The sequence below is a fragment of the Schistocerca gregaria genome, chromosome 3 (assembly GCF_023897955.1).
Source record: "Schistocerca gregaria isolate iqSchGreg1 chromosome 3, iqSchGreg1.2, whole genome shotgun sequence".
Classification (NCBI taxonomy): domain Eukaryota; kingdom Metazoa; phylum Arthropoda; class Insecta; order Orthoptera; family Acrididae; genus Schistocerca; species Schistocerca gregaria.
The window spans coordinates 455,707,108-455,851,286 of NC_064922.1; positions in this window are offsets into that span (position 1 = coordinate 455,707,108).

The following is a 144,179-nucleotide window of genomic DNA, read 5'->3' on the forward strand; positions in this document are numbered from 1 at the left end:
TATTATCCGCAGAAAAAGTAATTAAATGTACAAATAATAATAATAATGAGCGTATGGGGATTGGTGGAAGGGAGACCCCTCGCGGGACTGTTCGGCCACCGCTCCACAGGTTCTTTAACGCGACTACCGCGACTTACGAGTAAATGAGGATGAAATGATGATGGAAGACACACAACACCAAGTCATCTCAAGTCAGAGAAAATCCCTGTCCCCGCCGGGAATCGAACCCGGCATCCCGTGCGCGGGAAGCGAGAACGCTACCGCAAAACCACGAGCGAAGCACTACTTTACAAAAATATTCGTCTATTGGAAAGCCGAGTGAAGGGTAACAATCTGCATGCAAAACTGTTATATTATCGTGCACTCAACGGAATAATCTCAAATTATACCCAATTTCGAAAGTGATGCTTCACGAATATGTTCTACCATATGTCAGTGAATCCGTGAGCTCGTCATCTTTTAGATTCATTTCATGTTCATGGAAATCTCTTGATACTTTGCTAAAGCTTATGAGGCAGAAATGTAATAACATTTGCGCCCATTACCTAGAAAGTGAGAACAAATAATAATCTTACGCTGGCCTTCTCGCCGCTTGGGGCGCTAGTGTCGCTCCATCTGTGAGACGGAAAAAGCTTTCACAGCAGCGAGTTTCATTACTGTTTATGTTACAATGTGCCCGAGTGTGTTGTCGGAGCACGGCAGGACGTATGTCTCAGCTGCCAGTCCATCAAGTCTCCTGTTGCGCAGGCGTGTGTGTAAGCGACCACCGAGCAGTAGTGCTGCGGCTGACAGGATGTGCGTCGTATACGTTCGCTCTCTAGCGGCTGGGAGGACGCCTGGGTGTAAAAGCACCAGCAGCGGAAGAGGAGCCGCGCCGTCCCTCGCCTCGCCTGCTGCTTGTTGCCCAGAGCCACGTGGCGGCCGAGATTGGATTAGGGGGGCGATTCTTTGCGGCCGGCGGCGGCGGGCAGCGAGGCCTCCATTAGTGGGCCGGTAACTCTGTTAATCCTGCAGCAGCCGGTGGAGTGGTCCTCTGTTGCCGCAGCAGTCGTCCAGGCGAGCATCTAGCGTGGGATCTTCCCTGCCCAGCTTGTACTAAGGCGAGGAGAAGAGAGGAAAGGCAGTGAGCCCAGGACTCTGTGGGAGATGTAGTTCAGTTTACGACAATGTGTAACATATGTCATGTTCATCATACAGTGTAATGTGCCTATACAGGCTGAACTCAAACTCCACCTCCGATGTCATTGACGGATATATTAAAGTGTTTTGATATGAAGGACTCGTCGTCTCCAGTGGCTCATTAAAGAGTAATTGAGCGGGAATATTACACAAAACGGACAAATCCAAAACCGTACTTCTTGAACGAATATCGCCTTGTTCTTCTGTCACCACATGTGTTTCGCAGGGGATATTGTTTCGGCAGAAGCCGTACAAATCGAATATATATATATATATATATATATATATATATATATATATATATATATATATATATATCCATTTGAAAATTCTTCTCTTCTACAAAAATCAGGCGAGTTCCTTTTTTATCTCATCTTGCTGGACTGCTTATTAGGCACTATATTCATAGAGAGAGTCCCAGGACTTCAGACGAAGAAGGACGTCGTAACCAAGCAGCTGTATTCCCTTACAAGTTGGAAACAGAATTTAGGGTATTCCAACTTGTAAAGTAGCATTCCTTAGCTTTCATGGAGTAACCAAGCACTAATTGTATGTAATTCAGAATAGTATTGTACTGTATGGGCAGTCTCCAAAAGATAGATTCCCATAAAACCGTGCCAAAAAGAGATACCAGGAGCGATTGTCCACTTGATTCAGTCTCATAAAACGCTTTTAAAGCAAAGCAGCCGCAGTATTGCCTGCTTGACGATTCAGTTCGAAAACACCTAGTAGAAGATTTGACCGTTAAGTGATATACCATATTAACCATCCTAATAAAAGGTACTGGATAGCGCATAAAATTTTTATCATATATTTTGGACTTCGCAGGTCTGATTCATGTATTGTATGTGATCCATTGCGCAGCAGCATAGAAGCTGAGGAAAACGATTTTGCGAAGACGGTTAGTAGCGCAAAATAAAACGCACTTCAAAAGGGCAAAAGCTTTTGAAAGCACGAAATTACACTGTATTCTAACAGCAAAACAAGGGCTGATTAATTTTATTTCATTTGATTATATGCAAAAATTGCTCCTACCATACTTGCACTCAAATGGCATTTACTATGCAATGCAGTTATGGTACAATGCTTTTGGGATTCAGAGTGTGGCAGATGGCTCAGATTAAGTTCACCGGTGTCTTTAAAATGAAGAAAGGAAAATTCCTAATGAAGACACATAAATCATTTTGCACCATGTAAACAACTTTCCATTAAAAGATCGAAGAGATGAACTTGCACTGCTTAGTGATGGGTGTCCTGGGCAGAACAGAAATAAAGTTATGGTTCAGTTCTTGTATAGTCAAGTGCACATCCTGAAGGTTTACAGAAGAAGCGCATATTTGTTTCCAGTGTGACGACACAGCAATTTACCGAATGATCAAGACTTTTTATTGATAGGGCATAGGAAGCGGAGGACAAAGACTGCAGAAATTCCTGAAACTTCGGATCAGGACCATCATTGAATCCATTAAGTACCTCATCCATTCCAGCTGAAAATAATGAAGGTCGACGATTTCGTAGACAACAAACGTACTACTAAGCCGTTCTGTTGGCTAGAAAACGCCTAAATGTCCCCTCAAACAGAAGAAGGTACGAATGATTCCCAAGTATGTTTGAAGAACCGTTGTGCATGTTATCAAGAAACTCTTATTTCAGCCCAGGGAATAGGCATATCATTGCTAACAGAAGTTCTACTACAGAATATACTACTTTGGATCTACATCATCTGCACGATAAGAATCCAGGTATTCCGCCAGATCAAGCCAGAGATCGTAATTTGATTCAGTTTCTGGAAGAAGAAAACGAAGTCCTGTGCAAGAACTTCATCTTATGGTACCCCTGATGAAAAGAGGAGGAGATGGAAGTTGATACTATTGATGATGATGATAAGAGTAATGGGAGCGAGAATAAATGAAAACTAATAATGGGATCAGCAGGAGTAACTAAACCTCTATTTTCAGTTTGTTGTGCTGGAAATAATATTGTCATGTGTTCATTCTTTCATACTCTCAGGCAGCATTGTAAAAGGACGATAAATTAGTCCAGTGAAAAACATTAGGGCTTTCCCATTTCTTGATATTCTACAAATAACGAACTAAATGAAAAGAAAAGTGCTCCTTAAGAATAAACTACAGAATGTATACTTAGCGGTTCTAGGCGCTCAGTCCGGAACCGCGCGACTGCTACGGTCGCAGGTTCGAATCCTGCCTCGGGCATGGATGTGTGTGCTGTCCTTAGGTTAGTTAGGTTTAAGTAGTTCTAAGTTCTAGGGGACTGGTGACCACAGATGTTAAGTCCCATAGTGCTCAGAGCCATTTGAACCTTTTTTTTAACTGTATACTTAAATACCTACATTAGTGACAAATATGTTCCTATTTAATATGTTGTGAATATCGTTTGGACGCTTTAATGCTCAGCTCAAACAGCGGAAATTGTTTTCCTTTCTTTAATTCCAGGAAAATGACAATTTCGAAACTGTCCAGTTTTTTCATAAACCCCTCAACTGCCTTTTCGTTTTATATCTTACACGAATTTATCTGTGTGGCTGTGTTGCACTGAAAGTATTTGTGCACTGCGTATCTTGTTCAGAAACAAAATTGTTCCAGTTATTCAGGACACTTGCTGTTCAGAACACTAATGTCCACTTTTCTCTTTGTCATCAATCTTGCATTAAGTACTTAGCGGCTCTGTATCTGGTTTGTTTCTCCTGCAGTGTCGGTTGTATGTTAGCAGTGATACATAGCAGTACGGAAAGTCCTACTGATGAATAATTGGCCAATATTCACCTCGTATAATGGCTCACCGAATGAAACGCAAGAACAGGACACACTGATGCTATGTTGAGCTGTTCCTGCAGTGACAGCAACCATATCACAGGACTTTTGTACACACGTGCCGATGGGAAGCCGGATAGTTCCGACATTAGGTGAAAGAATGTTACAGGCTTTTCAATGTTGTGAAGATACTTCAAAATATGATGTGAAGTTATTTAAAAAGAAGAGACATAAGAAATAATTGTATTATTAAAAACAAGCAATCCGAGGCCTCATGCCCGTTATACCAAAAACCCAGAAAATATTCCTGAAAAACCTTCAAAACATCGAAGTGGACTTCAGGTGCATCCCGTAAGAAATTTACGTTTATAGTCGGGAGTCATATATACGAATTATTTTCCAAGGTTAGATGTAAGGAAACCATAAATGCTATATTAAACTGCACTACAAGTCTTCAGGATATTTGATGTGTATAATGTAAGCCAATATTCGAGAAACTGCTTTGTGAAATGTCTTGAAGTAGGTAACATCTAAAAGCGCGTGTGTTACCTTATTGGCCAAGGTACAAGCCACTATTTCAGCAAAAGTTCGACCTCGAAAAATGAGGATGTGGCGTATCAGTGCGACCCTACAAATACCCTATCGCTTCACAGATGGAACAGATGCAACATAGTAAAAAATTATATGAAAGTAATCTGTGACTCTTCAAATGTCATCTAATAAACGTTGAAAAAAAAAGACTTTAATTTCTATAGCGAGGTGTGTAGTCTGTCTCACCCTCTTCTATCTTTGCTTCCGATGAAGGTGGACACTTTGACAGTAGGTGTGGAATTTTAATGTACAAATTCTATATCAGTGTATCAATTAAACTCTAAAAGGTTCTTATTTAAAGAGATTTACTGCGTCTAGCTTTCCCTATCCAGTATTTACCTGTTTCAGCATTTATTTGAGACGAGGCAATATGGCAGTCTTAACAAAGTGATACAACTGTTTGACCGCCATTGTGGCGGACTATCATAGAACGTTCTTTCATTATCTTTTCATGATGATGAAGCTTGCACAGGATAGGGTAGCAAAGAGAGCTGCATCAAATCAGTCTCAGGACTGAAGAACACAACAACAACAACAACAACAACAACAACAACTGGAAGAATGCAGAAAGTTGAAATTAACAGTACAGATAATCTACAGAAATCAGCAAAGTCCTCTAAGGGAAGCTATCACGAACAGGGTTCCACCACAGTTTTCAGTTTTGGGTCCCTTACTGTCACAAACTCCTCTTCTCCCCAATTCTATTCAATAGCTCCTCATTAGTTATGTGATCTACCCATCTAATTTTCAGCATTCTTCTGTAGCACCACATTTCGAAAGCTTCTATTCTCTTCTTGTCCAAACTATTTTTCGTCCATGTTTCACTTCCAGTTAGACATGAATTAAACAATTTGTACACTTTTCCACTCATATCACAATACTTAAGCTCATCTAGAAGACGGCAGCATGCACTCACTGCAACTGGTATGATTAAAACGCCATCAGTCAGCCTTATGTGAGAGTGGGCTGTTTTGTGATCGATACAAGACAGCTCCTACATCCTTAACTAGACTCCTCGTTCGTTCACCATCCGAACAGATCGATTAGCGCAACAATATTCCGTTCTATGTTCTTAGTATATATATATTTATATAAGTGACTTGCAGTCTGTATTCATGACGATGCAAATCCAGTTCTTTTTGCTGATGATACAAGTATAGTAACCACACCCAACAAACAAGAAATAGCTGAGGAAATAGCAAATAATGTCTTTCAAAAATTATTAAGTAGTTCTCCACAAATTTACTCTCACCAAGTGTTGAGAAAATACAGTATATGAAGTTCTGTATAGTAAATGGCATAACTCCATTGATAAATATAGACTATGAACAGATTTATGTTGCTAAGGAAGAATATTCGAAGTGTCTGAGCGTCTGCACTGATGAGAATTGAAAGAAACACATTGATGATCTGCTATTTATGCTATTAGTGTTATTGCTAATTTTGGTGATAAACGTATCAGTAAACTAACCTAATATGACTATTTTCATTCACTGCTTTCATATGGATCGTATTTTGGGGTAAATCATCTTTAGGAGAAAAGGGATTCATTGCACAGAAGTGTATAATCAGAACAATAGCTGGAGCGCACTCAAGATCACTTTGCAGACATTTATTTACTGAACTAGTGATATTCAAAGTAACTTCACAATACATATATTTACGTACGAAATTTGTATTAGTAGCCCATCCTAATTCGAAAAAGTGATAGCAAAGCGCATAGCTGGTGCACCATAAGAGAGGATAATATTCACTATTTTCTTTTAAATCTGACTTCGGCACAGAAAGTGGTGAATGATACTGCCATAAAAGTCTTTCATCACTTACCAAGTAACATTAAAAGTCTGACAGATAGCCAACCAAAATTTAGAAACAAATTAAAAGATTTTCTGAATGACAACTTCTTGTAATCAGTACATGAATTTTTGATATGAAGTAGTAAACATAATTAAAAAAGTAACTGTATCGTGTAAAAAACATTATGTTAAACTGACACGTTCCATTTCATTATGAAACGTTATTTTCATAATCTATGGAACAAGTATTAATGTAATATAATATTCATGTAACATAATGTAATGGAATCGTGATTCACACAGTCAGAAGCCTTTGAGCGATCTACATGGAGAAACAGAAGTGCAAAACTCAGATTACATAGGTTTCTGTCAGACGTGTAAGAGCCCGAATCCAGCTAACTTAAAAGCTACTTTCTGAAAATGTAGGTTTGGCCGTCCTGAATTTTAGTATAAAATAAATCGCTTGCTGTCACTACTCTTGTGCCAACTTGCATTTCCATTGATAAAGCAGTAGTTTACGTTGTCAAAAATATATTTTTACTATTAAGGTAGTAGAATGATGCGAGCACTAATGACACGGAAGATTGCCGGAGCAACGTTACAGGATGGTAGTTTAGGAAGTAGGAGCGAAAAATCAGTTTCATAGCTGTCTTGGATTAACAAATGCAGTGGTCTCAACAACATACATTACTCAATAGGTTCTACGCAGAGGGTGTAGACAGTCTCCCGATAGCGAGCGTCGACCCTAGGCTGTAGTGGAGTGCCCATCCGCTCGGCAAGTGTGGAAGCACGGATGGCAGAACGCCGGAGCAGGTGAAGCCACTCTGGTAGGAAATTCCTTGTTCCACAGGCTTCCAGTGACAGCAGGCTGATGTGTAGCCAAGAGATAAGAAATAAGCTCACGTAGCTTCGAAATGGCGACGCTCATCGTTTTGACGTCACGCGCAAAATCGACGACAGCACGATCGGTTTCGGTATGATGACAGGAAGGAATATGAATGTTATTGTTCTTTGTTTCACTCTCTGCAATTTAAGCTGTTGTCTTAGGTTCCTGCCTAGGTACAAATTCGAAAATCCCCACATATTCGTAAATAAACAGCGGATTATTTGTGACAAGGAAGAATATGAATGTTATTGCTTCTCGTTTCATTCGCAGCAATTAAGGTGTCCTCTAAGTTCTCTGCGTGACCTTACATTGGATCTCGACACACATTCGAAGAAACAAATATTTGTGAGAGGGAAAAATATGGATTTTATAGCCTCTCGTTTCAATCGCAGTAAATGAAGCTGGTCTCTTAGGTTCTTGACTAAACACACTCGGAAATTGGTACATTTTTGTTCCATCCTTCTTTCTCTAATGAGATGGAAATCTAAATAACATCGAACATTGCAGAATGCACTTGTATTACATTTATAAGTAAGTCTCAGAATGCGTTAACAACGCTTACATAAAAAGAATAATTGCTTGTGGCGAGATGAGAACCCAACTAGTTCCACTTCAGAAAGAAAGAAGTACGCTAGAACTTATTGATGTAATTTTGGACCGTTGTCTTCGTTATCTGAGTTTCTCTTAAAGGCCTAATTCAGCGAAACGCTATTAAATGACATTTAAGGATAATGGTGATGAGCTGGTGGTATATTTTCAATGCTTCGTTATCTTGAAACTTCAACTATATTGCATTCGTGTTTCATGCTTAATTAAATGAATTACTGACGATACTTAAATGCCTGGGCTAGCAGGACAGAGCGGATTAGGTTGTGGAAAGGGGCCAAAATTAGTTGCCGTCAGTTGCCCTCAACATACAAACATTATTTATCAACACACAATATTACAACAAGGATGCAAAACCCTCAAAACTTTAATCGACTTTCTTTGATTAACATTAGATCCGCTGAAGATCACATTCAAAATCCAAGGCAAAAGGCCTAAGCAAGAAATTGAAATACAAGGTTCTTCTGGAGGTTTTACCCAAAATTATTTTTAAATCTTAAATATAAGTAGGCTGAAGGCTTTAGCTATTTCACTTTAATGGAACTTGGCTGGAGGCTTCAAATTAAGCAATAAGAAGAGTTTCAATCAAGATGCAGAAGGCCGTACCTTACAACATTTCATGCAAAATTTGGCTGAAGGCCCCAAACAAAAGCATAACAATCTTATGCCTTAAGGGCAACACAAGAACATTAATTTAAGAGATATTTAAACTCGGCTGAAGGCCGCACATCAGCAAATAATTTAACGGCTTAAGCCCTAGAAACAATAGTTCCAATTTTAAAAGGCTGAAGGCCATGTCTTAAAACATGTAATATAAAATCATGCTGAAGACCCCTATAAAGGATAACAAACTCATGCCTTAAGGGCAAGACTAGAACATTAATGTAAGAGATATTGATACTCGGCTGAAGGCCACACATCAACCAAATAAGTAAAGTCCAAACAGGAAAATTAATATGTAACACACAAGGAACGGTGCTCAGAAGTTTCCAAGGGTCGGCCTGCGATCTAACACTAACAGGCAGCCTGTCCAACGACTTCTTAATGTGAAGGCAACCCAACCGACAGACAGCCGACCGACCAATCAACAAATCAGTTCCGCACTAAGCAACCAGTAAAATGACCACAAGATTTCAATACAACGACACACAAAATATTGGCGCCCGCAACGACCAACAACACCTACATCTACATCTACATTTATACTCCGCAAGCCACCCAACGGTGTGTGGCAGAGGGCACTTTACGTGCCACTGTCATTACCTCCCTTTTCCGTTCCAGTCGCGTATGGCTCGCGGGAAGAACGACTGTCTGAAAGGCTCCGTGCTCGCTCGAATCTCTCTAATTTTACAATCGTGATCTCCTCGGGAAATATAAGTAGGGGGAAGCAATATATTCGATGCGTCATCCAGAAACGCACCCTCTCGAAACCCGGCGAGCGAGCTACACCGCGATGCAGACCTCCTCTCTTGCAGAGTCTGCCACTTGAGTTTGCTAAACATCTCCGTAACGCTATCATGGTTACCAAATAACCCTGTGACGAAACGCGCCGCTATTCTTTGGATCTTCTCTATCTCCTCCATCAACCCGATCTGGTACGGATCCCACACTGATGAGCAATACTTAAGCATAGGTCGAACGAATGTTTTGTAAGCCACCTCCTTTGTTAATGGACTACATTTTCTAATGACTCTCCCAATGAATCTCAACCTGGTACCCGCCTTACCAACAATTAATTTTATATGATCATTCCACTTCAAATCGTTCCGCACGCATACTCCCAGATATTTTACAGAAGTAACTGCTACCAGTGTTTGTTCCGCTACCATATAATCATACAATAAAGGATCCTTCTTTCTATGTATTCGCAATACATTGCATTTGCGTATGTTAAGGGTCAGTTGCCACTCCCTGCACCAAGTGCCTATCCGCTGCAGGTTTTCTTGTATTTCGCTACAATTTTCTAATGCTGCAACTTCTCTGTATACTACAGCATCATCCGCGAAAAGCCGCATGGAACTTCCGACACTATCTACTAGGTCATTTATATATGTTGTGAAAAGCAATGGTCCCATAACACTCCCCTGGGGCACGCCAGAGGTTGCTTTAACGTCTGTAGACGTCTCTCCATTGATAACAACATGCCGTGTTCTGTTTGCTAAAAACTCTTCAATCCAGCCACACATCTGGTCTGATATTCCGTAGGCTCTTACTTTGTTTGTCAGGCGACAGTGCGGAGCTGTATCGAACGCCTTGCGGATGTCAAGGAAAATAGCAACTACCTGGGAGCCTGTATCTAATATTTTCTGGGTCTCATGAACAAATAAAGCGAGTTGGGTCTCACACGATCGCTGTTTCCTGAATCCATGTTGATTCCTACAGACTAGATTCTGGGTTTCCAAAAACGACATGATACTGGAGCAAAAACATGTTCTAAAATTCTACAACAGATCGACGTCAGAGATATAGGTCTATAGTTTTGCGCATCTGCTCGACGACCCTTCTTGGTTCAAATGGTTCAAATGGCTCTGAGCACTATGGGACTTAACATCTGTGGTCATCAGTCACCTAGAACTTATAACTACTTAAACCTAACTAACCTAAGGACATCACACACAATCATGCCCGAGGCAGGATTCGAACCTGCTACCGTAGCAGCCCCGCGGTTCCGGACTGCAGCGCTAGAACCGCACGGACACCGCGGCCGGCGACCCTTCTTGAAGACTGGGACTACCTGTGCTCTTTTCCAATCATTTGGAACCTTCCGTTCCTCTAGAGGCTTGCGGTAGACGGCTGTTAGAAGGGGGGCAAGTTCTTTCGCTTACTCTGTGTAGAATGGAATTGGTATCCCGTCAGGTCCAGTGGACTTTCCTCTGTTGAGTGATTACAGTTGCTTTTCTATTCCTTGGACACTTATTTCGATGTCAGCTGTAGAACTACACGCCTCGCTGGACAGCAATGAATCGATGTGGAAGATACACTTCCGAAAATTACATCAACGACAAGGACAGGTAACCGGAACGTCAACGGCCACAAGGCAGAAGATACCGCTGGTCAACTTAAAAAATAGAGAGTAAATTAAGTCAAACTCGACAAGATGACGGTTGGAATCCTAGCCGCCTTGAATACACACATGTTGTTGGTCGTTGTAGTATCCCAAAAGTGACAACCAGGATCAAAAGAAAAAATGTAAACAGTTGAGGGTCGATAGTAGGTTAAGTGAGGACTCAACTTTCATGTCCAAGATCGGTGGGCGACAAATTTCGTAACACCCGTAAACTGCGCCTCACACCCTCAACCGCGCGTGCACACCGCCAGCGGCCCCGGCCAGAGTACGGCGATGGAGACTTCCTTGCTGCTCCACGCCAACCGACTTGTCACACACTGCCCTGCTGGAAACTATATCCGCACACCAGAGATAGTACAGCGGTACTAGTATCGATACAAGCTGCTGCTCCCACTCACGGAGAGGACAGCATCATTATCGCAATAACCGCAGGAGAAATAAAACCACAGCACTGCAACCAAGGTTTAACCCAAGACAAGCATGACTCGAGCCAGCCAAGGCTCAGATATCAAATCAAGCCTGAGAGAGAAATCTTACATGAACGCAATAGCCGTCTATAAATCATTATGTGATATTTAATTGCAGCGATAATTACAATAAATCATTCCAAGAATGTCGTGTTTTTCAAAATCTCCAATACGCATGTATGAAGTCTTGTGAGAGACCCGTATTGAACGCTAACGAAAGTCGATAGCGGTTTCTGCGGTCGTCGACTTTGCCGCCACGTGAAAATGATGTGTGGTGTAACGAGCATTACCTGCTTCTGAGTCACCAACGACTCTTGCGACGCCATCTCCGAACTCACCTCCACCATAAGCATAGAGACCGGACTGGAGAATCTTCGACGGTGCTCATTTGATTGAAAGTTCGTCATTCGAGGTTTTTGGGTACAAATGGACTCTTAGAACGGAGAGCAAATACTTTAGTATGCACGTATAAAAGCGTACCCGCCGCAATGCCACTACATATGGAACCGTAGGACGTGGCAATAAATTATTATAAACTAGTACAATGACAGATCGATCAGCAATGAATCAGCAGGTAGCAGTATCGTCTACAACAGAATACCCATGTACACGGCAGTTGTGTCTCTCATAGTTTAGTGTGTGTGTGTGTGTGTGTGTGTAACTCTGTGTACATATACGTATATATAGATGTATGTTCACGTTAAACCTTTTTCGAAGACTGCTATAATTTTTCTTGATATGTAGCCTGTGTTCAGAATATCAGAATTACACTGACATACAGACGCTTGTGACATGTTACCATGTCCGTCACAATGTTACAAGAGAATATGACACAAGGATGATAAGTAATCTATAAATGGAGGTTATTAATTAGAATTAATTTATAACAATCTTCGAAAAAGATACGCAAATTAACGATATGCTACACAACTCTTTGTTAGCCCGTCGAGGAAGTGCCATGACCGAAAGATGCAGAAATAGCCCGCTTTTTGATCACAGTAGCAGTGACGTTGCTGTGCGCCCGTGATTCGTTTGACTGAGGGCGTATGTTTCCTCGTGATGAAAATGGAAGAAACAAAATACAGCCACTTTTTTTTTAATTGGTGGAAATTTGTATGTCTGTGTCTGAGGTGTGTAGTATAAAATGGAACTTATTGAAGACATCACTATACCTCTAATAGACATTTGCAGTTGTATACATTACATCACGTCATTGTCGTCTTACACCCTCCTCAGCTTCGTTAAAGGCCACCTGATGCCGAAAATCGGTTATTTCGCATTGTCAGTGCGATTTTGAAACAGTACAATGATACACTCAACTTCCGAACTAACTGGCGACTAGTATTACACTCCTGCATGCATCGGCAAGAGAAAACCAGTCGACGACTTGGAAACGATCTCAGTGCCACTATTGTCAAATTAGTCATACTCACAGAACTACAGGGGGAACGATGGAGTGTGATACAGGATTGACGTTACACCAGCATCTTGATTTGTGAGGTATGCGACTTCGTTACACTCATACTTGCTCCATTGCACATCTCTAGGATACCACAGCCACGCTGTTCGACGTAGATGAGGTGATTGGCCAGCAGCTCGGAGGAACTCACGTGCAGGATACGTCCACACGTGAACCACAAGGACATCACGCACACCCATGCCCGAGCGAGCCATAGGCCCTCCGACACTGTTCAGGAGTTGGTTTATGATAACGCGTAGACAGCCTAGACTTGACGGGCCAGCTCCAGAACAGGGAACATCATTTGAGGGTACGGCCTCTACACCAGATGCTAGCCGAGGTAGCAGCGGGCTGCAGATGGGAATGATCGACGCACAGGTCGACGGCTGACGTAGTTCTCGACCTAGGCAGCAGTAGACGCAACATGGTCAGAAAGAACCATTGTTACTGCGTATACAGTTATTTTCTTGGCCTGAGGAAACCTTTTAGCAACCAGACTGCTGCTACTTTGATCCATCTGTGTTGGAATCTTAATTACTGAGATCAAGTCGTAGTTTCAAAATAACATTTCCACATCATATTTACTAAAACAATATTATAAAAAATCGACAGTGATATCACCACAGACTCTTTGTACATGTCTAACCGGTAGCAAAGTAAGCACTACATTTGCCTCAGAAAAATTTCGAATTTTCTTTTGAGTATCTCTGTACAGTTACAATTGAAGGAAAAATTTTTCAGTATTAATTCGCAAACACACCCTTCGTCTTTATGTACGTAACTTATTAATTATCCCATGTTAGTTCCACATCAAAACGATTTTCTACGTCAATAAGGTGAAAAAATGCAGTCTGTTATATTTCACATCTCTAAAATCTATGAAGAGTGGTTGAAGGACGGTGAATCCATGAGTGGGCGAGAAGATGTTGGACATCCCCTCCTAATCACACAATGTGACGCAAGATCTACCCAGTAGGATAGGCACCGAGTTGTGTCAGGTCTGACGAAAGAGTGCAAAACTGGTGCACGCACGAACATTTCGGAGCACATAGTGTGCAATAAGGAATACCTCAGTATGCAGTACAGTTGAAGAAGAATGGACATCTTTGAAAAGGGCCATCACCAAAGTCTGAAAAAAATATATATTTGTACAATGAAGGAAACTGTGAAATTAGCACTGGTAACAGAAGAAATACTTCATTTGATCGATGAAAGGAGGAGGTACAAAAATGTTCAAGGAAATACAGGAATACAGAAATACAAGTCGCTGGGGAATGAAATAAATAGGAAGTGCATGGAAGCTAAGACGAAATAACTGAATTAAAAAGAAATAACTGTCGGAGGGAAACTGAGCATACAGGAAAGTCAAAACAACCTTTGGTCACATTAAAATCAAGCGTGGTAACAGTAAGAGTTCAACGGGAATTTCACTGCTAAATGCGAAGGAGAGAGCGGATAGGTGGAAAGAATACATTGTAAGCCTCTAAAAGGGGGAAGATTAGTGTGAAGAGGAAACAGGAGTTACTCTAGAAGAGATAGAGATAGATAACATTTGCTCAGAATTTCTAAAATCGTTGGGGGCAACAAAACGACTATTCACGTTGGTGTGTGGAATGTATGGGTCTGGCGATATATCATCTGATTTTCGCAAAAATATTATCCACACAATTCCGAAGACTGCTAAAGCTGACAAGTGCGAGGATTATCGTACAATCAGCTTAAGATTCCATGCATCCAAGTTGTTGACAAGAATAATATACAGAAGAACGGAAAGAAAATTGAAGATTACGATCAGCTTGACTTTAGAAAACGTAAAGGCACGAGAGAGGCAATTTTGACGTTGTTGTTGATAATGAAAGCAAGGCTAAAGAAAAATTAAGACATGTTCATAGGATTTGTCGACCTGGAAAAAGCCTTCGACATTGTAAAATGGTGCAAGGTGTTAGAAATTCTGAGAAAAATATGGGTAAGCTATAGGGAGAGAAGGGTAATATACAATATGAACAAGAGCCAAGAGGGAATAATAAGCGTGAACGACCTAGAAGGAAGTGCTCGGATTAAAAAGAGTATAAGACAGGGATGAAGTATTTCCCCTCTAGTGTTCAATCTGTACATTAAAGAAGCGATGGTGGAAATAAAAAAAGAAAGGTTCGGGAGAGGTATTAAAATTCAAGGTGAAAGGATATCAATGAAACGATTTGCTATGACATTGCTATCCTGAGTGAAAGTGAACAAGAATTATATAATATGATGAACGGAATGAACAATCTAATGAGTAGAAAATATGGATTGACAGTAGATCGAAGGAAGACGAAAGTAATGAGAAGTAGCAGAAATAACGGCATCGAGAAACTTACTATGAGGATTGATAGTAGTGAAGTAGATGAATTTAAGAAATTCAGCTACCTCTGCAGTAAAATAACCAATGACGGACGGAGCAAGAAGGGCATAAAAAGCAGACTATCAATGGCAAAAAGAGCATTCCTGTCCTAGAGAAGTCTGTTAGTATCGAACATAGGCCTTAATGTGAGGAAGAAATTTCTGAGAACGTACATCTGGAGTACAGCATTCCATAGTGGGTGAATACAGGCTTTGGGAAAACCGGAACAAAAGGGAATCGAAGTATTTGAGGTGTGGTACTACATACGAATGTTGAATATTAGGTGGACTGATAAGGCAGGGAATGAGGTGGTTCTGCGCAGAATCGGAGAAGGAAGGAATATTTGGAAAATACTGATAAGGAGAATGGACAGGATGATAGGAAATCTGTTAAGACATGTGGAAATGACTTCCTTGATACTAAACAGAGCTGTAGAGGGCAAAAACTGTAGACCAAGACAGAGGTTGGAATACACCCAGCAAATAATAAAGGACGTAGGCTGCAAGTACTACTCTGAGCTGAAGAGATTGGCACAGGGGAGGAATTCATGAGGGGCCGCATCAAATCAGTCCATGTTGTCCCAACTAGTGTCGGTAGGCAAGATATCATCGAGATGTAACCATGGACAAATTAAGAGATGGAAACGTGTTGCTTGGTCGGATGAATCATGTTTCTTGTTTAGTTTGACGGTCATGTCCGGTTTACGCCACTACCTAGGTTAATGTCTCCAACCACTGCTGACATCATGATTCTCGTAATGGTCACAGGCCGCTGAGGGCAGTTTTAAGTTATGAGGACATTCAGCTGAGCTTCTGTAATACCTGTGGTGGTAATCGAAGGATCTGTCACATCTTTGGACAACTGGAACATAATTGTGGACCACCTAAATTCTTTAATGTTTGATGACTTAAAAGTGATGGTATCTCCTTTTTACATGATCAGAATCGTGCTACAGTGGTTTGCTGAAAACACTAGTAAACTCATGCTAACGTCTTCGCTTAAAATTTGCGTGATATGAACCAGATGGAGCACGTCTGTGACGCACCACGAACCACCTGGCCGTAATTTATGGAAATAGAGTGAACTGTGTGTGAAGATCTAGTAGCACATACCTACGGAAAACTTACACAGAATACGCGTTCCAAAGATGGTAGCAACACTATTAATGAAGTGTTTACAATATACCCGGTCATTACTGTATGTTCATGCATTAACACGTTCACACCGGAGCTGAAAATCGTGTTTGTCGCTGTGGGGCGGCGTGCGTATTCATACTTTCCTGCGTCATGTGGCGCTGTTTTCATGCTTCCCGCTATGGAGCAGCTGTCGTATTCAGGTGCTCTAGGCTACTATTTTAATATATTGACCTCTTATTGTAAGACTGCATTCCATTAAAACAACGAAATGTCATATAAAATAATTTTATTCTAAGTTAACCACAATTTATGTGATATTTGCTGAAAAATCACTCTCGTTAGAGGGTCACACAAAATTGTACTCAAGTTGTTCGCTGATCCTGGTTGATAGACAATGCTGGTACCTTACGTCGAGCGTGATCCACCGTTGGTACATGCAGCCCCATGGGGTGAACGTGTCAAGTTAAGCGTAGGACTCAACATGTGTAGACAGGAACTGTAGGTGTATTTTAGTTTGAGATTTTTATCTAGAACCACAATTTGCGGCGATATTGCTTCTGTCACACTTCATCTGAAACGTATGCACGGCAACCGCGAACTTCTTTATGTGATCTCTTAGCGAGAAAATGAATATTTGAGGACGAAGGAACACTACAGAATTAGGCGGACAGGTGAGACCTAACGTTCAAACTGCCTTACTTCCTCTATTGAGCAAAATATGATTCAGGTTACACAGATTTTATTAAAATATGGTCATCTTTACAAGAATTTCTTTTAAAAGAAACTTTCTGGTTTGAGTCAGTACGTCCTTTAACGCTATTTTATTTGAAGAAGTCATTCAAAATACAATTATGTGAATATTAAGAACAGCGGCGGCGGGAAGCCGCTCTGGACAGTGAAAGAAAAAGTTATGTAGTGTTTGAAATACCTCTGGAGGTAGTTAAAAAAAGGAAAATCATAAAGATTGACTGCAATTTTTTGATACAAAGTGATCTTAATATATTTATCAGTTCATAGCTTCAAGAAACATTTACACCGAAATAATTCGGAGAAATATAGTCAATTAGTATTTCTGCAATATCGATCTTAGCGATTAGGCCTGTTGTTTTTCTCAGACGAGTAATTTCGAACTGATTAAGTTCAGAAAGTGAGTTGAACGATTTCCGATCTCTTCTATTTCTATAAAACTATCTGCTGCGTACTTAGAAGGTTTAACTAACAAATTTATAGCCTGTGGAGACAGTAAATTCAAAGGAAATTAGTATGCGATGAGACGACAACATTACGCATAGTCAAGCAATCATTTCAAGGAAATAATTCGTCGTTATCGTATACGTACTAAAATATCACGAAAATACGAATTACAACCGATCGACGTCTATGTGAGGATGAGGCGGAGTGTTATTAACCAGTGAAATCTTTTACTGAATATTTTCAAAAGGTATCTTTCCCACAAACGCAGCCAGGTCACGGCAAATTCCGTAATAACGCGTCACCTTCCCAGATTCATTTCTAAGGGCAGGCAAAAACTGAAGGCATACCGATACGAAATGAGCTGCCTGTTGAAGGCTGTAGCAGCGTAGGGATAGGCGTCTGGTTGCAGGTTGTTGGTTACCAGAGGGAGGCATTATGCTGCATGCAGCAGACTATCGATATTCCAACTGATGATTCGACTCGCTGTATACAGCAGACAAGAATACTGAAATAAACATCGTAGTTCTCGTTCACGGAATCTTCAATACGTGGGTCTGAGACTGGTAGGTTGAAAACAGTCAAAACATCATAGATCTGCCTCTGGCTCCAACTGCAGCCTCCACACATTGTGTATAAAACGTGTCATTGTGCTGTCGGTGCACATGACGCCTTGCATCATCTGAAAAGAGGAAAAATCGCAATTCTTCAGATCACACTTCCCGCTTCCTATCAGGTACTGCACAATTTGTGTGTTTTCTGGACCACTGGTGACGTGTAGCGAAGTTTCGCTGTGAGCAGTGGCCGTTTGCGTTGTACCTTACTTCAAATGTTTACTTGAAGCAGTTCCTTTTGCAATTTCCGCATGTATTACTGGCTGAGGTGGGTGTGTATTTATTCACAGCAGGAACTACGGCGAGGTCTGATAGCAATTGTTACTGACACGGTGTAACGCTAGTCTAGATGTTTGTCAGTTAGAATCTTCCTTTTACCTCTGTCCTTACGTCATGTTACATGACTGAGAGTGGTACACCGGTAATTGTAGACACGGTGGACGGCCTACGTTGAACACCATTCTATAGGGCACCCTCATTCAAGGTCTCCCACTTTCTACCATTCTGTCAAGCCTCATCACCGATCCACAGTACTTAGATGATTCCAGACCAAATGACATATACACGTCACTTTACCGTTGTGGCTTAAGTCATTGGCAGAGGATTACATGCCCGCCTTCCAGCAATTCCATACAATCTTACGCGCTCCAATGTGAACAGCGTGACCTTTAAAAAGTGAAAATAATACATTGCCCGGTGTGATTGTGTGCCAGAGACGACTGAACAGAACACCTGTGGCCAATGACAGAAGTGAACTCTGAGTCGCATCTTGTGTGTGAGTTCAGTGAACGTGAAACTTGACGCATGTCCAAACTGGTGAATTCTGGAGTGTTGAAGAGGCAGAACACGTGGGGCATCGTCTTACGCAGAGGAAGAGTAATTAATGTGCCGTCAGACACTAAGACGCTCCACTGAGAACCCATTGTCACAAAGCACTGTACTGCGGGGGACGTGCTGGATGAGCCGGCACAAGTGATGATTAATGAGGGACAGGCCGCGGCAACCACCCGCTGCCACAACTTAGGCCTGCGCGCTGAATATTGTGGACCACAGCCTAGTGTCTGGTGTCACGACACGACGGTACCATTCCTGACTGATGCCTAAATGTACTTGCGCTGCAGTTGGGATAACCGCTTACTAACCCAAGATCAAGAACTTACTGTTTATTAGAAGCTGTAATTAACAGATATATGTATATACCATCGAAAAAGAAAAGATATAAAGGCACCAGAGAAGCCGTTGGGATGTTGCACTTGACAATAGAAGTAAGACGGAAGAAAATTCAAGACACGTTCATAGGATCTGTGGACCTGGAAAAAGTGTTCAATAAAGTAAAATGTTCCAATATGTTTGAAATTCTGAGAAAAGTAGGGGTAAGGCTGGTAATATACAGTGTCTACAAGAACCGAGAAGGAACTATCAGACTAAAATACCAAGAACGAAGAGCTCGGATTAAAAACGGTGTAATACCGGGATGTAGTCTTTCGTCACTACTGTTCAATGTGTAAACTTGACACCAAAAAAAAAGTGGGTCACTGCCGAATACAACCAACATAACGTAGCTGTGTTGCAGGTCCTCTAAACACCAAAACCCCGTAGGGTACAGTCGTTTGACTACACACAATGGGTACCGCAAGAGACTACTAAGAGACCAAAGGTCTTTGTGGCAGTCAGACTAAGCGTCAACTAATATCGTAATACAAAAATATGAGAAAACACGTTCTTAGTGTTGAGACACCCCATAACACTCATAAACTAACCTTAATTACAACAAGTGACATTCCAAAAGTTCCGAGAAAACGGATTATTTTACATATATCGTACAGTAATCCTTAGTCATAATTAAATACTTGAGACAATATATGGAGCTACAAAGCAGTACAGCAATTGGAAAAAATTTTTCACTTTCGAAAAGGTTTTCCATCCACGTGCTGAACGTCGCTCAACGGCGATTGGCTCTGGAAACTGGATATTGGACGAACCAGTAAAAAAACGCGATTAACGGCAACAAGTAGTCTACGGAAATCTCAACATCAACAGCGAATCAACAGTAATATCATTGTTCTCGTAACAAATCAGCAGCTACGTGTACACAAATTTGGACTTTATATATGACCAACGTCGTCGTTCTGGACCTGGATTCAAACCCAGCACCTATAGCCATTGCTGACCAAGCTAAGCTTTCTTTGTGGCTTATTGAGAGGCACGGCATAAAGAGCCGTGAAGTATAGACTTTTGCACTAGTATCAGTTATCAATGCAGATCCTGCTAATAAATGACGAAAATGTTTGTACTGAACAGGGAATCCTGTCATAACAGTTACCTTCGTGGGAACTACTCCCAACGACATTTAATATGGTGTAATTCACAAGGAACAAGGTATGCTCATGTTTAAAATTGAAATGCCATCATGTAAAGCTCATGACAGGGATGCGAACCCAGCACCTAATCGGATTGGTAACGAAGTACGTAAAATCAGAAGTTAAATATCGGATGTTTTCACCAATAGCAAGATGTTGGAACCTTAAGATGATAGAATTGTTTTCCCCTGACTGGGATTCGAACCCAGCATCTAGCACCGTCATTTACCAGCCAGGAACAGACGATAAATAGCTATTGTTGGTTCACCAGTAGCGAGATGTGCGCATGTTTAGCTATACATCAGACTGCGAAAAGTTCTGTGCTGAATGGAATTCAAACCCCGCACACGTGGTCATGAAGACACTTTAACTATCAATTTCTTTTCCAGTAACAGCTAGGAGTGGCATGTTTGTACTTTCAATGTTGTGATGGAAAATACTCTACTGGCTAGCAGTTGAATCTACAACATATCGTCGCTGGCGATCATAACGAACACAACGACAAACCCAAATCCGTTTTCGCCAGTTGGATGGGGAGGCATGTTTGAACTTGAAAAGATGTAATGTTGCGATGAAAAGCTCATCATGTGGGTGGGTGTTGAAACGAGCACGTTACAGCTGACAACACACGAAGAGACGTTGAAAATGCAACTATTTTTCAATAGTAGTGCGGAGTGCACATGCTTGGGGTTGTAATAAAATAATGAATATTTTGTGCTGATCAGGATTCGAAACCAGATAGGTGCCTTTCGAGGAGGGCTAGAAGAATTTGCAGTCTTGGGAAACACAGTGAAATCGAATTCGAATCCTCGTCCAGCACCACAATTATCAACGTCTCGGTTTCAAATAAAATAAGAGCCTTGTGAACTTACATGGCCATTGGTTCACTAAATGAAATACATTTTATAGTTTACGGCTTGCTGGTGACAGAGTCTCTGCTTCCGGGATTTCTCCATCTGTCATAGCTCAAACGAATGCCGCTCTGCCCCAGTCGGCAGCGAAGGGATGTTATCTTTACTGAGGATATTGAACTACGGAGCTTGCTGGCGTTCTGCGCTTGCCGTTACTAGGGGTGAAGGAGAGTTTGTTAAAAATCTACGCCTGACGTGAAATGTGACCCTACTCGTTTTAGACATCAATACAAGATTAATCCACCAGACCACAGACCCCCCGCCAAGCACATAACTATGAAATGCAGAGTATTCATTTAGTTGTAGATACAGATGTCAAGGGACGGGTAACAGGAAGGAGGGCGGGATCTGGGAATGGATAAAAGTGCAGAAGTGCAAAATATAAGCGTGACATGCTTGCAAAGTATTGCTTACTTAGATGTGTGCCACTGTTCGTTTTATCTTAGTACCGAGAGGTAAGGAAGAACTGTTTTCAGAACTACGAATGTGTTATAGGGAAAGGGAGATCAAAGAAAACGGTTTCATAGGTGTTGAGAGGAATGATAGGGAGTAATGATAGCAGCAATTAAAAGAGAAAATGTAGCGTCAATGGAAACCGCTAGATTTGTTTATAAAGTTTTGGGGGAATGGAATAGAAGGGTACTTGCGGCGGTAGTGTCAGAGAGAGAAAGTGTGTGTGAGAGAGAATAGAGGAGATATTAACAACAAGTGAACATAATATGAAATCTTTTGCGTATTGTGGAGGACGGAGGGCGTATTCATTCAAATGGTTCAAATGGCTCTGAGCACTATGGGACTTAAAATCTATGGTCATCAGTCCCCTAGAGCTTAGAACTACTTAAACCTAACTAACCTAAGGACAGCACACAACACCCAGCCATCACGAGGCAGAGAAAATCCCTGACTCCGCCGGGAATCTAATCCGGGAACCCGGGCGTGCGAGGTGTATTCATTGATGAAGGGGAAGAGAGAGATGTATTTGAAATAACAAAACTACTGTGACAGAGTCCATCTATGCTGATTAGTTTGTAAGTATCTAGACAGGGTATAAATGAAATTAAAATAGAATATTTAATAAACTGTATATTCAAAAGAAACCCACTTGAATTAAAAAGGCAACTCAAAGGAAAACTAACCCATATTGTATCTTTTCTGTGGCCACGCGATCTTCCCCTACGTGCCAATTAGGAAAAAGGACGAAAAAGAAGACATAACAAAACAAAACATTTTAAGGACTCTAATATTTTATCCAGAATCCTTCATTATTTTTTACTTCTATCATGCGTCTTGGCATAGTATGTATAAGCCGCCGGACGTAACAGCCTGAAGAAGAAACTTCCTCCCAGAATTTTAGGACGCAGTCGCAAAGAGCGTCCGCTTTAGTTGGTTGGTTTCGTGGCCAGTTCTCCGTTAATGTTCTGGCGACCTCAGCCCACATATTTTCCATGGGGTTCATATCAGCCGCCCGTGGCGACCAGTCCATGACGTTGACGCCAATCGTGGAGAGCCGCTGCTGAACAAACGCAGACTTGTGAATGGGAGAATGGTCCTCTTGTGATGTGATTTCCCCTTCTGCGTACAGCATTCGCACTGACGGAATCACATTTTCCAATATGTGGGCATACTGCACGCTGTCCAGAGTTCCTTCTATCCTGTGAAGAATTCCCGCCCATCTCGCAGAAATCCAACTCCAGCAAGTAACAGATAGCCGACCACTTCTTCTCGTCGTGGTTACATATTAGCGTCGATGGCGAGAACCTTCAGGTCTGTAAACGATTCTTGGACCGTCGTTACCGGTGGAAAGCACCTTCTCATCAGTGAACGTTCTCCCATGACGCCCTCAGATGGAGTTCCGCAAATGCTAGCCGGTATAAGACTTTGTCTTCAATGAGCTCTTGTTTCACGGCGGATCGTCGTGCATGCAGTCCAGCGTCCCTCAGCCTTCGGCGAATCGTGTCACTGGAGCCGGGGAAGTTGATGTCCTGCCGCAACTGCTTCGCGTTCAGAAAGGCATTTTCTCTGCTCTTAGACACTAGGTCCCTGTCTTACTGCTGTGAGCTGACTCTCTTCCTGCCTGAGCCAGGAGCCCTGTTGGTGGTGCTTCTTTCAAGGCAGATCCTCCACCATCTCGTTGCAGTGGTATGTGGTACGCCATACGTCTGCCAGCTTCTCTGATGGAACATCCTCCTTTTTCACTCCTTCTTCAATGAGAGCGACTACTCTATCTCGAATAGACCTCTCCCAGTGAGCCATTACGGCAGACAGCCTGATGTGTATTTCTGCTTGCTGCTCTTATACTGATGCCAGGAGGGGAGGTAAACGTATTTATGTCAAACGGGACGACAGAGACAGAGGTATGCGGCGCAGCCGTGCTGGCTCGTTCCGGGCTGTTGGTCCACCTACGCCACAGCCAGCTCGCTTAAGGCTACATATAATGCAGAGCGCTTACAAGAAAGAATAGTTCCCTGCATCATGCTATTGCTATCTAGGTCTCGCCTCGGCCAGCCTGGCAGGCCCGCAGCTCGCGAGCCGCGGCTAGTACACACCATGGCCGCAAGGCCGCGATCACCCCTTGAAGGATCAAAAGTTACACCTAACCTACCCACGTCTGTACAGTTATTATGCTGTAACATAAGCAGACACACCTACAGTTGACGATTCATTCAAATATTTGATGAACAATAGTTAAAAATACATTCATTTTAAACATAGCTACCACAAAATATTTCACCTAGATAGCAATAGCATGACGCAGGAAACTATTGTTTCTTGTAAGCGCTGTGCATTAGATGTAGCCTTAAGAAAACGTGTATTCTACCACGACAACTACGTGGAATGTAAAAGTAAACAGGTTTGGCGGCAGCTTCTCCAAATAACAGTATATACGTAGTATATAATACACGTTTTGTGCACTTATAACATGTACTCAGTGTCTCTGAAACAATACGTGCTGCACGACGGAAATTACTTTCTGCTGAAGCACTTCATTTACATCTCAATGATACACGACTACTAGAGAACATTGCTCTTTACGGCAGTCAATCCAATTGTAAATTAACATCATGATATCGCAGATATTAGGCAACTCGTTACTAGGGTTGAGGAAGGCCTTAAGGTTTGCAACTAAACATGTCTTTCCTAGCTACTGCTGAATACGAATTTGATTATTAACGTGTCTTCATAACCATGTGTGCGGTGCTCGACTCTCAGTTAGCATAGACTTCTTCGTCGCCTTATTTCAGCCTAGACTTCTTCGTCGCCTTATTTCCACTTAAACGTGCGCATATCTCGCTAATGGTGGACGAGCATTGGACATTTATCATCTGTTCCTGGTTAGACAACGACGGCGGTAGGCGCCGGGCTCGAATCCCCGTCAGGCAATACAACTTCAGTCGTCATTTAAGGTTCCAACCCCACTACTGGTGACAAACTGTTATATCTACATTCTGTTTTTACGTACTTATTCAACAATTCGATTATCTTCTGGGTTCGCATCCTTTTCACCAGCATTACATGATGGCATTTCAATTTTAAGCATGTGCACCCTTTGTTCCTTGACAATGCAACAATATACAACGTCTTTCGAGGTTAATTACCAAGAAGGTAACTGTCATGTTAGGGTTCCTGGTTTCGTACAAACATTATCGCCATTTACGTTCAAGTTGAGAATCGATAACTGATACTGGTGCAAACGTCAATATTTGACGTCTCTTTCTGCCTAGTGATCGAGTCTCGATAAGGCACAAAGCTCTGCTTGGTTAACACTGGCTTTACGTTGTGGGTTTGCATCCGGATCCAGAACGAAGACGTTGGTCATGTCATTTAAAGTACAACTTTGTGTACACGTAACTGTTGATGAGTAATGTGAACAACGATATTACTTGTGATTCGCTGTTAATTTTGGGATTTTCGTAGAGTGCTTGCCGCCGTCAATCACGTTTCCTTTTAACTGCTTAGTATTACATAAAGTTGATGCGAAACCAGTCCCCGTTGAACGTTAAACGACGTTCAGCATGTGTTGGGTAAGCCTTTTAGACAGGAAAGAACTTGTTTCCAAATGCCATACAACTTTATAAATCCATGTACTGTTTCAAATATTCAATTATCCCTAGATATTATTGAACGATTTATGTGACAAAACTAGTTGTCCCATAATGATTGAAATGTCAATTGTTGTAATTAAGTTAAGGACGTTAAGGACTGTCTGATCTCTTCTGTACTATCGTGGTGTTACTTTACATCTGTCATAAAGACGAGTGTTCTCTAGTAGTCTCTAGCGGTACCCATTATGTATCTTACAACGACTGTACTGTGGAGGGTTGCGACTATATGCAACACAGATATGCTATGTTGGTTGTATACATTCAGCTGCAGCCTACACATTGGAATTCAGGCGTGACCGACTTTTTTTGCTGTCGAAGAAGCAATGATGGAAATGAAAGAAATGTTGAGGAGTGGAATTAAAATTGAAAGTGAAATATCATAGATACGATTCGCTGATGACAATGCTATCCTGAGTGAAAGTGGGGAACTATTACAAGGTCTGGTGAATGGAATAAATAGTCTAATCAGTACAGAATATGGTTTGAGAGTAAATCGAAGAGAGGGTAAAGTAATGACTAGTAACAGATAGGAGAACAGCGAGAAACTTAACATCAAGATTGATGATCACGAAGTAGAGACTACCTAGGCAGCAAAATAACCAATGACGAATGCAGGAAGGACATCAAAAGCAGACTAGCACTGGCAAAGAGGGCATTCCTGGGTAAGAGAATTCTGCTAGTATCAAACATATACCATAATTTGAGGAAGATATTTCTGAGAATGTACGTTTGGAGCACAGCACTGTACATAATTGGAATGGAAGAGAATCGAAACATTTGAGATGTGATGCTGCATGCAGATGTTGACAACTAGGTGGACTGACAAAGTAAGGATGTGAAAGTCCTGCGCAAAGTTTAAGAGAGAAGGAATACATGGAAAACACTGACAAGGAGAAGGGACACGATGATAGGACATCTGTTAAGCGAGGGAATGGCTTTCATGGTACTGGAGCGAGCTGTAGAGGGCAAAAACTGTGGAGGAAGACAGAGGCTGATATACATCCACCAAGTAATTGAGGACATACGTTGCAAGTGCTACTCTGGGATGAAGAGGTTGGCACAGGACAGCGTGGCGGGCATCAAACTAGTCAGAAGACTAATGACTAAAGAAAAAGGAAAGAAAAGCGATGTATAAGGCCAGATACCCCAATAGACTTCAACCATCTCAACAGTTACATATCAACCACTGGACTGCGTAACAGAAGGAAACAAGCGGCGATAGAAGAGGGAGAAATTAATATTCTTGCTGCTGTTGCAGCTGAACAACACGATAGCTCCCGCGTAAGTGCTCGGAGATGTGTAATGGGTCAGGCAAGTGTTCGACGCATTCTCCACTGACATATGTTCCGTCCATATCACATCCCTCTTCATCGAGAGCTACATGGAAACAGTTATGTGAATGATGTTAACTTTTGTACTTGGGTATTAAGACAGGATACTTCAGCTGCGGCATGAATCGTGTTTAGTGATGAAGCCACATTTACCAAACATGGCCACGTAAACAGTCGAAAGATGTACGTTTGGTCTGTTGACAATCCCCGTCAGCATTCATCGAGTGTAAACTTGTGGTGTGGCACAGTGAACCATGAGCTCACAGCCCTGTGTTTCATATAAGGAACAGTGAACGCACACAAGTATCGCAGCCTTCTAATTGACCATCTTCCACGAATGCTAGAATACATTCCTCTGCATCCTAAAAGGAACCTTCGGTATCAACATGATGGCTGTCCAGTCCATAGTACACGAAGTACTGCGGCATGTCTTCACGCATTGTTTCCAAATCGATGGATTGGACGCAGAGGACCTAAACCCTGGACGGCCATGTCCCATGATATCACGCGTTTAGATTTCTTTTCTGTGAGAAAAGCTGAAAGACGCTACCTACAAGAACATATCAACTACACCCGATGATGTGCAACGGCTTATTGCTGCAGGCTGCTCGGACATCTCCTCTCAACCGCTAGTGCGTGTGCAATAGTCATTCTGTACTGTACTGGAAGCGTGTATTGCCACTTCCGGTGGTCATTTTGAACACAATCTGTGATGGTCAGTTGTCTCGTTACTGGTCATAATCCGCATAACTTGTGTGTGCAGTTGTGTTCTTCCTTAGTGTGTGTTGACACAGGCACTGTACAGAAGTCGGTATGGGGTCTTTCCAAAATACGATATCTAGTAAACGACTCACACTAGAATCGCGCAACCAACACCACAAACATTCTAATTTACCCCAATTTTAGTTTGTTAATATCAATAGGCATTGTCACACTTAAGAAAAAGTGTGTTTGCACAAAAAATAGGCTTTCTAAGTACTATTACAGTCTGCTTATTGGCTAACAATACGAGCCCCTGACTACCAATCCATTCTAACGCACATAAATTGCACTTTCCATATCCGCAGTATTTAACTGTATAGGTGTTAAACATTAAATTACGTTTCTCTCAGACACATTTCTCATTATGTGTACACAAATTTTCTGTGACTAATTGTTGTCTCATAATCTGTACGGTATTGAAGCCACGTTCTACATGTCAAAGCTTACACAATGAAAATTAACTTAAAAATAGTACGTAGTTAGTATATTATCACATTTTTACTAAGGGTAAATCGATAACTTTTCGTGGTTGGTGTCATTGGTCTGAGTGCTATTTGTAGGTGCTATTTTAAGCGATCGCAGTTGCGTAGGCTTTTTTGGAAACGGCTTGATGCCGACTTTCTTAAGTCGCAATTAATACTCTTCAACTTGCGACATCTCGATCAACTAATTTTTTTTGTTTGATTCTTCATGTTACGTCTTCATTCTTATTTATGCTTACCACAATAATGGAAAATACTCCTATCACAGCGTAAAAAAGGCTAATATCTCACAGGGCAGATTTAGGGATGTAAAAGAATGGAACTAGCTTTCCAACTTAATTGACAGCTTCAGAGACATTTAAATTAAAAATGTTCACATATTCGCGCTGTTTTACTTTTTAGTACTGGTGCACATGTCATATAATATAATGCATTATGTCAAGTAAAGTAACAAGATGTATGCCATGTCGTATAACATGATACATGCCATCATGTCATCCCGTATGGCATTTGTCAGTGTGGAATATGACACATGGTGTCATTAAATTGTGGGATGCATGCATCTCCACCCTGGGATAATTCTTGTTAGCAGGCCGGAGTGGCCAACCGGTTCTAGGCGCTAAAGTGTGGAACCCCGCGACTGCTACGGTCGCAGGTTCGAATCCTACCTCGGGCATGGGTGTGTGTGATGTCCTTAGGTTAGGTAGGTTTAAGTAGTTCTAAGTTCTAGGGGACTGATGACCTCAGTCCCATAGTGCTCAGAGTCATTCCAACCAATTCCTGTTATAAATCCCCTCACCTTCGAGTACTTTATGTTGCAGATGCATCCCACTCTCTAGAAGTAAATAAAGTTGTGTCTATTTGTTCTTACAAAATGATCCCCTCGGGTAGAAATTTAACCTCCCTCCTGCACTCAGAAATTACAAAAAATTGTTTAAGTGTTCCCGCCAGGAACGAATACCCCCTCAAAATGTTATCACCACAGAAAAACCTTTTTAGCTCTTACATACACCCTCTTCAGCGATTTTTACTTTTTTTTAGAAAAAATTATTATTATTTGTACATTATTGTACATTATTTACTATAGCTGGTAGATCCTCTAGATTTTAGGCGCAGGAAAGGGACTTCAGACTATAAACTGGAGTATGCAGGTGTGCGAACGCCTTGCACCTAAGAGCGCTCACTACATTAACTCACAAAAAAAGCGCGAATGTGTCAAGAAGTTTCTGAAGCTGTCAGATAGGTCGAAACGCTAGTTCTCTTCCTTCACATCCCTAACTCTGCCCGGAACATGCATTTTTTGTGCTGTGATAGAAGCATTTTTCATTCTGGTATCTAACTTTTACTCTACCACAATTTTTACATTTGACCGCCGTAGCTTGGTAATCGACGTAGACTTTTGTTGGGTACGGTGACGACTGATGCGGAATAGGTTTGTTTATTGTCAATCGAACCATGTTGCTGGAGTTGGCCAGTGTTAGTCTGGTATTGTTGAAAGTGTTCAGTATAGCCTACTGTCTCCTCAGAGCACTGAAGCCTTACGACCAAGTCGGACTCACATACCTGAGGGAGTTTTTTGTGCGAGGTTTATGATAAGAAACTATGCACATATGTTTTATTACGTAGGTGAACTTACGATAGGACCATATTGCATAGACAAAATTATTTACAGGCCTACTAAGTCAAAATTTGAATGATTCGCGCAACGAATAATAAATTATTGATAAACATGCCTCTTGTTATTATCTCTTAACTTAAAATTATTGTCATTGTTCATTTAAAGAATGCAATAATTAAAACTGGAAATTGGGGAACTGCCTGTAGAAAAAGTCAAGTGAAACATTTCGTTGCGAAATGTTGCGACAAATAGTCCGAATTAAGTATGTCAATAGTTGGCTGAAATAAGCAGAACAACAGCAAAAAAATGTAAGCACGACTAAATACTATCAACTTTTCAGTCTTGTACGAAAATTGACGATCTAAGGCATGTTGTGTCCGAAAACAAATTTTCTACTAAATAGCACAGTAGTTTTTGAAAATTTGAAATTAGTGTTAAGTTCCTATGAGACAAAACTGCTGAAGTCATCGGCCTCTAGGCTTATACATTACTTAACCTAATTTAAACTACCTTACGCTAAAGGCGACACACGCACTCTTGCCTCAGACAGGACTCGAACCTCCTACAGAGGGAGCTGCACGAATCGTGTCAAGGCTCCTCAGACCGCACGGCTACCCTGCGCCGCTTAGTTTTAGACGAAAACATGGAAAAACACTTTCCGTTGGTTAGAAAAAGCAGGCCTTTCTTCTGACAGTTATTTTTATAGAAATTTTAGGATTAGTTTACTTTTCTGCGTGTTCATCAATAAAGCTTTAAATGGACGATCAAACAGTGTATCATTTAGTGCAGGAGTGGATATAATCTTGGCCTGGTACATGCATTGATTTCCACGTCCAAACATTTTTCGATGATTTTAAGCTTCTAGTAAGTAAAATCTTTAACGTATAAACAACGAGGCGATATCAACTGTAATAACCAGCTTTTTTAATTACAGCCAAATGCAGCGCTTAAAATGCAACGCATCTCTACGAAACACAGTATCACGTACAAACGCATAATTTTTCACTCGTAAAACGCGAACGATGAAATATTTTTGCAAACGCTTCTTATAATTACCCTAAAATCACATTTTTTATTCATTTGTTTCACTTTATGCCGCGTCATCATACGGTATTCACGTAAAACAGAATTTTGCTTACATTTTTTGTGCAGCTTTAGACCGCTATATCTTGGCAGCGGATAAAGTGTTCACAAAATAACAGGACGAGCATTAATTATACGCATTTGTGTTCCTTCTTACAAAATTTGAACACTTTCGCACTAGTTTGAGACAGTGCAGTGGTGCCCATAAAAAGATTACAAAAAACTTGTTTTCTTACACGTAAAATCCAAATAAAGCTACATTTTAGGAAGCGAGTTTTCAATATTATTACAAGAATACATTATTTATTAATTTTATACGTGTTAAACTCTTTCTGTGCATTCATTTCACGGAAGAACGAGTTTTACATGCTACATTTTGTTCGATTTTCAACATAGTCTCTCTACAACGGATAAACCCTTATAGGATAAAAAAATTTGATTTGACTTTATCCATTTATCTGCATATGTGCAAAATTTGAACCGTTTCGAATGAGTTTAAGGAATAGAAGTGCCGCGCTTCGAACACCTTCCAGAGAAACGTGCTACTTGCACGTAAAATCTGAGACAAAGCACAAACTTATTAACTCCATGTTTCTAGCTCTTCCGCCCTGTAAGGGTTGATATTTACTCGTCTCTCAGACTCGCAAGTGCGCAGGCTCGCGTAATACCATTCCGTGTCCAGAGGGGCACATTATCGCTAGAGACAGGCGTGTCAGAATTTGTAGACAAATCATCCACCTCGTATAGTCACAGACAGACAACAAATTAAAAAGACGTCCAAAGCGGGCTGTTGTCAATTCGCCTTCACAACTCGAGAAAACTGTTTGCACGAGCTCTTTTGCCAGTTTTGACGTTTGCCATGTCACAAATGGAACTTGTATTGAGCACTTGTAATATTATGGATGTTTTATCCACTGGTATGTATTTTCTGTATGTCTTGTAACAGTCATCTTGTGACAACTACTTGGTACTTATCAGCAATCACGTATTTTATGATTAGTTTTTAACATTCTCGTTCAGTTCTTTGAAGTGATATTTTATCAAAAAACAGTCATCAGTTTGCAACCTGAGAATGTATGTGGATGGCTAATTCATAATAAATTTGAATCGTGCACTTCGGTGTTTTTTTTTATTTTAGGTAATGTGGAATCTTCATAGACATGCTACATCCCACACCCACGAGGGGACCGCGCCCACTTGTCATCACCGATTTCTCCAAACTTATGGTTTCAGCAGGTGAGCAAGGCTGGGCTAGAAATGAAAGTGACAGAAACGGGGGGTGGGGGGGGGGGGGGGGTGAGAGGGGCTTCATATGCCCAAGAGTTTAGAAAAAAATATTATCTCTGGCACACGTCGGATGAGGCGAGAATCATTTATTCTACCTCTTCCCAAGCAGCAGTCGGCGCAGAGGAAAGTCTTTAAATAGAAACTTTATTTTCAATTTTTTTTCTTTTTTGCTTAACTTACGCTGCAAATAAACCGAAATAGATAGTTCAGATGGCTCTGAGCACTGTGGGATTTAACATCTGAGGTCATCAGACCCCTAGAATTTAGAACTACTTAAGCTCAACCAACCGAAGGACAGCTCACACATCCATGCCCAAGGCAGGATTCGAACCTACGACCGTAGCGATCGCGTGGTTCCACATTGAAGCTCCTAGAACCTCTCTGCCACAACGGCCGGAAAAACCGAAATAATCCTCCAAGTATTGTACTGATTAACATTTTCATAAACTGCATGAAAAGCAAAAACAAAGGAAAACTTGTAATTACAAACACGTATCGATGAAGGAATTGTAATGCATACACGAGAACTTTGTTTATAAAATTACATACTTTTATTTTTTCTTACTGTTAACGATTAACACTTGCTGAGTTGGCATTCATCGCAGAAACGGGCGAAGCAGTAACTCTCTCAGCATTTTGGACACGATGTAAATGCCTCATTTTTACAATTACATGAAAACAAATATGGTTTGCATTCGTAAAAGATGCTCTCTCTCCGCATAGTTTGGCAGTAAACCACGCACAACGCAGAACTCCGCGAAATATTGGCGAACATAGCTAGTGATGTACAGTGGAATGTATTTGGTGCAGTCTCCGAGGTCAAAATGAAACTAATGGAATACATAGTCGCGTAAGCTTTAATTACAATAGCTTCTTGAAATATTATCTGACGAGTCATCGTGGACGCTGTAAGTAGAAATTTGTTTGCAATTCCAAATTTTCTTTGCCTTTTAGTTAGATGGCTCTTATGAAAATATTGATAAATACAATATATTACTATTTCGGTTTATTTTCATGATAAGAAACGTAAAAATTAAACATAGAAAAAGGTTTCCCTGTGCGTACTCGATCTCACGGGCCTTGTATTCCCGTTGCGTATTCTTCCCGCTGCGCCAACAACAGCTGCCGGGAAACAACGACCCCCGACCCCCTCCAAAAACTATATATTTTTAATCGCTTGGCTGTCTGCAGCTACCATTTCACTCAATTTCGTTTCTGGCAAAGCCCTGCATACTCAATAAATTTGGACGAAATTGGTAATGACGAGCAGGCACCATTTCTTGTTATTCTTTATTGTAGAACAACAGATGAGTTATTAAGTACGGCTGGATGAAAGGTGACATTTTTCGGAGATCAAATATGCAACTTATTCTGTCATAAATGAAAAAAGCAGTGTGAATTAATTAGAGTAAACACGCCAGACGCTAAAATGCAGAGAGGCATGCAACAGACCAAGTTTATTTTTGCCGTTAGCTGGTTTCGACCTTCACACAGGGGGAAAAATTAAGTCGGAGCGTGACTCGGATATGACCACCTGTAAGTAACGTGCGGGACTCCGAGAGTGCTCTGCAACACTGACGCAAGACTAGTTCTGCTTTCCAGAAAATAAAGACGCAATAAATGGAGAAGCACCCTCAGCAGAGAGGATGGACCATCCGTCGGAGATGAGTGTGGGTGGCAGCAAACTAGTGCGGGAATTAGAATTAGTAATTGTTTTGACAGATAAATAAGAAATACATTCTACAATAACTTGAAAGCCGATCAGCCTGCAGATGACGCAGACAGTTACTGCAGCGATCACGAACATTAGCCGCAATGGTCTGCAGATGAGCTGCCAGTTAGAATTCACAGAGCTGTCAGAATTTTAATTTGTTTTGAAGTGAACTTTAGAAAAATACATTTAGAGACTGATTTAATAGTAAAACACAGCTCTCTAGATTAAGTATTCCCGCGCGTTGTTTTTTACTTCATCGTTTCGGTTCCTCTATTTTACTGTTTCTACCGTTGATGGTCGTATGGTTGCGGTACAGTGTGGCTAATCAACAACTACAAGGGGTACAATTTTGTTTTCGCCGTTTGCCGATAGGATGCGATAACGGTAACCAGCGGTCGAAAGAAACAGATCGAAGACGTCAGGCAGCTTGTACCTCGGTCAGCATAACCTCATTCAAATATTAGTCGTTTTGTGCCTGCATCATAAAGCTGTTCTTGATTGAAAATGTCAGTTTACGAGCCGAATTACCGTCATTTGCGGGAGGTGTTAATATTATGTTTCAATATGAAGAACACAGCGGCTGAATCACGTAGAATACTCTCAAGTACGTATGGTAAGAACGCTGTTAGTGAAAGAAAGTGTCGTGAGTGGTTTCAGCGCTTCAAGAACGGTGATTTTAATGTTCTAGACCGGCATACTGGTGGAACAGAGAATGTTTTCGAAGATGCAGAATTGGAGACATTGTTAAGGGAAGACAGGCGTCAAACTAAAGACGAAATGGCACGATTAGTGTGAGTGACACAGAAAGTCATTTCAAAACGTCTCAGTGCTATGGGCATGATTCAGAAACAATGAACTTGAGTTCCGTGTGAGGTGAAACCAAGAGACGTTGAACGGCGTTTGTGTGTTTATGAACAGTTGCTTCAGAGGCAAAAAGTGGAGAGATTTCTACATCGCACTTTGACCGGAGAAGAAAAATGGGTTCGTTACGATAACCCTAAAGGCAAAAAATCATGGGGATATCCCGACCATGCTTCCACGTCGACGGCCAAAATGAATATTCACGGCTTCAAGATCGTGCTCTGCATTTGATGGGACCAGCTCGGCGTCGTGTACTATGATGTGTTAAGATCAAGTGAAACAAACACAGGTGCTCGTTATCGAACGCAATTAATGTGTCTGAACACAACATTAAAAGACAAATGGCTGCAAAACAGCGAGAGGCACGATAAAGTGATTTTGCAGCACGACAACGCTCGATCCAACGCTGCAAAAGAGGTCAAAACGTACTTGGAAACGTTAAAATGGGAAGTCCTACCCTACCCGCTGTATTTTCCAGACATTGCTCCCTCTACCACCTGTTTAGATCAATGGCGCATGGCCTGTCTGACCAACACTTCCGATCTCATGAAGAAGTTACAAATTGGTTCGATTCGTGGATCGCTTCAAAAGATGAACAGTTTTTTCGAAGCGGAATTCGTACACTGTCCGAAAGATGGGAGAAAGTAATGGCCAGCGATTGAAAATACTTTGAATGATACATGTGTAACCAATTTGTTTCATTAAAGCCTCAAGTGTTGGGGAATAAACGCGCGGAAGCAAAATTGTACACCTTTTAATACACTCCTGGAAATAGAAATAAGAACACCGTGAATTCATTGTCCCAGGAAGGGGAAACTTTATTGACACATTCCTGGGGTCAGATACATCACATGATCACACTGACAGAACCACAGGCACATAGACACAGGCAACAGAGCATGCACAATGTCGGCACTAGTACAGTGTATATCCACCTTTCGCAGCAATGCAGGCTGCTATTCTGCCATGAAGACGATCGTAGAGTTGCTGGATGTAGTACTATGGAACGGCTTGCCATGCCATTTCACCTGGCGCCTCAGTTGGACCAGCGTTGGTGCTGGACGTGCAGACCGCGTGAGACGACGCCTCATCCAGTCCCAAACATGCTCAATGGGGGACAGATCCGGAGATCTTGCTGGCCAGGGCAGTTGACTTACACCTTCTAGAGCACGTTGGGTGGCACGGGATACATGCGGACGTGCATTGTCCTGTTGGAACAGCAAGTTCCCTTGCCGGTCTAGGAATGGTAGAACGATGGGTTCGATGACGGTATGGGTGTACCGTGCACTGTTCAGTGTCCCCTCGACGATCACCAGAGGTGTACGGTCAGTGTAGGAGATCGCTCCCCACACAATGATGCCGGGTGTTGGCCCTGTGTGCCTCGGTCGTATGCAGTCCTGATTGTGGCGCTCACCTGCACGGCGCCGAACATGCATACGACCATCATTGGCACCAAGGCAGAAGCGACTCTCATCGCTGAAGACGACACGTCTCCATTCGTCCCTCCATTCATGCCTGTCGCGACACCACTGGAGGCGGGCTGCACGATGTTGGGGCGTGAGCGGAAGACGGCCTAACGGTGTGCGGGACCGTCGGCTAGCTTCATGGAGACGGTTGCGAATGGTCCTCGCCGATACCCCAGGAGCAACAGTGTCCCTAATTTGCTGGGAAGTGGCGGTGCGGTCCCCTACGGCACTGCGTACGATCCTACGGTCTTGGCGTGCATGCGTGCGTCGCTGCGGTCCGGTCCCAGGTCGACGGGCACGTGCACCTTCCGCCGACCACTGGCGACAACATCGATGTACTGTGGAGACCTCACGCCCCACGTGTTGAGCAATTCGGCGGTACGTCCACGGGGCCTCCCGCATGCCCACTATACGCCCTCGCTCAAAGTCCGTCAACTGCACATACGGTTCACGTCCACGCTGTCGCGGCATGCTACCAGTGTTAAAGACTGCGATGGAGCTCCGTATGCCACGGCAAACTGGCTGACACTGACGGCGGCGGTGCACAAATGCTGCGCAGCTAGCGCCATTCGACGGCCAACACCGCGGTTCCTGGTGTGTCCGCAGTGCCGTGCGTGTGATCATTGCTTGTACAACCCTCTCGCAGTGTCCGGAGCAAGTATGGTGGGTCTGACACACTGGTGTCAATGTGTTCTTTTTTCCATTTCCAGGAGTGTATAATGAAAATGATAGTTGCTACTCATATGAAAAGGATGGTTGCGTTTGTAGGTGTGTGTGTGTGTGTGTGTGTGTGTGTGTGTGTGTGTGTGTGTATCTGTTTTGACAAAGGCTTTCTTGGCCGAAAGCTTATTTTGTGACAGTCTCCCTGTTGTGCCTATTTGCGACTAAACATCTCCGCTCTATGGTGAGCAGCAACTATCCTTTTCACAATACTGGTAGAAGAAATATTGTTTTACATGAATGTTTCTTATGGTATACAGGGTGGTCCATTGATCGTGACCGGGCCAAATATCTCACGGAATTAGCCTGAAACGAAAAAAACTACAAAGAACGAAACTTGTCTAGCATGAAGAGGGAAACCAGATGGCCCTATCCTGGCCCGTTAGATGGCGCTGCCATAGGTCAAACGGATATAGCGTTTTTTTTTTTTAAAATAGGAACCCCCATTTTTATTACATATTCGTGTAGTACGTAAAGAAATATGAATATTTTTGTTGGACCACGTATTTCGCTTTGCGATAGATGGCGCTTTAATAGTCACAAACATATGGGTCAGAATTTTAGACGAACAGTTGGTAACAGGTAGATTTTAGAAATTAAAATACAGAACGTAGATACGTTCGAACATTTTATTTAGATTGTTCCAATGTGATCATGTACCTTCTGTGAACTTATCATTTCTGAGAGCGCATGCAGTTACAGCGTGATTACTTGTAAATACCACATTAATGCAATAAATGCTGAAAAAGATATCCGTCAACCTCAATGCATTTGGCAATACGTGTAACGACATTCCTCTCAACAGCGAGTAGTTCGCCTTCCGTAATGTTCGCACATGCATTCATAGTCGCGCTGACGCATGTTGCCAGGCGTTGTCGGTGGCTATAAATCCGTTTTCCTAAGTTTACTGGGTTACAAATCAGGCAAAAAATTATGACAGAATGTTTGATAGCATGTTGATCCACATTTGGATTACAATAGATTGCCGATTGTGCTTGGCATGGACTGGAAAAGTCCATGGTAGATTTCTGCAGTTTCTGTGACACCACATGCCTACTCACAGCCTATGGTTTGTAGGCTCTGAGCTGGCGACACATAGCGTCCCAGAAGTTCCCCATCGGCTTCAGAACAGGCCAATACCTTGGCTATAACATTAACGTGATTTCTCTACCATAATCCTCAAACTACTGTGGTACAACTATAGTCTTATGGTACAGACTTTCATCCTTGTGAAAGATGTCATGACTGTCAGAGGAGACAAACACGAAACGATGCAAGTGATTCGCAATACCCGTCACGCAGTCAACAATTGTCATGGTGAATCCGACTTCTAGTACAGGTCTTGTGGAAGCCCTGGTGAGTGCCATCCGTATGATACTACTGCCGCCAAAGGCTTCTGTCTTTGGCGCATTGCGCACTTCCGAACGCGACCATCGACGTGGTTTAACAAGAAATGTGATTCATTCGACCTTGCGAAACGTTTTGTATGTAGCCTGTTTATGTATCTGTATGTTGGCAGCGCGATAGACTGCATTAATAAATCTGACAGCACTGTGCGCCCTCTATAAGAGACTCTGTGTGGCTGGTCGGACTCACAGTTGGAAGTGTACAGTCACCAATGATGGAGGTTTGAAGTTTAAGGTTAACTGTGATGGAGGTTAGAGTTCTGAAGTGTTAACGCGGGCGGACTGTCTGGACGTGTCCGTCACATTGATTTAAAATTGTTGACGATTATATAATTTTTCGGAACTGGATGTCACTGACGATTATATAATTTTTTAACTGGTTGTCACATGATTAAGGTAAAATCTGCTAAATGCGTTGTTTGCTCTGCAACAAAATCTTTCCTTAACTAACCACATACCTATTAGTCTATAGTAGCCTATAGTAGCCTATAGTAGCCTATAGTAGCCTATAGTAGTTACAATATTTTATTTAGCTGGCTCTATTGCAGCTTGCTATATCGCTGTAGTTCGTCTAATTAAGATTTTCTGTGAGGTAAGTGACTTAGGAAATGTATGGATTATTGTTCGGATTTCTTCTAAGTCATGGCCATTCTTATGTGTTAATTATTTAAGCAGTAAGATTGCATAAGGTTGTGTATTGAATGTCATAAATGAATATAATAACTTTGAGCTGTATTTGTCAGGGAAAATTCCTTAGGTCAATGTTGAACTGATAAAGACAAACAAAGAGACAGTACTTTCAATTTCACTCATCAGTATAAGCAGGTTCACTTGCATTCAATTTCACTCAGCAGTTTCACAATGAAATTAAAAAGTTCTAACTTCCCAGTTATTCCAGTCCAAGCAAAAATATACTAAGAAGTTTCAGTTTCCGTGGATCTATGGTCCAGTCTTGATGACAGCGTGCCCATCATAAATGGTGATGTTGTTGGGACAGCAAGGGAATATGTATAGCGATCGTCTGCTGCGGAACTAAATGTTCAACAAAATGGGCTGAAGTGTGTTCTCCGAAACGCTTGTGCCTGCAGTAAGATAGAAATCTGTCGTCAGATCTGACACAGATAGCTACATGTCCGGCTTTACAGTGAACAAGCCTTCGATTTCCAAGTGCTGTCAGGAAGCACGGCCAAACGGGTACTCTGTTCGTCGTTCAACGTCCCCCACTTTCCACATATACTCAGTGCTATGATATAGCCGACCAGCTTAACGGATACCGAGATACTCCCTTCTAGGCGTTGATCCACAACAAACTGCCCTTATGTCAGACGTTTAATCCATTTACGTATCGCCGTTAGAAATATTCCCCATTCGTCTGCGCTGTGTTTGCATATTTTCCTGACGCCGTCAAGCATTCTCAATGGCACCAGGCGGCATTCAGTTTCGCAATGAGCAGTGATAAGAATGTTTTATTAATACACATTGACTACGATGGGGCAGAAGTAAAGATCAATAAGTTTTTTTAATTTTTTTTTTTAATTTGTGTCATCAGTCTTCTGACTGGTATGACAGGCTGATAGGCCCTGCCAAGAATTCGATTCCTGTGCCCCCTCTTCTTCTCAAAACAGCATTTGCAACCTGCGCCCACATGTATTTGCTGGATGCATTCCCAACTCTCTCTTCGTCTGCAGTTTTTACCCTCTACAACTCCCGCTACTACCGTGGAAATTATCCCCTGATGTCATAACAGACATCCTTCCACTCTGTCCCTTCTTCTTGTCATTGTTTTCCATATTTTCCTTTTGTCACAGATTCTCTGTAGAACCTCCTCACTCCCTACCTAATTTTCTACACTCTTCTGTAGCACCACATCTCAAATGTTTTGAGTCTCTTCTTTTCCGATTTCCCATAGCCCATGTTTCACTACCATACAATTCAGTGCCCCAAACATACTTTATCAGAAAGTTCTTCCTAAAATTAAGGCCTGTGATCCTAGTAGACTTCAGTTGTCTAAGAATGCCCTTTTTGCCAGTCCTAGTCTGCCTTTTGTGTCCTCCTTGCTCCGTGCGTCATGGGCTATTTTGCTACCTAGGTTGCAGAATTCCTTAACTTCATGTACTTCTTGGCCATCAGTCGTGATGTAAAGTTTCTCGTTGTTCTCTACATCTACATCTACATTTACACTCCGCAAGCCACCAAACGGCGTGTGGCAGAGGGCACTTTACGTGCCACTGTCATTACCTCCCTTTTCTGTTCCAGTCGCGTATGGTTCGTCTGTCTGAAAGGCTCCGTGCGCGCTCGAATCTCTCTAATTTTACAATCGTGATCTCCTCGGGAGGTATAAGTAGGGGGAAGCAATATATTCGATACCTCATCCAGAAACGCACCCTCTCGAAACCTGGCGAGCAACCTAAACCGCGATGCCGACCACCTCTCTTGCAGAGTCTGCCACTTGAGTTTGCTAAACATCTCCGTAACGCTATCACGAATACCAAATAACCGTGTGACGAAACGCGCCGCTCTTCTTTGGATCTTCTCTATCTCCTCCGTCAACCCGATCTGGTACGGATCCCACACTGATGAGTAATACTCAAGTACAGGTCGAACGAGTGTTTTGTAAGCCATCTCCTCTGTTAATGGACTACATTTTCTAATGACTCTCCCAATGAATCTCAACCTGGTACCCGCCTTACCAACAATTAATTTTATATGATCATTCCACTTCAAATCGTTCCGCACGCATGCTCCCAGATATTTTACGGAAGTACATTTGTCTATGTTAAGGGTCAGTTGCCACTCCCTGCACCAAGTGCCTATCCGCTGCAGATCTTCCTGCATTTCGCTACAATTTTCTAATGCTGCAACTTCTCTGTATGCTACAGCATCATCGGCGAAAAGCCGCACAGAAATTGCGACACTATTTACTAGGTCATTTATATATATTGTGAAAAGCAATGGTCCATTAACACTCCCCTGTGGCGCGCCAAAGGTTACACTAACGCCTGTAGACGTCTCTCCATTGATAACAACATCTTGTGTTCTGTTTGCTAAAAACTCTTCAATCCAGCCACACAGCTGGTCTGATATTCCGTAGGCTCTTACTTTGTTTACCAGGCGACAGTGCGGAACTGTATCTAACGCCTTCCGGAAGTCAAGGAAAATAGCATCTACCTGGGAGCCTGTATCTAATATTTTCTGGGTCTCATGAAAAAATAATGCGAGTTGGGTCTCACACGATCCTCTGTTGAGTGATTCCAGTTGCTTTTCTATTCCTTGGACACTTATTTCGATGTCAGCCATTTTTTCGTTTGTGCGAGGATTTAGAGAAGGAACTGCAGTGCGGTCTTTCTCTGTGAAACAGCTTTGGAAAAAGGTGTTTGGTATTTCAGCTTTACGCGTGTCATCCTGTGTTTCAATGCCATCATCATCCCGGAGTGTCTGGATATCCTGTTTCGAGCCACTTACTGATTTAACGTAACACCAGAACTTCCTAGGATTTTCTGTCAAGTCGGACATAGAATTTTACTTTCGAATTCACTGAACGCTTCACGCATAGCCCACCTTACGCTAACTTTGACATCGTTTAGCTTCTGTTTGTCTGAGAGGCTTTGGCTGCGTTTAAACTTGGAGTGAAGCTCTCTTTGCTTTCGCAGTAGTTTCCTAATTTTGTTGTTGAACCACGGTTGGTTTTTCGCGTCCCTCCCAGTTTTGCTCGGCACGTACCTGTCTAAAACGCATTTGACGACTGCCGTGAACTTTTCCCATAAACACTCAACATTATCAGTGTCGGAACAGAAATTTTCGTTTTGATCTGAAACTTCCTGGCAGATCAAAACCGTGTGCCCGACCGAGACTCGACCTCGGGACCTATGCCTTTCGCGGGCAACTGCTCTACCATCTTAGCTACCGAAGCACGACTCACGCCCTGTCCTGACAGCTTTACTTCTGCCACCATCTCGTCTCCTACCTTTACAGAAGTTTGGAAGGTAGGAGACGAGATACTGGCAGAAGTAAAGCTGTGATGACCAGGCGTGAGTCGTGCTTCGGTAGCTCAGATGGTAGAACACTTGCCTACGAATGACATAGGTTCCGAGTTCAAGTCTCGTTCGGGCACACAATTATGATCTGCAGGAAGTTTCATATCGGCGCACACTCCGCTGCAGGGTGTAAATCTCATTCGTTTTGATCTGTTAGGCAGTCTGAAGTCTGCCTTCTATTACTCATGCTAAACAGATAAACCATCCTCCCTTTTTTTTTTAATATTCCTATTAACGTCTATATTCAGGGATGCTGCAACGGAATTATGATCACTGATTCCCTGTTCTGCACTTACAGAGTCGAAAGGTTCGGGTCTGTTTGTTATCAGTAGGTCCAAGATGTTATCTCCACAAGTCGGTTCTCTGTTTAATTGCTCGAGGTAATTTTCGGATAGTGCAATCAGTATATTGTCACTCCGTGCTCTGTCCCTACCACCCGTCCTAAACATCTGAGTGTCCCATTCTATATCTGGTAAATTGAAATCTCCACCTAAGACTATAACATGCTGAGAAAATTTATGTGAAATGTATTCCAAATTTTCTCTCAGTTGTTCTGCCACGAATGCTGCTGAGTCGGGAGGTCGGTAAAAGGAGCCAACTATTAACCTAGCTCGGTTGTTGAGTGTAACCTCCACCCATAATAATTCACAAGAACTATCCACTTCTACTTCACTACAGGATAAACTACTACTAACAGCGACAAACACGACACCACCGGTTGCATGCAATCTATCCTTTCTAAGCACCGTCTGTGCCTTTGTAAAAATTTCGGCAGAATTTATCTGTGGCTTCGGCCAGCTTTCTGTACATATAACGATTTCAGCTTCGGTGCATTCTATCAGCGCTTGAAGTTCCGGTACTTTACCAACGCAGCTTCGACAGTTTACAATTACAATACCGATTGCTGCTTGGCCCCCTTTTGTCCTGACTTTGTCCCGCACCCATTGAGGCTGCTGCCCTTTCTGCACTTGCCCGAGGCCATCTAACCTAAAAAACCGCCCAGTCCACGCCACACAATCCCTTCTACCCGTGAAGCCGCTTGCTGCGTGTGGTGGACTCCTGAGCTATCCAGCGGAAACCGAAACCCCACCACCTTATGGCGCAAGTCGAGGAATCTGCAGCCCACACGGTCGCAGAACCGTCTCAGCCTCTGATTAAGACACTCCACTCGGCTCTGTACCAAAGGTCCGCAGTCAGTCCTGTCGACGATGCTGCAGATGGTGAGCTCTGCTTTCATCCCGCTAGCGAGACTGGCAGTCTTCACCAAATCAGATGGCCGCCGGAAGCCAGAGAGAATTCCCTCCGATCCATAGCGACACGCCGCATTGCTGCCGACATGAGCGACCACCTGCAGATGGGTGCACCCTGTACTCTTCATGGCATCCGGAAGGACCCTTTCCACATCTGGGATGACTCCCCCCGATATGCACACGGAGTGCACATTGGTTTTCTTCCACTCTCCTGCTGCCATATCCCTAAGGGGCCCCATTACGCGCCTGACGTTGGAGCTCCCAACTACCAGTAAGCCCACCCTCTGCGACCGCTCGGATGTTGCAGACTGAGGGGCAATCTCTGGAACAGGACAAGCAGCCATGTCCGGCCGAAGATCAGTATCATCCTGAGACAGAGCCTGAAACCGGTTAGTCAGACAAACTGGAGAGGCCTTCCGTTCAGCCCTCCGGAAACTAAAACGCGATGCTACAACTCTCAAATACTATAATACGCCCGAAATTTATGAATTAAACAATGCAAATACCAAAAACACGCAAAGAAATTAAGAATTAAACTATGTAACAAATAAGTGAGCTAAGAGTATATGACTCGCTGCTTCAGCTGCTTATCCAACGGCGGCAGGGAGCACACTCTCAATTCTGCTACTTCTCATTACTTTCGTCTTTCCTCGATTACAATCCACATTCCATACTCATTAGACTGTTTCATTTCATTCAGTAGACCACGTAATTCTTCTTCACTTTCACTGAGGATAGCAATGTCGTCAGCGAATCGTATCATTGATGTCCTTAAACCTCGAAGTATAATTCCACTCTTGAATCTTTATTTTATATTCGTCATTGCTTCTTCGATGTATAAACTAAGCAGCAGGGTCGAAAGACTACATCCCCGTCTAACACCCTTTTTAATCCGATCCTTTCGTTCTTGGTGTTACACTCTTATTACTCTTATTATTTCCTCTTGCTTCTTGTACTTATGTATATTATCGGTCTTCTCCCGTACCTTACCACTGTACTTCTCAGAATTTCGAACATCTTAAACAACTTTTCCAGGTTAAAACCCTGTGAATATGTCTCGATTTTGCTGTAGTTTTTGTTCAGTTATTATCCTCGACGTCATAATTGCTTCCCTGCTGCCTTTACCTTTCTTAAAGCCAAACTAATCGTCATGTAATGCATCCTCAGTTTTCCATTATTCTTTGTTTTTCCTGTCACCAACTAGGACGCATTAGCTGCTAAGCTGATTGTGTAATAATCCTCGACTTGTCGACTTTTGTAATCTTCGGAATTGTGTGAATGATTTTTTTCCGGAAGTCAGATGGTGTATTGCCGGAGTCAAACAGTATACATACAGACGTGAACAGTGGTTTTGTTGCCTCTTTCCCCAGTGATAGTGGATCCGTTATATCTTCTCTCTCGACTCCTGTTTCATGTTCCATCACGTCATCGGACAAGTCTTCCTCCTTATACAGGCCTTCAGTACACGCGTTCTACCTATCCACTCTCTCTTCTTCATTTAGTAGTGGAATCCTATTGTACTCTAAACGTTACCCCTCTTACTTTTAATTTCGATGATGAATCACTGTCAGAATACGTGCAACGGCTCAGAAGTAGTGTGGTAGCCTATGCTCTACGGTGACAAATGAAGCACGTGGTAACGCTTATCATATGGGGCCTAAACCGCGAAACGAGACAACGTGCTGTATTTTGTAGAATTCCGAAAAACTTGACACAATTAGAAGAAATGTTAAGACAGATAGGGGACATTGAATTTCTTGATACTCGAAGGGAGGCGCAAGGGAACAGCGAGTGCGAATGGGAATATGGAGTTGAAACGGAGCGGTATGGAAAGGCACAGATATTCTGACGAAATTACTTGAAATCTCTACGGATGGTATCAAGGAGGCTGGGACACATATGAGTGAGTGGGCAGAGAAGCAAAGACAGCAGCAACCATTGCGACATCTAAAAGTCAGGGAAAAGTTATAAATGCGATTCGCGACAAGGTGGGTTTGCGGTTGCCATTTATACGTGCCGTTCTTTAATGGGAGATTGTACCTTTTACAAGGTGGTCCATTGATAGTGACCTGGCCAAATATCTCAAGAAATAAGCATCAAAGGAAAAAAACTACAAAGAACGAAAGTCGTCTAGCTATAAGGGGGAAACCAGTTTGCGCTATTTTAGGCCCACTAGATGGCGCTGCCATGGGTTAAATGGATATCAACTGCGTTTTTAAAAATATGAACCCCCATTTTTATTACATTTTCGTGTAGTGCATAGAGAAATATGAATGTTTTAGTTAGACCACTTTATTCGCTTTGTGATAGATGGCGCTGTAATAGAAACATCTAAGTACGTTGTGTCACGTAATATTCTACCAGTGCGGGCAGTATTTGCTTTGTGATACATTACCCGTGTTAAAATGGACCGTTTACCAATTGCGAAAACGCTCGACATCGTGTTGATGTATGGCTATTGTGATCAAACTGCCCAACGGGCGTGTGCTATGTATACTGCTCAGCATCCTGGACGACATCATCCAAGTTTCCTGACCGTTATTTAAGGAAACAGGAAGTGTTCAGCCACATGTGAAACGTCAACCAAGACCTGCAACAAATGATGATGCCAAAGTGTGTTCTAGTTGCTGTCGCGGCCAATCCGCACATCAGTAGCAGAAAAATTGCGCGAGAATCGGGAATCTCAAAAACGTCGGTGTTGAGAATGCTACATCAACATGGATTGCACCTATACCATATTGCTATGCTACAGGAACTGCATAGCGACAACTCTGAGCGTCGTGTACAGTTCTGCCACTGGGCACAAAGAAATTACGGGACGACGACAGATTTTTTGCACGCGTTCTATTTAGCGACGAAGCGTCATTCACCAACAGCGGTAACGTAAACCAGCATAATATGCACTATTGGGCAACGGAAAATCCACGATGGCTGCGACAAGTGGAATATCAGCGACCTTGGCGGGTTAATGTATGGTGCGACATTATGGGAGGAAGTATAATTGGCCCCCACTTTATCGATGGCAATCTAAGTGGTGTGATGTATGCTGATTTCCTACGTAATGTTCTACCGATGTTACTACAACATGTTTCACTGCCTGACAGAATGGCGATGTACTTCCAACGTGATGGATGTCCGGCACATAGCTCGCGTGCGGTTGAAGCGGTATTGAATAGCATATTTCATGACAGGTGGATTGGTCGTCGAACCACCATACCATAGCCCACACGTTCACCGGATCTGACATCCCCGGATTTCCCTCTGTGGGGAAAGTTGAAGGATATTTGCTATCGACATCCACCGACAACGTCTGACGACATGTGTCAGTGCACTGTCAATGCATATGCGAACATTACGGAAAGTGAACTACTCACTGTTGATGGTAATGTTGTTTCACGTATTGCCAAATGCATTGAGGTTGATGGACATCATTTTGAGCATTTATTGCATTAATGTGGTATTTACAGGTAGTCACGCTGTAACAGCTTGCGTTCTCAGAAATATTAAATTCACAAAGGTACATATATCACATTGGAACAACCGAAATAAAATGTTCAAACTTACCTGCGTTCTGTATTTTAATTTAAAAATCCTACCTGTTACCAACTGTTCGTCTAAAATTGTGAGCCATATGTTTGTGAGTATTACAAACAAAAATATGGTCCAACTAAAACATTCATGTTTCTTTACGTACTACACGAATACGTAATAAAATATGGGGAGGGGGGGCGTTCTTTTAAAAAAATACCCAGTTGATATGTGTTTGACCTATGGCAGGGCCATCTAGCGAGCCAACCATAGCGCCATCTGGTTTCCCCTTTCAAGCTAGACAATTTAGTTATTTGTAGTTTTTTCGTTTGACGCTTATTTCGTGAGATATTTGGCCCAGTCACGAACAATGGACCACCCTGTATATTTAAAATGTTAAATTTGTCAATATTACGTACATTTGTCAACATGAATGGTTCATGATAATGTTATGAAATTTAAATGGCTGGTGGAGGAAGACACTCGCTTCATTGATCCATTTTTGTAGATACGTCGCTTTCATAATTTATTTTTTCGAGAATTTTTGCAATTTATGAAATTTTTTCCACTTATTTAAGCTTTATCATCACATAATTTCTACAATATTTAACTGAACTTCTTTTAAGAAATGCATCATTATTTTCAGCCCAGTTTCTGTAAGTTGTGAAAATTTCATTGTGAATTCCTGAAAAAAAAAATTGTACCTAATCATTGAAAAACTAAAATGTCATGAATCCTCTTTAAAGATCTACATAGTTTGTTACTGACGTTAGAACACCCCAGAATCTTCCTAACTATTATAGTCACTTCACCATGAGAAAAAGATTGAGTAATCAACGGGAGGATAACGTTCTACGAGTCAGGGTGTGGAATGTCAGAAGCTTGAACGTGGTAGGGAAACTAAAAATCTGAGAAGGGAAATGCAAAGGCTCAATCTAGGTACAGTAGGGGTCAGTGAAGTGAAATGGAAAGAAGCCAAGGATTTCTGGTCAGATGAGTATAGGGCAAATCAACAGCACCAGAAAATAGTATAACGGGAGTGGGATTCGTTATGAATAGGAAGGAAGAGCAGAGAGTGTATTACTGTGAACAGTTCAGTGATAGGGCTGTTCTCATCAGAATCGACAACAAGCCAGCACCAACGACGACAGTTCAGGAGAACATCCCGAAGTCGCAGGCACAACTTGAATAGATACAGGAAGTATGAGGATGTAGAGAGGGTAATCCCCGTTATGTAAAGGTAATGAATATGTTACAGTGTTACAGTGAACAGTTCAGCGATACGGCTGTTGTTATCAGAATCGAAAGCAAACCAACACCGACAAAGATAGTTCAGGTTTACATCTCGACGTCGCTACCTAAGAAACAAAGAAAGTGTATGAGGATACTGAAAGAGTAATACAGTATGTAAAGGGAGATGAAAATCTAATAGTCATGGAAGACTGAAATGCAGTTGTAGGGGAAGGAGTAGAAGAAAAGGTTACATTAGAATATGGGATTAGAAAAAGGAATGAGAGGGGAGAAAGACTAATTGAATTCTGTAACAAGTTGCAGTTAGTAATAGCGAATACTCTGTTCAATAATCACAAGAGGAAGAGTTATACTTCGAAAAATCCGGGTGATACAAGAAGATTTCAGAGATTCCGAAATCACATACTGGATTGTAAGGCGTACCGAGGAGCGGATGTATTACCGCACAGTAGGAAAGATAAGGGCACGAAAGCGGCAAGTCTGACGTCGCAGTTAATAATGAAAGCAAGACTAAAGAAAAATCAAAACACATTCATAGGATTTGTCAACCTGGAAAAAGCGTTCGACAGTGTAAAATGGTGCAATATGTTCGAAATTCTGAGGAAAGGAGGGGTAATCTATAGGTAGAGACGGGTGATATACAAAATGTACAACAGCCAAGAAGGAATAATGAGAGTGGTTGACCAAGAACGAAGTGTTCGTATCAAAAAAGGGTGTAACCCAAGGATGTAGCCTTTCGCCCCTACTGTTCAATCTGTACATCGACGAAGCAATGATGAAAATAAAAAAAGGATCAAGAGTGGAATTAAAATTCAAGGTGAAAGGATACCAATGATACGACTCCCTGAACGGAATGAACAATCTAATGAGTAGAGAGTATGGAATGAGAGTAAATCGAAGAAAGACGGAGGTAATGTGGAGTAGTAGAAATGAGAACAGCGAGAAACTTAACACCAGGATTGATGATTATGAAGTAGATGAAGGTGAGGAATTCTGCTACCTAGGTAGTAAAATAACCAATGACGGACGGAGCGAGGAGGACATCAAAAGCAGACTAGAAATGGCAAAAAGGGCTTCCCTGGTCAAGTCAATTAACATCAAATATCGGGCTTAATTCGAGGAAGAAATTTCTGAGACTGTGCTTCTGGAGTACAGCATTGTATGGTAGTGAAACACTGTGGGGAAAACCGGAACAGGAGAGAATCGAAGCAATTGAAATGTGGTGCTAAAGACGGATGTTGAAAATTAGGTGGATTGATAAGGTGAGGAATGAGGAGGTTCTACGCAGAATCTGAAATGAAAGGAATATTTGGAAAACACTGATACGGAGAAGGGACAGGATGATAGGACATCTGTTAAGACATCAGGGAATGATTTCCATAGTGCTAGAGGGAGGTGTACAGGGCAAAAATTGTAAAAGAAGACAGAGATCGGAATACATGCAGCAAATAATTGAGGACGTAGGTTGCAAGTGCTACTCTGAGATGAAAAGGTTAGCACAGGAGAATAATTCGTCACGGTCCGCATCAAACCATTCATAAGATTGACGAAAAAAAAGAAAGTGCTTTCTTCACACGGACAGCATCCAATTCGGAACATGCCATATTTTCCCCAGGTTGTGTGCCTAACTTTTGAAGCAGTTAACTCTTCCCAAATTGCCATCATTAACTGAAAGAACTGGATCATATATGCTCATATTCAATGCATCTTTACCCAAAAATACTGTTTTACTCATTCTAGACCAAATGACATAGTTAAATGTTTCATTTGGGTTCTGAAAAGACAAGAAACAAATGAATGTAGCGCATGAACAGGGCAGTCGACTGTCAACACGAAATATTTTAACAATTCAAAAAATTTGGTTTTGAAGTTCAGGAAGTTGACAGAAGGCAAACGGGGGGAGTGGCAACATGAGCTGCCCTTAACGTAAGTAAACATTTAAAGCCTTTAATGGATAAAATGACCGTAGAAAACATATTTCTCTAGTAAAATACACTCCAAGAAATGTTTAGGAACAAAAATATTTTTATATAAATTTTGCCCCATACGAAGGTACGCTTCTCCTTAATTGGGGTCTTTCCATCGGACTGTCGTAGGGTACAGCGTAATTCATTAAACCATCACTCCAATTCACTCGTTTTGAGACATTCATTGTCCAGCGCCGTAGCTCTTTACACCACCTCAAACATTTAGCACTGACGACAGAAAATTACGGTTTATTGGGAGCTGCTGGACCACTATACTCAAGTCTTTTTAACTCCCTACGTAGATTTTCTGTGCTAGCTGGACTGCTAGTAGTACTCTGAAAGTCACAAGTGATTCCGTCGCGTGATTTCATGTGGTTTTTTACAGTCTACTTCCCCAATGATCGACGCCCCCTGTCCGTCGGTACACAGACCTGGCTGGTCTTGGTACAGCTGTGGCGTTGACGCATCATAAACACATCACCAGAAGTCGAATTTGGCAGTTTTAGGATGGTTGAAAAACCCCAATGGATTTTTTACTCACGTTATTTACAGTGATTAGTCTTCGAAACTCTTCTAGCCGACCCATTCTGCTCTTATTGCTTCCTTACTGAGAACACTGCTATGTTCCTACAGCAGATGACGGGGATAGCTGAATGCACAAATATTGATGGAGATCAAACTTGAACGTCACAGCTAAAAGCTCAAGTTCTGAAGTTATTAGATAATGTCACTTACGAGACTCCATGATGTGTATCTTTAGTCTATTTCTCTGGCTTGCCGGCAACCCTGCGTCACGCAGCATGTGTGATGTTCAGCCACGGCGCCCATTGTGCTAGAGCATGGATGCGTGTGTTAAGCTGAGAACACAGTACTCTCCTTGTCCTTTCATACTGGAGTGTCTGACTCTCTTGACATTAACTAATCAAAACGCATAACACGACGTGTCCAGATATATTTGATAAGTAGCTGGTGTATGTTTGTGCCTATTTAATAATCGACGCAAAGCAAACCGGTGACTTATTCTTTCTGAAGCTCCTGCACAGTGTGTGTGTGTGTGTGTGTGTGTGTGTGTGTTTGTGTGTGTGTGTAGCTGAAAACTGAGCTTCAAGGACAGCACATGACTTTTATCCGACAGTGGATGTTGATAATGGATGATGATGATAACGATAATGATAATGAATGTAGCAGTTGCAAATACTTTTTGAAAATATCATCAGAATAATGAAGTCTGGAAATAGGTGAGGTTTTAGTAGTTGCGAGCTATCTTTTACATACCAACGAACATACTTTCCCCTTCTTGTTTTTCGAAAATACGTTTTTATCTACGGTAGCCGCCGTTTCGTTACAAACTGTGCTGTGTTTTTGACGATAGTAGTTTTTGGTACAACATTCAGAGGACATCTAGCAACATTCATTTAGTTTAAAGAAACTCTATACGTCGTTATGTAGAGCAAAGTTCGGTTAAATGTAGAATGGGCCACAGCTATAATTCTTAAGCCCTACTGTCTGCCTTTTCCATCCATACCCTCTTTCCTTGCTCTCCCTCTCTCCCTCCCTCACCCCCCCCCCCTCTCTCTCTCAGTGTGTGTGCGTGCGTGTGTGTGTGTGTTTTAACGTGTCTACACAACTCTCTCTCTTTCTCTCTCTCTCTCTCTCTCTCTCTCTCTCTCTCTCTCTTTCTTTCGCAAGCACAGGGCGATCAGTTAATCATTCAACGACATAACGATGAGAGGATTAAAGCTTGTTTAGACAACAGAACAAAGCACTCATTTCAGGCATAACAGAGTATTCATCGATGTCATCAGGGAAGATTTGTTCAGTTGCAATGCATCAAACACTTCTGCACGCACAACGCAGATTGAAAGAGTGAACGCCGTACCAAATTAATCGACATTCTCTGTATTCTGGCCAGCGGAAGCGTGTCTCTAACGTCCACATAAATGACGGATTATGAGTCACATCCCGAGGAAACACGATAATACGTTTTGACGGTATTCACGGAGTACTGAATGCCATTGTATTTGAGTATGTTCTTGGGAGATGTGATCTGTAAGTATGAAAGCATTTTGTATTTGTAACAATATATCAGCTACTCAGACTTTCACCAGTAAATGCAAAGACTGTTTTATTTAGCTGCGCTGCATGACTATCAACCACATTCCTTTTTTCAACTGCTTCTTGCTTCAAAATTAATCACTGCACAGTACACGAAATCGAAATTTTATTTCTACATTAAGTATCTTCCAAGCCCCAACACACTCACAAAAGGAGACAGTTACAGAAGTATACTACAGTACATGCAACACTCAAATTATCGTAAACGTTCTGCTGGTGAAAATATGTACAGTATTACGGGAAGTGTTGCCGTAAACAATAAAAAAGCAGAGAAATAGTTAACATCACATGATGTAGGAGAATGGTGTGGGGTGTGCAAAACTGTTTCCGTTTTGAAAATTACTCATAATTGTAACAACTAACTGGAAACTTGGTCCCAGGTGTGACCGATCTGCTTCCAAAGGAATCCCAAAAGTTGCTTGTGCTTTATTAGAAACGTATTCAGAATAAAATTCGTTATACTTGCTTAATTCATGAATATATGACAACATCCTGACAATTTAAATTCGAGAATGTGGAGTGGTCGAACTAGAAGTATTTAGCACCCATAGAGGACCACAGACAAGCTCCTTTTCTGTGGAACGTACGTGACAGTAATTATAAAAATAATGTAGTGAAAAGAGACATTAAAAGATATCTCGCTTCGAAATAAGAAATCGATGAGGATGCTGTGAGCAAGATCAAAACTCTGAGAAGTGCGTTTCATCTCGAACACACGTGTGAGACGAATAAGAAAGCGGAGCAGCGGGTAATACGGAAAGAAAATGCTTCGCATATGAATCATTAAAATACATCTTAGATGTGACCGAACCACGTGCAGGAATGGACAGCTCAATTGTAAGTAGCACGATTTCAATAACTATTCATAGTTGTTAACTGTGAGTGCTGTAGTATACCAATCCATGGCAACAAAATTATGAATAAGTTTATTTGTAAAACAGGAAATTTTATTCTGTTCTTACAAAGTCCCATTTTTTGAAAATTGTTGTTACGAATAGGCTACATATGGTACCTTCTACCAAACGCTTTCGAATAAGTATGTAATCGACAAATGTAAACAGTAGTTTCAAAATACATTTTACTACAGTGGACCACAAAAACAAGTTCGTAGGAACAGAGTAACTAAAAAATTTCTGTTCATCTAGATAATTTTATTTATTTACATAAATTAACGCACATTGTAGCACGAACATAATTAATATACGTTGATGCATTATGATAATATTATTCGTATCACTCTTTCCAGTCAACCTTTCCATGTGGTGTCATAAAATATTCTTTGAATTCTTTTCGTACTGACGGTGCATCACAGGAAGGTCTTCGAGGTACTGTTGATAATTCGTTAAGCCTGTATAGTTGCAAGCACCTTCTCTCCATTCTCCAAGAGTAATTACACCATTGTCTACATCTTCTGTATCCAACTATTTGGAGGTGAATACATAGTTCTGGATGTTGCACTTTGTCTTGATGATTATAGAGATAAGTGCAAACTTTTGTAACTATTTCAGCGTTCTCAACTTTGAGTAACAATGGCTTCCTAAACACTCTAAAAACAGAGGATAGTGTTCCGAAAGCGTTTTCGACAATTCTTAGTGCGCGAGAAAGTCGGTAATTAAATATTCTTTCCTCTGACCTTGGTAGCTGGCAAGAATACGGTTTCATTATATTTGTGGTCAACGGAAATGCCTCGTCCGCTACTAAAGCATATGGTGTCAAATTTTCTCTCCCTGGAAGAGATTCTGGCGGAGGAATGTTTAATTTATTTTCCATTAACTCTTTATGAAACGAAGTGTTCTTACAAACTACTCCATCTGATATGCTGCCCTGACAACCAACATGTACTTGCTGAAAACAGTAATTTGCGTCTGCAATGGCCATAAGGAAGATGTTAAATGTGTTTTTTTTTAATATATTCACTTCCAGTATTGGCAGGACAGTGAAAGAAGTTCCACTTCACTTCGAAATTTCTGGCAACATTCTTCCAGTCTTCAGTGTCCTTTGGAATCTGAAAAGTAAAAATAGGGAAATTACCCTATTTTTTCAGAACGACAACACAGAGGATACAGAAACAAAAGATGAAGATGCAAGTCAGTCTTTTGAAGACAATGTTCCTCAAACACCAAATAGGTCTCATGCGGAGACACAGAGAAAAAGAATTACTAAACCTAAAAAAAGAACACCTTAGGAAATACAAAGAGATGCTCGAGTTGAGGAAACTTACCATGTTTTAAAAACTGTTAACAACAGAGATGAATGGAGTGTCTGCGGAGAACTCCATTCTTCTCCCAATGGGATGAGAAAATTTCTCCAAACTACACAAATGTATGTGAAGCACATCATTGGAAATATATGCTATTCAAAGCAGCTTTGGGGGAATATGAAAAGCGAACTTCCAGCATCACATCATTACCCTTTTTTCGTACCGGAAAACAGTGCGGAAATGAGCTGCCCAGAAGCTAACTGTGAAATTATATACGTTGATAATAATACTAGTGAGAGTGAAGGATTCATTGAAGTACCAGGTACATCAGCAGAGCTCCATCAAGTTATGCAATTTAAAAATAAATGAAATACTTTATACCAATGATTTAATTTTCATTATAAATTACTTAAAAAGGTAAGTAAAAAATCTTTTAAATAAAGTGAGTATTGAACTTGGGTACTTTATGTAATTCCTCAACGCTGATGAAATAGCTTCACATACTTCTGGGACAATGAGGGAAATAGCAGAATATGATACTTTGAATAAGTACATTCGTGACTTGTGCGAGACTTGGGCGAATCCCTAGTGGCTAAAAAACGCAATGCGATTTCCAGTCGAATTCTTGTTGGAATACTGCTTGGGAATTGGTATTTTTTTTTTTTTTTTTTTTTTAGAATAAGAGGTGTAGTTAACTGCTGTAAGTAATTGAAGTCTTCACTAGACATTCTCTTAAAATTACTAAATAATGCACCATCATCTGCTGCTATATCTCCTAGTATACTCGTTCGTGGACCTTTTTTGACTATTCTTCCCTTCCACCATCGTTTCCTTTTCGTTTTTCATTTCCATTGATAGCGGAATGCACGTTGACCAAGTAAGCAGTCACCGCAACCACTTCATCACCCATTCTCCTACAAGACCGACTCATTGTAGCACAAATTATGTTGGTTTGATATAAATTAACATATGCAACAAGCGTTGCCTTTTGTAGCATACTACAAAACGATGCGCGTCACATTTCCGTAGCATGGCACAGTGTTGCAAGATGTTGCCCCAGGGTAAACGAGCCTTTATTTTCAGTGCTATTTCAGTGTGTCTTCTTACATTTTTGCTTTTGAAATTGTGTTTTCTGTGCTATCGTGCGAAACAGTGCGATGAACATGGCGTGTGACAAGCGTAACACAATTGTAAAAGTGAATTGAGAAATGACAGCGACGACGAGCCTAACTTGTTAGCACCACCTAACATCGAATTGACAAATGTTCAAGACAGTAGTTTTGTAATTGTGCATAGGCACATGGACCAGACAGAAAATAATGGTGTAGACAGTGAAACAATTAGTGAACAGCGAAGTACTGTCGATCTGTCAGCAACTGTTCGCTTCAGGAATGCGAAATAACAGAACCAAATCTTGCAAATACAGTAAATTCAGGTTTTGCGTCGTTACGCTTTCCTCAGTCAAGACAAAATCTCTGCTTTTCAAAATATCAATATTTCCGATGCAAACGCACTGCCGAAAAGCACAAAAGAATATGTTTCAGTCACTAATGCATTGTTATTGCAATTAATTCAAAAAATGGAACAAAATCACAAACAAACACAGAAACAAATGGAACAAAATGAGAGACAAACACAACAACAGCTTCAATAGTTAGACACAATGGAACAAAATCAGGAACGAGCACAGAAACAGCTTCACAAGCTATACACAACGCTTGAACAAACACGTTAAGATTTAACTGCTGAGCTGCTTAAAATCGAATCGAAATATCAAAAGGTTTCTGACGACGTAAAAATACAAATTTGTGAGCATTTTCAACCTATTTTTTCGCGACATGAAAAAGCGTTACAAAATCATGAAGCATTCATAAAACAACTGCACGAAAATCACACCTTGCAGGCTAAAATTGACTCAGTTGCATCTACCGACACGGTCACACAACTTGTAAAAAATCAGGAAAATTTAAAGGACACAAATGGACACTCTCAAACTTGGTTGACAAAAAAAAAAAAAAAAACACACACACACACACAAGGAGAAAATTAGCGTATCGGAAAAAGTAGCCGAACTTTCGGATCAGTTAATAAATTTATTTACGAAGGTAGAAGATGATTTGAATAATACAAGACCGGTAGCACTTACTGATACAGAGAAGTACAAGGAACTTAGGAAATTTGAACAAAGTCAAATTCAAATTAATACGCAACACAAGAGAGAAATGCAGGAAGTACAAGAGCAACTGTCACAGATGATACAAGAATCACATATTTCAGAGGATACTCGCGCTCCAACATGGGAAGAGGGATTTAGAAATGCGGAAAATTCGCAAAGTAATAACACAGGGTATTTCGGAGTTTTCGAAAGGAGTTGGCATGGTGCACCGCATCTTGAGATGGAACCGCCAACACGATGTAAGAATGACCAATTTGCGAGAAGCCGACAAGGTGACTTTGACTATAAGCTCTTCATCGCAACGCATATATTTAAAACATTCAAGAATTCCAATAACGGGCTTCATCAATTTTCTTCTTGTTTTCCTCCTAATTGGTCGTTAGAGCACAGATTAGAATTTATGAGTGGCTATCTAGAAAATGAACCAGCTGTTAGAATGAGATCGGTTAATCGCTAGTGTCCCAGTGAAGGAGATTTTTGTCACGCCTTCCTTTCTGCATATTGGTCTCAGGTTACTCAAGATCGAGAAAAGTACAGCAATATAATGATGAAACATTTCGAAGTATGAATTTTCCAGCCCTGTAAAATATTCTGAAGTTATGTTGCACAAAAATCAGTATTTGTCAGATCCATACAGTCCCGCGGAACTTATCCGTATTTGCTTAGTTAAGTTGCCTGAGCATTTAAGACATTTTTTTTTTTTTTGGCAGGACGTTTTAAAGGTGACATTGAAGCTTTCCAGGGACTTTTGCAAGAACTGGAGATCGACACTGACAATCGAATGATGCGAAAACAAGAAAACGACAACTATTACAGGTCACATCCATCAGAATTCCTTGATGACAGAAATAATAACCGGACACGACAAGGCTACTCTTATAAGGCAAATTGTGATCAAAACAGACATACCAGTATGACAATCATTGGCAGAACAATAATAATAGTTATAGAAAAAGACACTATGGAAACCAGAACAATTATTATCAAAGGAGACAAAATGACTTCAGACGCAACAGCCCACCTGGTAATTACGATTCTGGGAGAGATTCTCCACCACATTATCGACAAGAAAGAAATTTCAGAAATTACCGACATCACGACAGACGCTATAATTATGACAACAGACCAGAATTTAATCATAACTGGCGTGATTCGAAAAGGTCAGGGCCCTCTCGTCAAGCTGAAATTTTAGAAATTATACCTCAAAATTCCAGTAACGACGTGCGACAGCAAAGAGATAATAGACAGTGACTAACACCGCAGGCAGCCACAAAACGTACCTATGAAACTGACAACGTAGCTGCTATGACTGTCAATTAATACAGTAATTTTACGAGTTCACTTTTATAGGGAACAGACAAGTCTTACTGCACGTACATTTTTTGCTTGTTAGTTGGACGATTACGTCACGACTATGTTCACACTCGTGGAAAATATACTGCTACTGAGGTTCTATTGCAACATTTGGGTTTACTTGAAAAGAAACATGTTTTTAAAATATTTTCTGAGAGGACACAGATGATTCAGTGTTTGGTTTGTCTTACAGCTACGTGATTATACTGTGATGCTAATTACGACTGACGCTATTTTCCTTATTGCTTTTATGCTGTATCTGTATTATGTCAGCATAGTTTTTCTACGTTCTTCTGGAAAGGAAAACATGTTTTCGTAATGACTTTTGTGGCATAGCTACAATGAAACAGTTATTTTCGTTACAAAATAATACATTATAGTTTAGTACTTTCAAGGTCACGGCAATGAACGTAATAACTACGACATCTATACGAATAGCACTTTTGTATATGACAAGGAAAGTACATTGATTTTTGGAGAACTTGGCTTGTGAAAGACGATAACTGCGGGACTTGTCACATTTTTACCAGGAAGCGATGACAGGAATTATCTTACAGCAAGAAGCATAGTTCAGCGCTACATAACACGCATTTGAGTGATTACCTTTTGTACTAGGAACATTTTTAGAAATATGTTTGAACTACAATGATACAGAGAAGGTTTTCAGTGATACATATCATTCTGCATCTGTAATCTGTAACGTCTGGGGTATAATTACATTATCCCTCAGGGGGTACGCCTATTTTGTGTGCTATGTGTGTGGCAAGTGCAAGGAGCCCTAGCTGATATGGTATTTGCTTCTCCAGTTTTACACATCAGTACCATATTTCTCTACTACAGAATTACACATCTATCTGGTCATGTAAGAGAGGAAGCTTTTAGGAAATTGTGCTTTGTCTGCATTTTTGTTAACTGTTCACATATACTTCCATAACCATTCTGGTATTGCAAGAGCTTTGAGTGATGTATTTTGTATGGGAATATGATTTTTGATGTATGTTTGAGGTAGATGACACTACTGAAAAGAGCAGACAGCATTTCTTTTTGAGGTTTTGAGATTATTGGCAAGATGCTACGACGATTTGGAGATTTGACTGTTGAGTTATGATGATATTTTTACAAAGACATTGTGTATAATGATGTTGAGATATGGTTGCGATGATATGAAGAACCTGATTATTGTATGTGTTTATTATGACACCATATTGAAGAAGTATCGATGTATATGTACATGAATAACGAATAGGGGTTAGGGACTGAAGTTTGTGGAACAGAATGTTGGATACCATGAATTGTATTTTAAGAGTTATGAAATGTGAGTATATATGTGAATATGAGTATCAGAACGCCAACGAAAAATTTTTTGGCACTGTTATAGATGAGATTTTGTTTGTAGACACTTCTCATTTAATTTTTCAACTTGTGAAACTTTTTTATTTGTATCAAACTGTCATTGTAGTGGAAACTGTTGTTATAAATAATTTGGTAAAGAGTGCATGTGACCTTGTGTAATGCTCTGCTGCGTCCAGCTGCGCACTAGCTGCCTGGATAAACACATTGTTGTGTTGTCTGTCAACTTTAATAGTGTCGCTTTAGCTACTTTCAAGCTTACCGCACTCCGACAAGCATTCGCACAGCTGTAGAAAGGAGAGGCTGTTGACCTCGCTATCGACATTTCTTTGCAGAACACGCCACAAACATGACACATTATTACATGGAATCATATGATTACACTTTAAATTTGTACATTGTGCTACTTACTGAAATGTTTATGGATTGATGAGAAATATTTTTATGTTTACATACCTGATTGTGACTAATGTGCCACTGACATTTGACGTGCCACATGCTATTGAATGATGTTTTTATGCTTTGCGTTGTACATGCTTACTTATTTTATTTAATATCTAGTTTATATCCATGTTGCAGCATTGGTTTTATAAAATAAAATTCAACACATATGCTAATGTGAACACTTTCTGTCTATATATTCAATAAATAATAATTTTATGATACATATTCTTAAAAAAAGGAGCACTAGGAAAGGAAAGAACGATAAGAAGGAGAAGGGACAAGTAACAGGAATTGCATACATAATTTTCTTGTCGAGGACTTGGTACATTTTTGGTAGAATATGTTGTTGTGATGCATCACTTTAGTGTTAAGATGTGATGTAGACAGAGATGTGATATAGACATTAAGATGTGAATAGACATTTCCCTTATCTGCAATGCTGTCTTTACTGTAATATCTTTTCTGCTTGTGCTTTGTGACGTTTAGGTACAAGTTTTGCTTTAGCTGCTGCTATTGGTCAGGCATTGTCCTACTGAATTTCCCATTGTATTATTGTGCTAAGCCAGTTTTACCACTGATTTATTTTTCTTGTTTGCTGCATATTGCCTCATATTAGTTGTAATGTTGCATTTTCTTTGCTGATTTATATACGCTTCTGTTTTGCTTTGCCACTTTGTAGTTTTGTCATTGCTGTTTGTGTTTATATTTTTGTGCTGCTGCAATTCTTCATTCTCTAGTTTATGTATCTGATCGCAGTAGATTTAATAGGTATGCTATAAAAGAAAATGGGTTGTAATGAGTTAGGAAGAAATGCATTGAGAAGCTATAAGAAAAAGGTCTGGCCAAAGAGTGTTGTATAATTAGAAACAATTATTTTGAAAGAGGAAATGAACAGATGAGTAGGGTAGAGTGACAAAAGATTTAGGTAGGATTTTCTTTGAAAAGAATGATGAAGTCTGCTTACACGGGATTTTGTTGTGGGAAGAAATGTTGAAATAAGAAGAGTCCTGCGAGAATTAAATGAAGTTTTGTTTGGAAATGAAGTAGTATTGGACGAAATTTAAAGAGGTATCAGCATGAAGGATATTATTGAAAAGATAAAATGAAACAGAAGTGCAAAATGCGCACCACGAGTACTGCAGTAGTAAATGTTACACTGAAAACAGATCCTGTCCTTTGCTTTTGTGTTAGTCCACTATTTTTATGTTTACCCTTGTGTGTCTGTGTTCTTCCTATTTCTGTGTGTTTACCTGATGAGATAAATTTGGTAGAATTTTTCTTTTTCTAATACTAAGCTGCATTCACTATGATGTGGACTACTGTTATCCTCAAATCTAATCTGTTTTACACCACTTTCTTTATTTTGGGAAGATGTTTAGACATTATTTATTCGGTTACGTTTTATTTCAATATTCATGTGTCAATGTGTCAAATTAAAGTATCTAAGGGTATTCTGATTTTTCATTTATTTACTTATGTTATAATTCCTGTAATACTCGTATATATGTTTATTGCTGTTCTTTTTGTAACATCTGCTTCATTACAAATGTTATTTGTATTATCATATTCTTTACTGTAATGACGTTTTCTTTACATTTTTAATTAAATTTGTATACTGTTAAATTGTAATTGTATTCTTATGCTGTAGAATTGTAATTGTATTGACGCCAGTTCTCCAAGGTAGGCAAATAATAAGATTTGATTTTACTGCACACATTTACCTGTTGGTCATACTATATGTATAACATCACAGAGACTGTGTAACTGTGTTAGTGCTTACATGTGTGTTGATAATTCAACAAGGGACTGGTTAACAGCATTGTTGGTTCTAAGGATATTAAAAAAAAATAGTGGGTGCGCAAGTGGTGGTTCATGTACTTCCTACATTATCGTCAAGACTCATCGACTGTGATTGTGCACTCTTACAGTCACAACAGAAGGCTGCTGGCCATCTCTACAAGGACTACAGTGTGTCAGCACCTTTAGTGACCCATTGCTACCATAATCTCTACAAGGACTAGAGTGGGTCTGCATCTTTGGTGGCCCATTACTACCATAATCTCTACAAGGAATACTGTGGGTATCTCCTGTGGTCATCTACCAATTCTACCAATATTCTTCAAGACTTCGACTGACTCTATGGTTGGTCTTCTCTGTTGTGGCCCATGTCAAGAGTCAGCACTGTGTTTCCGTAGAGAGGTCAACACTACTTCTTCAAGACTGCGTGGTGGTCCACTACTTACACTACATTTGTTATTTTTTTTACTGCTCAGTCTTTGTGCATAAAACTGTCATTGACTTCTGATGAACGATTAGGAATGTCTTTAGGGACTGTGAGTAGAATTTGTTCTTTGTTGATCAACAGTGTATTACTAATTGTGTGCATCTGATCTAGTGTATATTGTTAATATAAAAAATTTTAACAAATTAGACTTGGCCACTTCCCAAAACACTTTGTAAAATTTTTTGAGAGGTGCGAGGGGGCTATGTTACCGTCCTGTTTATGTGCCTGTATGCTGCTAGTGCTATAGACTATATTAATATCGCTGACAGCACTGTGTGTCCTCTGTACAAGACTCTGGTCCGACTCGCAGTTAGAAGTTAGTAGTTAGCAGTGATTGAGGTGAGGAGCGTTAACGCGAGCAGATGGTCTGCACGTGTGTCTGCCATGAAGATTTAGTGTTGGTTGGAAATGGATTGTAAAATAATGATTGATGTAGCTGCTAATGTTTGGATAATGGAATTATTGATGATTATGTAATTTTTGGAACTGTATGTCATATGAATAAGGTAAAATCAGCTGAATACATTGTTTGCTCAGCAACAAAATCTTTCCTTTGCTAACCGCATGCCTATTAGTAGTTAGAGCCTACAGCAGTTACAATATTTTAATTTATCGGTCTATAGTTGCTGCTTGCTGTATTTGCTGTAGTTCGTGTAATGAAGATTTTCTGTGAGGTAAGTGAGTTATGAACAAGTGTAAGTTATTGTTAAGATTTTTTCTAATTCAGGGCCATCCTTTTATGCTAATCATTCGCAGTCAGAATGCATTGTGATTGTATATTGTGGGTCATAAATGAATAGAACAAGTTTGAGTTGTATTTGGTAGGAAAAATTCTGTAAGACAGTGTGAAATGATAAAAATAATTAAGCATTCAGTACGTTCAGTTGCACTCAGCAGTTTCAGAACATTCAATAAAGAGTTCAGCAGATGAAGAAAAAGCATAAAAGTTTCAAAATGTAGAGAGCGTATGGTTTAACCAGGAACATTTACAACAAAAGGTCTGTGTATAAAAATTTGAAAATGCTGCCCTATAGCACAATAGTAAAACCAGACTGTCTTTATGCATGTGAATGTTTACTAATGAATTACAAATTACACAAACTTGAAGTCCTAGAAAGAGAGTCATTCGAAAATACTTCTTGCGCTAAGAGGTGCAGAGGTATAGCAGCGAAAACATAATGAAGTATTTCGCAACATAGAAAACGTAAATGAAACACTACCAAAGAGGCGACTTCTATTTTATGGGCATTTATACAGAATGAAGGACAACAAGTCAACCAAAGAGATTTTTTAAATATCTTTGGGACAGTTAGTCAACAACAGACTGGACAGAAACAACCGAAGCAAAAAAGATGCAACAGGAAGAGAAATTCTTAAGAAGATAGTAATAAACATGGAATGATGCCAAGACAGAAGAGAGGGAAGACAGAGTCAAAATATTCTGAGGAGAGAAAAATAATATATAGTGAGAAAATGAAAGAAGACAGTAGGCAGAAGAAAGAAGAACAAAGAAGAAATTGGTGCGTGGTCCTTAGATTAACCAAACCGAAGAAGAAACGATGGTTCCTTGGCCGTCCTTCTCCTGGTAAGATTAGCACAAAACACTCAACAGAAGAGTGGTCCGATAGACTAAGTAAATGTGAATTTAGAATTCCAGATAACAATTACTGGTTCCTAGACACACGAGAACTTTTCCAAACATGGACAGTCACACACTCTGACTAATGTATAGCGTGACGACTTTCCTTTGTCTCCGATAACTAAGCATCTCTCCAGTTGGCATTTACACGGTTTAAAGCAATTGTTTAAGGTGGCCACAGGGATATTAATGCAAAGGATTGAGTTAGGGGAAGATTACTACCTATACACCTCTCATTTCAAGTATGCGTCTCTGAACAATGTTTGGCATGTTCTAAAGCATGTATGAAAGAGGGCTCTACGTAGGGTACTTGTAGACTACAAAACGTACAGAGTGAAAATAAAGACGAACTAGTTACTAGCCAATCGCCTCAATTTCAGCTCACATATTAATACCAAACTCTTTTTGGTTCCTCGCCTGAGGTTATCCAGTCACCAAAAAAGTTATTTGTGACTTTTAAGATTGAATTTCTATTGATGGATAGGATGTTATCTTTCGTAAGTAACGCTTTAAGACGAAGGATTTCTGGTTATACGTTATGTAGTTTTTCTTCTGTTGTGACAGCAATCCACCTGCAAATTTTGTAAAAGATTTTCTGATATAATCCGTACAAAATACGAAATTCTAGTATTCCTTTGAGTCCATTCTTTCTCAATCTTTTGATTAGTTTAACTCAAGGCTTCCCCTCCTGTGCCATCCTCTTCATTTCCGAGTAACGCTTACAAGCACCGTCCTCAGTATTTGGTAGAATGTCTGTCTTACCCTCCAATTTCTGGCATCTGCGGCTCACTGTAGTATCGTGGAATTTTTCTCCTGGCGTCTTAACAATACCTGTCGCCCTGTTCCTTCTCCTAGGCATTGTTATGCGTATATTAGCCTCTTCGTTGATTCTGCGGAGGACATGCTCATTTCTTACATTATCATACAATTTAATTTCTGCATCAGAATCGGTAATTGTAAAAACAACACATGCCCACTTTTTGGCAAAAATTAGATATATGCAAAGAAGCCTTCAGGGCACTTAGATGCAGCATCTATGCAAAAATCACACTTGTCCTACACATATTAATAATTTTACAGGCATACAGTTTTTCGTGTTCCTTACAGTAACAATATGAGTCCAGGTCTTACGATATTATTGCAAGAAATGGCAGATGGCACCACCAAACGAACATACTCGGATCTTGTTTCATGTAGCAAATAGAATGCATGCCAGATGGCAGCACATCTGACGCCTGTGGTCTTGTTACATGTGTGCATTGTTGTAGCAGCTGCGTATACATTGTCGTTTAGTTTTGTTTATAGAACACGTTTCTATGCACAATGTCGAAGAAGAGAGGTGCGCAACCGGAAGTATATAAAAGAAATGTCATAAAAGCTGCCAGAACGAAGGAAATTGGTTACGTGAATCACAGTGGAAGAGAAATTAATGCTGTAGAAATAGGACCTAACTGTGGGTAAGTTCAATGGCTATGTGAATTAATCTCTTGTCTGTGTATTTTTTACTTCTTAGAGGTTCCCATCTGTTCTAAGTTTTATGGTACGTAAATATCATATGGATAATTTACTCTATCAATAAAAAATAATTCATTTTATGTAAATAAATTTTTTGCAACCCTTTTACATTTCCTGACATTGGTATTCGTGTATTAATATGCTTCAGATGTGAAAACTGTGTTTCAAGAGGATCTCTGAACATGAACAGATCGATATATTCACTACATTTCACGACTTTGAGAGTAAGAAGACACGAGATGGTTACCTTGCAGGGCTGATCGAGAAAGAAGACGTGGTACGCAGAAGACCCCAGAAAAGTGATGGCCAGCCTAAGCCATGAGCACTAAATTATCGATATCACATGGTAACTGGAGATGCTGGGCGGGTCGAACTGTGCAAAAAGGCATTTTGTAGCTTTTTTGGCATTACAAATGAACGTGTGCGACGAATTTGTAACTGTGTGAAAAGTAATGTTTGCCCATGTGACAGTAGAGTACTGCTTCAACCAATGCAACACCACATGAAGTCCTATCGATAATTGAGGAGCATATTAAAACATTCCCCCTATGAAAATCTCACATTATTCAAGCAAAGAAATGTATTACTTAAATCCTGAATTATCTGTAAAAAGTATGTACGAACTGTTCATGAAGTTATATCCTCATACCAGAGTGTCATGTGGAATTTATTTAAGGGTTTTCAATGAGCGTGTTAACTTAAGCTTTGGGCAGCTGAAAATCTATACTTGCTGCTCTTGTGAGTCAATTTCAGTGAAGATTAAGAGTCCATCATTGAATGATGCTGCAAAGCGGTGGCTGTAGTGGAACTCATGGTACGTAAAAGAAGAAGGAAAAGATTCTACTTAACGATGGATGCTGTTAAGGAGAAGTGTGCAGAAAGTGAGCATGTGGTAGCATTCTGTTTCGATTACATGCAAAATCTGCAATTGGCTAAGCTCCCAGTACAGGAAGCTTTTTATTTACAGCAAATTAACGTTAATGCATTCTGTATTACAGACCTAAAGAGCAACAAATCCGTGTATATCTGTACCACGAAGGTACTGCCCACAAAGGACCTAACGAAGTATGCTCATTTTTGGTTGATTACATCAACACAGAGATACCTGATAATGTTACTGAATTATGCCTGTTCTCGGATGGGTGTCCTGAGCAAAATAAGAACAACACAGTGGCTAGGGTAATGAACTGCATTGTAAGTTCAGGCAGATTCAAAAATGTATTTCAGCATTTTCCTGTGCGTGGCCATTCATTTGTTCCATAAAGCGGGTGATAAGAAGAAAAGACAGCATATATTCTTTGTATGAGTATGTTCAGTGTATGGTGACATCATCCAAAAAACAAAATATACATCTAAAGCTTGTTACCACGGAAGAGATTTTGGGTTACAAAAAATGGTGGCCCAAGTTTTATAATCGATACTGTTTTTCTGACGACGTTATGGGACGAATGTGGACAAAAGCAGTAAAGTGAAATTCACAGTGTTCCCATTTATGAGCTTCCGTCACAGTGAAATGTTTCCAGGTAAAGTTACTGTCATATTGATGGTCTCGTAAAATACCGCTTTTCATTGCGACATTCATTGCAGACAGAACCAAAGTTGCCTGCAGAAATTGCATGTAATAACAAAGTTGCAATCGATGTCAAAAAACTGAAAGATGTGGGACAATTAATGCAATATATTCCTGAGGAGCACAAAGCCTTTTATCTGGAATTGACTGAGTGGCCTTTTGTGGACACTCTTGAAGATGATTCATAATAAATTTTTGGTGTAAAATAACCTGTTTAGTGTTGTGTTAATCCTTCATTGTCCTTTTAGGTGAAATAAGAAATTTAATTCTTAATTCACGATTTACATCGTCATATCTTTAGTCTTTCCACACAGTGTGTGCATACAGTAACAATATTTTTCAATTTCTCTGTAAGACAATATTAGACAATATACAAGTATATTAAATTTAAACAATAAAGTAATTTTTGATAACACAAACAAATGTTGATGATAAATGTCAGTCCAAAATGTTCATCCGTACAATTAAAAAAATCGTTCATGCAAAGTTATTACATTTAAAGTACTTTGTTTTATTGTTAAAACTTACCTAACATACACAGTCATATGAAAATTAATGGATTTATCCTACTGTCCATTATTTAGTCTGTACACAGTTTTCTGCTTCTCCTGAAAAATTTACTTTTTTGGACTAATGTTTTTTTTACAATTACTGATTCTGTTCTTGTAAACAATTCTCTCTTAGCCTGTGCTATCTGTTTCTCATATCCTCCGTGCTCTGTCCGCCATGTATTATTTTGCGTCTAAGACAGAACTCGTTCACCTCGTCTACTACACAGACTCTAGTTTTGATGTTACGATTATAGGTAATATAATTTCTACGACTTCTCACTGCTTTCTTCCTTCTTTATTATGTTCTCAGTCCGCTTTATGTGCTTATTTGACTTTCTATCCACTGAACAAGTACTGCAGTTCTTCCTCACTTTCTCTATGAGTAGCAACGTCATCAGCATATCTCATCATTGATACCGTTTGACATTGTATTTTAATCTCACTCCTGAAACTGTCTTTTGTTTCCGTTATCGTTTCTTCAGTATACAGTACTTGAAAGAGTGCGTATCCCTGCCTTATACCCTTTTTAATCTCAGCTATTGTCTCTGATTCTTTTGTTATTCTTGCGTCCTCTTGGTACCTGTACTAATTACTCATCCGTCCCTAGATTTATAACTATATTCTAGATAACTTCAACTATCTTGTACCGTTTTACGTTGCTTAATGCTTTTTCTATGATTACATATGCTGTGAAAGTGTCTTGTACTGTTTGCATTATCAAATGTACTGTCTGGACTGTCCATTAATTAAATACTTATAAACAGCACAACTAAGATGAACGGCACTGTAGTACCTCTGTACAAAAAATTTACCAGTAATTAACGCCTGACAGTTCTACTTGAAGGAAGATGAACTAATGTACCCGCTTCTGCAAGTTAGAAACAGTGACGAGGCTCGAGACGACCGCGCATCTACATTGGCGCGACCAAGACCGCTTCGCCAACTATGCTAACAGCTTTACAGGCGCTCCGACACAGTTCGCCGTCGTATATTCCCCATTAACAGCACAGGGCTATGCTTCCGCCTGCTATGCAAATAAGGATGCCTGCAGGGGTAGCACGGCTTCGAGATGCTCCTGCGCAAGCAAATCTCTTAATAGGCCTGGAAGTCTGTACAGATTAAAACGTCTCTCTATCTTATTCTCTGCGAATGGAGAGCAACAAGTTATTTTCTACATTCTTTCACGCTATCAATCGTAATATCGTTCTTTTAATGGTCGTTTCAGTACGTGAGGAAAAGCGGTATCGCTCGATACAGGAAATCAAAAATCTACGTACTGGGCAACACTGTTTCTTACTGGGTTTTACAGTGATTCGGTGCGTGGATAGTTATAAATGGGCTGCCTCTTTGGTGTAGTGAGCAGCCTGTCGCTGTAAATGTGGTGCAAATTTCCTCAAAAAATCTGCATTAAAACACAACCATCTGAAATATTTATTATCAACAGAAGGGAAGTGATGGTATGATCCATCTACCTCGTGTGAATGTTAAGTATTTTACCCCGTTTGGTGCACTTAGAGAGAAGTATTTAAATGCTAGCATAGAATGTGGCCCTCTGGCTTCAACAAGCTAACTCGTAATTGATGCCTCATCATACTAAGAGTGTATGTGGAAGGAAATTTGCCAGTTTAAAAACTTGAAACGTGATGTGTGTGTGTGTGTGTGTGTGTGTGTGTGTGTAAAGAAATATAAACTACTCTTACAGGCAGTGGCAAACAATCACAAGTAACGCGACATCACACGAAAATAAGTGGAAAATAGTGACACAGCACACTTTCTTAACTTAGCGCAACGTAAAGTAAGTGTAAATGGTGTATAAATGAGTAGATTCGTGAATGCAATAGCTACTTTGAACACAGCATTCCGCTTATAGCGCCCGGCTGTACAACGTGGCTGTCTCCCCGGATGTGTACACAGTAATTCAATATATAAAAAGTAGTTGAATCATGACTTGCTAAAAGGATTTAAGTCCATTGACTTTACTTTAGAGAACACTAGAAAAATACAGTTGCCGTCTGGTTCAACTGAGTGGCTTCAATTGAAACTGCTGTTCCTGCTGCTACTGTTGATTTTGGACATGTTTGTCCAACACTTTTCATTTCAGAAGAAATTTAGATGTATTTTAAGGTGGTTATTGTGCATGCATATAAGTCTATTTAACGATTCATCTCTAAAAGACCCAAAAAACAGTGTTCCTTATTGTTTTTGATATTGCTAGTCTCTTCTGATATCATACTCTTTGATCTGGAAGCTATATTTTTTAAAACGAAATCGTAACTTAATATATTTCCTGAATGACCGTTAAATTCATCTAGAACACTTTATCTATTTCATTTTTGCAGGTATCTAACAATGTTTCAAATATTATTTAGAACATCCAAACACATCACATAAACTGTGGCTTTTAAGCCTTGCACGAAGTCTATGATTATACTATCACTGATTTAATAATGTTGTTTCAATCTTCTTCGCTATCATCTGCTCATGCCGTCTTGTTCCATTTAACAACAACTTGGTAGAAATATCTCTTCATCTCCTCTATGAAAAATATATGACGAATCTTGCGAAATGTCCCGTATTTTCTTTGTTTTTATGGGGACGCTGCCTTCTGGATTTAGTGAAATGTTAGGAAAAGCTACATCGCTCCCATCAATAGACCGTGCAGGCTTAAATGTATGACATACAAGGTTCCTTACTTAAGGCGAAGGCAATATAAATCCATTCTGAGCTGAACAGTACTTACTTTCCAAATATGCAGAGAACATAAATGTAAAATGTTCTTATTGGGGCACAGACCGTTTCATGGTGTCCATTGACAGAGTTGTTTTCTTGTAGTACTGCGGCACCAGGTACTAAAATTCAATGTCACATAGTTCCATCACTTTCTCAGCGGCGACACTTTTCGAACTCTTTAAAATCATTGATAAATACTGGGTATAGGTGTACATTCTGCCTACTTTTCTAAGTTCCTTTTTCGTCATTTCTAATACGGTTTCATTATGTAAAAAGGAATATCTGCGAATATGAAATATGTAAAAAAATTGTTTTGAAATGCTCTTTGTCTGTGAGTAATAGAAATATACGCATAATTGTGTGATTCTTGTTCTGTCCCACACATCCGTCAGAGTATATACGAAGCCTTTTTACATAAGAGTGAATGTTTGTATTGATGTAATCCGCCATAAAGGAAAAAACTTCATTTTCTCACTGTCTAGCTTTACCTTGATGCTATAAATAAAAAGGAGAGTTTTTTGGTTTTCAGAAAATATATGCAAAACACCGAGACCTGGCGTAAATGTAATATTGTTTGTATAAGAATTTGTAGCAAAGGCAGATTTTTCATGTAAAGTATCAGTCTAGCAAGTGCGTTAATATTGTCCTGACTCTTGTTCTCTGACTACATATTAAAAATTCAGCCCCAGCCGCCTTTCACTGAAATATTTAAATTTTATACTGTGTTAGAAAATGACTTCTACAGTTACATCTACATCGACAGTCCGCAATGTATATTACGGTGTGTAGCAGAGGGTATCCCGTACCGCAACTAGTCATTTCGTTTCCTTTCCCACTCGTAAAAGAACGAAAGGAAAAAAACTATCTATATGCCTCCGTACGAGTTCTATTTTCTCGTATCTTACCTTCGTGATGCTTAAGCACAATGTTATGTTCCGGGAAAGCTTGATATTCGGAATCCGCCTGTTGCCCTTCGTCCATAGTTTGCAGTTTATCACCGGTTAAGGCGCTCAGTCCGGAACCGCGTGACTGCTACGGTCGCAGGTTCGAATCCTGCCTCGGGCATGGATGTGTGTGTTGTCCTTAGGTTTAACTAGTTCTAAGTTCTAGGGGACTGATGACCACAGATGTTAAGTCCCATAGTGCTCAGAGCCATTTGAACCAATTTTTTTTTTTTTTTTTTTTTTTTTTTTGCAGTTTTTCATGTGAGAAAAGGGGAAACTGAGTTTCGCACGTGCGATGCTTTCTAAAACCACACTGATTCGTGGACGTAAGTTTCACGCGCTCAACAAAATTTATTATATAGGAACTGAGAATATGTCGAAGGATTCTGCAACAAACCTTTCAGAAGGATATCGGTCTGTAATTTTTCCTTTCGTTCTTTGTCTCCTCTTATATATAAATAGAAGTCACCTGCACTTTTTTCCAGTCCCCTTGCACTTTGAGCTTGGCGAAAAAATTCACGACAAATACAAGCTAAGTAAGAGGCGAATTTATTGAGATTCCATTCGGCCATACAATCTGTATAAATTTCGCCCAAAATTCCTCTACGTCCGTCTTACTGGAACTAGGTGATGTCAGTTCACAGTCTAAGTGAGACGCTGTCTGCTGTTTGTTGCAGAAACACTCGCCTAGCCCTCTTAACTGATTTATTAGGTTTCGTAATCATAGTAGCTGTAGTGGCATCGTGATCGCTAATCCATGTTTTCACACTGACATTATCGAGGGGCCCGGCCTATTTTTAGCTACGTTGTCTAAGATATTTCCATTGCGTGTGGGCTGCCGAACCAACTGCTCGAGACATTTTCAGAAAGTATCACGCACTTGTTTCCTAACAACATATCACAAAAGAGCTAAAAACAAATGCTACGTTAACATAAGGCAAAAATCTAAAACAGACACAAAATAACACTAAACAAACTAACCACCAATCTCTGGGCAAGAGATCTTACAAGAACTGTTCGATTTTAACTAAAGAATTCAAATTTGCCTACCTCTCCCTAGCATTCTGTTATTAAAGAAATTATTGTAGCAACGAAACGCAATCGGGACAAATCAATACTGTGGGCGGTTTGAGCCTTTATAGAAAGGTTGGGCGGCCGGCCGCGGTGGTCTCGCGGTTTTAGGCGCTCAGTCCGGAGCCGCGCGACGGCTACTGTCGCAGGTTCGAATCCTGCCTCGAGCATGGATGTGTGTGATGTCCTTAGGTTAGTTAGGTTTAAGTAGTTCTAAGTTCTAGGGGACTGATGACCTAAGATGTTAAGTCCCATAGTGCTCAGAGCCATTTTAACCATTTTTCGCCAAAGGTTGGGCGGCCTAAGCGAGACATGTCATCGACAGTTCCTGTCTGTCTGCGTCTCCTCCATGTCCGTAAAACATCGCTTTGGTTCACACCGAGACGCCTGGACACTTCCCTTGTTGAGAGCCCATCCTGACACAAAGTAACAATTTGGGCGCAATCGAACCACGGTACTGGCTGTCTAGGCATGGTTGAACTATAGACAACATGAGACATGTACCTTCGTCCTAGTCCAATGACTGGAACTGATCGGCTGCCTGACTCCCTCCACCTCATAGGTGCTTCTCATGCATGGTTGTTTACATCTTTGGGCGGGTTTCTCACATCACTGAACAGTAAAAGAGACTGTGTCTGTGATACAATATCCACAGTCAACTTCTATTTTTCACGAGTTCTGCGAACTGGGGTGATTCAAAACTGTTGCTACACCACGACGATGACGTGCTACAGACGCTAAAGTTAACCGACAGGAATAAGATGCTATGATATGCAAATATTTAGCTTTTCAGAGCATTCACACAAGGTTGGCGCCGGTGGCGACACCTACAACGTGCTGATATGAGGAAAGATTCCAACCGATTTCTCATGCACAAACAGCAGTTGACCGGCGTTGCCTGGTGAAACGTTGTTGTGATGCCTCGTGTAAGGAGGAGAAATGCGTACCATCACGTTTCCGATTTTGATAAAGGTCAGATTGTAGCCTATCGCGATTGCGGTTTATCGTATCGTGATATTTCTGCTCACGTTGGTCGATATCCAACGACTGTTAGCAGAATATGGAATCGGTGGGTTCAAGACGATAATATGGAACGACGTGCTGGATCCCAACGGCCTCGTATCACTAGCACTCGAGATGACAGGAATCTTATCCGCATGGCTGTAACGGATCGTGTAGCCACGTCTCGACCCCTGAGTCAACAGATGGGGACGTTCGCATGACAACAACCATCTGCACGAACAGTTCGACGACGCTTGCAGCAGCATGAATTATCAGCTCGGAGAGCATGGCTGCGGTTACCCTTGACGCTGCATCACAGACAGGAGCGCCTGCGATGGTGTACTCTACGACGAACCTGGGTGCACGAATGGCAAAACGTCGTTTTTTTCGGATGAATCCAGGTTCTGTTTACAGCATCATGATGGGCGCATCCGTGTTTGGCGACATCGCGGTGAACGCACACTGGAAACGTGTATTCGTCATTGCCATACTGCCGTTTCACGGGCGTGATTGTATGGGGTGCCATTGGTTACTCGTCGCGGTCACCTTTTGTTCGCATTGACGGCACTTGAACAGTGGACGTAACATTTCAGATGTGTTACGACCCGTGGCTCTACCTTTCATTCGATCCCTGCGAAACCCTACATTTCAGCAGGATAATGCACGACCCCATGTTGCAGGTCCTGTACGGGCCTTTCTTGATATAGAAAATATTCAACTGCTGTCCTGGCCAGCACATTCTCCAGATCTCTCACCAACTGAAAACGTCTGGTCAATGGCGGCCGAACAAATGGCTCGTCACAATACGCCAGTCACTACTCTTTATGAACTGTGGTATCGTGTTGAAGCTGCATGGGCAGCTGTACCTGTACACGCAATCCAAGCTCTGTTTGACTCAATGCCCAGGCGTATGAAGGCCGTTATTACGGCCAGAGGTGGTTGTTCTGGGTATTGATTTCTCACTCAAATTGAGTGAAAATGTAATCACATGTCAGTTCTAGTATAATATATTTGTCCAATGAATACTCCTTTATCATCTGCATTTCTTCCTGGTTTACCAATTTTAATAGCCATATATATATATATATATATATATATATATATATATATATATATATATATATATATAAATCAGTACTATGATCACAGCACATAATGCATCAACATTTCACTCTTCATGTAACCTCCTAGCTAGCCCCGGTCTGACCCGCTGTCTTGATGATCTTGTATTACTCATGGCAAAGTCTTCATTTTATTCAGAAATGCTTAGTAGATTCGTTGCGGCGCAATGTGCCTCCCCTCTTCACTTAACCCAGCCCACCAGCTCCAAATAAATGCATTAATGCAGTCTCGACACATAATTTGCCAGTTGAAAATTATGAGCAGTACATTTAGTTTGTTTTGAATACCAGTTCAGGTACGACCACAAGGCTCATTGATTTTTTCCTTAATCTAAACATTCCACACTTAGTCTACTGTCTTTAACTTACCATTCACCAATGACTAACTAGTACAATACCATAACCAAAATGTCTCTTCCTGCCCCGTTCCTCAGCGATCATTTAACAACAAATAGTTGTTTTTGTTACTTGACATTTCCCCTTGATTATCTTGTAGGTTTGTTATCTAACTAATACGCAACTAATATTTAATTATTCATTCCATAGTACTTCCGTACCCCTTTACTTTGTCCATTGATTCTTCCTGACTAGTCTATTAAGCTTCAGCATACTCTTCATCACGGTTATATTGTTATCTGAGTTTATATCTGCTCTTGGGTGTGTCTTACAATCCAGTACCTGATTTCTGAATCTCTATCTGACCATCGCTGTCTAACTGAAATCTTCTCGTATCTCCTGGCCTTTTCCAAATACACCTTTTCCTCGAGTGATTCATCAACAGAGTAGTCGCTATTGCCCTCTAAAACTTATCACAGAAGTCAATTAGTCTTCTGTTCTCTCTTTCCTAGTACCGAGACCATATTCTCCCACAAACCTTTCTTCTACCGCTTCCCCTACAACTGCATTCCATTCCCCCATGAGATTTTCTTCTCCCTTTACATACTGCATTACCCATTCAATATTTTCACATACTTCCTCTTTAGTCGGCATATATACCTCAACTATTGTTGTCAGGGTTGGTTTGCCGTTGATTCAGATGAGAACAACCCTGCAATGAACTATGCGCAGTAAAACTTTTCCTGCCCTACACTCCTATACATAATGATTTCTACCCCCATTATACCATTTTCTGCAGTTGTTGATGTTACCCTTTGCTCATCAGACCAGAAGTGCTTGTCTTCTTTCCATTTCACTTCACTACCCCATTGTATCTAGAGCGAGAGTTGCATTTCCCTCTCCATATTTTCTAGCTTCCCTGCCAAGATCGAGCTTCTGACTTTCACCCCTGCCTCATTGAACGCTATACTTTCGTTGGCTATTCAGTCTTTTTCTCATGGTCACCTCCCCCTTGGCAGAGCCCTCCCGCAGATCCGAATGGAATACTATTCTGGAACCTTTTGTCAATGGAAAGATCACTACCCTCTTTCAGTTACAGGCCATTTGTCCTATAGATACATTTTCTGCGTCTTTAATGCAGAGGCTTACATTGCCTTACGAATACTTATTGCTGATTCTTCCGCCTTTAGGATCAGTTTCCCACCCCAAGGGCAAGAGAGTTTCCTGAACCTCTGTCCGCTGCTCCACCCTGTTTGACAAGGCCGTTGGCAGAATGAGAGTGACCTGTTGTGCCGGATGTCTTCGAGTGTCATTGTTACTGACTTTTATTCAAAAATGAGGTGATAGCGAGGTTCGAACCGGGAATGAGAACCTCTTGATTGCTAACCAAGAACACGGGTGCATTACTCAGTACAAAGCAGAATTCTGCAGTATGACATTCAGAAGCTCCGAGGGGGTAACATATGCAAGTTATCGAGTCAGCATGGATCAAATAGCAGCTCACGCATTCTGGTGCTGCTAAGTGTGGCCCAGTTGTTAACACTGAGTCTGATGCTGCTCTGTGCCCTACAACTGGTGAGCCACTGCGGGTCTACATCAGCTGCCATCTGCTTCCTATTCGCTGGTCTACAGTTCGGGTTTGATGTTTGATGTGTCTCTGCCACCATTACCTGCATAGTAAAACTCCTTGCTGTCTGCCTCTCACTCTTCTTGCATGTGCAGGCAATGGGAACGGTCATCTCCACCCTGGATGCACCGAATGACCCTGAGCGCCCTGCCATGAGCCATATTGTTCTATCTACCCTATGAGTCGCAGTTGTGATAACTGAGCAAGCCGCGATCAGCCAGCAATAACAAGCCTGTCATTGAGTGCAGCACCCTCTTACTGACCTTTTACAACTTACGCTTTGGAAGCATTAGCTTCTCCACGAATCGTTATGACGTTTCCACAATGAACGAAAAAAAAATCGTAGCACCAAGAAGACATTAACGAAAGTCGGTAGGTTTGTTTCTTGGTCTGAAAGATGCCTATTCATATTTCTCCCTAGTCGCATGTGTGGATGGGAATCGGGTTTGCTATAAATACAGGCAGCAACTATCGCGAGTGTTCTGCACGCTTACGATTGCACGTGCTGAATTGATGTTAGACAAGAATCCCTTTGAGGTGACAAAGAAGTCACTATTAATTGTTCATTGTGTTTGAATGAAGTCATGTAATAGGCTATGAGAAGCTGGATGTTCCTCCTGCGAGACTACAGAAAGACTTGTCAGGCATGTAGCCTCTGTACATGATTTTCTGGCTGTGGTTGTCACAAGAATTTACAGTGGCAAGAAGACCAGACTCTGGACAGCCACATGGCACTACCAAGAGAGAGAAGGCTATCGTGTATGGCGAGTGACGCTGTTGGATCGTACAGTATTTCATGCAGCAAACTGAGTGGCAGTTGGAACTACAATGAGACACCACACTGTTACAAATAAATCGCCCTGTAGTTGTGATTCCACTGACCGAAGACCACCACCATTTTCGATTTCTGTGGTGTCCAGGAGAGTAAATCTGAGGATATGATGGAGAGTGTTGTGTTTGCTGATGAAAACTGGTTCTACCTCGCTGTCGGTGGTTGTCCTGTGTTGATTGGAGAAAGGACGGCTGGGGCCTTTCACCCAACCTGTAAGTGGTCTAAATGTACACCTGAAGTTATGATCTGAGGTGCGATTTCGAATGACGGTGGGAACACTCTGGTGATTATCCCTTGCACCCTGACTGGAAATTTGTACGTCGGGCTGGTGATGGTACCTTTCGCGTTGTCATTCATGAACAGAATACTTGGGGGAGTTTTCCAACAGGATAACGTTCACCCACATACCGCTGTTGTAACCCAAGTTGCTCTACAGTGTGTCGACATGTTGCCTTGGCCTCCTCTATCACAAGATCTGTCTCCAATCGAGCACATATGGGACATCATTAGACGACAACTCCAGCGTCATTAACAAACACCATTAAGCGTCCAGTTTTTGATCGACGAAGTGCAACAGGCATGGAATTCCATCTCGCAAACTGACGTCCGTCACCTGTATAACGCAATTCATGCATGTTTTCATGCTTGCATTCAACATCCTGGTAGGCCGGTTCTTGACAGTGCAGCATTTTACATTTTCTTATAGCGTATTTCGCTTTTAGGTTAACCTATGATTTTGCACTGTTACTTACTTAAATACGTCACCTTGAGAAATGTATTCCCAAAATTTCATTACTCTGCTATTATGTTTTGATATTGCGATCCTTTTCCGTCACTGTAATCTGCTTAGCAGTAAATGAATGTTTTAACATTTGTGTTTTGATGATAAAAATTCGGACAGCAACCAGGATTCACTTGCTGTGTAGCCCCTTTCCACCACCCACCCACCGTTGACGTCAGATCGCCCTGGTCTCCACTCGACGAAAGTGGAGTAAACAATATGAATAGACGAAGAGCTAAGATCAGCCATGTGCAATTCCTGCCGCTCATGATACGTCGTTGTTTGATGTTACCATGACAGAAATTGTCGGAATCTCGTGAGAGATTATAGTCCTTAACCGAGCTCACTTAAAAAGAATAGCGCTCCTTGCTGCTCTTGAATGTCTGTCTGGTATTAGATTTAGAAACTGGGGTCGCTAAATGAGGACAGAAGTCCTATTTGTCGTGTTTCATGAATAAAAGCTTTTGTATAACTGATCAAATATACACTCCTGGAAATGGAAAAAAAACACATTGACACCGGTGTGTCAGACCCACCATACTTGTTCCGGACACTGCGAGAGGGCTGTACAAGCAATGATCACACGCACGGCACAGCGGACACACCAGGAACCGCGGTCTTGGCCGTCGAATGGCGCTAGCTGCGCAGCATTTGGGCACCGCCACCGTCAGTGTCAGCCAGTTTGCCGTGGCATACGGAGCTCCATCGCAGTCTTTAACACTGGTAGCATGCCGCGACAGCGTGGACGTGAACCGTATGTGCAGTTGACGGACTTTGGGCGAGGGCGTATAGTGGTCATGCGGGAGGCCGGGTGGACGTACCGCCGAATTGCTCAACACGTGGGGCGTGAGGTCTCCACAGCACATCGATGTTGTCGCCAGTGGTCGGCGGAAGGTGCACGTGCCCGTCGACCTGGGACCGGACCGCAGCGACGCACGGATGCACGCCAAGACCGTAGCATCCTACGCAGTGCCGTAGGGGACCGCACCGCCACTTCCCAGCAAATTAGGGACACTGTTGCTCCTGGGGTATCGGCGAGGACCATTCGCAACCGTCTCCATGAAGCTGGGCTAAGGTCCCGCACACCGTTAGGCCGTCTTCCGCTCACGCCCCAACAACGTGCAGCCCGCCTCCAGTGGTGTCGCGACAGGCGTGAATGGAGGGACGAATGGAGACGTGTCGTCTTCAGCGATGAGAGTCGCTTCTGCCTTGGTGCCAATGATGGTCGTATGCGTGTTTGGCGCCGTGCAGGTGAGCGCCACAATCAGGACTGCATACGACCGAGGCACACAGGGCCAACACCCGGCATCATGGTGTGGGGACCAATCTCCTACACTGGCCGTACACCTCTGGTGATCGTCGAGGGGACACTGAATAGTGTACGGTACATCCAAACCGTCATCTAACCCATCATTCTACCATTCCTAGACCGGCAACGGAACTTGCTGTTCCAACAGGACAATGCACGTCCGCATGTATCCCGTGCCACCCAACGTGCTCTAGAAGGTGTGAGTCAACTACCCTGGCCAGCAAGCTCTCCGGATCTGTCCCCCATTGAGCATGTTTGGGACTGGATGAAGCGTCGTCTCACGCGGTCTGCACGTCCAGCACGAACGCTGGTCCAACTGAGGCGCCAGGTGGAAATGGCATGGCAAGCCGTTCCACAGGACTACATCCAGCATCTCTACGATCGTCTCCATGGGAGAATAGCAGCCTGCATTGCTGCGAAACTTGGATATACACTGTACTAGTGCCGACATTGTGCATGCTCTGTTGCCTGTGTCTACGTGCCTATGGTTCTGTCAGTGTGATCATGTGATGTATCTGACCCCAGGAATGTGTCAATAAAGTTTCTCCTTCCTGGGACAATGAAGTCACGGTGTTCTTATTTCAATGTCCAGGAGTGTATAAACCGCCAACAGGGTTGCAGTGTACTGATTGATTTAAATTGCTACAGTAATTTCCTTTAATTCCAGATTACTATGGCGATATACGTAAACTTGAATTCCTTATTTAAAATTATAAGGGTCTTGTAATATTTTGTCATCAATTTGTGGCTACTTGGTTTAATGATACTTTGCGTCTGTTTTAGATTTTAGTCTAATGTTAACGTACCATTTGCTTTCAGCTATTTTGCGATTTATTGTTAGGAAACAAGTGAGCTTGCTGATTCTCTTACTGTTCATTTTTTATTGTTGTAATTATTAACGATTTTAAAGTGGCTATTATAACGCCTCTTATTTACGTGTTTATTTCTCACTGTTAAATTGCCATTGAAAAATAGGTGTTGTTGTTGTTATTGTTGTTGTTGAGATTTTGTCTGAAGGCTGGTTTGATGCATATCTCCATACTACTCTATCCTAGACGAACCTCTTCACCTTCGATTAACTACTGCAACCTGAATCTCATTACCGTAGTTATCTTTTGCCCTCCCTCTATGGTCTTCACCCAACACACTTCTATCCAATACTAAACTGGTAATCACTTGTTGTCTCTGAGTGTGTCCCACCAACCGATGCCCTATTTTGGTCATGTTGTGCCACAAATTTCTTGTCTGCCCAATTATATTCAGTACTTCCTCGCTATTTACGTGATCGTGACATTCTACTGTAGCCCCACGTTTCGTTAGCTTCTATTCTCTTTTTATGTGAACTGTTTGTATTCGATGTTTCACATCCGTACATGGCTACCCTGCAGACACACAACTTCAGAAAAAATTCCTGAAACTTAAATCTATATTCTATGTTAACAAATTCGTCTTCTTCAGAAACGATTTTCTTGCCATTGCCAATCTTCTCTACTTCGTCCATCATCAGTTATTTTGCTGCACTAATAGCAAAACCCTGCTATTACTTTTATAATCTGATTCCATTAGCATCACCTGATTTTATTCGACTACAGTCTATTATCCCTGTTTTTCTCTTGCTGATGGTCATCCTACATCCTCCTCTAAAGCCACTGTCCAGTCCGTACAACAGCTCTTCCAAGACCCCTACTGTTTCTGACGGAATTACGATGTCATCGGGAAACCTCAAAGTTTTTTATTCTTCTCCCTGAAATTTAATTTCCATTTGAAATTTTTCTTGCTGGCCTCTACTACTTGTTCATTGTACAGGGTTATTTCAAATGATTGAAGCGAGTTCACAGCTCTACAATAATTTTATTATTTGAGATATTTTCACAATGCTTTGCACACACATACAAAAACTCAAAAAGTTTTTTTAGGCATTCACAAATGTTCGATATGTGCCCCTTTAGTGATTCGGCAGACATCAATCCGATAATCAAGTTCCTCCCACACTCGGCGCAGCATGTCCCCATCAATAAGTTCGAAAGCATCGTTGATGCGAGCTCGGAGTTCTGGCACGTTTCTTGGTAGAGGAGGTTTAAACACTGACTCTTTCACATAACCCCACAGAAAAAAGTCGCATGGGAGTTACGTCGGGAGACCGTGGAGGCCATGACATGAATTGCTGATCATTATCTCCACCACGACCGATCCATCGGTTTTCCAATCTTCTGTTTAAGAAACGCCGAACATCATGATGGAAGTGCGGTGGAGCACCATCCTGTTGAAAGATGAAGTCGGCGCTGTCGGTCTGCTGTTGTGGGATGAACCAATTTTCCAGCATGTCCAAATACACGTGTCCTGTAACGTTTTTTTCGCAGAAGAAAAAGAGGCCGTAAACTTTAAACCGTGAGATTGCACAAAACACGTTAACTTTTGGTGAATTGCGAATTTGCTGCACGAATGCGTGAGGATTCTCTACCGCCCAGATTCGCACATTGTGTCTGTTCACTTCACCATTAAGAAAAAATGTTGCTTCATCACTGAACACAAGTTTCGCACTGAACGCATCCTCTTCCATGAGCTGTTGCAACCGCGCCGAAAATTCAAAGTGTTTGACTTTGTCATCGGGTGTCAGGGCTTGTAGCAATTGTAAACGGTAAGGCTTCTGCTTTAGCCTTTTCCGTAAGATTTTCCAATCCGCCGGCTGTGGTACGTTTAGCTCCCTGCTTGCTTTATCGTCAACTTCCCCGGGCTACGCGTGAAACTTTCCCGCACGCGTTCAACCGTTTCTTCGCTCACTGCAGGCCGACCCGTTGATTTCCCCTTACACAGGCATCCAGAAGCTTTCGACTGCGCATACCATCGCCCAATAGAGTTAGCAGTTGGTGGATCTTTGTTGAACTTCGTCCTGAAGTGTCGTTGCACTGTTATGACTGACTGATGTGAGTGCATTTGAGGCATGACATACGGTTTCTGGGCTCCTGTCGCCATTTTGTCTCACTGCGCTCTCGAGCGCTCTGGCGGGAGTTACTTTATGAGTTTTTCTACGTATCTGTAGTATGTCGTTACCATATGTCAATGAATGGAGCTACAGTGAATTTATGAAATCGCTTCAATCATTTGTAATAGCCCTGTACATGTTGAATACGTTATATACACTGGTCAACACCCACGTGATAATGAAATTTGCTTTATTATGTGTAGCCAGGACACCACTTAATTTTACAACAGATAACCATCTTTGGAAAATAAAAGGGCTTTGCTCCTGCACAAAAATTTAGTGTCAAAACACGAATATACAACCTTAATAACATTGACTTTTATAACTGAACTGATTTTACGTTCCTTGGTAGTGCTTTCTCGATGAACTCCCACGGATGCCGAGGAGTTAGGCGGGCGCCGCTTCCGGGTCGAAAATTGGTGTATTGAAGACGGGCACCTGGTCGATCTGGCTGCGACGTTGTTTCCTCCTGGCGGCGGTCCGCGGTGGGTCGAAAGACGCCAGTTTGCTTTTCTGCCGGTTATCTAACCGGGTGGCTCTAGTCTTCCTCCGCAGATTCTGTCGTGAGGATTGACGACCGTGGGCGATACCCTATTGGCGGATGGTGATGTCATCGTATTATCATCCGCGTCGGAAAAAGGGGTCGCGCGCGTGCGTATTCCGCGGCTGCTTTCATGTTTGGCGGGAAAAGCCTTTAGTGCCGGCTGGCGGAACGCGCCGGAACTACGTTGCAGGTGCGGCTTATTCTGCAGCGGTAGCCTCCCGTTGTACAGCCGTGGCTGTGCGCGCCACGGCAGAACAAGAGGGTGCAAAGAAGGGCAGCTCGTTTTGTATTATCGCGTTATAGGGGAGAGAGTGTGGCAGATATGATACACGAGTTGGGATGGAAGTCATTACAGCATAGACGTTTTTCGTCGCGGCGAGACCTTTTTACGAAATTTCAGTCACCAACTTTCTCTTCCGAATGCGAAAATATTTTGTTGAGCCCAACCTACATAGGTAGGAATGATCATCAAAATAAAATAAGAGAAATCAGAGCTCGAACAGAAAGGTTTAGGTGTTCGTTTTTCCCGCTCGCTGTTCGGGAATGGAATAGTAGAGAGATAGTATGATTGTGGTTCGATGAACCCTCTGCCAAGCACTTAAATGTGAATTGCAGAGTAGTCATGTAGATGTAGATGTAGATAGGCTACAACCCTGTCTCCCATTTTCAACCACTGACTCCTTTCATGCCTCTCGCCTTTACTACCGTCTAGTTTCTGTACAAGTTGTAAATAGACTTTCTCTCCCTGTATTTTACTCCTGCTACCCACAGGATTTCAAAAGGAATATTCCACTCAACGTTATCAAAAGCATTCTCTAAGTCTACAGATCCTAGGTTTACCTTTCAATAACATATCTTCTAAGTTATGTCCGAAATCCAAACTAATCTTACGCGAGGTCGGCTACTATCAGTTTATCATTCTTCTGTAGGGGTTTCTTGTTAGTATTTTGGACCATGATTTATTGACCTGATAGTTTGGTAATTTTCACGCATGTCAGCAACTGATTTCCTTGGAACTGAAATTACTACATTCTTCTTGAAATGTGGAGGTATTTTGACTGTCTAATTCATCTTGCACACCAGATGGAAGAGTTTTGTCATAGCTGGCTCTCCAGAGGCTATCAGTAGTCCCAAAGAATATTGTCCACTCCCGGGGCTTTGTTTCGACTTACATTTTATCGAGATTTGTAAAATGTCTCTCATCTTCATCTGCGTCCACTTCCCTCTCTATAATATTGTATTCAAATCGTCTTCCTTTTATAGACACACTATTTACTCCATCTTTCAGCGTTTCCTGCTTTGCTTAGGATTGGTTTACCACATGAGATCTTGATATTCATACAGCTGCTGCTCTTTTCCTCAAAGGTCAGTTTAATTCCCCTCTAGAACGTGTGTACCTTTCCCCTAGTCTAATTCGCTTCTAAAGCCTTACATTTGTCCTCTTAGCCATTCCTGCTTAGCAGTTTGGCACTTCCTCAATTTTTTAAAGGTTTGTATTCCCTTTCGCCTCCCTCATATGACGCATTTTAAAATTTTCACCTTTAGTGAGTTAAATTCAATACATATTGTGCAGTCCAATGATTTTCAATAGGCCTTGTCATTTTATATATTTGGTCCTTCCACTGCCTTCAATATTTCATGTCTTACAGCTACTCACTCGTCTTCTACTATATTCCTTTCCCTCGTTCTTGTCAGCCTTCGCCTAATGCTCCATGTGAAACTCTCAACAACCTCTGGTTCCTACAACTTATCCAGGCCCAACCTCCTTACTTTTCTGCCTTTCCTTCCAATTTCTTCAGATTTTATCTACCGTTCAAAATCAATACATTTCGATCAAAGTCCACATCGGCCACTGAAAATATCTTACAACTTAAAATCTGCTTCCTAAATTTCTGAGTAACCATTATACTATGCGGTGTCCCCAGGTCTCTCCTACGTATACATCCCTGTTTTATGATTCTTAAACCATACGTTAGCGATGATTAAATTCATTTCTCTTCCCCACTCCACATTCACCTACAGTTTTTCCTTTACTGCCATTGCCTATTATGAAACTTCAGTCCCCATCATAATTAAATATTCGTCTAGTTTAACTACCTGCATAAGTTCTTTTACCTACTCATATATTTCCTCAATGTCTTCATCATCTTCGGAACTAGTTGGCAATGTGAACTGGTACTACTATCGTAGATGAGGGCTTCGAGTCTATCTTGCTACGATAATCCGTTCGCTATGCTATTCATAGTAACTTACGCGCATTCCTATTTTCCTATTCATTATTTAACTCTTACCTGCTATACCCTTATAACACTGTCTTTACCACCAGACCAGAAGCCTCTTTCTCCTGCCACAGAACTTCACTAACTCCCACTGTATCTAACTTCAGCCTATCGATTTCCCTTTTCCAATTTTCTGTTGTACCTTCTCTATTAAAACATTCCACGCTCCGCTTCGTAGTAGTCCAGTTTTGTTTCGCCTGATGACGGCGTCTCCCTGAGTAATACCCGCAATGAGATCGGAATGGGGAACCAGTTTACCACCAGAATATTTTATCCATGAGGGCGTCATCATCATTTAACCATACAGTAGAGCTGCATGCTCTCGGGAAAAGTTATCGTTGCAGTTTCGTCTTGTTTCCAGCTGTTCCCAAAACCAGCACAGTAAGGCCGTTTTGGTTGATGTTGTAGGGCGAGATCAGTCAGTCATAGAGGTTTTTGACCCGGCAGCTACTGAAAAGGCTGCTGTCTCTCTCCAAGAACCACACGATTGTCTGGCTTCTCAACAGATACCCCTCCGTTATGGGGTATCTGTACTACTGAGTCACGCAAACCATCCCACATACGGCGAGGGTACATGGTTCACGGGAATTGGGGGGGGGGGGGGGGGCGAATGTGAAGGGGAGGGACATACGTATTATTATTAGAAATTTTTTTTCTAGTTTTGGCTCAGAAGTTTACCAATCCCAGACGCAATAGGAGCTTTTTTAACTTTTGGCTCAGCACTCTGCCATTCCCAGATACAATTTCCCTATAATTTCACAAGTACAAGGGCTTCAGGCAAGGATACATTGTTCCTCTGCTGAATGGAAAGAACAGACTACCGAAGTCATCATGTGGACTCAGAATAAAGGAAAGAAAGACGAAGTAGCAGAAACAGGATTAGGAAAAAATTAGATCAAAATATGGAACCACGAATTAGTTGAAGGTAAAGAATTCTGCTGCCTTAGAACCAAAATAATGCTGAATGACGAAGCATGTCGAACCTAAAAGCAGAGTAGCAAAAGCTAATAGTACATTTTTCGCAAAAAAGAATATTCTAGTATCAAACATAGTCTTTAAGGAACAGATTGGTAGCATTTGAGGCATGGTGTAACAGAACGATCGTAAAAGTAATCATAATATGAGAACCAACGATATAACGATATTTTCTGAAAAATCGGCGGGGAAAAAAGATCTAGAGGGTTGACTACAAGAAGACACAGAACGACAGGACATGTGTTACGACACAATGGAATAATTTCTACTGCTCTAGATGGAGCCATACAGATAAAAAAACTGCAGGGAGACACAGAGAAAGGAATAAATCAAATAACTGAGGATATTTGGTATAACTGCTGCCCTGAGATGAATAGAAGTCGTGACAGGTTGCATCTCACCAAGCCGAAAAATGTTGTCAAACAATAATAAATTGCAGTTCCAAAAATTTTACTATTTTCTTACCAGTCGTAACTTTTCACTTTGTTACATGTTACAAAGATTTTGATATAAAATGATATTTTCATCGAATTAAATAATTAAGTGTGAACGCTTTTCGGTCGAGGATTCGTTCCATACTCCAAAAAAACACACACTTGTTTTACGCACTTTATTCAATCCGAAGGCAATGTTTCCTTTTTTGCCACCTTATTCTACAAACCAAAATCCGTTCATAGAATCAGCTTATCTTACATAACCGTAGGTGATAAAAATCATGGGATGGCGGCAGCGTCAAGTGCAGGATATAAAATGGCAGTGCATTCGCGGAACTGTCATTTGTACTCAGTCGATTCGTGTGAAACGTTTCCCACTTTATTATTGCGGCAAAATGGGAATTAACAGACTGTGAACACAGAATGGAAGTTGGAGTTAGATGTATGGGACTTCCCACTTCAGGAATTGTTTGGAAATTGACTATTTCGACGTCCAAAGTGTCTAGAGTGTGCCGGAAATAACATCCAAAGGGTGTAGAGTGTGCCGGAAATAACAAATTTCAGGCATTACCTCTCACTAAGGACATGGCACTAGCCGATGGGCTTCTCTCAACGAACGAGAGAAGCTGTGTTTGCGTAAAGTTGTCAGTTTTAACAAGCAACACTGCGTGTAATAAACTCAGAACCCTCACAGTGAAACATGCGACACGTGTATCCATTAGGACAGTGAGGTGAACTCTGGCGTTAGTCGGCTATTGAAGCAGACGACCGACGTCTTTGCTAACAGCACACCACCTGCAATGCCTCTCCTGGGCTCGTAACCATATCGGTTGGACCCTATACAGCAGGAATATGTTTCCAACTTCAGACTCTCATGAAGCCATGGACCCAAGCCATCAACAAGACACTGTGCAGACTGTTGATCGTTCCGTAGTGGTATGGGCTTTGTTTACATGGAATGAACTGTGTCCTGTAGTACAACTGAACCGATAATTGACTCGAAATGGTTAAGTTCGGCTTCTTGGAGACCATTTTCAGACATTCATGGACTTCACGTTTCCAAAAACCGACAGAATTTCAATGGATGACAAAGCGCCACGTCACCGAGACACAGTTGTTCGCGACTGGTTTAAAGAAGGTTCTGGAAAATTCGACTGACTGATTTGCCACCCAGATGGCCCGACATGAATCCGATCGAACATTTGTGGGACATAATCGAGAGATCAATTCGTGTACAAAATTCTGCTCCTGCAACACTTTCGCATTTATGAACGGCTATAGAGGCAGCATGGCCTAGTATTTCTGATGGGGACTTCTAACGAATTGTTTGAGTCCATGCCATGTCGAGCTTCTGCACTACGTCGGGAAAAAGGAGGTCAGACACGGTATTAGGAGGTCTCTTAAGATTTTTGTTACCTCAGTGCTAGGGTATGCCTCATGCATGGTAAATTCTTCCAGCCGCCCTGCTCTGATCAAGTTGCACTCACCAAGATTCTGATATCATGTCCAGTGAAACAGCCGAAAAATACGAAGCCAGTGATACCTAATTAATAGATGTTATAGAAAGAGAGAAATTATAAGAAAATTTCAGTTATTTATCCACTTTCTTCATCACAACACAATTGCATAACTTGGTGGTGAGCACTTTCAGCTACCGTTATCTGCAACAGTTGATATATAACCTAAATGCCTGCGAGACGATTGTAGTTGCAGAAAGCAGAGAAAGCGCAGATGTTAGGTTTCGTCAATAAGAGAAATCAGCCAGCTTAATTGAAGCAACGTGACTTACAAATCCATGGGCAAAATCCGAATCTATGTCACACAGCAGTAAGCTTACATTATTTCTCCAATATCGATGGGATATAAATGAACATGCAACATATGAGTTTTGTGAACAGTGACAGACTAGAAAGCATGGTTTAATAACGTGCCTCTGTCCACATCTGGACCACGTTTACAAGACCACAACGTGTGACCACCTATCTCGCGCAATCTGAAACGCTCATTTCCATTTATATTGGAGACAGCCCTATTACGTGTGTGCGTTGTGCGCACTGAGGTTATTAGCACCAACTCTGTAAAGTCGCTGCTACGCTAATTCCACAGTGGTAACTAACTTCCGTGAAAATTTCGGATTTTCTTTATCGACACACATGATTAAATACGCGATTTCCGTTTGGTATTAACGTCAACGAAGACTGATTATTGAGTCGTGAAAAGTTTTTATTCTGTAGAAAATAGCTGGTTCCTCAAACATTCTCGTTTAGCTAATAAAGGATGCAGTATGTCTAGAGCCCAGCCCCAGACATCCACTCAACGACATCTTGAAAAGGTTTCTTTTTCCTGTCCACTCACGTCCCCTACCTACAGACAGTTGTCAAATGGCCTCGAAAAAGCTAAGATGTGAAATTGATGTGCTAACTTTTCAGACGCTCTACCGTAAGTGGCTAAAATTATGTAGAATATCAAGTGAAAGCATCATGAAATATTATTTCGTTCCATCGTTTCTGTGTGATTCAGATTGTTAAATGGCGTTCCATTGTCGCTACTGGTCGAAATACTACTTTTTTCTCTAGAAATCTCATACTAAATGACTTGTATAATAATAGCCTGACATAGGTAATAGACTTTTTGTAGAAAATTATCTTTAGATATGGACATAGCTTCCTTACATAATTATTTTTCTTCAAAATGCGCCGTATGAATCGCATTTTTTAAGCTTTGCCAGATTCTGATGGATTCCTGTAGATGTACTCTTATTCTAAACTTTCGAGTATACTTACCTACTAAAACGAGCTACCAAAAGTAGAGAGTTGTTCATAAGACTCTAAGTATTATACTACTCTATTTATTACGAAGCGCGAGTAATATAAGATTTTTAAGAACTGCGTTTCCGCATGTAGCCGGATACTACACTGAAGAGCCAAAGAATCTGGTACACCTGCCTAATATCGTGTAGGGCCCACGCAAGCACGCAGACGTGGCATGGACTTGACTAACGTCAGAAGTAGTGCTGGCGGAAACTGACAACATGAACCCTGCATTGCTGTCCATAAGAGTACAAGGGGGTGGAGATCTCTTTTGTACTGCAAATTGCAAGACATCCCAGATATGCTCAATTGCAAGTGTTAAAACTCATAAGATTGTGCCTGGAGCCAATCTGTAGCAATTCTGGACGTGAGGGGTGTCGCATTGTCCTGCTGTAATTGCACGATGGACATGAATGGATGCAGATGATCAGACGGGATGCTTACGCACGTGTCACCTGTCGGATTCGTATCTAGACGTATCAGGGGTCCCATATCATTCCAACTGCACACGCTCCACACCATTACAGCTCCACCAACTTCAACACTCCTCTCCTGACATGCAGGGACCATGGATTCATGAGGTTGTCTCGATACTCGTACATGTCCATCCGCCCGATACAATTTGAAACAACACTCGCCCGACGAGCAACATGTTTCCAGTCATCAACAGTCCAATGTCGATGTTGACAGGGAGTGCGAGGGGTAAAGCATTGTGTCGTGCAATCATCAAGGGTACACGAGAGGGCCTTCGGCTCCGAAAGCCCATATCGATGATGTTTCTTTTAATGGTTCTCACGCTGACACTTGTTGAAGGCCCAACATCGAAATCACTCGTAAAATGGCCGTATGGGAAAATCCCCACTTCATTGCTACCTCGTAGATGCTGCGTCCCGTCGCTCATAGGCCGACTACAACACCACGTTCGAAGTCAACTTCATCTTGATAACCTGCCATTATGGCAGCAGTAACCGTTGTAACAACTGCTCCAGACACTTCTTGTCTTATATAGGCGTTGGCAACAACAGCACCATGTTATACCTGTTGACATATCTCTGCATTGGAATATGCATCCGTATACAAGTGTGTTGGCGCTTCGGTGTAGATCTCAAAGGGACCATAAACGATTGTTCCGAGAAGGCAGCAAAGCCTTATATTTTGGTCGCAGTGCTTTCCTCCATGCAAATGATCAGTTTGACATTGGGTATACACCAGTATTTTATTGACGCAAAGGAGAATTGCCACTTAAAAGTCATAAAAAGTTGCTACCTGCAGCCAGTGCATAAATTTGACCCCTATTGTACAGTTACGGATTTTAGGATGTAGTCCACTGAAGTCATCAATGTGAACGGAAGCGAGAGAGAAAAAAATCAGAAGCAGAGTTAAAGTACCAGAGGAGGACATAATAATGCGTGATATTAATCCTGCCAATGGTAAAAAATTGTAGCCACGGTACCTATGTGGCTTAAGGAGAGGGGAGACAAACTTTTTAAGGACTTTCACACTATGAAGACGGCTTATTCAATTCTCTTCATTTGTTCTGTTACTGTATCTCCTGTGCCGGTAATGCCACAAAGTCATCATTTGCAACTGACTATTCTCTTCGGCCATGAAGCACTCCTCTACTCGATTATTTTACTGTAGGGAGGTGTTCTCTGAATTGTGGCAGACCATGGTACAGCCATCATTTGTGATCAGCATTCATCGCCTCACGGTACATATGCGACACCTTCGGAGAATCTGCAGGGCCATAATTGTACACAAAACGAGTAAGTTGTGGAGTACCCGAAAGCGGTATTTTTTTTTCTGGAGCCCGAGAACCCACTTCATTTTTCTAGAAATATTGCTCTTGAAGAGGCTCATCAGTCACTGTCAAATATATCTCTGCAATACTCTTGACTCATTTTTCTAATGAATGAGATGATTTCGATGATTAACTTCATTCCATTAACATGCATTTTTTTTATTTACTTGCGTTTTCTGGCAGGAAAGTTCTTATTACTACAACTATTTAAGGTATTTTGATGCCAGTCAGAGGATCCACATTTTAAAAATATTTTTCTTCCTTATCATATATACTCTTGGATGTAGTAATCTGTGTAGCACTTGCGGGTATGACTGGGTCTTCTCAAGATTTCACGTGGAGTTTGTAGAACAGCGTATCACCAGTTCCATGGCTGTCGTTGAAGCAGATTAACTCATTTAGCACTAACATTCTTTATTTAGTAATATTAACAAGTAGAGTTTGACGGTGACAAATTGGTGGCCCATGCAGAAGCAGGTAGCACAACATAGCATATAGCGGTGCAGTTAGCGGTGAAGGGATGGGGACTCCAGGCAGGAGAGCAACCTCAGTGAAGTAACAGTGGCCGCTGGCCTCGCAGATGTGAGACTGGCTTCAGGATTTTTGGGAGGCAGCATGCATGTACACTGGCCAGCTAGCCATTCAGGCAGTTGGTCAGGCTTGTGACGGGCTGGTGTGCGACCCCCGATCCCAGAACCTGTCAGAGACACCCACAGACATGACGAAGTCGCCCTCGAGACAGTCCCCTCTCTGCAGCACTGCCTGGAGCCGTCACAATCATCAAACCTAGCTGTAGCTCGTAGACCACCAAGTAGCTGATGATGCAGCTATACATACACATAGCTGACTGGCCGCCACTGAAGTGACAGGTGGAGTGGAGTATATCTTGGTGTTGGCAGTAGTTGATGACAAGGTGCTGCTAGGATCTTTGTGGCGAGTATTTATCTCTCTTCTTCCTAGCTTTGTTATGACAAGGCCTCATATTTGGTCAAGTAAGTGACAAATGCAAGGCGGCATTTGTTCACAAAGAGGTTAAATTTAGTTCGCCACTACAGCGGACTGGGATCTTAATCTCATACCCACCCTGTCGGCAGGATTTAATAGTTTGAAACCTTGCCAGTCTCGCCGCATGGTGTGAATTCTAGATGGAGGTGTGCTAACGCAAGACACATCCCACATTCAGACCCTTCAGTCCACCAAATACCAGGCTGTGCTAAGCTTGAGAACAACTTAAAGAGCACCAAGGAACACTTTAGACTTCGCCTGTAGCCAAACCTTTGATAGAAATTCGATATAGACTGGAGCACAAAACTTAACAACAAAAGTACTTAATAGGGTGTGTGATCGCCACGGGTAGCAATGCATTCTGTGCAGCCTGCACCCATACTGGCCCCAAGATAGGTCAGGATTGGATTTCTCGTTGTAGAGCGTTCCATTTCTGTGCAGGCGCAGCTGACAATTGCTGCATGGTCGTTGTTGTACGTATGTCGACGTACTGCAATATGTCTCTCTACCACATCCCACATGTAGACAGTGGGATTTAATTCGGATGAATGGGCAGGCCAGCCAATTCGCCAAATATCCTCTCGTTCTAGGACGGTCTACAACTTCACAGTTAGACGAGGTCACGCAGTGTTATCCATAAAAGTGGAATCAAGTCCGTATGCATGCCTGAAAAGACGCACATAGGGAAAGTATACAGTGTCACAGTGACATTGACCAGTGAGAGTACCGTGTTCAAAGAGTTTGTGGTAAGTACACCCGCGCAATATTGTGTCTTCCGACACCATAACACATGAACCATCATGCTTCACAATGTTCCTGAATCCATTACATGTTCCACCACTGGCCATATCAGGTTACAGCCGGATTCACTACTCATACTGCATCCTCTCTCATTCAAGAAGTGCATACGACCTCACTTCTCGTTGCTGCAGTCTCTATGATCTTGGCACCATCGCAAAAGGTGCTGCTTATGTGCAGGTGCTTTTTTACATGTTTTTTGTCGGTCATGTAATAGTAACTGCACGGTGGACTATTGCGTCTGAAGTTATTCTGTCTCCCTTGATAATAATTGGTGGATGTGGGGAGAGAGATAGCGGAGTTTTGAGAGCGGATGATCTGAACGTGTGCCTATCAGAGACAGTAAATTTGTCAGAGTGAATGTCATGAACTATATAATGACTTTTGAACACTATTGAGGTAAAGACATTGTTTGTTCTCCATCAAAATCTTTCATTTACTAACTATGCCTATCAGTAGTTAGTGCCTTCACTAATTGCAATCTTTTATTCAGTTGACAGTATTGGCGGACGCTGTATTGCAGTAGTTTGAGTAACGAAGATTTTTGTGAGGTAAGTGATTCATGGAAGGTATAGGTTATTGTTTGTCAGGGACATTCTTTTGTAGGGATTTTTGAAAGTCAGATTGCGTTGAGCTAAAAATATTGTGTGTCAGTTTAAGCACAGTCCTTTATAATTTTTCTAACGGGACATTGCATATGTCGACCTTTAGCCGAAATCTTCTGATGTTTTCTTGTAGTTTGTGTAATTAGTGTATCTATTGTTTATTGCTAGGGCGTAAATATAGAGAGAATCTCCTTTGTAGTTGTATTTTGTTATTGTTTTACGGTAAAAGAGTGGTGGCACGCATTGAGATTTGCACCAAGTATTTCTCAGCTGCGCTTGCAATTAACTAGATATTATTTTCAGTACTATGTTAATGTGTTTACTTATTTTTGCTCTTCAAATTGTGCGTTTCTTGTTATCCTGTGAAAAACTTAACACTAGGCTCCAAAGTAAACTGAGAAACGGTAGTGACGACGAGCGTAGCTTATCAGCACCACCGTGTAATGAATTAACGGACATTCAGAGTAGTAATGTTGTAATTGTGCATAGGGAATTGGAGCGGGCGGCAAATAATGGTGCAGACAGTGAAACAATTAGTGAACAGGGAAGCATTATCGATCGATTTGTCGGCAACAGCTCGCCTCATGAATCCGAAATGACAGGACACAATCTTGCAAATACTGTAGATTCAGGTTTTGCGTCATCACCGTTTTCTCAAATAAGTCAAGACACATTTTCTGCTTTTCAAAATGCGAATATTGCCGGTCAAATGCACTGCCGAATAGCACTGAGGAACATGTTTCAGACACCAGTGCATTGCTATTACAATTAGTGCAACAAATGGGACAAAAGCATCAAAAGTTAGACACAGTGGAACAAAATCTTCAAACGTTAGACACGATGGAACGAAATCAGAGACAAAACACAGCAACAGCTTCAAAAGTTAGACTCAACGGAACAAACGCTTGAACAAGCACGTGAAGGTTTAACTGCTGAGTTACTTAAAATCGAATAGAAATGGGAAAAAGTCTGTAATGACGTAAAAACACAAATTTGTGAGCATTTTCAATCTATTTTTCCCGTCATGAAAATGCATTACAGAATCACGAAGCAGCCATAAAAGAACTGCAAACTATTGTTCATAAAAATCACGACACCTTGCAAGCTAAAATTGACTCAGTTACATCTACCGATTCGGTTACGCAACTTGCAAGTTATAAAACGTCCCCTTAGAAAAATTATAAATGGCTGTGCTTAAACTGACACACAATATTTTTAGAGCAACGCAATCTGACTTTCAAAAATCCCTACAAGAAAATGGCCCTGACGAACAATAACCTATACCTTTCATGAATCACTTACCTCACAAAAATCTTCGTTACTCAAACTACTGCAATACAGCGTGCACCAATACTGCCAGCTGAATAAAAGAGTCTAACTACTGAAGGCACTAACTACTGTTAGGCGTAGTTAGCAAATGAAAGATTTTGGTATAGAACAAACAGTGTATTTACCTTAATAGTGTTCAAAAGTCGTAATATAATTATCAGTTCATGACATCCAGTCTTACAAATTTACTGTCACAGCCAGATCATCCTCTCTCAAAACTCCGCCATCTCTCTCCCCACATCCACCAATTATTATCAAGGAGACAGAATAACTTCAGACGCAACGGTCCACCGTGCAGTTACTATTACATTACCGGAAAAAGAAAACAAAACATGTAAACTACCGATACGACGACAGACGATATAATCTTAACAACAGACAAGAATTTAATCAAGATTGGCGTGGTTCAAACAGGGCAGGGGCCACTCGACAAGGTGAATTTGTAGAAGTTAGGTCTCCAAATCCCAATAACGATGAGTGCCAGCAAAGAGACAGACATTGAGTACCACCGCAGGCAGCCACGTGGTCCGGCTGGTTCAGAGGTAAATAACATAGACGCTAACGTTGAGAAAAATTCCAATATTCTTTACCGATGTATAACACATGATAATTGCGTTGAAGTTGAAACTCTGCGTACTAGGAAGAGTAAAGGATTGCACCACATTTCACATGTAAAACAGTTTATTGAGAGATAATCTGTTTTGATACTTAGTCTTTGCTATAAAAATGTTCACTTCACGTTACTAGTACTCTTTCTCACACTTAGAAACTGTTAACATGCAACGATGTTTTTAAGTTAACTACCCAGTCAAGAACCTAGGGAACAAATTTAGACAGTAATTACGAATGCATTGTTATAGTGAACAGACGACACAGTGTTATTGCTGTAATCGGTAACACCTTAGGGTATAATTACATTAATCCTCAGGGGGTACACGCTTACTTTGTGAACCATGTGTCTGGCAAGCACAAGGAGCCCTAGCTAATGTGGTATTTGCTTCTACAACTTTATACATCGGTACCATATTTCTCTAACACATAAAATACACAGCTATCTGATCATTTAACCAAGAGAGACAAACATTTTTTTTACTACTTCAGTGGCAGAGGTTTACGTAATCACACAGTTGGACGATTTCACACTTACGAAATTTTATTTTGTCTGTACTTTGTGAGCTGTTCATGTTTTTTCGGAACCATTGTGATGCTATGTAAGCTTTGAATGATGTATTTGGTATGGGATCATGATTTTAAAGGACGTTGAGGTAGATAACACTATTGAAATGAGCAGAGAATTTTTATTAGGTTTTGAAATTATTTTAGAAAGCTACGACGCTTTTGAGATTTGACTGAGGTGTTGTTATGTTATTATTACAACGACGATGTGTATTATGCTGTTGAGGTATGTTTATGATCAATAAGCTGATGGTTTATGGGGAATTTGATTATGCTACGTATTTATTATGACGAAATATTGAAGAAGTGTCGACGAATATGTATATGTGTAACAAGGTAAGGAGTAATGAATAGTGGTTAGGGTCTCTGATATGTGAAAAAGGATGTTGGAAACCAAGAATCGTACTTTAAGAGTTATGAAATGTGTGTACATGTGTGAATGTATCACAATGCCACCGAAAATGTTTTGGACGCTGACGGCGGCGGTGCACAAATGCTGCGCAGCTAGCGCCATTCGACGGCCACCACCGCGGTTCCTGGTGTGTCCGCTGTGCCGTGCGTGTGATCATTGCTTGTACAGCCCTCTCGCAGTGTCCGGAGCAAGTATGGTGGGTCTGACACACCGGTGTCAATGTGTTCTTTTTTCCATTTCCAGGAGTGTATATACACTCAGTGTCAGCCAGTTTGCCGTGGCATACGGAGCTCCATCGCAGTCTTTAACACTGGTAGCATGCCGCGACAGCGTGGACGTGAACCGTATGTGCAGTTGACGGAGTTTGAGCGAGGGCGTATAGTGGGCATGCGGGAGGCCGGGTGGACGTACCGCCGAATTGCTCAACACATGGGGCGTGAGGTCTCCACAGTACATCGATGTTGTCGCCAGTGGTCGGCGGAAGGTGCACGTCCCCATCGACCTGGGACCGGACCGCAGCGACGCACGGATGCACGCCAAGACCGTAGGATCCTACGCAGTGCCGGAGGGGACCGCACCGCCACTTCCCAGCAAATTAGGGACACTGTTGCTCCTGGGGTATCGGCGAGGACCATTCGCAACCGTCTCCATGAAGCTGGTCTACGGTCCCGCACACCGTTAGGCCGTCTTCCGCTCACGCCCCAACATCGTGCAGCCCGCCTCCAGTGGTGTCGCGACAGGCGTGAATGGAGGGACGAATGGAGACGTGTCGTCTTCAGCGATGACAGTCGCTTCTGCCTTGGTGCCAATGATGGTCGTATGCGTGTTTGGCGCCGTGCAGGTGAGCGCCATAATCAGGACTGCATACGTCTGAGGCACACAGGGCCAACACCCGGCATCATGGTGTTGGGAGCGATCTCCTACACTGGCCGTACACCTCTGGTGATCGTCGAGGGGACACTGAATAGTGCACGGTACATCTAAACCGTCATCGAACCCATCGTTCTACCATTCCTAGACCGGCAAGGGAACTTGCTGTTCCAACAGGACAATGCACGTCCGCATGTATCCCGTGCCACCCAATGTGCTCTGGAAGGTGTAAGTCAACTACCCTGGCCAGCAAGATCTCCGGATCTGTCCCCCATTGAGCAGGTTTGGGATTGGATGAAGCGTCGTCTCACGCGGTCTGCACGTGCAGCACGAACGCTGGTCCAACTGAGGCGCCAGGATGGCAAGCCGTTCCACAGGACTACATCCAGCACATCTACGATCGTCTCCATGGGAGAATAGCAGCCTGCATTGCTGCGAAAGGTGGATATACACTGTACTAGTGCCGACATTGTGCATGCTCTGTTGCCTGTGTCCATGTGCCTGTGGTTCTGTCAGTGTGATCATGTGATGTATCTGACCCGAGGAATGTGTCAATAAAGTTTCGCCTTCCTGGGACAATGAATTCATGGTGTTCTTATTTCAATTTCTAGGAGTGTATATATAATGACTTTCAACACTATTAAGTTAAATACATTGTTTGTTCTCTATCATTTGCTGTGGCTATCAGTAGTTAGTGCCTTCAGTAGTTAGACTCTTTTATTCAGCTGGCAGTATTGGCGCACGCTGTATTGCAGTAGTTTGAGTAACGAAGATTTTTGTGAGGTAAGTGATTCATGAAAGGTATAGGTTATTGTTTGTCAGGGCCATTCTTTTGTAGGGATTTTTGAAAGTCAGATTGCGTTGAGCTAAAAATATTGTGTCAGTTGAAGCACAGTCATTTATAATTTTTCTAAGGGGACGTTTCAGATGTCTTCCTCTCTACTTTTCTTTGTTAAATCATTATTTTAAGAATCATAAAAAGCATCAAAATCAGAATCTGAAAGTAAGATAACTGAAAAAGCTGTTCCTCAACGTATCAGGCTTTATTAAATACATATAATTCTCCCTCTCTCCCCTCAGAAATTTTTCCTGTTTCAGTTTTTTCACCAGTGATTTATTACAGACCTCTTCTCCAAAGGCTACAGTTGCCATTATTTTCCTTTTTCATTTTAACTCCGTCCAAACAGGCCTGGGGAGGGCCCAATGGTACCAAGGGGCCACCGTGTCATCCCCACCCCATAGGCGATGTGGTAGGCGTAGTGAACTGTTCGCAAGGCCTGTTCTGTTGATTGTGCGAATGGAGTGGTCTACTGCCTGTCTAATCTCTGGACAGTTCTGAAGCGAATGTCACGAAGTGGTTCCTTCATCTTCACAATCAAATCAGTGTCACAAGGACTTAAGTCTGTGGAGTATGGTGGATGGTACAGTACTTCCCAGTCCCATAGACGGAACAGAGCAGTCACAGCTTGGGCTGTAAGCGCCCGCGCATTGTCGTGCAAAATTATGGGTGGGTTGAGCAGAAAATGTCGCCGCTTTTTTCGAGAAGCTAGTCGCAGGTGATGCTCCAAAAACGGAAAATAGTACTGTGCATTTACGGTCTGTCGTGGGGGGACTTAATGCGTTAGGATAACACCATCTCAGTCGTACACGAGAATCACCGTACTGGAGCTCTGATGCACTTTCGAATTCGCGGCGACACATATTGACACCATTCGTTGGGTTGGCATTTCAGTTTTGGCTCTTACGAGGTGGCCCATGTCTCATCCAGTGTTACGATACGGCATAAGAAAGCTTCTCCCTCACGCTCATAGCGCCCCAAGTGCGTCTGAGTAGCGTCTAACGCATCCATTTCTGCATTTCCGTCAAGTCATGCGAAACTCATCCTGATGCAATTTTTCGCAGGCCCAGGCGTGCCTTCAGGACGTGAAGCACAGTCGTAGGTGATAATCCGGTTTCGCGGGCGAGCTCACGAATCGTACGGCTTCGATCACTGTCCACTAACGCGGCAACAGCATGCCCGTGTTCTTCAGAGACGCTAGGACGATGTGCCCGATGCATGTCTGCCACAGTCTGACGAATTTCGTTGAAGGCTTTTAGCCAATGTGCCACTGTTCTGTACGGCAATGCCGATTCCCCGCACGCCTCTTGATGTCCTTGATGACACTGTCGTGCTGTATGACCTCTGGCACATTCAATCTTGATCCAACTCCGTTGTCCCTGTTTCGGAAACATAGTGACACCGTTACGTTAGACCGCTCGCTCGCAAGTGCCTGCGTTTTCCTCGATTGTGCGCAGGCTGGTGACGTGGGATGGGCGAGTACATTTGTTCGGAGGTAAGGTAGGTATGTCAACAGCGTGTGCTACCAGCGACGATAGTAGATTCCATTGCATAGTGATTCCACAGCAGTGTTGCCACTATTTAAGTTCCAACCTACGTATATGACTAAAACTACCAAATATCTTGAATAATATTATTATTGCTATCACTGTTGTCCATATATTAACATGTAATTTTTTACATCTTAATAAAAGTTTTTTTTCTATATAAATGGAGCCCCCACACAAGAAACTGAAGTATGCAAGGAATTGTGATTTTATTAAAAAAAACTTACGAGATAGAGGTTAAGCGCTTTGTATAAAGTTACTGGATGCAAATACTACGATACTAGAGATGAAGAAAAAGAATTGTCTGGAGCTTAACAACAAGTTTAAAATTTTTCGTAAACAGATACTTTAAAGTAATAACTAATTGGGTTTTTCAGTTTTCTAAGGAGGGAGAGGTTAAAATGAGGTACAATGGACTGAAGAAAATGAAAATTAATAATAATGAATTCGACTAAAATTTTTATCCTACTTTATTTAAAGTGAAAAATATATTAATTACTAAAGATATTTTATAGATTATTGTCTGGAATTTCAGAGGGAGAGTATCCCCCACTAGAATTATGAAAAATACAAACAATACAGAATGAATAAAATAAAATAAATAAAAATAAAATAAATAAAGTAAAAAATTTATTACACCGAAACTTCATCATTTCTCTGCTCACAAAAAGCACCAAAGTTGTAACAGCACTATGAAATTGAGACTGGTTCTACGCCGCGGCTAATAAAATCGTGGTCAGAGTTAAAATATAAGAAGGTCATCGTTACACCACACTAACCAGTCGACAGCCTTCTAACTGGGGAAGTGCATTACACGTTCGCAGTGGCACGCACACATGTGAGAGGGTCACGGTGTGCTTGCCACAGAATAAGGCGATCATACTGTAAGGTGTCAGGCAAAGCAAACACCTTCCATGAAAACCCTGACATGATAAGCAAATCCAGTAGTATGTCACATAGCTCCGAATAAATCGTGACATTAAATTAACCAAAGTAATACGAGTAGCGAGTGAGCAAATGGAATACCACAGACTAACACAAGACTTCCTAAATGCATGTTATACCTTCCCACCGTGAGACAGACGCAGTTCCGAGGGGAGAAACGAGAAAAGTTTATTTATAACCAGTTGGGCAGATATGTTTTGTGTATCTGATGCGACAGAACGTTGTCTGGCGCTGATGTGTTATGTTTCAGATAATTGGCAGTGGTCAACGCGAGCAAACTCCAATCGGGTGGAAGAGGGAAATTTAAGGACTTGGATCGGTGTCTATGGTTACATTGTTAGTGTCCATCAATTCCATATTTTCGGTGGAGCGTTGTGGTTTTCCGGAAGCTTAATTGTAGCTCAAAGTTGAGTATAGTTCTACTTCACCTTCTGGTCCTTGAATCTCCTGTATCTGTTAGAACCTTTCGGTCTGCTCGCGTATATCACTAATTTTCAACGTAAAATTGAAACGGCCCCATTTAAAGACTATTCAATATGCTTTTATTATATTCTTGGTATTAAATGTATGAGAACCTCGTACCTGTGAGTAATACTAAAGGGAAGCATAGTTGAGTGTATTAATCTGATAATAATTTTAATTTGTTAGAACTGCTTAAGATCAGTCCATAAAAGATGCCTTAGTTGTTGGATGTATATTTAGAACATGGTATGAGTTCTGTGGAAGCCAGTTTCTATGTAAGTCATCAAGCATGTTTAAAAGGTTTGTGTGCCGGCCGCGGTGGTCTAGCGGTTCTAGGCGATCAGTCCGGAACCGCGCGACTGCTACGGTCGCAGGTTCGAATCCTGCCTCGGGCATGGATGAGTATGATGTCCTTAGGTTAGTTAGGTTTAAGTAGTTCTAAGTTCTAGGGGACTGATGACCTAAGATGTTAATTCCCAGAGTGCTCATAGCCATTTGAACCATTTTTAAAAGGTTCTTGCGATTCAGTTATGTCAGTTATATTTGATTAATGGCGGTTTTATGGACATTATTTTAATTAGTGAACGTTGGTTGAGTAAAATTTGAAAGATCTATCGGACTTAAATGCATTAATGTTTTAATCTCAGTCCCTCTGGTGGTTTGGTAGGGCAGGTTCCTTTTATTATAATCGCAGTTACTGTTAATTTCATTAAGGGCATGTGTTTGTAATAAAGAAGTGTACTGCAACTATAAACTGGATATGTGTTTAATTTCATTGTGTAGAATGAGGTCATGTAAATATTCGCCAAATAGGGGACGAAATGTCCAATAAAACTGCAGGGTCAGGCGACAAGGTCGCAGAGCCCGTCTGGACAGCATCACGGATTTCGTCCTGTGTGTCGTTAGCAAAAAATGGTTAAAATGGCTCTGAGCACTATGGAACTTAACATCTGAGGTCATCAGCCCTCTAGCATTTAGAACTACTTAAACCTAACTAACCTAAGGACATCACACACATCCATGCCCGAGGCAGGATTCGAACCTGCGACCGTAGCAGCAGCGCGATTCCAGACTAAAGCGCCTAGAACCGCTCGGCCACACGAACGACTGTCGTTAACAAGCAGGTCAATTGTTGCACCCACAGGAACCAGGCCAAAGAAGAGTATGAAAATGGCTCTGAGCACTATGGGACTCAACTGCTGTGGTCATTAGTCCCCTAGAGGTTAGAAATACTTAAACCTAACCAACCTAAGGACATCACACACATCCATGCCCGAGGCAGGATTCGAACCTGCGACCGTAGCAGTCGCACGGTTCCGGACTGCGCGCCTAGAACATCGAGACCACCGCTGCCGCCCCAGAGTCTGAAGACCGCTGCTATGTTGACAGGGTGGTGACGTTGTTCAGTGTACAGCATAACATAATTTGTCTGGAGGTCAGACGCTATATCCGGTTGGGTATCAAAACACCGCCCATCATCAGTCGTGAGCAACATTAATCGAAGTCCTTCGACGGTGGCGTCGTTCCGCTACGACATGATACACTGATGGACGCTCATGCACTAACGTGCCGTGTTTGAGCACCCTGACAATAGCTCCTTCAAGGTGTGGGCGAGAGAAGGATGCGAGCTGTGCCTTGGCACAATTCACCAATTCCTGGCACTTTGGCAAATACGGCATCAAAGCACATTCCTCAAAAATGGTCAAATAGAATTCCTCAGTGCGTCACTGCCACGCCGCAAACTTCCTTCCGTAATCAGTCAAGGCATTGCGAAGCGCAGGCTTTGCACCCACCATGACAGAGCAGGCTGAAAAGCATCACGGCATCGACGATAAGCTGCCCACGTGATGTCGATGAGCTGCCGACAGTTTGGTGAAGTAAGGCGAATCGTGTTCGGTTTCCAGTGTCCATGGCCGCGCCTCACCATTTGGCGGCGTAGCTTCATGGCGCAGATAAATGCATCATGGTCAGAGAACGCAATGGGGCAGACTTCAGCAGTCTGGACCCCTCTGAAAATATCGAGAAAGACGTTAACAGGGTCGAGGCGGCTGGAAAAATGGATAGTGAAAAGTTGAAACCCCGGACGATCGCCATGAACATGCTCCCAAGGACCCACAAGGCTGAGATGGCTGAGGATTGCCCCTTCCGTCGCGGACGGAGACTGACGTAGCAGTTGGTCTTTGGGTGCCTACGAGCAGTAAAAATCGCCACCCATGATGAATGCTTACTGGCAACCCAGGAAAAGAGGCGCGACTGTCTCTGAGAAGAAGGTGAACGTTCACGGCGTCGACCCGAACCAGATGGCGTGTAGACATTAACGATCCTGACGCCGCTGAAGGTGAAAATCACACTTCCGACATCTGGGAGGTAGGCAACTGCATCAGCGATGATACGGTCACGTAGGAGGATCGCCACTCTACTATCAGGAGGGGGAGCATGAGACACATGTGCTGCAAAAGCATCGGCACTACTGAAATTTGCAACGTCCATCTCCTGAGGGAGAGCAGCGTCAACTTCCTCAGCATGCAGCATGTCATGGAATAAAGCTAGTTTATGGTGTCCACTAATGGTACTGACATTAACGGTTGCTACGCGAGGAGTCGGAAAAGCTGCCATCGCCATTAGGATATGCGATTGAAGGCCGGGGGAAGCACAGGAAACTCACTGTTAGGCCACCATGGATGCATACATCACTATGACGGGAAGGGAGCACTCCTCACCGAGGGGAGTGGGAGGGTTCCGCCCTCTTGACATCTCCAGAATGTCCATCCTCAGCATCGACGTCGTCCGGCAAGGAGATGGACGTCTTACCAGGCCGATTCAGTGGAACACTATCAGAAGTGCTCCGACAAGTAGCATCAAATACAGAAACAGATGCAAGCGCATCAGACGCTTGCAGGGGAAGGTCGGTGCGAGAGGATGGAAGCCGTCTTGTCAGTTGCTAGGGCATCAGTCAGTGCACCGTCAATAGCAGAGTTTTCATCTGTGCACACATTCGATGGAGGAAGTCATCAGAAGGAGTACGGCGTTATCTCTTCCGTTTCCTCGCCACCGTTGCTTCCTAATATGCTGTTCCGTGTCGGGTGGTGGGCGGCTATCGTCTGACATGTGGCCAGACGGCAGAAAAGCGGAGGTGAGAAGAGGCCCTTGATCAACAACCATGGAATGGGGACGGACAGCTTACACCTGCTGATGGTCATCATTCATTTCTACTGCCTCCGGCATCAGTGTCCGAAAGACAAATCGTGATGTCGAGATGAGTGGACGCCGATACCGACTGATTCAGAGGGCGCACAGCAGGCAGCACCGCCGCAGACCCTCCAGATAGAGGTAACACACAGGGTGCCGCAGGACGAGCCACGTCTCCGATCGGTGTCTCAACGAGTCTACGTCGGAGACATTCAGAACGAATATGGACTTGCAGGCCACAACTTGGACAAGTGCGCAGCCTGCCATGGTACAAGACGACAGGTCTGCAGCAGGCAATAACCAAATAGGAAGGCATAAGTTTCCGTAGTTCGATTTTTATCTGGCGGACACCCTTCAGGACACGGTAAGTTTCAAACGTCTTCCACGTTTCAGCCACGTGACTGACGACGATGCCGTAAGGTTTAAAGCGGCCACCACAATGTCCGACGGGACCTCAGATTGAGTTGGAAACATGCAACGTTCTGAGACCAAAACCAGCGTTATCAACCACGACACTCCCTATATGTCCGTCAGAGTATCTAAACTTAAGATCATTAGCATGGCACCGCACAACGTCGGCGCACAGCTCGTCATTCTCCAACTTTATATTCACAGTACTGAGTGGCGCGAGACGCATTTCATACCGTACAAAATGTTCTACTTCATACCCCTTCGGTCATTCATGATCCAAAGGAGAATTTAATTTAATTGTGGGTTGCCGGTAAGAAAACGCCATGATGGTCGATGAACTCGGACTCTGAGACAAGCCGCTACGCGGAAGTAACAAAACACGCACTCCCTCGCAAGCTGTGCAACAGGCGAGAGGCAGACGAGACGTGCTCGCCTCACCACTGTCGAAGGCAGACTGGACCACTTTGGCTATTCTAGCAAAGATAATGGTACGGCCCAAATTTCCATTTGCTCTTATGTCTACTATAATCCCTCAGGTAAGGAATGAGGAGGTTCTACGCAGAATCGGAGAGGAAAGGAATATGTGGAAAACACTGATAAGGAGAAGGGACAGAATGATAGGACATCTGCTAAGACATGAGGGAATGACTTCTATGGTACTAGAGGGAGCTGTAGAGGGCAAAAACTGTAGAGGAAGACAGAGATTGGAATACGTCCAGCAAATAATTGAGGACGTTTGTTGCAAGTGCTACTCTCAGATGAAGAGGTTAGCACAGGAAAGGAATTCGTGGCGGGCCGTATCAAAGAGGAAAGGCCGCTGGTCCTGATGGGATACCAGTTCGATTTTACACAGAGTACGCGAAGGAACTTGCCCCCCTTCTTGCAGCGGTGTACCGTAGGTCTCTAGAAGAGCGAAGCGTTCCAAAGGATTGGAAAAGGGCACAGGTCATCCCCGTTCTCAAGAAGGGACGTCGAACAGATGTGCAGAACTATAGACCTATATCTCTAACGTCGATCAGTTGTAGAATTTTGGAACACATATTATGTTCGAGTATAATGTCTTTTCTGGAGACTAGAAATCTACTCTGTAGGAATCAGCATGGGTTTCGAAAAAGACGATCGTGTGACACCCAGCTCGCGCTATTCGTCCACGAGACTCAGAGGGCCTTAGACACGGGTTCACAGGTGGATGCCGTGTTTCTTGACTTCCGCAAGGCGTTTGACACAGTTCCCCACAGTCGTTTAATGAACAAAGTAAGAGCATACGGACTATCAGATCAATTGTGTGATTGGATTGAGGAGTTCCTAGATAACAGAACGCAGCACGTCATTCTCAATGGAGAGAAGTCTTCCGAAGTAAGAGTGATTTCAGGTGTGCCGCAGGGGAGTGTCATAGGACCGTTGCTGTTCACAATATACATAAATGACCTGGTGGATGACATCGGAAGTTCACTGAGGCTTTTTGCAGATGATGCTGTGGTGTATCGAGAGGTTGCAACAATGGAAAATTGTACTGAAATGCAGGAGGATCTGCAGCGAATTGACGCATGGTGCACGGAATGGCAATTGAATCTCAATGTAGCGAAGTGTAATGTGATGCGAATACATAGAAAGATAGGTCCCTTATCATTTAGCTACAAAATAGCAGGTCAGCAACTGGAAGCAGTTAATTCCATAAATTATCTGGGAGTACGCATTAGGAGCGATTTAAAATGGAATGATCATATAAAGTTGATCGTCGGTAAAGCAGATGCCAGACTGAGATTCATTGGAAGAATCCTAAGGAAATGCAATCCGACAACAAAGGAAGTAGGTTACAGTACACTTGTTCGCCCAATGCTTGAATACTGCTCAGCAGTGTGGGATCCGCACCAGGTAGGGTTGATAGAAGAGATAGAGAAGATCCAACGGAGAGCAGCGCGCTTCGTTACAGGATCATTTAGTAATTGCGAAAGCGTTACGGAGATGATAGATAAACTCCAGTGGAAGACTCTGCAGGAGAGACGCTCAGTAGCTCGGTACGGGCTTTTGTTAAAGTTTCGAGAACATACCTTCACCGAAGAGTCAAGCAGTATATTGCTCCCTCCTACGTATATCTCGCGAAGAGACCATGAGGATAAAATCAGAGAGATTAGAGCCCACACAGAAGCATACCGACAATCCTTCTTTCCACGTACAATACGAGACTGGAATAGAAGGGAGAACCGATAGAGGTACTCAGGGTACCCTCCGCCACACACCGTCAGGTGGCTTGCGGAGTACGGATGTAGATGTAGATGTAGAAACCAGTCAGTAGACTGATGACCAAAAAAACAAAAGTAATCTCTTGTGCTCGCACTAAATACCGTGGTTCCTGCACATGGTGAGACACTGTTTTTCTCTCATCGAGTTGCCTTGCCATGGTGCTAAATAATGAAGTGCAGAGACTGTTGTCCGAAGTAGCATTCCATCTAACATACATGCACTGCATTATATTATCTAGTGCCACGGCAAAGCAGTTTGACAAGAGGAAAACCGTGTCCCTCCCTGTGCGGGAATCACGCTATCTAGTTAGAGCACAAGGGAAAACAGTGGACACCAGGAAATCTCGGTGTGGCATAGATTTTCATTTGTTCTGAATTATTCTATAGCTGATGCTGAACCATAATCGCCATTTGCAAATTGTTTCCTCTTTGAATGTGGCTGTTGTCGTCGGCGCAGTGTTTGTGCCTTCTGATATGGATGATTGTCCGAGTGAACCCTACTCCGTACGACATAGTACAACACAGACACTGCACTACACTATTTTCAGTTTCTTTATGCAACATTCGGTATGTACAGTGAAGAGTCTGAAAGTGAGAGACGCTGTACACCTACATTATCAAATAAAATATGCACACTGACAACTACGACATTCATTGGTTTGGTGACTAGTAGCTACCGAATACTCTGCTGAGGATTTATGTCGATTTTTTCCGAGAATTTATTAAGACTTTAGATTAATAAAACAACTCAGTTTGGTACTTCAAAATATTGTTCGATCGTTGCTATCCAGTAGCTCAACAATTCCAATTTTCCCGCTAATGATGTCACCGCTGCCAGTCACGTCCTACAGTGTCCAGTGCGTTGCTAGTCGGGTCTGCAGTTCTCGATGAAGGAACATATTGCGGAATATACATAGGAGTACGCTCGTATGACTCAATGCAGACTTTGGAAGAACCACAGTTGTACTGATTTAGGTACATTCACAGAAAATTATCTTGCTTACATATATTTGCTTAAGAAGGGTGAGGTGGACAAGGCCCATATCGTTCCTATTTTTTTTTTTTTGAGTCGTAAGTCTTCTGACTGGTTTGATGCCGCCCGCCATGAATTCCTTTGCCAACCTCTTCATATCAAAGTAGCAATTGCAATCTACGTCCTCAATTATTTACTGGATCTATTCCAGTCTCTGTCTTCCGCTACAGATTTTGCCCTCTACAGCTCCCTCTAGTACCACGCAAATTATTCCTTGATGTCTTAAAAGATATCCTATCAATCTGTCCCTTCGCCTTTTTATGTTTTCCACATATTCTGTTCCTCTGCGATTATGCGCAGATCCTCCTAATTCCCTACCTTATCAGTCCAGCTGATTTTCAATATTCGTCTGTAGCACCACATCTCAAATAATTCGATTCTCTTCTGTTCCGGTTTTCCCACAGTCCACGTTTCATTACCGTACAATGCTGTGCTCCTAACACACATTCTCAGAAACTTCTTCCTCAATTTAAGGTCTATGTTTGATACTAGTAGACCTCTCTTGTAAACGAATGCTCATTTTACCAGAGCTAGTCTCCTTTTTATGTTCTGCTTGCTCTGTCCGTCATTGGTTATTTTCGTGGCTAGGTAGTAGAATTCCTTAAATCGTCTACTCCGTGACTATCAGTACTGATGTTAAGTGCCTCGCTGTTCTCATTCCGGTTACTTCTCATTACTTTCGTCTTTCTTCGATTTGTTCTCAATCCGTATTCTGTATTCATTAGGCTGTTCACTGCATTCAGCAGATTCCGTAAGTCTTCTTCATTGTCACTCAAGATAGCATTGTCTTTATTGAATCGTGTCATTGATATTTTTTCACCTTTAATTTTGATCCACACCTGAATCTTTCTTATATATCCATCATTGCTTCTTCAATGTACAGATTGAACAGTAGGAGCGAAAGGCTACATCCCCGTCTTAAAGCCTTTTTAATCCGAGCACTTAGTTCTTAGTAGTTTACTCTTATTATTCCGTCTTGACTCTTCTGCATATTGTATATTACTCGACTCTCCTTAAGGCTCACCCCCATTTTTCTCAGAATTTGGAACATCTTGCGCCAGTTTACATTGTCGAGCGATATTTGCAGGTCTACGAATCCTATGAACGAGTCTCTATTTTTGTTTAGTCTTCCTTTCATTATCAACGAGAAAGTCAGAATTGAATCTCTGGAGCCTTTACCTTTCCTAAAGCCAAATTGGTCGACGTCTAACACATCCTCAATTTTCTTTTCCATTCGTCTGTATATTATTTCTCTTAGCAACTTGGATGCATGAGCTGTTGAGCTGATTCTGACCTAATTGTCAGTCTTACGGTCTTCGAAATTGTGTGGAGGATATTTTTCCAAAAGTCAGATAGTATGTCACATGTGTTATGCATTCTATACACCAACGTGAACACTCGATTTGTTGCCACTTCTTGAAATGATTTTAGAACTTCTGATGGAAAGTTACGTATCCCTTCTGCCTAGTTTGATCTTAAGTCCTCCAAACCTCTCTTAAATTCGTATTATAATATATTTATCCCCTATATCTTCTAAATCGACTCCTGTTTCTTCTTCTATCACGTCAGACAAACCTATCCCCTCATAGTGAACTTCAATGTATTCTTTCCACCTTTTTGTTCTCTCCTCTGCATATAACATTGGAGTCCCCGTTGCCCTCTTAATGTTACCACTCTTGTTTTTATGTCACCGATGGTTGTTTTGACTTGCCTGTATGCTGAGTCCGTCCTACCAACAATCATTTCTTTTTCGGTTCCTTCACATGTGTCATGCAGCCTTTTCGCCTTAGCCTCCCTGCGCTTCCTATTTATTTCATTCCTCAGCAACTTGTGTTTCTGTTTTCCTGAATTTCCATGAACATTTTTGTACTTCCTTCTTTCATAGATCAACTAAAGTTTTTCTTGTGTTAGTCAAGGTAACTTCGCAGTTGCCTTCTTTGTACCTATGTTTTTCTTACCAAATTCCGTGATTGCCCTTTTTAGAAATGTCCATTCCTCTTCAACTGTACTGTCTGCTGGGCTACTCTTCGTTGTTGTATCTACAGCCTCAGAGAACTTCAAGTGTATCTCGTCATTCCAGATCCCACTTCTTTGCGTACTGATTCTTCCTAACTAATCTCTTAAACTTCAGCCTACTCTTCATCACTACATCTGATTTCGGAATATCTGTCTGACCATGAGGCAATCTAACTGAAATCTTCCCACATCATCCGCTCTTCCAGGTATAGCTCCTCCTCTTGTGATTCTTGAACAGAGTATTCGCTATTACTAACTGACATTTATTACAGAACACAATCTGTCTTTCTCCTCTCTTATTCCTTGCCCCAAGCCCATATACTTCCGGTAAAGTTTTCTTCTACTCTTTCCCCTACAACTGCGTTCCTGTCTCCTGACTATTAGATGTTCATGTACCTTTACGTGGTGCATTGACCTTTCAATATCCTCATTTACTTTGTCTATCTTTTCATCTTTAGCTTGTGACGTCGGCATGCATACCTGTGCTATCGTTGTCAGTGTTGGTTTGCAGTCGACTCTGATAAGAACAACCCCATCACTGTACTGTTCACAGTAACACACTCTCTGCCCAACTTTCCTGTTCATGACGAATTGTGCTCTCGTCATAACATTTTCTTCTGCTGTTGATATAACCTATACTCATCTGATAACAAATCCTTGATTTCTTTCCATTCCACTTTACTGACGCATATTATATCTATATGGAGCCTTAGCATTTTCCTTTCCTGATTTTCTACCTTTCCTATCAAGTTCAAACTTCTGACATTCCACGCCCCAACCTCGTACAACGATATAATTTAGTTTGTTATCCTATCTTTTTCTTATGGCCCAGATCTTAACAATTAATGAAACTTGTAACAAAGTCCAGCTAAGCTGCCAGCAGCTGGAAACCTGATATAACAACAGGAATTGAAACGATAAGGATCGTTAGATCTACAAAATAGTACCAGTATTCACAAAAGGATGAAGTTACAGCTTGTCCCACGAAGCGAGGATTTTGTTCACCTTTCCAACGGGCACCGCCCTTATCTTCAGAGCCAGTATAGATTCGAACGTCGAAAGGAACGCCTACGTGAATGCGATATGGTTGGTATCGCAGATCACTTTGTATTTCATGGTCCATTACAAAACTTAGACACACTATACACACCCAAGATAATACAAGGTAACTTGTTCAAACAAACAGTTAAAGATCTAGAGTTGCCGGAAATTAGGACTAGCTTGGAAGAAATCATTTGCTAGCAATTGCACAGAAGAGAAGTTCACTTCCGTTGTAAGAACAACTTGTCTCATTTCTCCTCTGATCTATAGTAGATCCATGGTAGTAAGAAACAGCAGCCTGATCGTGTTCTTAACGATTAACGTGTATTCAACCAACACGTTTATTTCGATATCTGTAAACAACAGATTTCCTGGCATTTGAGTTGCTAGTGAGAACTGTTGTCGCACACTGTCAAAAGCTTGTAGAGACCAAACGTGCCACCGTCGTTTATAGATATTTGTGTACACACGGAACACTGGTCAGAGTGCCTCTCCCTACAGCTGCGTCGCTTCAAATCAAAAAATGGTGCAAATGGCTCTGAGCACTATGGGACTTGAATGCTGAGGTCATCTGTCCCCTAGAACTTAGAACTACATAAGCCCAACTAACCTCAGGACATCACACACATGCATGCCCGAGGCAGGATTCGAACCTGCGACCGTTGCGGCCGCGCGGTTTCAGACTGTAGCTCCTAGAACCGTTCAGCCACACTCGCTGAGGACGACACGTCTCCATTCGTCCCTCCATTCACGCCAGTCGCGACGCCTCTGGAGGCGGGAAGCACGATGTTGGGGCGTGAGCGGAAGACGGCCTAACGGTGTGCGGGACCGTAGCCCAGCTTCATGGAGACGGTTGCGAATGGTCCTCGCCGATACCCCAGGAGCAACAGTGTCCCTAATTTGCTGGGAAGTGGCGGTGCGGTTCCCTACGGCACTGCGTAGGATCCTATGGTCTTGGCGTGCATCCGTGCGTCGCTGCGGTCCGGTCCCAGGTCGGCCGGCACGTGCACCTTCCGCCGACCACTGGCGACAACATCGATGTACTGTGGAGACCTCACGCCCCACGTGTTGAGCAATTCGGCGGTACGTCCACCCGGCCTCCCGCATGCCCACTATACGCCCTCGCTCAAAGACCGTCAACTGCACATACGGTTCACGTCCACGCTGTCGCGGCATGCTACCAGTGTTAAAGACTGCGATGGAGCTCCGTATGCCACGGCAAACTGGCTGACACTGACGGCGGCGGTGCACAAATGCTGCGCAGCTAGCGCCATTCGACGGCCAACACCGCGGTTCCTGGTGTGCCCGCTGTGCCGTGCGTGTGATCATTGCTTGTACAGCCCTCTCGCAGTGTCCGGAGCAAGTATGGTGGGTCTGACGCACCGGTGTCAATGTGTTCTTTTTTCCGTTTCCAGGAGTGTATGTTGTATGATAACCGGCGATCCTATAAACGACGGAAAGGCTCCGTCTCCGTCGCAGGCGCAGTGGTCCACAACCCCACGACGACTACCGCTGTCCACTTCACCCCTCCACCGCCCCACACCAAACGTAGGGTTATTGTGCGGTTCGCCCCCCCCCCCCTCCCCCACCAGCGAACGTCTCACACCAGACGAGCCGGCCGGGTTGACCGAGCGGTTCTAGGCGCTGCAGTATGGAACCACCCGACCGCTACGTTTAGTTAGGTTTAAGTAGTTCTAAGTTCTAGGGGACTGATGACCTCAGAAGTTAAGTCCCATAGTGCTCAGAGCCATTTGAACCATTCTGAACACCAGACGAGCGTAATCCCTATGTTTGCGTGGTAGAGCAATGGTGGTGTACGCGTACGTGAAGAACATTTTTGCGCAGCAGTCGCAGACATAAATAATTTGGAATAAGGGGAACCAGCCCGCATTCGCCGGGGCAGATCGAAAACCGCCTAAAAACCATCCACAGACTGGCCGGCTCACCGGACCTCTCGACACAAGTCCGTCTGGCGGATTCGTACCGGAGACCAGGCGCTCCTTTCCACTCCGGAAAATAGTGCGTTAGACCGCTCGGCTAACCCGGGGGGCGAACAGAAAGTAAGTTGCACCTGCGAGTTACCTTCGCGATCTAACGACGACCGCTGCACTTCACTTACTTCCCGATATAAATTATTCTATCTGTTATCCATTTTATTCAAATTCTATAGTAATTAATTTTTTATTTTATTTTGCGTCTGGTCCCGTTTCATTTTCAATTTTTGTTCTTTACTGTTCTCAAAAAAATTTAAACTGAAATATGAGAAACAGGTCAATATGAATGTTATCGAAGTTTATTGATCTTCTTTATTTATAAGACTGATTCTGAAACTCTAACAATGAAAATTTCCTACCTTCTGTCCCACGGCGGGAGCGCCCATCCTCTCTCCTCTTCCTTATCTCGCCTACCATGCCGATATGCTCGAACCACCCCCACCACTACCTGCATCAGTAAGCTGATCACATCGCTTTCCTCGCCCTCTATCTTGCACTCCAGAAGTCCCAACGATCCCTCTAAATCAATTTTAACCAATTCATCTCCTAGTGTAACCAATAATGTTCCTCAAAATCAATCCCTCCAGAACTCTGGCAATATTTGTTGTAGAACAAACTGATGGTGATGTACAAGGCATGGAGACTTGTGCGTTGCCTTTTACGACCGTCCTATCCAATTAACTAAGACACTAAATTAATATGTTGACCTACTCCGCTACCAGAAGTACCGTGGAAACCTCTCCTATTTACCGTCCAGCAGGAATCCCAGAATAGTCTATGACTTTTGATAAGCCTAACTTGGGGACTACGCCCCTCCTTTGTTTTCCGCACCTACAAAACCCTAATTTCAACCGTCGTCTGCTGTGCAAATATTGCATGGATCTCGTATCCACCGAAGTTCCATAACTCCCTCTAAATCCACGAACGCCATTCATTCCGTCTGGCATTCCGCATCCGTTTACTTTCCCCCCCACGGTCTCTCTACAATCTCCTCCCTTATCCATAACCTCAGCGTCTGCTATATCATTTGCAGACTGTATTCAAATATCCTCTGATCACCAACACTCGTATGGTGCAGCACCTTAGTAAATACGTTCCACCGTACTTACTCCTACGTACACACCATGCCCTATCCCACTGCAGCTTCAACCGAATCGCTTCCTCAGACAATGAAATCCGCTCCGATATATATCCATCCTAGCAGCTATAGCTTTTGCCAGCTATTCCTGTTTCACATCAGAGCTACTTCTCTCCTGTCCATTTCATTCTCTTCCTTCCTCTCCTGATACCAGAGATGCCTACCTACCCATAGGGCTCATCGTTCCTTATCGTCTTTCCCAACTCCCAACTAACCACCTACCTTTTTTCTATAGGCAACACCCAACGGCTTACAAATTCATACTCACCACCATCCAAACGTTTTACTTAGCCACAGTCTCTTCTCTCTACGTTGATCCTTGAGCATTTTAATGAAAGTGCAGTGCTTCATTTTAACAATCGTTGCTCTTTTAATTTTCATTTACGTAGTTTGAAATGTCCATTTTTGACTTTGTAATCTTTACTTGTCAAACTTATTATTTTCTTTCTTACTCTTCGACGAAGAAAACAACAATGTATACTTGTAATCTCCGCTACATTTCAGTTCACAATATTTTAATGTTTTGCATCCATATCCTATTTTTGTGTCCTCTACAATAATTTTTTAAACACTCTAGGCTAAAGAGCGGGATACTGTGCTGCTGGCAGCCTCCCTTCCCTCTTCCCAACCCCCCCGCATATGGGGCGAGAGGGATGAAATAGCAATAAAGGAAAAACAAATCTGACAACGTATTTAATTTTATAATGATATCTGCGATCAGATTTTATTCTTTGAACATTTTGTTAAAGTCTGAACAGTTTAAACCATCAGAAGACGAATACGTTTTCATATAGATGAAAATTTTAAAAATATTACTTTCTTATATTCAGCTGAGAATATCTTAAAGAAAGGCACTTTTGAGTGAATTTCTTTTTAATTATTTTTTATATTTATTGGTACGCTATGCATGCATCAACGACCTCTAGGATCGGTTTGCATGCTATCCATAACTGGTTGAATGCTGCATCGCAGTTTTGATTCGTGTTATTTTTTCACGTTATTACTTGTTGCAGTGCGTCAGAATGAGAGGTATACACTGATCAGACAATATTATGACCACCGACCTACTCTCGACATAAACATGATATTAGCGTCACCTGGCGAGGAATAACAGGTGCAGTGCATGTAGTATCAGTGAACGTCCTGTTCGGGCGTAGAATCAGGAAGGCGCGTGACACATTTGAGTCTGAGTAAGGGTAGATGTGATGGCCCGCAGGTTCGGTACGAGCATTTCTAAAACTGCACGACTTGTCGGGTGTTCAAGGAGTCGTGGTGTTGGGTGGCCATCCCTCATTACGGATGTCGGACGTCGTAGGCTCGGCAGACTGGTAAAAAAGGACAGGTGGCAAACTGTGGTAGAACTAACATCAGACTTTAAAGCAGGCCAGAGTAAAAATGTGCCTGAACACACAGTGCACCGAACACTTCTAGCGATGGCCATGTGCAGCCGACGACCCGTGCATGTGCCAGTGTTAACAACACGACATCGGCAACTACGACTAAAATGGGCAAATGACCATGGGTATTGGATGTTGTCGCAATAGCAGAGCGTTCAATAGTTTGTTGAGTCCCGATATCTTCTTAATCATGCCGATGAGAGGGCCTGAATCATTCGTCTTCAAGGGGAGCAGCATCTTGATACCTGTACTGCGGGAAGCAGACAAGCTAGCGGCGGCTCCGTTATGCTCTCAGGAACGTTTACGTGGGCATCAGTGGGTCCAGTGAATCTCGTACAAGGCATCATGACGATCAAGAGGTATCGTACACTGGTTACAGACTGCGAACACCGCTTCATGACTATCATGTTTCCCAGCAGCAATGGCATTTTTCAAGAAGATAACGCGCCATCTCACATGGGCAGGAGTGTGATGGGGTGATTCGAGGAACACTGCGACTAGTTCCAATTGATTCCTAAATGATGTACTGGCACCCAACTCGCCAGACTGAAAGCGATCAAGCTCATCTGAGATGTGTCAGAACATGGGGCTAAAGTTAATCCCCCCCACCTTCGGAATTTAAGGGAATTAGGTGACTTGTCTGTGCAGATGTGGTGCCAACTGTCTCCAGCGACTACCAAGGCCTCAATGCCCCCATTCCATAAATCATCGCCGCTATTATCCGTGCCAAAGGTGGACATATTGACTATTAGGTTCACAATGTTCTGGACGATCAGTGTATTGTGTTTTTGTTATAACTTCTATTATTAATTTTTAATCTCTTCATGTCTTAGCTACTAATGTACGTTCTCTTACTTCTAATGCGGAATCTGAAGAGGGCTGCTGTGTAGCCGAAAGCGGTAATTCTATTCAAAACGTTGTGTGATCAAGATAGATAAACAAAAACTTTAAAAACTAATACACAACCTTTAGTAAAAAATGGCTCTGAGCACAATGGGATTTAACTTCTGAGGTCATCAATCTGCTATAACTTATAACTACTTAAACCGAACTAACCTAAAGGCATACCACACATCCATGCCCGAGGCAGGATTCGAACCTGCGACCGTTGCGGTCGCGCGGCTCCAGACTCTAGCGCCTAGAACCGCTCGGCCACCCTGGCCGGCAACCTTTAGTAACCTCGTAGTTATTCTGCTATACAGATACAATCTTCCGAGAATATCATAATCCCGTTGAACCAGTCACATTTTGAAAATTCGTCAGTTTTTTAACATACTGTTCCTATTTCATCAGCATTTGTTTGCGATTTGCCATGTAACTCTGCACTACAGTTTTTGGAGTTGGATTTATCACAGTCTTGCGCTGAATAATTCGATTACTGCTTTCTTTTAAGTATTTAATTCATTTATGCAGTTCTCTGTACATCACATATTCCGGTGGTAACTAAAGAGGAAAATTCGTTCCAGAGGTCACTGCCAGCCACTATCAAATTCACATGCGCAGCATTCAGTATACAATTTCTTAATGTTAAACATATTCCGGTGGTAACTCAAGAGGAATTATTCGTTCCAGAGGTCACTGCCAGCCGTTTGAATTGTTACACCAATCAATGTCACAGATGGTGTTTTTTTGTATAAGAAACTGCCAGTATTACACGACTTTAAAGTGAGAAAACTGTATTCTATTCATAACGTAGCAAATAGCCATTACGCTTGCTAATAAATAATAACATTCCTTAATCCCATATTTCTACATGCTAGAAATTTATTATGGCGTGACGAAAACTGGTTGTATTAGTGTGTTGTAATAACAACTTCGTAAAACTAAATATGGTTATTCTGAAACTAGAACGTAACTGTCACATTTTACGGAATCTTAACTACCTTTGTAGAATGTATCAATACTTGTCAACTGTTTGGACACTTGCGCGATAAACGCACGAGCCATTCTAGTATACAGGTTTCCATTTATTTGTTACATTAGAGCAGATGCTTGAATGAGGCCTCTCCTGATGGTGGTACAATGGTTCGCGACGTTACTATCTTGTTACTATGTTCCACATGTGACCTCAATGTCATTCCAACGCCTCAATCAAAAGCTGGTTGAATTCTTTTTAAAGGGCAGTTTCATAGTTTGGCAACTACAAACGTTGCAAGTTATCAATTTATATGTAGATGTAGACATCATTCTGGACCTCGGGATGGAAAATGTGAGTAAATAAATAAAAACCTAAATTGATTAGCAGATGTACAAAGATGCAGCCCCCTCCTCCATATCTGGATTACTGTGTCGGCAAGGTAATGCCAGACGCGTCCCACTTCCTCTGTTTACTGATTGCTGCATCTTGTCGCTGTAGCCATCTCCTGGGTGGCAGTTTAAGCAAAACAAATGCTTTCACTTCAGTCAGTTACATTATACATTACGAACTTGTCATTTACAAAATTAGCACAGTTTAATAAAAGTTATATAGTACTTTCACAGTACAAGTAGTTTAAGATTTAATTTCATACATGTAAATTTTCGAACGAAGTAGCGTAGTCAAACGACAAGTGGCAGGTTATAATACTCTGTATATGCTGTGGGGCGGCGAAGAAGTTGTCGAATGAGTTGTTTGAATGTTCATTTCACGTAACAGACTATTGCCGATGCAACATATGTGGGACGGCGAAGAAGTCGTTGTTTAATGTTGAATGAAAGTTGAACATTGCCACCTTAAATCACGCGAGCCTGGCAACTAATTTGGTGGCCAGTCAGAAAGCGAAGGGAAACTTACTGACCTTAGTTCCCAGTCTGCACGGCCACATTCCTGTACAGCCCAGCTAAACGAAAAATATCCATAGTTCTTCACGGGATTAGGGCTGCTTCAATAAAATTTAAAGTTCCAAACAAGATTTTACTATCTTAAAGGCTCACACAAATTACTCGAAACTTCTGAAAATGCTAAAGACATTAAATATTGTTAATTCAGCCAATCGTTTAATAGTTCAGAGGCGACTTCTACAGCAAGTTCCTCCCGAATAGTTCATTACTCTAACTAACGGTGCTCTATTAATAGTTCGCAATAATGTTAAAAAAAAAAATTAATGCTCGCCTTAAAAGTGGAGTTAGTCACCACTTGCCACGCGGAATTATACTTCACACGGACGGCACAATAACAGTTTGTTACCGAAGTCTAAACGATCCAGGACGGTGTACAGTCCTCGCGATTTTCAATGTCCGTTTACATTACTAAGTACGCGCATGTCGCAGCCCGCTATGACGTCACCCGAGGCGAGGCGCGATCGGACGTTAAGCTCGCGTGGACTAGGCGTTGGTCTAATGCGGAGTGAGCTTCCTACTGCCTCTGCCGCTCTTTTTATATAGCTCCGGCGCGTACCGCCAAGAGAGCATCTGTTCTTTTCGTTCCTATGCAGACGCCTGCAGCCAAAATGATCGCTATCCCAGGCACATAATCTTAAATATCACATTTAATAATAGCTTTACAAACTTCTCAATTTTTGTATACATACATCTGAGCAGTACAGAAGCACGTAGAAAATCTCAGCCCGCTAAAATTAAAACTTTACTCTCTAGAATTTTTACAATGGAACTAACGGTAGATTGTTACCTCTGAACCATAGCTTTATCAAGACTTGTATCAGCTGTTAATTATGCTACAAGACTAAAACTTGGTGTAGCTTTGTTAATTGTCCTATCTGATCATTGGTCTTAAAGAATTTGTTTTATCATTAAAATTTAAAGTACTTAATCTATAATGCTTATGTACATTTTACTCACAAAAGTAGTTTTTACTAAATTACTAAAAAACTAGAAGAGGTAACTGATTGTGGTATTTCCATTATTATTATTAGGGTGAACTGAAGCATCCTACCAATTTTCAATATTGTAGCTCTATTATTTCGCGCCTCTGATTTTTCCGAAAAACGCGGATTCTGGAGTCAATTTTAGTTTTATGGTTTTGGAAACCAGCACCACTAATTAATGACTTCTTACTGCACCTTCTCACCAAATTTTGGCTTCCTAGCGTCATTATTTAGCGCCTCCTATTTTATTTCAAAACGTGAATTTTACGTAAACTACTAATTTTATAACATTAAGATTTGTTACCTGAAACATTATTACATAGAACTATACTTTAACAAAGTTTTACACACAAATCTTAATTTTTACTTTTATGTTAAATGTGGTGCAATACTATATGCAGGCGCGTTACGATGACGTGACGCTACTAGCAGTGAACTAGGGTAAGTCCCGTGCACTCGCTCGCCTCTGTATCTTATACATGATACAGCGCTTGCTTTGCTTCATCACCCCCTTTTTAATTTTCGTGAAAATCTACTTTTGAACAAAATTAAATTTCTAAAAGAACAAACAAGCGATGGATTACTTTAGTATACCTCTTTCAACTTAAGTTGCTTCTTCTTAGGAAATTCCTTATTACTACATACACAAAATAACCATACTCATATACACATAGAAAACCCAGTACAGAAGACATTCACAAATTATTTACATACATTTACATGGAAATATAAATTTTTCAATGGTTACAAAATAGTTATTTTTTTTTCTTTAAAATCAGTCTCTTCCTGAAAAAGAAAATACACACGACTTTTATCACTGCAACGCACTCACATTTTTCTTTTACTATAATACTCGGCACTGTGGTGGGTGTCCTATTGTAACACTCATTTAATTTCACTGATTGACAAAATTGTGGGAGGAAATTGTATTCACTGTGGTTTGCGTCTCTACTTCCAATCTCCCTACCGCTTGTTGTCAGTCATTCATGCAGCCTGCATGTCCCTGAGAAACAGACAATACAGTCTAAGTTTCTGTTTTCAACTTATATCTAAGGTAGGACAAAGTACATTTTATAGTTTATATTCTGGCACTATTTTACTAATTGTGAAGTTGTCAGAAAGACATTTAGCACTAAGTCGTATCTGATACAATAGCTCCTACTTTCTTCTTTCATAAATAATCTTTTAGGTTCCTAAATAGTGAAAATTCTTTTAGCAAATTAATATATTAAGATCTTGCTTCAACTTAGAAAATTGAGTAACCTTTTAGTTTTAATGTACTCTGGCTTAATTGTCGTATCGATTAGTTCATCAAAGATGTCATTTGCTGACCAGCACTTTGCTTTATTGTATGAATTACTAAAGAAATTAGTTATTTTCAGTATACCGATTCCAAATTTCTGCATTTTCCAATATTTGTGTGTTTCTGTTGTCTGTTTAACTATTTATTTGCCTCAAGCAAGATTTAGCGTTTTTCACCATTTCACGAGACGTGAGGGAATTATTTTTTAATCCTACATCATTTACTTCAATTTACTTACTTCACTTCTTCACCTTATTCATTTTCTCCCTTTTCTTCCAGATTCAAAATACTTCATTTCTCCACTTCTTTCTCCCTTTTCCTTTTGTCAGCCTATTGACGTCCTGTTTCTATATATTTGGTGCGATCCTCACACCACTTCCACACATCTCCATTTATTTAATTCTAAAACGCCATTGCTTGCCTCTATGAGCATTACCTTCTTACGCTGTTTTCCTTCAGACAACCTTATTTCTAGCAACATACTACCTTCTGCATAATCTCATGGATTATTCATATTCATACCGTACTTCGTATACTGCAAAGTGTCTCTCTTAGTTGTAGTTTCTAACCCTTTACAATTACATGAAATATTTTAATTTATTTATTTTAGCCATGTTTGCCTCTTATCGGTACTCAGACTTTTGTTTTGCCATTCACTAGGTAGATCCTTACTAAGAATACTTAAAACCTAATAGCATATATACAACATGAAGACATATGTGATTCTTACCTGTTATGATAGACCAGAAGAAGGGAATGAAACTTGAAAAGGAAATAAAGTTTCACCCAGCTGGGACTGCACGGTACGCCAAACCGTGTATCCGCCAAAGAGTGGCAGACTCCCTACAGTAATTAATTACTGTTAATTTTAAATTCCTTTAGATCCACAATATTTCTTAGACCTAGTTCTCTCTTACTCTTTGGATATTCCAAACGATAGGCATTTGCATGAGGTTTACTTACTATTCTAAATGGTCCATGATATACATGCATAAACTTTTTAGTTTCTGCAGAAATTTTCTTTGATTTTTCTTTTGTTTTGACCAGCACTAGCTCACCAATTTTAAAACTAGTGGGGGAAGCCCTTGCATCATGCCTCTTTTTCCTATCTAAAGCTCTTTTGCGTATATTTGCCCTGGCCTGTGCTTTCTTCTCATCCAATGTACTCTGACTTAGAACTGGAAAGTCAATCATACTCGGAATGATATTATGTGGTTCCTGATTGAACATCAGCTCACATGGAGCAAAACCTGTGGCATCGTGTTTCAGATTATTAATTATCTCTTCAAAATACTTAATATGATCAGCCCATGTTGAATGCTTCCTAGCACAGTAGGTTCTACATAGTCTATTCAGTTCTCGCATAACCCTTTCACTCATATTTCCTTGCGGAAAGTATGCTGAAATCCTTATATGCCGAGTTCCGCTCCTTTCAAGACACAACTTAAATTTTTCTGATACAAATTGAGGACCATTATCTGACAATAGGTTCTTTGGCTTGCCAATTTTCATAAAATAATCTTTCTCCAATTTATCTACAAGTATTTTGGCATTGGCTCTCTTAATCGGATACAGTTTAACATATTTACTAAACCCATCAATCACCACAAAAACATGCGTACATCCTCCTTTAGATGTCGGGAGAGGTCCAAAAAGATCAACTGCACATAACTCTAAGGGTTCACTTGGGTCTACGTGATGCATATCCCCTTGCACTATTTTATTTACTGCTCTTACCTTTTGACAAATAACACAGGATGCTAACCTTTCTGCAACTCTACGATGCATGTTATCAAAGATGACTTTCTCATTTAGTTTAGCAATGCACTTTTTTGTACCATAATGACCATACCTTAGATGTACATAATCTATTAGCAGATCTACGTGCTGTGAAGGAAAACACACTTTCCATTCTGCTAAAGTCACCTTCCTCCTACGGAACAAAATTCCTTTGTGTAGACAGTAATATTGTGCTACCTTTGGATAATTAGGGTCCCCTAAATAGCTTTTAACTAGCTTCAATTGATCATCCTCATTCTGTTCTCGTCTTAAATTCTTAAATACTTTCTTCAAGATCAAACTGCTGAAGGTACATGGCCCACCTTGTCAACCTTGGATGCCTTAGTTTACAAGTCTTCAAAAATGTAAGTGCTTTGTGATCACTATAGATAATTACCTTCTGTCCTAACAAATAGTGCTCAAACTTCTGCATACCAAATACTATGGCTAGTGCCTCTAATTCTGAGATAGCATAATTTCGCTCAGCAGATTGTAATGAACGACTTGCAAAAGCAATAGTTTTATGAACCTCCTGGTCGCCTTCTGTTTCTAGCTGAAACAATTCTACAGCAATCCCATAACCACTTGCATCCACTGACATGCAAAAGGGTCTTGTAAAATCGGGATGGTGCAAGAGCGGACTATTAATTAAACAATCTTTTAATCCCTCAAAAGCAGACTGGCATTCTGGAGTCCAAACCCATGGGGTATTCTTTTTTAGCAGGTTGAGTAAACATGGATCATTAAATAAATGATCTTTAACAAAACGTCGGTAGAATCCAAACAAACCGAACATTGACCTGAGTTGCTTTTTATTTCGGGGCGCTTCAAACTTTTCAATACATGATAATTTGGATGGATCAGGTAATATACCCTCTCTGCTAATTTCATGGCCCAGGAATTTTATTCTGTCCGTTACACATTCAGTCTTTTCTAACTTTAATTTCATACCTCCATTTTCAAGAGCTTCTAGTACCCTGTCCAACAGACTGATATGTTCTTCCCATGTGGGAGTTGCCAACAGAATATCGTCTACGTAAATGGTTACTTGATCTAATAATTCCTGTCCTAATACATGAGCCATAACTCTTACAAAGGCACACACTGAAATATTCAATCCGAACGGAACCACTTTATACTGGTAGCATACTCCTTCATACAAAAATGCTGTATACTTACGTGATTCCTTAGCCAGCGGCAAATTCCAGTAACCACATGTTATGTCCATGGAAGTAAAGTACTTAACCCCTCGGAACTTTTGAATTAACTCATCCATATTTTGAGGACGATCACTTTCTCTGATGACAATTTCATTTAACCAGCGTGCATCCAATACTAATCTAACACTTCCATCACGCTTAGGCACTACAACAAGAGGACTATTGTATTCACTAATTGCTTGCTCTATGACACCCCATGCCAACATACGTTTAATTTCATTTCGCACTGCTTGTTTCCTTGCAACATGTATTGGATAAGGCTTCTTAAAAAATACCTTCCCAGGCTTGATATTCAAATGGCATTCATAACCTTTAACTTCACCAGGTGCGTTTGAGAATACATTACTATGCTTAGTTAACACACTCTTTAACTCTGATCTTTGTTCGTCAGCAATTTGCTTTGTTGATTGTACCTTTTCCTCTATTTCCTTTAGGATGTGTCTCTCTTCAACCTTAACACTTTCCTCATTCTCACTGAAAACCAAATTTTCCTGCAAGTATCCTTTATTCTTTATTACTCTAATAGGCAGTTCCCAAGTTTCATTACTACCGCCTATATGACTTCCTATAAAAGACTCTCTTATCACTTTAGAGTCAGGTAAAGTTAAAATTAAGTTGTTCTGATCAAAATTGATCTTTCCCTGGTACTTTGATAAGAAATCAGTACCAATCAACATAACAACACTTAAGCCTAGCACAATCAAACAAGGATGATCTATTACTACGTCATTTATGCCAATGGGTATCAAAGCTTCGTGTTGAACTGGTCTAGAGACTTTTCCAGTAGCACCTATAATCTTTAAGCCACTTACTTTCATAACTGTTAACTTCTCTTTATTGGGTATGGTGTCAAAAAATGTTTGTGATAAAGCACTTGCTTCACTGCCACTGTCAAGCAGACAACGCACAGTGACTCCTGATATGTTTACTTTGATAACAGGGTGAGTTATTTTACATTGAACAGGTTGCTCACACACCTCGTCTAGTAAATCTCGTTCTATGTTCTTCCAGCTAAAGTAATTCTGATCAGTTGCAATTACATTTACATTTACATCCTGGGGCTCATCATGCTCTATAATCCTAGCTGCTTTCTCTAATCTGTCCACTAACTTTAAATCGAAGCATCTGACGACTTTTTCTACTTTTGTTTGCTGCACATCAGCCAAACTATCCTCTACCTCTGAGCAACTGCGTCCCTGCGCAATATTGCTGTTCATAAGAATGTCGTCACCTTCAACCATTTGTGGCACGTTTACACAGCTACTAGATTCTTTCACCTCGTTACTATTTCTACCCCCTTCATTCATCATTTCCTCCTCTCTAAAGTTTTGCAGTACTGATTCTACTTCTGCTACTTCTACTTCAGCTTTTAGATTGCCATTTTCATCGAAGATGTAAGCTTTTACTTCATCATTATTCCCATCAGACTCAAACCCATTATCTATTTCTTCCCCATTATCTACCTTGAGTTCCTGTTCTTCCTTGACCCATTTTTCTAGTGTATCCAAAATACTATCCACTATTTTGTGAGAGTGGCTTAACACATCACTGGTATTATCTGTATTTATTTCGTCATCCATGTTGTCTGTCTGTGTATGTTGGCTGATTGTCTGTGTTTCCGTTACTGGCTGTGTTACTGTTACCGCCTGGTGAGCGCCAGTTTCCTCATAGACGGGATTTAGTTTCCCACACGCGGCCTGTTGTGTTCATCTGTGACACCACTAGATATAGTAGCATCATGACTCCCTTCTTGTCTTAATGGCATAGTATTTACTTCTCCACTTTCGTCATAGTAGTTGTTACGAAAGCGTGGTGAGTATCTACCCCCTCTTCCTCTGCCACGGCTTTGGTTTCGATAGTTTGTTTTGGTGTGCCTAACTTCCATATTTCTAACGTTCACGTTTCCATTATTTGGTACGTGATTGTTAGAAGATTTGTTATTCTGCTGCACCTGCTCCTCAGCAGCAGCTACTCTTTCCACTCTTTCCAGATATTCAATAAATTTGTCTATATTATCTCTAGGGGCGGAAATGATCCTCTTCTGCCAGTACCACGGCAGCTTACCTTCTAAACCCATAATGATCATATCTGGCTTCATCTTTTCTGTCAAATGTGACAGTCTTGAAACCCACTTCCTAGCGAAATCCTTTACTGATTCACGCCCTGGGAAAAACTTCTTACCACTCCAGAATTCCCTTAACACATCATTTTGTTTGTTATGTGACCAGTATTCGTTGAGAAATGCAGACTTAAATTCAGATAAAGTTTTACATTTGATCATTACATCCGCTGACCATCGCAAAGCATCACCTGACAAATGACTTCTTATAAATGAAATTTTTTCTCTTTCTGACCAAGTGTTGGGGAGAACATCCTCAAAGTCATTCCAAAATTCAAGAGGGTGAATGTACTTATCAGGATCAAAGCGCAAAAACTGTCGACACCCTATAAAAGCAGCGTCAACTGAAGTCACATGCTGTACAGTAGAATGACTAGAATTAACAGAGGTTACTCTATTTTCTAGGTTAGCAATGTTAGTATTTAATTCCTCTACTTGTGACTCTACTGCTTCTATCCTGGCAGAACATCTTTGTTCCACTGCACCACGAATTTCGGTACAGGTTTCTTTTACTTTCTCAATGTTTTTCTGACAAGTATCTACTTTAATTTGTACCTCTTTAACTTTGTCAGAGCAAAGTTTGGACTCGTTGCTCAATCTTTCGGACAACCTCTTTTCCAAAAGTTCATCTGCCTCTTGATAATTTTTTTGAATTTGATCTATTTCACATTTGAAAGTACTATGCATTTTAGTTAACTGTTGCCCTACTTTTACTTGAATGTCATGATGAATAGCATCTATCTTATAATTCAAACTATTCCATTTTGATTGCAGTTCTTCTTTTAGTTCTTTATTACTATCCTCAATTTTAGCCTCAATTTTATTTTCCAACCCTTTATTACTAACCTCAATTTTATTCTCCAACTCTTTATTACTATTTTCAATTTTATTCTCCAACTCTTTATTACTATTTTCAATTTTAGCCTCAATTTTATTTTGGTTTGATTCGAGTTTGGCAAACAGTATTTGCATCCAATCCGGAGCTTCTACCTTGATACTTTGTATCTCTTGACTTGACTGAGCTGGAGACATATTGAGCTCAGTTTCACTACCTGACAAAGTTAGCAACTCTACTGGCTCCCTTTTGACTTCTATTTCACTTATTGATTGCATCCCTGCACTCTCATTTAAATTAAAGTCATAATTTACTGGTGACAAATTACGTTCTAGTTCAATATTTGAGGGATTAATGGAACCATCCTCATTAAACTCAATTCCTGATCCTGAGGATTCTTGGTCAGAGACCGCTTCCCTTCTGAAATGTACACTACTCTCCATATCTTTTAGTTTGTTAGCAGCAGTTAATAAATATTTTAAAAGTCTTTGACTTAACTTAAATGCTTGATTTCGACGAATGATGTCGTCGCGGTATACCAGCAATCGTGATGCGACGCGTCGCGACGTATTGAAGGCAGCAGCAGCAGCTGTAGCGTCGAGTACCGCCACAGGAATCGCCTACTGCAATAGCTCCAGGGGGGGGGGGGGGGGCAGCAAGGCACCGTTGACCGCTCGGCGCAGCCGGCAGCTGTCTCGCAAATCAGCGCAGCTCCGCGATGACGCACCGTCTTCCTTTAGTCTCAGCGCCGTCGGCAGCCGCGATCCAGCATCGTCGCCTTCCTCACCATCGTCACTAACCAACGTACAGCGGTAGACACTTATTGTTTATACACTACACCCGCCTTTACTGGTAACACTGTTCCCACACTAGTTCAATTCAGTGTCCTGTTATTGCCTACCGAGTTCGTTAATTTATACCAATCGCTTTCACACATCGAGCACTTTTATTTGCTTTTAATTCAGTTTTCCCGGCCGATAAGCACCATATGTGGGGCGGCGAAGAAGTTGTCGAATGAGTTGTTTGAATGTTCATTTCACGTAACAGACTATTGCCGATGCAACATATGTGGGACGGCGAAGAAGTCGTTGTTTAATGTTGAATGAAAGTTGAACATTGCCACCTTAAATCACGCGAGCCTGGCAACTAATTTGGTGGCCAGTCAGAAAGCGAAGGGAAACTTACTGACCTTAGTTCCCAGTCTGCACGGCCACATTCCTGTACAGCCCAGCTAAACGAAAAATATCCATAGTTCTTCACGGGATTAGGGCTGCTTCAATAAAATTTAAAGTTCCAAACAAGATTTTATTATCTTAAAGGCTCACACAAATTACTCGAAACTTCTGAAAATGCTAAAGACATTAAATATTGTTAATTCAGCCAATCGTTTAATAGTTCAGAGGCGACTTCTACAGCAAGTTCCTCCCGAATAGTTCATTACTCTAACTAACGGTGCTCTATTAATAGTTCGCAATAATGTTAAAAAAAAATTAATGCTCGCCTTAAAAGTGGAGTTAGTCACCACTTGCCACGCGGAATTATACTTCACACGGACGGCACAATAACAGTTTGTTACCGAAGTCTAAACGATCCAGGACGGTGTACAGTCCTCGCGATTTTCAATGTCCGTTTACATTACTAAGTACGCGCATGTCGCAGCCCGCTATGACGTCACCCGAGGCGAGGCGCGATCGGACGTTAAGCTCGCGTGGACTAGGCGTTGGTCTAATGCGGAGTGAGCTTCCTACTGCCTCTGCCGCTCTTTTTATATAGCTCCGGCGCGTACCGCCAAGAGAGCATCTGTTCTTTTCGTTCCTATGCAGACGCCTGCAGCCAAAATGATCGCTATCCCAGGCACATAATCTTAAATATCACATTTAATAATAGCTTTACAAACTTCTCAATTTTTGTATACATACATCTGAGCAGTACAGAAGCACGTAGAAAATCTCAGCCCGCTAAAATTAAAACTTTACTCTCTAGAATTTTTACAATGGAACTAACGGTAGATTGTTACCTCTGAACCATAGCTTTATCAAGACTTGTATCAGCTGTTAATTATGCTACAAGACTAAAACTTGGTGTAGCTTTGTTAATTGTCCTATCTGATCATTGGTCTTAAAGAATTTGTTTTATCATTAAAATTTAAAGTACTTAATCTATAATGCTTATGTACATTTTACTCACAAAAGTAGTTTTTACTAAATTACTAAAAAACTAGAAGAGGTAACTGATTGTGGTATTTCCATTATTATTATTAGGGTGAACTGAAGCATCCTACCAATTTTCAATATTGTAGCTCTATTATTTCGCGCCTCTGATTTTTCCGAAAAACGCGGATTCTGGAGTCAATTTTAGTTTTATGGTTTTGGAAACCAGCACCACTAATTAATGACTTCTTACTGCACCTTCTCACCAAATTTTGGCTTCCTAGCGTCATTATTTAGCGCCTCCTATTTTATTTCAAAACGTGAATTTTACGTAAACTACTAATTTTATAACATTAAGATTTGTTACCTGAAACATTATTACATAGAACTATACTTTAACAAAGTTTTACACACAAATCTTAATTTTTACTTTTATGTTAAATGTGGTGCAATACTATATGCAGGCGCGTTACGATGACGTGACGCTACTAGCAGTGAACTAGGGTAAGTCCCGTGCACTCGCTCGCCTCTGTATCTTATACATGATACAGCGCTTGCTTTGCTTCAATGCGTACCCCACTGTGTTTGTGTTACTACGAGGTGCATTCAAGTTCTAAGGCCTCCGATTTTTTTTCTCAGGACTCGAAAGAGATAGAAACATGCGCATTGTTTTAAAATGAGGCCGCGTTCATTGTCAATACGTCCCAGAGATGGCAGCACCGTACGGCAGATGGAATTTTACCGCCAGAAGCGAGAATGAGAACTGTTTTAAATACTTAAAATGGCGACGCTTTCCTTACTTGAACAGCGTGCAATCATTCGTTTTCTGAATTTGCGTGGTGTGAAACCAATTGAAATTCATCGACAGTTGAAGGAGACATCTGGTAATGTAGTTATGGATGAATGGAAAGTGCGTACGTGGGTGCGACAGTTTAATGAAGGCAGACCGTTGTGTGACAACAAACCGAAACAACCTCGGGCTCGCACAAGCCGGTCTGACGACATGATCAAGAAAGTGGAGAGAATTGTTTTTGGGGATCGCCGAATGACTGTTGAACAGATCGCCTCCAGAGTTGGCATTTCTGTAGTTTCTGTGCACACAGTCCTGCATGACGACCTGAAAACGCGAAAAGTGTAATCCAGGTGGGTGTCACGAATGCTGACGGACGACCACATGGGTGCCCGTGTGGCATGTTGCCAATCAATGTTGACGCGCAACGACAGCATGAATGGGACTTCGTCGGTTGCGACAGTGGATGAGACGTGGATGGCATTTTTAATTCAGAAACAAAGCGCCAGTCAGCTCAATGGAAGCACACAGATTCACCGCCACCAAAAAAATTTCGGGTAACCGCCAGTGCTGAAAAAATGATGGTGTCCATCTTCTGGGACAGCGAGGGCGTAATCTTTACCCATTGTCTTCAAAAGGACATTACAGTAACAGGTGCATCCTACGAAAATGTTTTGAAGAACAAATTCGTTCCTGCACTGCAACAACAACGTTCGGGTAGGGCTGCGCGTGTGCTGTTTCACCAAAAAACGCACCCGCACAGCGAGCTGACGTTACGCAACAGTTTCTTCGTGATAACAACTTTGAAGTGATTCCTCATGCTCCCTACTCACCTGACCTGGCTCCTAGAGACTTCTGGCATTTCCAACAATGAAAGACACTCACCGTGGCCGCACATTCACCAGCCGTGCTGCTATTGCCTCAGCGATTTTCCATTGGTTAAAACAGACTCCTAAAGAAGCCTTCACCGCTGCCATGGAATCATGGCGTCAGCGTTGTGAAAAATGTGTACGTCTGCATGGTGCTTACGTCGAGAAGTAACGCCAGTTTCATCGATTTCGGGTAACTAGTTAATTAGAAAAAAAATGGGATGCCTTAGACCTTGAATGCACCTCGTACTTGTATGTAAATCTGAGATCCAAGGCTCATTTACAGCTTACGTCTTATTTCAGTCAACACCCGAAAATCCCCTGTTAGGTGAGCGGAAAAATGAACTCTTAACTGTTGTTGTTGTTGTGGTCTTCAGTCCTGAGACTGGTTTGATGCAGCTCTCCATGCTACTATATCCTGTGCAAGCTTATTCATCTCCCAGAACCCACTGCAACCTACATCCTTCTGAATCTGCTTAGTGTAGTCATCTCTTGGTCTCCCTCTACGATTTTTACCCTCTACCTGCCCTCCAATACTAAATTGGTGATCCCTTGATGCCTTAGAACATGTCCTACCAACCGATCCCTTCTTCTGGTCAAGTTGTGCCACAAACTTCTCTTCTCCTCAATCCTATTCAATACCTCCTCATTAGTTATGTGATCTACCCATCTAATCTTCAGCATTCTTCTGTAGCACCACATTTCGAAAGCTTCTATTCTCTTCTTGTCCAAACTATTTATCGTCCATGTTTCACTTCCGTACATGGCTACACTCCATACAAATACTTTCAGAAATGACTTCCTGACCCTTAAATCTAGACTCGATGTTAACAAATTTCTCTTCTTCAGAAACGCTTTCCTTGCCATTGCCAGTCTACATTTTATATCCTCTCTACTTCGACCATCATCAGTTATTTTGCTCCCCAAATAGCAAAACTCCTTTACTACTTTAAGTGTCTCATTTTCTAATCTAATTCCCTCAGCATCGCCCGACTTCATTCGACTCCATTCCATTATCCTCGTTTTGCTCTTGTTGATGTTCATCCTATATCCTACTTTCAAGACACTATCCATTCCGTTCAACTGCTCTTCCAAGTCCTTTGCTGTCTCTGACAGAATTACAATGTCATCGGTGAACCTCAAAGTTTTTATTTCTTGTCCATGGATTTTAATACCCACTCCAAACTTTTCTTTTGTTTCCTTTATATCGGGGAGAGACTACAACCCTGTCTCACTCCCTTCCCAACCACTGCTTCCCTTTCATGTCCCTCGACTCTTATAACTGCCATCTGGTTTCTGTACAAATTGCAAATAGCCTGTCGCTCTCTATATTTTACCCCTGCCACCTTCAGAATTTGAAAGAGAGTATTCCAGTCAACATTGTCAAAAGCTTTCTCTAAGTCTACAAATGCTAGAAACGTAGGTTTGCCCTTCCTTAATCTAGCTTCTAAGATAAGTCGTAGGGTCAGTATTGCCTCACGTGTTCCAACATTTCTACGAAATCCAAACTGATCTTCCCCGAGGTCGGCTTCTACTAGTTTTTCCATTCGTCTGTAAAGAATTCGCGTCAGTATTTTGCAGCTGTGCCTTATTAAACTGATAGTTTGGTAATTTTCACATCTGTCAACACCTCCTTTCTTTGGGATTGGAATTATTATATTCTTCTTGAAGTCTGAGGGTATTTCGCCTGTCTCATACATCTTGCTCACCAGATAGTAGAGTTTTATCAGGAATGGCTCTCCCAAGGCCGTCAGTAGTTCCAATGGAATGTTGTCGACTCCCAGTGCCTTGTTTCGACTCAGGTCTTTCAGTGCTCTGTCAAACTCTTCACGTAGTATCATATCTCCCATTTCGTCTTCATCTACGTCCTCTTCCATTTCCATAATATTGTCCTCAAGTACATTGCCCTCGTATAGACCCTCTATAAACTCCTTCCACCTTTCTGCTTTCCGTTCTTTGCTTAGAACTGGGTTTCCATCTGAGCTCTTGATGTTCATACAAGTGGTTCTCTTTTCTCCAAAGGTCTCTTTAATTTTCCTGTAGGCAGTATATATCTTACCCCTAGTGAGATAAGCCTCGACGTCCTTACATTTGTCCTCTAGCCATCCCTGCTTAGCCATCTTGCACTTCCTGTCGATCTCATTTTTGAGACGTCTGTATTCCCTTTTGGCTACTTCATTTATTGCGTTTTTATATTTTCTCCTTTCATCAATTAAATTCAATATTTCTTCCGTTACCCAAGGATTTCTAGTAGACCTCGTCTTTTTACCTACTTGATCCTCTGCTGCCTTCACTACTTCATCCCTCAAAGCTACCCATTCTTCTTCTACTGTATTTCTTTTCCCCATTCCTGTCAATTGTTCCCTTATGCTCTACCTCAAACTCTGTACAACCTCTGGTTCTTTTAGTTTATCCAGGTCCCATCTCCTTAAATTCCACCTTTTTGCAGTTTCTTCAGTTTTAATCTACAGGTCATAACCAACAGATTGTGGTCAGAGGCCACATCTGCCCCTGGAAATGTCTTACAATTTAAAACCTGGTTCCTAAATCTCAGTCTTACCATTATATAATCTATCTGATACCTTTTAGTACCTCCGGGATTCTTCCATGTATACAACCTTCTTTTATGATTCTTGAACCAAGTGTTACCTATGATTAAGTTGTGCTCTGTGCAAAATTCTACCAGGCGGCTTCCTCTTTCATTTCTTTGCCCCAGTCCATAGTCACCTATTACGTTTCCTTCTCTCCCTTTTCCTACTACTGAATTCCAGTCACCCATGACTATCAAATTTTCATCTCCCTTCACTATCTGAATAATTTCTTTTATTTCATCATACATTTCTTCAATTTCCTCGTCATCTGCAGAGCTAGTTGGCATATAAACTTGTACTAGTGTAGTAGGTGTGGGCTTTCGTATCTATCTTGGCCACAATAATGCGTTCACTATGCAGTTTGTAGTAGCTTACCCGCATTCCTATTTTCCTATTCATTATTAAACCTACTCCTGCATTACCGCTATTTGATTTTGTGTTTATAACCCTGTATTCACCTGACCAGAAGTCTTGTTCCTCCTGCCACCGAACTTCACTAATTCCCACTATATCTAACTTTAACCTATCCATTTCCCTTTTTAAATTTTCTAACCTACCTGCCCGATTAAGGGATCTGACATTCCACGCTCCGATCCGTAGAACGCCAGTTTTCTTTCTGCTGATAACGACATCCTCTTGAGTAGTCCCCGCCCGGAGATCCGAATGGGGGACTATTTTACCTCCGGAATATTTTACCCAAGAGGACGCCATCATCATTTAGTCATACAGTAAAGCTGCATGCCCCCGGGAAAAATTACGGCCGTAGTTTCCCCTTGCTTTCAGCCGTTCGCAGTACCAGCACAGCAAGGCCGTTTTGGTTAATGTTACAAGGCCAGATCAGTCAATCATACAGACTGTTGCCCCTGCAACTACTGAAAAGGCTGCTGCTCCTCTTCAGGAACCACACGTTTATCTGGCCTCTCAACAGATACCCCTCCGTTGTGGTTGCACCTACGGTACGGCTATCTGTATCGCTGAGGCACGCAAGCCTCCCCACCAACGGCAAGGTCCAACTAATCCATGTAAACTTTTTGTTGTGCTCAGTTCATATAGATAGTTCCAGAAGCACTTACTGCTTACGTGCTTCTACACACTGCAATCCTCTTTAAAGCAGGTGGATAAATTTCTTTACTGACCCATATGGACTGTTTCTTGCGTTCAATTGTAACCTCTCTGTAACTAGGAGGTATATCACTTGGACTCGCCCTGGGAAGAACGATGGCTAAAATCCCCGTCTCACATACCAGATTTAGGTTTTCCGCGATTTACCTAAATGCTTAACCGGGATATCAGGATGTTTCCTTTGAACGCACGCGCTCCTAATCTTTTGCAGTAGTTCTCCAATTCGAGCTAGTGCTCCCTTCCTAATGACTTCATCGTTAGCTTGACGTTAAACTGTAAACTTCCTTTATTTATTGCATTATCGCTAGGAAAGATGTACATCAACACAATTTGTTGGCTGCTACTTCGCATTCAAAGAGGTGCTAAGCGACAGCAAAGTTATTGAATTATATTTATTCTTGATTTCATGAACGTAGGGGGCATCAAGATGTCATCTACGAGATACTTTACGCTTCCATAACTGGTGTGTAATGAGATAGTAGAAGTTGTTACAATTGTGTAGATTGGTATCTGGAGTTTTTAATGTAAAGTAGATGACTTAGAAATTATGGTTGTGATCCTGGGCACTAATATTAACTTTTGACTTCGGGATAATGTGTCACACTTTACTTAGATAGTACCGAAGACTGGTGACCAATTCTATTTTTGGATAAAAACTTGATTGTGTTACAATTCCATGAAGAACACAAAACGAAAATAAAATAAGATCCATAGTTCAGCAACCTGCTCACGCTTCTCGTGAAACGGCTTGTTCACATCGATTTGTTGTTCCCTGTAACCGAACGGTGCACTCGTCCGTGGCAAATTGCTGCACATTACTGAGGTTGGAGGGCTACGTACCCGTAGATATGTCAACGTGTCTACATATTGACGATCTGCGGTACTCGGAGGTCGAAGCACGGTCGTCGGACTAATAAATCAAAAGACAATATCGCTTGCGACGTCATAAGCGTGAGGCACAAATATTGCGTTGGATGGGAGGGGGGGGGGGGGGGGGGGAGGTAGACGCGAGGAGAAAGGAAGCCTGTACTTCCAGCAAACATTCGGAGAATGATGGGGGTGGAAGGGACGATAAATGTGAGCAGCAGTATTTACAGCAAAGCCTCACTCTGTGTTAAACGAGACTCTGAAGAATTCATATCGCGATATTTGGTTTCTGGATGATAAGACATATTTTGAGGATTTATTACTCACAGCCATAGTGTTTGTCGATCTGTTTGTAAGATGTTATGTGTGTTCTCCTATCTTCCATTTTGATTTAAGGTCCCTTTTATTCTGTACATCTACGTCACACATAGAAATCTTTTACTTTTAATTGGGTAAGGTGCGCGTAACGTTGAAGCTAAGTCCTCACATACCTAATAGTATTCATATTGTTGCCCACATTTGAGCTACAGCGCGGATTCTTGACTTCTTAAATACATCATCCCAAATTAAACTGCACACATGTATTACAAAGACGAAAATAGAACCCACATTCCATAAAGGGATATGTTGTTCTATATTTAGCTAATGTCAGATTCTTTGACACTTATATCTCACTATACAGATAAATTCAGAAATTTTTTGTTTGAACTTCCTCGTGTTTCAGCAGTGAAATGTTACTAAGTCACGGGATTTAGCCTCATCTTGCTCTTAATTGCACCACAAACATGTATCGACACAGAATAATGAAGAAAAGTAGGGTAGTTGCCGATGTAGAAACTGTTAATCATAATTTGCATCCAAATAATGTCAGTTTAAAATACCGAAATAGCTGTACCTGTTTCCAGAACGTAAATCAGATGAAGTTGTTGAAACTGCAAATTGGTATCCGCTGTACAAAATGAGCAGGTGGTGCAAAAGACATCCTAAGGACGACAGCAAAACTCCAACTGTGTGCCCACATCGACAACAGTCCGAAACATCTATTGGATGAGTTCGTTTCATTATTTTACGTTATTTTTAGGTGAATGACACGAATTCAAAAGCATTATAACTGAGTGTCTACTCTCGTCACGAAAGACCGTGCAGCATTGGTATCACCGGTTCCCATCAGATCATCGCAGTTAAGCGCTCTCGGGCTTGACTAGCACTTGGATGGCTGACCATTCAGATCCATCGACCGCTGTTGGCAAGCGGGATGCACTCAGCCCTTGTGAAGCCGATTGAGGAGCTAATTCACTCAGAAGTAGCGGCTCCGGTCACGAAAAGTGACAACTTCCGGGAGAAATGTATGCTGGCCATATGCCTTCCAAATCCTCCTAGGGTAAACGAAAGATATACCTATTAAAAAGGCACTCAAGAATTAGATTTACGCCTCCCACCTTCCTGAGATATAATATCCACTCCTTCCAAATTAACAATGTAAGTGTAGATCAAATGTGGCTTCAGTTCAAAGATACACTATCAACAGCGATAGAGAAATTTATACCAAAAAAATGGTTCAAAAGGTTCCGAGCACTACGAGACATAACTTCTGAGGTCATCAGTCTCCTAAAACTTAGAACTACTTAAACCTAACTAACCTAAGGACATCATACACATCCATGCTCGATGCCGGATTCGAACCTGCGACCGTAGCTGTCGCGTGCTTCCAGACTGTAGCGCCTAAAACCGTTTGGCCACTCAGGCCGGCTTTTATACCAAATAAATTGACAAACCACTGAGATGATCCACCTTGGTACACAAAACAGGTCAGAACACCTTAAACGTCCCCTTGGCAAAATTTATGAATTACTGTGCTGAAAAACACCTTACGTTATTTGATTTTCAAACAGCTGGGCAGAACTGAACTTACACAGACATTTCTCTCTTTACGTATTCAGATCAATACTAAACTGACACACAATATTTTTTAGAACAACGCAATCTGACTTTCAATAATCCCTACAAAGGAATGGCCCCGACTAACAATAACCTATACTTTTCATGAATAACTTACCTCATAAAAATCTTCGGTACTCGAACTACTGCAACACAGCGAGAGCCAATACTGCTAGCTAAATAAAAGATTCTAACTACTGAAGGCACTAACTACTAATAAGCATAGTTAGCAAATGAAAGATTTTGATAGAAAACAAACAGTGTGTTTACCTTAATAGTCTCATTATATATATACTCCTGGAAATTTAAATAAGAACACCGTGAATTCATTGTCCCAGGAAGGGGAAATTGACACATTCCTGTGTATATCCACCTTTCGCAGCAATGCAGGCTGCTATTCTCCCATTGAGACGATCGTAGAGATGCTGGATGTAGTCCTGTGGAACGGCTTGCCATGCCATTTCCACCTGGCGCCTCAGTTGGACCAGCGTTCGTGCTGGACGTGCAGACCACGTGAGACGACGCTTCATCCAGTCCCAAACATGCTCAATGGGGGACAGATCCGGAGATCTTGCTGGCCAGGGTAGTTGACTTACACCTTCTAGAGCACGTTGGGTGGCACGGGATACATGCGGACGTGCATTGTCCTGTTGGAACAGCAAGTTCCCTTGCCGGTCTAGGAATGGTAGAACGATGGGTTCGATGACGGTTTGGATGTACCGTGCACTATTCAGTGTCCCCTCGACGATCACCAGAGGTGTACGGCCAGTGTAGGAGATCGCTCCCCACACCATAATGCCGGGTGTTGGCCCTGTGTGCCTCGGTCGTATGCAGTCCTGATTGTGGTGCTCACCTGCACGGCGCCAAACACGCATACGACCATCATTGGCACCAAGGCAGAAGCGACTCTCATCGCTGAAGACGACACGTCTCCATTCGTCCCTCCATTCACGCCTGTCGCGACACCAATGGAGGCGGGCTGCACGATGTTGGGGCGTGAACGGTGTGCGGGACCGTAGCCCAGCTTCATGGAGACGGTTGCGAATGGTCCTCGCCGATACCCAAGGAGCAACAGTGTCCCTAATTTGCTGGGAAGTGGTGGTGCGATCCCCTACGGCACTGCGTAGGATCCTATGGTCTTGGCGTGCATCCGTGCGTCGCTGCGGTCCGGTCCCACGTCGACGGGCACGTGCACCTTCCGCCGACCACTGGCGGCAACATCGATGTACTGTGGAGACCTCACGCCCCACGTGTTGAGCAATTCGGCGGTACGTCCACCCGGCCTCCCGCATACCCACTATACGCCCTCGCTCAAAGTCAGTCAACTGCACATACGGTTCACGTCCACGCTGTCGCGGCATGCTACCAGTGTTAAAGACTGCGATGAAGCTCCGTATGCCACGGCAAACTGGCTGACACTGACGGCGGCGGTGCACAAATGCTGCGCAGCTAGCGCCATTCGACGGCCAACACCGTGGTTCCTGGTGTGTCCGCTGTGTCGTGCGTGTGATCATTGCTTGTACAGTCCTCTCGCAGTGTCCGGAGCAAGTATGGTGGGTCTGACACACCGGTGTTAATGTGTTCTTTTTTCCATTTCCAGGAGTATATATATATATATATATATATATATATATATATATATATATATATATATTGACGGGAAGTGATTGAGTAAGACAAAAGTGAAATCTGATGTTCCACAAGGTAGTGTTACAGGCTCTCTGCTGTTCGTTATCTAGATGAAAAATTGAGGAGGTCAATGAGAGCAGCCGTCTCAGGTCTTATCGTCTAGTAAGTTCATAAAATGGTCAAAAGAAACTGCAAAATGATTTAGAAACGGTACCTGTATGGTGGGAAAATTGTCAACTGGCCCTAAGTAGTGAAAAGTGTGAGGCCATCCAGATGAGTGCTGCTCGTAAAAGATATCCGTTAAACTTCTGCTACACGATAAATCAATCTAATCTAAAGGCTTTAAATTCAGTTACATACCTAGGAAATATAATTAAGAACAACTTAAATTGGAAAGAGCACATAGAAAATGTTGCGGAGAAGGCGAACCGAAGATTGCGATTTATTGGCAGAACACGAATAAGATGCAACAGATCTCCGTCCTTTTTTGGAGGAGTACTGCTGCGTGGTTTGGGATGCTTATCAGACAGCACTAAGGGAGTACATCTAGAAAGCTCAATGAAGAGCAGCACGTGTCGAGAGAAATAGGGGAGAGAGCGAGACGGACATGATACTTGGATTTGGGGAGGACATCATTTAACAAAAGGGTTTATCGTTGCGGCGGTATCTTCTCACGAAATATCGATCACCAACTTTCTCCTGACAGTGCGAAAATATTTTGCTAATGTCGACATACACTGGGAGAAATGATCAACACAATAAAATAAGGGAAATTAGAGCTCGCACGGACAGATATAGGTGTTCGTTTACTCCGCTCGCTATTCGAGACTGAAATAATAGAGAATTATTGTGAAGGTGGTTCGATAAACCCTCTGACAGGCACTTAAATGTAATTTGCACAGTGTCCATTTAGATTTACGGCTTTGTTGAGGATGACATGGCGTTCGGTCGGAACCATTGGCCTTCAGACCCCTGTGCAGACGTAAGGAGCCCACTCTGGTTTGAAATAAGACTCCTCGATAACTGGATATCAAAGTAAGACTGGACTAAGTTGAAGAACGTAAATGATCAGTACTTATCATCCTTGGTCCATTACAATTGCGACACCAAGTGGCGAATGCAGTGTTTATACGTATTCAAAATAAAATTCCTGTCCATTAGAAACAAAGACATTGACAGTGGACAGTCTAGTGCATCAGTCCAAAAAATATAGAGACTGGATTAACAAACAACAGAGAAAATTTTAACGCTTCATGTATTCTACATTGTCCCTCGCCACTTGTTTACAACGCACAGAACGTTCATATAACCATGTTAATGTGTCACAACTTCCTTCTTTGGGATGTCGTTCAACTCGCACGTCACATTGTCTTGAATCGCGCGATTACGTCGTCAAATCGTCGACTCCTCATGTGAATTTCTACATTTCTTGTTTTGTATTAGATTCGTACTGATAATACCAATCCTTGTCAGTCGTGATTACTTTTCCAGGGGAAGACTTGTCCACTTTTGCATTTCACTAACGTCGTGGCGGGCGTCCGTGAATAGCTGTTTTTGTTCGGGAGTGTTCAGGACAAACTTTGGACACATTTTTCTCTTTTTCAAAACATTCTTGAGAATCTCTTGAAAACTTGATTTACAGATGTGGTTCGATTGCGATTAGTAACAGAACAGAGGCGACTCCCTACAACGCAAGGTACACTACTGTCTGCTCAAAACAAGGCATTAGAACGCACATCTGTGATATACAGTTGTTAGTTCAAGCTCCTTCCACCATGAACCATGGACCTTGCCGTTGGTGGGGAGGCTTGAGTGCCTCAGCGATACAGATGGCCGTACCGTAGGTGCAACCACAACGGAGGGGTATCTGTTGAGAGGTCAGACAAACGTGTGGTTCCTGGATAGGGACAGCTGCCTTTTCAGCAGTTGCAAGGGCAACAGTCTGGATGATTGACTGATCTGGCCTTGTAACATTAACCAAAACGGCCTTGCTGTGCTGGTACTGCGAACGGCTGAAAGCAAGGGGAAACTACAGCTGTAATTTTTTTTGAGGACATGTAGCTTTACCGTATGGTTAAATGATGATGGTGTCCTCATGGGTAAAATATTCCGGAGGTAAAATAGTCCCCCATTTGGATCCCCGGGCGTGGACTACTCAAGACGACGTCGTTATCAGAAGAAAGAGAACCGGCGTTCTACGGATCGGAGCGTGGAATATCAGATCCCTTAATAGGGTAAGTAGGTTAGAAAATTTAAAAAGGATAATGGACAGGTTAAAGTTAGATATAGCGGGAATTAGTGAAGTTAGACGGCAGGAAGAACAAGACTTTTGGTCAGGTGAATGTTATTATTGTTGTCTTCAGTCCTGAGACTGGTTTGATGCAGCTCTCCATGCTACTCTATCCTGTGCAAGCTTCTTCATCTCCCAGTACTTACTGCAACCTACATCCTTCTGAATCTGCTTAGTGTATTCATCTCTTGGTCTCCCTCTACGATTTTTACCCTCCACGCTGCCCTCCAAAGCTAAATTTATGATCCCTTGAAGCCTCAGAACATGTCCTAGCTACCGGCCCCTTCTTCTTGTCAAATTGTGCCACAGAGTCCGCTTGTCCCCAATTCTATTCAATACATCCTCATTAGTTATGTGATCTACCCATCTAATCTTCAACATTCTTCTGTAGCAACACATTTCGAAAGCTTCTATTCTCTTCTTGTCCAAACTATTTATCATCCATGTTTCACTTCCATACATGGCTACACTCCATACAAATACTTTCAGATATGTCTTCCTGACACTTAAATCTATACTCGATGTTAACAAATTTCTCGTCTTCAGAAACACCTTCCTTGCCATTGCCAGCCTACATTTTATATCCTCTCTACTTCGACCATCATCAGTTATTTTGCTCCCCAAATAGCAACACTCATCTACTACTTTAAGTGTCTCATTTTCTAATCTAACACCCTCAGCATCACCCGACTTAATTCGACTACATTCCATTATCCTCGTTTTGCTTTTGTTGATGTTAATTTTATATCCTCCTTTCAAGACACTGTCCATTCCATTCAACTGCTCTCGCAATTCCTTTGCTGTCTCTGACAGAATTACAATGTCTTCGGCGAACCTCAACATTTTTGTTTCTTCTCCATGGATTTTAATACCTACTCCGAACTTTTCTTTTGTTTCCTTTACTGCTTGCTCAATATACAGATTATATAAGATCGGGGACAGGCTACAACCCTGTCTCACTCCCTCCCCAACCGCTGCTTCCCTTTCAAGCCCCTCGACTCTTATAACTGCCATCTGGTTTCTGTACAAATTATAAATAGCCTTTCGCTCCCTGTATTTTACCCCCGCCACCTTTAGAATTTGAAAGAGAGTATTCCAGTCAACATTGTAAAAAGCTTTCTCTAAGTCTACAAATGCTAGAAATGTAGGTTTGCTTTTCCTTAATATATTTATTAAGATAAGTCGTAGGGTCATTTTTGCCCTACGTGTTCCAACATTTGTGCGGAAACCAAACTGATCTTCGCCGAGGTCAGCTTCTGCCAGTTTTTCCATTCCTCTGTAAAGAATTTGCGTTAGTATTTTGCTGCTGTGACTTATTAAACTGATAGTTCGGTACTTTTCACGTCTGTCAACACCTGCTTTCTTTGGGATTGGAATTATTATATTCTTCTTGAAGTCTCAGGGTACTTCGCCTCCCTCATACATCTTGCTCACCAGATGGTAGAGTTTTGTCAGGAGTGGCTCCCCCAAGGCCGTCAGTAGTTCCAATGGAATGTTGTCGACTCCCAGGGCCTTGTTTCGACTCAGGTCTTTCAGTGCTCTGTCAGACTCTTCACGGAGTGTCATATCTCCCATTTCATCTTCACCTACATCCTCTTCCATTTCCATAATATTGTCCTGAAGTACATTGGCCTTGTATAGACCCTCTAAATACTCCTTCCACCTTTCCGCTTTCCCTACTTTGCTTAGAACTGGATTACCATCTGAGCTCTTGATATTCATACAAGTGGTTGTCTTGTCTCCGAAGGCCTCTTTAATTTTCCTGTAGGCAGTATCAATCTTACCCCTAGTGAGATAAGCCTCTACATCCTTACATTTGTCCTCTGCTTAGCGATTTTGCACTTCCTGTCGATCTCATTTTTGAGACGTCTGTATTCCCTTTTGGCTACTTCATTTACTGCGTTTTTATATTTTCTCCTTTCATCAATTAAATTCAATATTTCTTCTGTTACCCAAGGATTTCTCCCAGCCCTCGTCTTTTTACCTAATTGATCCTCTGCTGCCTTCACTACTTCATCCCTCAGAGCTATCCATTCTTCTTCTACTGTATTTCTTTCCCCCATTCCTGTCAATTGATACCTTATGCTCTCCCTGAAAGTCTGTACAACCTCTGGTTTGGTTACTTTGTCCAGGTCCCATCTGGTTAAATTCCCACATTTTTGCAGTTTCTTCAGTTTTAATCTACAGTTCGTAACCAATAGTTTTGGTCAGAGTCCACATCTGCACCTGGAAATGTCTTACAATTTAAAACGAGGTTCCTAAATATCTGTCTTACCATTATATAATCTATCTGATACCTTCTAGTATCTCCACGATTCTTCCACGTATACAACTTTCTTTTATGATTCTTGAACCAAGTGTCAGCTATGATTTAGTTATGTTCTGTGCAAAATTCTACCATACAGCTTCCTCTTTCATTTCTCTCCCCCAATCCATATCCACCCACTATGATTCCTTCTCGCCCTATACACTCCTTCTCCTACGCTTGAATTCCAGTCACCCATGACTATTAAATTTTAGTCTCCCTTCACTACTTGAATAATTTCTTTTATCTCATCATACATTTCATCAATTTCTTCATCATCAGCAGAGCTATTTGGCTTATAAACTTCTACTACTGTAGTAGGCATGGGCTTCGTGTCTATCTTGGTCACTGAACCAGAGGTTGTACAGAGTTTCAGGGAGAGCATAAGGGAAGAATTGTGCAGGAATGGAGGAAAGAAATACAGTAGAAGAAGAATGGGTAGCTCTGAGGGATGATGTAGTGAAGGCAGCAGAGGATCAATTAGGTAAAAAGACGAGGGCTAGTAGAAATCCTTAGGAAACAGAAGAGATATTGAATTTAATTGATGACAGGACAAAATATAAAAGCGCAGTAAATGAAGCAGGCAAAAAGGAATACAAGCGTCTCAAAAATGAGATCGACAGTAAGTGCCAAATGGCTAAGCTGGGATGGCTAGAGGGCAAATGTAACGATGTAGAGGCTTACCTCACTAGGGGTAAGATAGATACTGCCTACAGGAAAATTAAAGAGACCTTTGGAGAGAAGAGAGCCACTTGTATAATATCAAGAGCTCAGATGGAAACCCATTCTAAGCAAAGAAGGGAAAGCAGAAAGGTGGAAGGAGTATATAGAGGATCTATACAAGGGCGATGTACTTGAGGACAATATTATGGAAATTGAAGAGGATGTAGATGAAGATGAAATGGGAGACACGATACTACATGAAGAGTTTGACAGAGCACTGAAAGTCCTGAGACGAAACTAGGCCCCGGGAGTGGACAACTATCCATTGGACCTACTGACAGCCTTGGGAGAGCAAGTCCTGACAAAACTCTACCATCTGGTGAGCAAGATGTATGAGACAGGTG